The sequence below is a fragment of the Lycium ferocissimum genome, chromosome 5 (assembly GCF_029784015.1).
Source record: "Lycium ferocissimum isolate CSIRO_LF1 chromosome 5, AGI_CSIRO_Lferr_CH_V1, whole genome shotgun sequence".
In the NCBI taxonomy this organism is placed as follows: domain Eukaryota; kingdom Viridiplantae; phylum Streptophyta; class Magnoliopsida; order Solanales; family Solanaceae; genus Lycium; species Lycium ferocissimum.
Window position 1 is genome coordinate 4,778,786 of NC_081346.1, and position 122,044 is coordinate 4,900,829.

General features: G+C 33.8%; 6 protein-coding genes and 1 long non-coding RNA gene across 8 annotated transcripts; 5 read left to right on the forward strand and 2 right to left on the reverse strand.

Moving 5' to 3' along the window:
* The first annotated feature begins 59,313 nt into the window (after nucleotides 1–59,313).
* On the forward strand, nucleotides 59,314–69,361 carry LOC132058116 (two-component response regulator ORR24-like). The gene is made up of 6 exons (XM_059450679.1): nucleotides 59,314–59,617; nucleotides 62,405–62,554; nucleotides 65,868–66,341; nucleotides 66,548–66,624; nucleotides 67,439–68,269; nucleotides 68,988–69,361. Exons 1-6 carry the CDS (start codon nucleotides 59,455–59,457, stop codon nucleotides 69,051–69,053), a joined length of 1,761 nt encoding a protein of 586 aa, XP_059306662.1. The 5' UTR covers nucleotides 59,314–59,454; the 3' UTR covers nucleotides 69,054–69,361.
* Nucleotides 69,362–76,729: 7,368 nt separating this feature from the next.
* Nucleotides 76,730–79,800, forward strand: LOC132055563 (RNA polymerase II degradation factor 1-like). The gene is made up of 2 exons (XM_059447451.1): nucleotides 76,730–78,274; nucleotides 78,654–79,800. The coding sequence occupies exons 1-2, from the start codon at nucleotides 77,070–77,072 to the stop codon at nucleotides 79,501–79,503; spliced, it is 2,055 nt and encodes a 684-aa protein (XP_059303434.1). The 5' UTR covers nucleotides 76,730–77,069; the 3' UTR covers nucleotides 79,504–79,800.
* A 1,652-nt stretch (nucleotides 79,801–81,452) lies between these two features.
* LOC132055565 (uncharacterized) lies at nucleotides 81,453–84,944 on the forward strand. The gene is made up of 5 exons (XM_059447454.1): nucleotides 81,453–81,797; nucleotides 81,889–82,728; nucleotides 82,867–82,975; nucleotides 83,523–83,658; nucleotides 84,764–84,944. The coding sequence occupies exons 1-5, from the start codon at nucleotides 81,715–81,717 to the stop codon at nucleotides 84,883–84,885; spliced, it is 1,290 nt and encodes a 429-aa protein (XP_059303437.1). The 5' UTR covers nucleotides 81,453–81,714; the 3' UTR covers nucleotides 84,886–84,944.
* Nucleotides 84,945–85,095: 151 nt separating this feature from the next.
* On the forward strand, nucleotides 85,096–92,163 carry LOC132055564 (uncharacterized). Of its 2 annotated transcripts, XM_059447453.1 has the most exons (11): nucleotides 85,096–85,757; nucleotides 87,135–87,643; nucleotides 87,738–87,815; nucleotides 88,700–88,814; nucleotides 89,314–89,537; nucleotides 89,678–89,780; nucleotides 90,209–90,309; nucleotides 90,536–90,596; nucleotides 91,389–91,559; nucleotides 91,668–91,768; nucleotides 91,841–92,163. In XM_059447453.1, exons 2-11 carry the CDS (start codon nucleotides 87,434–87,436, stop codon nucleotides 91,898–91,900), a joined length of 1,224 nt encoding a protein of 407 aa, XP_059303436.1. In that variant the 5' UTR covers nucleotides 85,096–85,757; nucleotides 87,135–87,433; the 3' UTR covers nucleotides 91,901–92,163. The 2 variants fall into 2 exon arrangements, with proteins under 2 accessions (XP_059303436.1, XP_059303435.1); XM_059447452.1 differs by lacking the exon at nucleotides 85,096–85,757 and having other exon boundaries at nucleotides 87,278–87,643; nucleotides 90,422–90,596.
* Nucleotides 85,715–87,508, reverse strand: LOC132055566 (uncharacterized). The gene is made up of 3 exons (XR_009414606.1): nucleotides 87,380–87,508; nucleotides 87,127–87,348; nucleotides 85,715–85,847 (listed from the first exon to the last, which is right to left on the reverse strand). It is a non-coding gene; the product is annotated as an uncharacterized LOC132055566 (long non-coding RNA).
* A 1,768-nt stretch (nucleotides 92,164–93,931) lies between the features above and the next one.
* On the reverse strand, nucleotides 93,932–97,517 carry LOC132055567 (uncharacterized). Its single transcript, XM_059447456.1, has 5 exons — nucleotides 96,711–97,517; nucleotides 95,620–95,775; nucleotides 94,731–94,826; nucleotides 94,496–94,648; nucleotides 93,932–94,373 (listed from the first exon to the last, which is right to left on the reverse strand). Exons 1-5 carry the CDS (start codon nucleotides 97,296–97,298, stop codon nucleotides 94,239–94,241), a joined length of 1,128 nt encoding a protein of 375 aa, XP_059303439.1. The 5' UTR covers nucleotides 97,299–97,517; the 3' UTR covers nucleotides 93,932–94,238.
* Nucleotides 97,518–112,000: 14,483 nt separating this feature from the next.
* LOC132055568 (uncharacterized) lies at nucleotides 112,001–118,074 on the forward strand. The gene is made up of 10 exons (XM_059447457.1): nucleotides 112,001–112,101; nucleotides 112,212–112,281; nucleotides 113,507–113,574; nucleotides 114,227–114,288; nucleotides 115,079–115,160; nucleotides 115,564–115,797; nucleotides 116,908–117,036; nucleotides 117,112–117,173; nucleotides 117,250–117,366; nucleotides 117,767–118,074. Coding segments are annotated over exons 1-10 (864 nt in total). The 5' UTR covers nucleotides 112,001–112,062; the 3' UTR covers nucleotides 117,768–118,074.
* Nucleotides 118,075–122,044: the final 3,970 nt, after the last annotated feature.

Below are 122,044 nucleotides of genomic sequence, written 5' to 3' on the forward strand. Positions count from 1 at the left end.
GACAATTCATTTTCCAAATCCAACTGAATGATCTAGACACATTCATTGTACAGGTTCTGGTTTCATCATCGAGCATTCTATAAGCACTTTTTGTGGGGAAAATGCCATCAAAGGTGTGGTGCTAGATTAGTTTATCTTCCGCCATAGAGCTTGAAGGAATGAAGGTGCTAGAGATGGTGTTAATGACATTTTGGGGAAGGGAAGTAGAGAGGTGGTGCAGATTCCATATTCCATTAGAGTAAAGGTCAGAGACTCTAATATTACCTTCATTTTTGTTCAAAGAATTTAAACCTGTTTCTTTTTTGGACAGTCCATCTGGTAGCTTTCCGACAAGTGGACCAACCATTAAGAATGTTTTTCCATGATCTGGAAATAGGTTTTCTGATGGTGTTATTCATGCTACAGTTCTTATGGAAAAGAGTCCTGGCCCAAAGGGAGTTTGGGTTATTGTACAGTCTCCATGCCAGGCTAGCATGCAAGGCATTGTTTTTTATTTCAGATTTTTGAATACCTAGTCCCCCATCCTTTTTGATTTTGGTTATAGTATTCCAACTTATCATGTACATTTTTCTTTTTTCAGTGGTTATTCCCCAAATGAAATCCCTTTGGATCTTGTTAATGGCTTTGTTAATTTTGGCAGGCAGTTTAATGTCTTGCATGACATGATTGGGGATGCTACTTAGGGTTGCTTTGGCCAAGTTAGGAATTTGTCTTCCATCCAGAAAGTTTGGACTTCATGTTATCAATAATGAACCGGAAATCACTGTTTTTAGGCTTTTTGTGAAAGATATGGAAGCCTAGGTATTTTCCTAAGGAGTGGTTGCTCCTGATGCCCAACCTGGAAGCCATCTGGTTGTTTTGATCGGGTGTGCAGTTTGTCGAGAAGATCACTCTAGATTTGTCCAGGTTAAGTTTTTGTCAAGAATAGGCAGAATTCAGAGAGGATCCTAAGGATGGTGGTACAGGTAAGGCCATTTGCCCTGAAAAAAAAAAAGTGAGGTCATCTGCGAAAAAAATGTGGGAAAGTTTTGGGCCAGTCTTGCTGGGACTAATGGGAGTCCAGTTTTTTAGTCTAACTTCGTGATCAATGTTTCTCGAGAGTCTCTCCGTACACATAATGAAAATATAAGGAGATATTGGGCCCCCTTGCCTAATTCCTCTGGTGGGATTGAAGTAGTTTGTCTTTCCACCATTCACCAGGATGGATATTGAGGTGGTGGTGATGCAGGACATGATAAGCTCTGATAGTTTTGGCGGGATGTGAAAGAAGGAGAGAGTGTCACTAATGAAAGACCATTCAATCCTATCAAAAGCCTTTTCGAGGCCGATTTTAAGGATCATGTTGGGACACTTTCTTTTCATTTTTTTGAAGTGGGAAATGTATTCTTGCACTATGATTGCATGATCAGAGGCTCTTCTAGAGGCAATAAAACTCACTTGAGTAGGGCCAATGATGGTTGGGAGAATCGGCTTTAGTCTGTTGGCAGGATTGGCCACTAGTGACAATTTTGCAGGCAGTGTTGCACAGTCCGATGGGTCTAAAGTTCTTAAGCATAGAGGCATTTGGATATTTGGGGATTAGACAGAGGAGGGTGGTGTTCATTACAGGGTTCATAAAGCTTGATTCAAAGGTGGTTCTGTAGAAGTGACAATTTTATCCTTTATTACTCCCCAAATTTTTTTGAAAAACCTATGATGTAGGCCATTAGGTCCAGAGGCCTTGTTGGGTTTGAAGGATTGGATGGCATTAGTGATTTCACTATCTCTAAAGGGGGAGTCCAATGTGTTAAGCACTACATCAGAGATGGAGTTGTTGTCAGAGATGTGGTTCTGAAATGAGAGGGGAGAGGATATGTGTTCAGTGGTGTACAACTTAAGGAAATAGGAGCTGACATGGTTCTTTATGTCCTCCTGTTCAAGGAAAATGTTCCCCACCTCATCTTTGAGAGAGAGAATTTTGTTCCTCCTCCTTCTGTTTAAGGTTGAGGTGTGAAAGAATCTCGTATTAGAGTCACCCTCACTAAGCCAGCTTATTCTAGACTTGATTTTCCAAAATTCTTGTTCGCATTTGAGCATGTTGTCATATTCAGAGAGGAGTTCTGATTCTAGGTCTGTGAGAAGTTGGCTAGTGGGGTAGTGCTTGGATGGTTGGATGCCATTGAGTCTAGCTAGGATTCTCTTCATATTATGGAAAATGTTACCAAAAGTGGATTTGTTACAATCCGAGGCTTTTTCCTGGAACACATCAGTGGCTCTAAGTAGCGAATTTGGAGGGTTAAAGTTATCTTGAACAACTGTGGGAAAGGATGGGTGGTTGTACCACATTGGTTCAAGTTTAAAGGGCTTGTTGGTATTGATAAGGTTATGGGTTTCAAGCTTAATCAGAAGAGGGCAGTGGTCAAAGCGCGTGCGGGGTAAATATGTAACACTCGCATCAGGATAAGGGTTATCCAGTGGTCATTCGTAGGACACCTATCTAACCTTTCAAGGATAAGGTTTTGTCGGTCCAGGTGTACTTACTACCTTTGAACCCGAGGTCAACAAGTTTGCATTGGTTTAAACAGTCCCAAAATAAACTGGCTCTATTATTATTTATGCAGTTCCCCCCTATACTTGTCTCTAGCCTGTAAAATTTTGTTGAAATCTCCCCCAACCAACTATTTACCATTGTAGAACTGGGATAGGTCAACCAGGCTGCCCCAAAGAATTTTCCTATTAGAAAAATCGTTACTAGCATAAACAGTGGAAACTAACCAAGAAGTGGAAGTTTAGAGTACCTTGACCATTGCATTAATGCGCTGAAGGCTGATGGAAATACCTTCAAGTTTGAGAAGGTATTCCTTCCATATTATGACTATTCCACCAGACTGACTATAGGCATATGACTGAATTTGTGCACCAAAGTTGAAGGCACCAATAAGTTCTTTGTGGTCCGCCATATGGGTTTCAAAGAGAACAAGCATAGCTAGTCTATGCATTTTTACCATTGCATCATAATAGCGATGAAACCCCGAGCTATTGGCTCTCCTCACATTCCAGATTATAAAATTCATTAGACGGTGTAGAAGTGGTGGGTTCAGTTCGTTGCCCTTCCCCTTCCCCAATGGGTCTGGTATTTTGAATCAACACAGGATCCAGTGCTATTGCTGAAGCATTCACCCCAACTTGGCTCCTGATTTTCATGGAGCATTGTGTCATCTCCTTGGGACAAAGAACAGTAAGTATTTCGCTCAATAACTCTTTGAACTCGACTGTCAACGTGTCTTCGAAGGGATAGATGTCCAGTTTTGGGGATCTAAACTCTGCTGATAGCTTTTCTAGTTCCCAGTTGGTCCGATGAAGCTGCATTGTTAGCATATTTTCCTTTAGTTGGTCTTCGCCTAGGTCCAGGTGTAGTGGCACCTGGAAGGGTGGTTTTGGTGTCGGTGCGTTCGTCCATGGTATGAACATTAGATTCAAAGGGAGGAGGTTGATGGCTGGGAAGAAGGGTAAGGTTTGGGTGATTCGGCTCATCATCCAGTTGATGTCCTGGGTGTTCATTTTGTCTAGACTCCCGTAGAAGCGGGATTAAAGGATGGTTTGTAGCCAGAGTTGGTGGCTGAAGTTCGCCAGGCCTTGGTTCATGCCCTCCCTGATTACATGAGATTGGTAGAGTAGGTTTTAGACTATGATAGTGACCGGTTGTTGACCCATCATGATGTCGAAAGTTAAGGCTTGTTCCTTGAGTGCCATTTCTAGGAGAGATGATGGTTAATGATCTGGTGGAAGTAGTGTTGTTACAAAGGTCAACGGCGGTGACAAGTGATTTTGATTGTTCTCCATTGTCCAAGGGTGTTTGGTTTGGAGGAAAGAGAGAAGAGAGGTTATGTTGACATGAAATTTGTGTGGTAGTTGAGTCATTAAGATCTGCAGGTATGGAGATTTCATAAAATCCGGCTGAAGCAACTGTGTGTGTCACTTCATTTATAGGTAGGTAATGATTACCCATGGTAGTGGGGTTGGGGGGGGGGGGGGGAGCTTCAGCGTTTGCTGTGAGGGAGGTAAGGGAATGGTCAGAGGGGTAAAGGGTGAGTTGGAGTATTTTGTTGTCATCGAGCCCCACCACCTAGGTAGAAGTGGGGGAGTCAGACTTGGGGCTTATGTTAGGCGTGTATGCGTGTGTTTTATTTTGGGGAGTTAGAGTGCATTCAATATCCATATCTTCCAGATTTGGTGAATTACTTTTTGTAGAAACCCTTTGGGTTTGGTTCAGGGCTTTGGTTGGTGGGTTCATTTTTTTTTTGGGCCTGAGCAATTAGGCTGTTGCAAGTGGTTCTCATTGGGATTTATGTGCTCCAACGTCTTTGTCAGGCCTTCTATTTTTAGTGTTAGTGTTAGCATTATTAATAATCCCAGTATTATTCTTATAAGCTCTGTTAGTGGTGTGATTTGGGTTAATAACATCATAATGACCGAGTTCCAAGGACTTACCTGTTAAAGCATTGAAAGTTTTTACCTGTACTTGTTGAGTCGGGTTGTGTGGTTGTTTGCTTTTACTGGGATGGGTTTCTTGAATTGTTTTCTTTCTCTCGAGAAACTCCACTGTTTGCCAATTGTTGGAATTTCCATGGGTATGGAGGGTGAGCATTCTGTTAGGTCAATGGGTGTTTTTGGTGGTGGTGAGTATTGGCATTTCCCCATAGTGTGGCCAATTCTCCCACAACCTTTGCACAGAATTGCCTCACCCTCGTATACCACCTCTTGCCATGATTTCCTATCACTACCGAAGTCCTAACTGGGATGTCCAAGGGGGCTTGTACACAGATACGTGCATAACGCCCTCTTAAAGTGGCAGATGTACATGTATCTATTTTTAGAAGTGTGTCAATCTTTCTTCCCACTTTTTCTAAGATTGCTTCGTCATAAATTTTCGTGGGCAACTGTGGCAATCTAACCCATATGGATGTAAACATCATAAGGGTTTCTGCTAGCACAAAATTTGGGACCCATCTTCGAACGGAGAGGAAGCTCCCTGTGATGAACCATGGTCCATTCTGTAGGACATAAATCATGCTTGTTTCTTGAGTGAATTTGACTGAAAAAGTCCCACCCTAAATCAATAAGGGTAAGGTTTTCAGTTGGTTTCCATAATACATTCAGCTTGCTTTTCAGATATGAGTGTGGGATTTTTTCCCCAAATAATTTGACGATAAGGGAGAATATCCATGGGTGATAGATTCGGTTTTCTGTTCGTCTTAGAGTAAGATAGGGTCTTTTTCTTCTTGCATAATTGCTTGTGTTGCTTCAATTCGGGGGTCCAAATAATAGTCATTATTTAGGAGTGCATCTTTTTCGAGTAGTATTTCCCAGAAGGATTGTTTTTTTGTTAGATCTTCCTCCATATTGGTTGTTTCATCCAGTGGTTTTGGAGGATCAGGTGGTACAGAGGGCTGTGGGTCGTCTTTGGGGTGTGCGATAGTAGCTATACTCAAAGGATTTCTCTAGAGAGAGAATTTCTTTGCATGTTGTGCGCTGATTTTTCTTTTGAAACTTTTAAATATCTACAATAGGAAAAAAAAAGTTCAAACAATTTTAGTAAGCAGATTCCTTTCAATTCATAGAGAAATATAGGAAAGTTGTATTAGCTTTTCCCTTATTTTTCATATGTTTTTGGGCCCGTGCACAGCACGGGATTTATAACTAGTATATGTATAAATGTGTGTGTATATATATATACATACCCCATCTATCCCAATTTATGTGATATAATTTGGATTTCGAGGGTCAAACAAAAAAAAAAAAATTGACTGCCATTTATTCTTATGCCCTTTAAATATTTTAAATTACTAATTATTGTGACTGTACTTTTTATGTAGTTTCTAAGTATGTAACTTATTTTTTAAAAAACTTAAAGATCATATGTTCAAATTCAATGTCAAAATAAAGAAGTTTGACTCTCAAAATCTATGTATCACAAAAGAAGTTTAAAAGTACCGCTTGTAGATAACTAAAGAATTTAAATCTGTAAGAAATTCGGATTATAGTACATTCAAGATATAATGGTCCAAATAAATATTACGGATTAATATCATTGGGTTAATTATTTAAGTCCGATAAATATGAATTTAATGAAGAATCTATTTTCATTGGGTTAGTCCATTGATTTAGACTACAAGTGATGAGCCCACTTTGCCAAGCCCAACATGTCATCTTATCCTAGAGGCCCAGTTTAGTGCCACATGTCGAGTGTCGTGGCACGCCAAGTCAAATATGAGAGCTACTAGGATCATGGCACGTGTCAAAATTATACAGCATGCCTAGCGTATAAGTGAAATGTACCAGCTAATCAAATATGGTCATGTCACTTCAATCTGATTGGTCGAAAGGAGTTCGTCCTTATCACAACTCCTCCATCCTACAACTATAAATAGGGGTCTTCATAATTCAGAAAAGGGATAGAAATTCAAACAAGAAGCCAGAGAGAGCTCATGGATCAAATGCTGTAGATTTCTCTACAAGCTAAAAGCATTCAAGCACTCAAGTATTTCTCTAGAAGTTCTAGAGATCAAGACGAATATTCAAGATCAAGCTTCAAGCCCCTGAATCCAAGTATAAGTTCAAGATCAAGACCACCAGATTCAAGATCAAGCTCAAAAGCCCTTGAATTCAAGTACAAGTCAAGATCAAATCCATCAAGTTTAGATCAAGCTCAAAAGCCCTTGAATTTATTATCGAAAAGACGAATCGCAGGAATCATAGAGATTGTAACATTCATAATTGAAATCAAATATAATGATTGTTGTGATATTTTCATGTCTTGATTATTATTTCCTCGACACCAATTTTATTGTCTACAAATTCTGGCACGCCTAGTGGGACAATCTCTACCTCTCATCTCTTCTTTTAAAAGTTGAAGAGCATCAAAATCACTCAAATGAAGAACAACCCCATATACGATACTATTGTGGCTGCTCACTCTAAAAGTGGATTAGAAATTTCCATGGAGATTATTGGCCAAATCAAAAGAACTTTGGCTTAACTTAATCTGCCACAAGAGCACTATTGCAAGTCTAACAACCCCTTCATACAAGAAGATGATGATGTCTTAACTACTGGATATACTCCAATTTCTTATCAAGACGCTCCCCGGTCCAAGTTCCATTTAAGATGATCCATATCATTCTTAATCCTCCATGATGGCCGTGCAAGCAATGATAATTGACGCTTTCACTATAGAAGAATAACTTGCAAGTTTGACTAAAGCAGTTGAAGGCTTGACAAAGCACGTGCATGAACAAGATGCTAAAATTTCCAAGCTGACAAATAAGAGGGATAGCATGACAGAGAGAGAATCAAGTCAAGAACCTATGAAGCTTCTTGAAATTCAAGAGAATAGAGAGTTCCCCAAAAAGTAAGCGACAACTAATAAAGAGATCCAAGTCTCCACTGAAGGTCTGGTTCCTGTTAATCAATTGAAGGACTTCATCATAGGGGAAATCGAAGATAAATTTGAGTCATCATCCAAATCTTCTCTCACATATGCAAAGCCATACACACAAAGGATCGATAGCTTGAAGATGCTCGTCGGCTATCAACCTCCTAAATTTCAACACTTGATGGCAAGGGAAATTCCACACAACATATAGCGCACTTTGTCGAGACTTGTAACAATGCTGGGACTTATGTTGATTATCTCGTCAAGCAGTTCGTCCGTCTCTCAAAGAAAATGCTTTTGATTGGTACACAGATCTCGAAACTGGTTCTATAGATAGTTGAGAGCAACTGGAGCAAGAATTCTTCAATCATTTTTATAGCACAAGGCGTATCGTTAGTATGATTGAACTTACAAAAGCCTGCCAACATGATGGTGAGCCAGTTATTGACTTCATCAATCGCTGGAAAAGTTTGAGCCTCAGCTGCGAAGACTGCCTTAGTGAAACTTCTACCATTGAAATGTGCATTCAAGGCATGAACTGGAGGCTTCGCTACATCTTGCAAGGAATAAAGCCTAACACATTTGAAGAGTTGGCCCCCCATGCGCATGATATGGAATTAAGCTGGGCTACAAATGGAGATGAATATGTAGAACTCCATAGTGGCCACCCGTGCACACGATATGGAATTAAGCTGGGCTACAAATGGAGATGAATATGTAGAATCCATAGTGGCCACCCGTGCGCACGATATGGAATTTGCAATGTTATTAAATTATTATGTCTAATTAATGACAAATTATTTATATGCCGCTTACTTGAATGTAATTTTGTGGATATACAAAGTAACTGTCATATAACAAAATTAACTGAAGCATACATTTTCACTTATGTATTCCACCAATTTTTGTCTATAATATAAAGACGTTCTTAAATTTATATTATTACATAAAGATGTTCTATTAAATTTATATATTCAAAGTTCTGTTGGAAAATTATACATTTGCCAGAAATGTTTGGGAGAACCAAAAATATCACTGGTGTTTAATTGTTAAAAAATGTGGAAAACAAAATATATTTCTCTTGCAATTTTAATTAGTTCATAATATTTCATCTACAAAAAATTTCAAGGTAAAAAAGGCAACTCCGAGATTATAATTTTTTATTTTTTAAAAGAATGAAATATAAATGTGATGCTACTAAAAAGTGTGAAAATTACTCTATACTTTCTATGCATGTTTTCTTTTTTCAAAGTTGTATTCTCAGCATAGGAACGGGGTATAATCAAAATAGTCAAAACATAGATAGAGAAAAAAATTTAAATAACTAGAATATTAGTTGTCATGCATGACGAATGACTGATTTAGCCACTTTATATTTATTAATAAAGGAAAAGGTTATCATTCAATTAAAAAGAGTTTCATGTTATATGAATTTGTAATAGAAAATCAAAGAAAGAATAGGTAAGAAAAGAAAGGGAGTATCTCTTTTGCAATTCTAACTACAAGAACTTATTATCCTGATGCTATGTCAAAAGGATTGACAGGTTCCTTGCGTAGGTGATCAAAATCTTTCTTTTCATAAATGAGCTAAGAATATGAAAACTTCAATACAAACCACTTTTGGATAATTCGTCTCTGTACATTTTATTATTTTATTTTAATTATAATTGTTAATCAAATATATATGAAATTTCTAAGTGAGTCAATCATTAACAAATATTGTACAATGTCAGAAATATTGAGACAATATACACAAGTACAAAAAGAGACAAAATCATGCATCATTTTCACATTTAAACTTAAACCTCAAATACTAGGTATTTCAAAAAAATTATATAGTAAAACAATTTAAAAAAATTACAGCTATCTTAAACCTCAAATACTAGGTATTTCAAAAAAATTATATAGTAAAACAATTTAAAAAAATTACAGCTATCTACCGTGTTGGGCCCAGCACAATCATACTTTATCTAGTGGATTTATATAGATTGAGAAAAAGAAAGGGTGAGTGGCAATTTATTTTACTGACGTGGGATCAGGTACTAGTTGGCAACAATAAGCTGTTTACAACATGAATTCGGTGGCTGGACTCTTTCTTATCCAAGTAGAAGACGTCAACTAAAGCTATTTGACTCCTAATAGGATTTAATAAAAGTGGGCAGTGGAATTATATACGTGTGATGATATGTCAATTAAGCAAGTGATTGAAGAATTAATATTTAATTACTATAGTGTACAGAGTTGGACCAATATGACATGATGAGCATGCTTGTTGAGGCATCTGTAACGAATAAACAATCTTGATGGCATTCGTTAGTACTTCAAGGCTGCTATTTAAAGTATACCTAATTCGATAAGTCTTCAAGCGGGTGCATTTGTAGATAACTAAATTTTATTAAATTTAAATTAGTAAACAATTCAGATTATAATAAATTTAAGATATATTGATTCAATAAATATTACGGATTAATATCATTAGATTAATTATTTAACTTCAATAAATATGAATTTGATAAAGAGTTCAATTTCGTTGGGCTAGTCCATTGATTTAGACCAATGTTTTAAGAAGCCAAGGCTCAAGGCTAGGCGTTTTACACAGCAGAGGGCGAGACAAAAACCCCGAGACATGGGACGTACGCCCCATGGATCTACGAGGCATATGTTTGATGTATCTTCAATTTTATAACCTTATTACTAAAAAATAAGAAATTCAAATAAATCACCATTGATATAAAAAGAATTATTATAATTATTATTTGAGAAAGGTAACAACATAAAAAATGATAATAGCCTAGATAATCTTTAAAATGAAATTTTCATTCACTTCATTATTAATCTCCAGATCTATTAATCCTTCCACCTCAACTAATATTTGCACAAAGTTTATTTATATATTTAAAAAAGGAGAAGGGCAAAAAGTGTAAGAGCATGAAAACACAGTGCTATTAAATATCTATCATCTCAATTTCAGATATAATCATCTAGAAAAACTATTTATGACAGTGTTATTTTCTATGAGAGTTGCTTTATTTATTTATATATTTTTAAGAAAAATCACTACAACATGAAAACATAATAACATAAAGTATAAATATCATTACAATAATAATAAAAATCATAATCCATAGCAAAATTACTTTTAAAATAATAAAAATTAAATTTAACGCCCGGAACTTACGCTTTGCACCTTGGACTTACGACCCAAATTCTAGGGCATACATCCTATGGATCTACGCCTTCCATTTGCGCCCCCCAGCCTCGCCCCGAAAACACCTTTGAAACATTGATTTAGACTACAAATGACCACTTTGCTAAGCCCAAGATATCATCTTATCCTAGAGGCCCGATTTGGTGCCACATGTCGAGTGACGTGGCGCGTCAAGCCAAATATGAGAGCCAACAGGATCAAGCCATGTGTCAAAATGATCAAAGCATGTTTAGTGTACAAATGACATGTGCAGGCCAATCAAATATGGCCATGTCACTTCAATCTTATTAGCCGAAAGGAGTTCAAAAGCCCTTAATTTATTATCAAAAAGACGAATTAGAGAAATCATAAAGATTGTAACTCTCATATTTGAAATCAAACATAATGATTGTTGTGATTTTTTTATCTCGATTATTATTTTTTTAACGCGAATTTTATTGCCAACACCATTATAAAGAGTTATAAAAGCCTAGGATACCTACATCAAGTAATTTTTCCTTTAAAAAAGGCCAAACCCATCGACAAACACCGCGTCGTCCACTTCTTTCATTGATCTAAAGTTTCGCCCTTATTCCATTTAGAAATTCCTATTCCACTTAGACAAACGAATAAAACCAACACCCGCCGTCTCCTAAGTGGCCAATTAAATTGTGCCAACTCATTTAAATTGCCAACTCAATTAAATTGTGCTTAACTCATTTTAATTTTAATTTTTATCTCGATTACCATTTTTTTTAACGTGAATTTTGTTGCCTACAATGGTGTAAAAAATGTTATAAAAGTGTTTTAAGGATACCCACGTCAAGTAATTTTTCCTTTAAAAAAATCCAAAACAACCGGGACATGGAACAGAAGAAGAATCTATAACATCTATCCATATCTACAGTATAGTAAGAGTAAAGTCAGCAACTTGGATAAAGCTCCACGTGCGACTGAACTGCCTGACGAAATTGAAGCGCGTTGCCCATGCCCTCCACGCATATCCCAATAAACTATCGCTACTATGTCCTTCAAAGGAGTCGTGTGTAGTACTAATTCCACGTCCACACAAATACTATATTTTGCAGTACAACAACATTCCACCCTTCAAATCAATCTTTCACTTACCTTTGATTTGCTCTTTTTTTTTTTCCTTCCTACTTCACCCCTCCCGCCACTGAGTATTGTTGTTGTCGTTGAAAATACCTAAGTATTGCAATTGATAAAAGAACCGGAGCAAAATTGCTGACTGAAAACAAGCATCCGAAGCTTGTTTATCCTTTTGCTAATTATTGGTCCAGCACCTTCGGCCTGTTTCCAGATTCACTCCTTTTTTCAGGTCAGAAAAAAATGTTATTCCTTCCATTATATTCGTTGGAGATGATATATATGCCGATTCTTCTTCTACTTTTCCGTTTTTGTTTAATTTCCTTGAAATGGAGAAAAAAGAATCTTTTCTTTTTCTCTTTATAATAATAGGAGTATAATATATCACCACAAGATATCATAGTCAAAAGAGTCGTCAATAGAGGGTCATAGCTAGTCAAAATTTACGGCATTTCTTCAATGAGGGCAGCAAAAATCACTGTCAAAGTTGTCGGACCAGCTTTTGACAGAACAGGAGGTGTTGTTAGGTTTTTGACAGGGTGTTAGCTAGTTTTGGACGGAAGTTGTTTAAGTTTTGTGAAAGCTTGGGGATGTTTTGTGGTTAAGATAAGTTTTTGTCACGATTTGGGGCCCAAGTTTGGATGGATTTATTGTTGAGAAAATAGTTGCTAATATCTCAAAAAGAATAAATCATCTTGTATATAAAAAGTGAAGTCCTCCACTTATAAAAAGTAGCGAATATCACGTGAACTTGAGTTATATCTTGTATAAAAGGTTCGTTTCGTCGTGATGTCAAAATATTAATTTGAAGTTGAAATTTCATTTCGACATGAATTTTGGATCTCAAAAGTAGTACGTATTTTTTTCTTCAACTTAAAATCTCCACAATTTATAAAAATTATCAAAACTTTCTTAACTAAATGGGCAGATCATAGTCCATAACTAAGGTACCGAAATATCCTAAGGCGCCACATTAACCAATCACATATCTCCATATGTTTCCTTTTATAAATGAATGGTTGCTATTATATGTTATTACAACCTTTAAATACACATAATTTTGCAAGGATCCACCGGTACAATATATAAATAATAGTAGTAACTAGTTATTCTTTAATAATAATGATACAATTTCTTCATGTCGAGCATGAATCTTTTTTTTTTGGGGCAAAATTTAAAAGGATGAGAGCTTGTTTGCAAAATATAACTTATGGGTTTAAGTTTTAAATTTTTTAAAAATTGAAATCCTACCTTTTAGTTGTATTTAAGATTTGAAATTTTAAAATTTCAAATTAATGTTGAAGTTTTGTTCAAGTGTGATAAACTAATAGTGATTTCAAATCAAAACTTCAAATTTGAGTTTCAAATTGCATGGTCATGAAACACCTACTAAATCTATTTAATTTTATCTCATATTATATTGTGAGATCCATCTAAGAAGTCATGTGCACTTCAATTAGGAACTTGTCACCTAAAAATTAATTAGGTTTGACCTGTACTCATTAGCCCGCCATATGTCAGGGTGGCACAATTTTTGAGCTATGTACGTGAGTTTCGTGTCCTACTTCAAAGTTGATTTGAATTAATGCTCGATGGTGGGTAACAAGATATTTTTGTGTAGGTATAGTTCGAGAAGTTTGGTCAAATGACCGGATGGATTCTTCTTTCTTTTGTCATTATTCGAGTTCATTAGTTATTCTGCTTTCCCTTTAAGGGCAAATCTGCGTCATGTTAAAGAATCTTCCTCACTAAGAAGATATCGTTTATGCTAAATTTAGTAATTAACCATTAATGACCCCACATCGTCCAATCATACATACAGGGCCGGCCAGAGGACGAAGACACTAAAGCGGGGACTTTAGGCCCCAAAATTTTTGGGGGCCTTACGCACCTTTTAATTTTAGATTGATTCGATTTCGAGACGTAAAGGTACCGTTAAAAGGGAAGACTTCCTGAAGATTTTTTTTTGTCCTAAAGCTGGAACCCAAGACTTCTAGGATGAGGCCTAATTCTTACTTACAATAGATTTATAGGTTAATTTTTCTTTTAAAAAATATTTAGCAGAAAAAATAAGACCTCCCGTTAAAGTTGGCTTTAGGCCCCCGATCTTATTGAGCCGCTCTGCATACATACCCAGTTGTATATGTCCTCCTTATCTTTAGGGTACATATGTTTTTTTTTTTCCTTGGAAAAATCTTCATTCCGTCCGATTAGTTGAACGCATATTAAGTGATATATATGGCATTAAAATTTTTTTTTTTTACATTATTAGATCATTTAAATTTATCCCCGATAGTGTAAAAATTCTTTGCATAACTTGTATATACACAAGTTGTACTAGAATTATAATGCAAGGATTACAATACAAAGATTAAATAATAACAAGATATTTGATAGATATATTTTTATAGGTAGATATTTGGTTCATTAGACTAAAAATGAGATATGCAAGGTATAATATAAAACATGTGTTTGTTTTTACTTACACTTGAAAAGGAATTTGGGTGCAAAGGCATTGATGCACAGATGTTTTCTCTGAAGGGGAATTGGGTCGTGGGTGGCGGGTCATGGGTCGGGTAGTAGGATAAGATCTGGTGGGGAGGGCCGGGGCTTTATTTTCGACCAATGGATAAGATCTGGTGGGGAGGGCCGGGGCTTTATTTTCGACCAATAAGGAGGCGCCTCGTAATAAATTATAATAAAAAATACTTATAAGAACGGAGAGGGTTGTTAAGTTTAAGGATGTAAGTGAGCCAAAATAGGTGGATGAAGTGTATTTTTAGACCAATAGATGGATGAAGGGTATTTTTAAACCTTTTGGGATTGTTCTGGGACATTTTTGGACCTTTTCCGTATAATAAAACATGTTCACAAGCAGAACTCCAAACATCCATAACAAATTCCATTAGAACCATTTCAGTTACAGATGCGATGATCAAATAGAATCAATCACAATAGACAATATCCTAAATTCCACTTCTAATTTAAGACGCTAAAGTAACACCTTTAATTCTCGCATTTCATGAGTAGAACTAGTTTCATGAGTTACAGCAATTTTTGGTAGATTATATTTGCGTCATACTTGCAGATTTGATATACAAGGTGTACTTAATTCCTCCATAATAGTTTACTTGTTTCATTTAGTTTGACATAACTATATACAAGCTAAAATTAAGGGCCTGTTTGGAAAGCCACCTAGGTAATTGGAATTAGGTGTAATTGGGTGTAATTACACAGTTTGGCCTGTTTGTTTGACCAAGTAATTACACAGTTAGGTGGGAATTGGGTGTAATTGAGAGGGTGTAATTACACTCTCCAATTCTCAAGGGAGTTGAGAATTGAGTGTAATTACACCCTGTAATTACATGGTTACTTTTTAGTTTGTTTATTTTAATTTATTTTATTTCTATTATTTTAATTTCTTTTTTATTTTTACTTTTTAATTATTTTATTTTTAAAATGTATTTTTTTTATATTATGTATTTTTCATTTCCTTTCTTCCCATTCCCAACCTTTACTTCTTGTGGTTCCATGTAATTGATCGTATTTTATTTTATTTTATTTTATTCATTTAGCATAACCATTTTATTATTCTAATTTTGTAAACTGCACCTCTTAATATTGGAAAGAATGAATCATTAACAAACTTGGCATATAACGAGTGACGTTATTAAAGTAGAATTTCGTTGTGAATGAGGTTATAGACTTGTATTTTCCCTTTCTTTTGAATGAACTTACTTGTGTAATGTTGGAATTTGACATAAGAGTATTATGTTAAACTTTTTCTTTTGGATTTTGAATTTAGGTTATATTTTCAATTTTAAGTTATTTGCTTTCACATTGCATGTTGTTTATTTTTCACTTGCATTTGATGAATTTTTTGTGTCAAACATTTGAATAACATTATGACATTTTATTTATAAATATTATATTTTTATCAAACATCCAATCCATGACGTTCTAAAAAAAAAAGTCTTCTTTTAAGTTTTATAATTCATTAAAATTAAATACTATTAATTTGAAAAATATATATCCATTATTTTTTTACAATATTAGTTACAAATATATGATTATTAATTAATATATTTTCAAGAAACAATGTGTTATTAAATAACTAATTTAATATCATTTATAAGGCAAATATTTTTTAAATATTAATTTTAAATTTTTTATAATTAAATTTTATTTTTAAATTAAACTAGCGTGTAATTACACTTGTGCCCCAAACAAACACTTGTAATTACAACGTAATTACGTTATGACAAACAAACGGGTCGTAATTACACTCCGTGTAATTACTAGGCTGTGTAGTTACTACCCTAGTAATTACACCAATTCCAATTACCAGGTGGCTTTCCAAACAGGCCCTAAATTGAAATTTTATTATACTTAAATGATATAAAGTTGATTCTTGTAAAATTAAAATTTTGTGCACTTTAGAACAGAAAGATGTATTGGCTTACCTCTTGGATACTCCTAGAATAATGATAAAATATGCGTGGAAGAGATTTCTATTTCAGAAAAGTTGACACAATTTTCGGATCCCTCGTTACTTCCCAACGGAGAATATAGGTAGGGATGACAGGATTTGGACCCTAACACGTTTTACCCCAAACAAGGCTATACCAAACTACCCTACATCCCTTTCAATTGGTCTACAATGTAGAAAATCCCTGCCCACCACTCTCCCTGTAGGTCGAGCCTCCTTTTCAGTCGCCCTCTACATCATTTAGGGTAATTCCAGGAATTAGACATTTTCATTAAAAATGGACCTTAGGTCTAATTCAATCTTTAAAATTAGCTCATGAATTAAGGATTGCTCAGAACTATAAAAAAGACCAAGTCCCCCATCCACAATTGATGTGGAAACTTGTTTCTTCTTCACATAATTAATTAACACGCTAATCATGAAACTTGAGTAATAATCAACTGCAATATAAGACTTACTGTATCTGTTTTGGTCATACAACCTCCAAGACAAATAAGTTCAAGCCCTTCAATATTTTCAAACACAAAAATCATATTTTCTAAAACATTGCAGTGAGTTCCTCAAGAAGTTTTAATAGTTGGATCTACCCATCTAGTTTGCTGAAGGAAACTTTATAATAACTGCTCCTCTTGGGCATCACCATCATAATTAGAGATAATATCTAATGAATCTTTTGGATATATATATATTAATCATTAAACTCTTTTATTCACCACATTTACCTAATTTCTGAACTTGCACAAGTACTTTTATGGTAGTTTTTAGGAAAGCAGCATTCTCAAAAGCAATTAGTAGCACGCGTGTTGTTGATTTAGCATAAAGACTCAAAGTGCAGCCTGCTTCTTTTGCTTACATATATCTGGTGATTATCCCAATTTAAGCCACTAATTTGGAGATTATTGTTGCCTCTTTGCCATTTACCTTTGCTAATTTTTTTCACTCATTTCATGGAGACTGTATTTAGCGCATTCTTCTATTCGTGACTTTTTGCTTGATTTTTTAAGTTTACAACATTGACCTTTTTCCTGTCCTGTATGGCCGGTTATTTCAAGAATTACTGAGTTCAATTATTTCAAGCATCCATAAGAACGATAAAATAGTTTGAGACTCTTAACTTAGGGAATAAATGATACTCCATATAGGAGGAGAAAGAACTGAGAATTAGATCAGAAGAACCATAGTTCAACTAACTTAATATATAGGCTACAAAGGCAATTAAGATGATTTCAAGCTTTATTAATCCTCTTTGTTTAATCCGACCATATATAGTTGTCAACTACTAGCCCAAAATCATGCTTTCTATGGATTATTGACTAATATGTATCCGGTCAATTACTAATTAAACTATAATTACCTCAGCTAATATGCTCAAATTCAGGATTTAAGTTCTATATATAGAGTTCAATCTTAAAATTTTTTTAGAATTCATTATATTTGTGAAATTATGGGCTGAGACTTACTGTTTTAGTTAATTTTTCTACATAAATGTATATTGCGAATAAAAAGAACTGAGTTCAGATGAACCTGATGCCGCAGCGCTTCATCCGTTGATACTTCTATTCAATATATTGTGTGTGAGAGAGAGATTAATAAGTAGCTGTAGTTTCTTAATGTCCCCTTCCAAAGACTTGTCTTCAGGTACATGGCAAAGGACCAGAGATTCAAATGATCTGTTTCGAGGATAGCTGCAAGCTTAGGGCAAAAAATTAAGAACATAGATTTATAACACTAAAGTAAACATTAAAGTTAATGATAAACCGACAATTTGTACATGAGTTTTTTAATTGAAGTTGGGCAGATCAAGTAAGCTTAGCACAAATTAATCAAGCGAATATATACATAAAATAATAAAAATCAGATTAGCTTTCAGATCTTCCTTCCGACAAAATCTGCACAGCAAAAGAGGACAGAAAAAAAAAACCGTAGCACTCGATAATTAATTTTTGTGTGAAGACGACCCCACCTTTCAATTTCTTTCCTTTTATAGTAGTAAAGATTTGCAAAAATTTCCCCAATAAGAAAACCTAAAATTGAACAACTACCCTATATAGAGAAAGCAAAAGAAGAAAAAGAAGAAAAAAGAGGCTGAACATGATGACCGAAGCATAGAGAGCACAAATGAAGTGATATGCTTTTGTAGTTTGTTGTTGGCCTCTCCAGATTTAGCATGTCATCATATGTGCTCTCTATCTTCTGTCAACAATATAGCCAATTTCCTTATTCCTCTTCATACTATGCAATACCCTATATACATACAGCTAATAATTAGTAGTACAGCAAAATGTTGAAGAAAAACATGAATTTTGGGTAGGTGGGTAGGGTTGGTGTTTAATGCAGACAGGGAGGAGTAGGGTAAGTTTTGGGTTGGGAGATTTATAGTAGTATTAATTTTGGGGACTACCGTATTAAGGACTAGCAGGAGACAAGGGCCTATTTATAGAAAGAAAATAGTACTACTATGAGAGTAAATAATTCATTCCAGTACCTGTCCCCTAGATATGTTCGTTATTGACGTTTTTCACTGTAAATACACCACCGCCACAAGTTCGCACTGTTACTTTTAATAACCCTAAATTCAGTTTCTTTCTGGTTAACCATACATTCCACTGTGCTCACTCAACGTTACAAAGGCAAAAATGCCATAAAGATTCTTCCAACACTAGCCTGTTTGGCTAAGCTTCTAACTTTTCAAAATAGTACTTTTGACGGAAAATAGTTTGTGTTTTGCCAATTAATTTAAAAAATATTTTTGAGCAGCAATAAGTGTTTGACTAAGCTTTTAAAAAATGTTTATAAGTGTATTTTTATAAAAAATGTTTTTCAAAAAAATATTTTTGGACGAAAAACAACTTTTGCTACTCCCCAGAAGCACTTATTTTTCTCCCAAAAGCTTGGCCAAACACCTCACTTTATTAAAAGAAGAAAAAATACTTTTGGGGGAAAATAAGCTTGGCCAAACAAGCTATAAATAATAAAAATTTGTCTGCGATTAGCATGCATTAGTGGTGGATTATCAAAATATCCTATTTACAAAGGGTTTTTTTTTCTGAAATTCCGTAGTCAATTTCTAATTTTTTAGGTGAAAAAAACAACAGAAGTATAAGAAAAAGCTTCCCCATAGAAATTAGAAGAACAAAGCTTCTGTTCCTCATTTTCTGGAAGAGTTAATGTCTCTTTTATTACAATTTATATGTGAACAGTTTTTTTTGTTCATTTTGAAAAGAAGATACTTTTTAAATTTAAAAGGAAAATTAATCTTGTAATTTACACTTATGAGAAGATTTTATATCATTTAACACTCCATCCGTTTCAATTTACATGAACCTGTTTTCTATTTAGGTAGTGCCAAATTAAATTTGAAAACGGATTCATTTTTGAATTGATTTATAACGTCACAAATATTTATGACTTGTTTTAACTCACAAATTTTAAAGTCTTCCTTTCTCTCTTAGACTTTGTGCCCAAAAATAGGTTCACATAAAGAGGGAGTATTATAAATTTCAAAATCTTATACCTATACAAATATTATGAAATATTTAATATCATTACGAAAGAATCGTCTTTCTGGGGGACTTTCTACCGTCAAATTGAAGTAGGAGTAAAATTTATATGCGATTAGTGCAGATTTTATACACGTGGGGTGACAGGTGCCTGGTGCTTCCTTTGGGTGAAGTAGACATAAAATGAGGACATCGTTTCCCAATCATTCTAGAGCAAAAAAAGAAATCATTCTAGATCTTAGTGGTTGTAAAATCTAAAAATCTTTTTCCCGTCATTGTAGATCTTAATTCCTGGGGTTTGTAAGTATCTTCTGATGGTGATCCAAACTGTTGTATAATTAGCAAGTCCTACTGCATCTGGGGTTTTCCCTTCCGAGATCCTTGGCAACTTTATTTGATTAATTTGATCATGAGCCCCTCTCTTACAAAAATGCAGAGTAAGACTGCGTACAATAGACTTTTGTGGTCTAGTCCTTCCGCGAACCCGCACATAGCCAGAACTTAGTGCACCGGATTTTTTTTTTTTTTTTCTTTTTTTCTTTTTTTAGCTCCGCTAGAGTTTTGCAAATGTTAGCGATTTGTCCCCTTTATCCCTGGAATAATATTCAATCCCTGACTCCACGTTTTACTAAATTATATTTATCAAATGTGTATTCTCACCTTTGTTTATTACTTAACAATAGTAAATTAATAGGGTTGATATAAACACCTGGTATAAATAAAACACCCGATATATATGAATTAAGTTTTTTACTAAATTGCTTCCACGTTTGAGTTTCTCTTTTAATTTGGTTATGTTGCTGCTTAAGCTCATGTCACATACAATTTTCTTTGGTCTAGTTAGTTGAGTTACACTATCTTTGAGTTCAAAATGTACTAACTATGTGAATTTGTGCTCTCACTTATATGATCTTTTGTTTCATTTTCCTCTCCTTTTTTTGACTGTGAGATTTGCTTCTAGTGTTATATGTTCTCTATGTTCAGAAGTTTGTAAGCATAGAAGCCTTCTAGTCCACCTTGACTCGTCCTTATAAGTCTACCCTTTGTTAAGGACGTCACACAGACCCCCCATAGGGACTTTGCTTCTGTACGGATGTTTGCCGCACAATGTACTGCAGGAGTTTTGCTCTGATATCATATCTATTATGGAGCCTATGACGGCATATATTATTGATTTTGGCCCAATTGGCTTCACGGATTGTATGACTTCATCTAGCCTAAAGGCATGTGTACCATGTGGATCTGTGTTTTGTCTTGTATAGTAGCTTATTTCTCTCATATTTGAAATAATATTTACCTATTATGGCGGTTACGGCAGCAAATGACTGACTTTTGAATGCACATCGTATGCGGAAGTAGGCAAATGCGGGGATAAGAAGTATGTACCGACTAGCCAAGGCGAGGGAGAGGAGGGCGTGAGACTTGGATCAAGTGAAGTGCATCAAGGACGAGGATGGCGGGGTACTAGTGGAGGGGCCAGCTCTTATTAGACGGAGATGGGTCCATACTTCCACAAACTCTTGTGACGAAGGGGACGAAGATATTGTGTTGGGAGATTTGGAGTACTCGAGAGGTGTCGTGATTTTGGATATTGTAGGAGTATAAAGGTTGAGGAAGTTAAGGGTGTTGTTCGTAGGATGAGTAGGGGAAGAAGCGGCAAGCAGATGAGATTCATGGGGAGTTTTGGAAAGGCTGAGCGAGGGCGAGGTTTGGAGTGGTTGACTCGGTTATTTAATGTACATCTTTAAGACGACTAAGAGGCCGAAGAATGGCGATGCGGTATAATGATTCCATTTTACAAGAACAAGGGCGACATTCGAGGGATCGTTGCTAAGCCACCTGTGAAAGTGTGGGAAAGGGTGGTGGAGATGAGGGTGAGAGAGTGTGTGTCTATCTCGGAAGAACCATCGGCGTGCGGGGCGCTCGGAAAGAGGCTATTCATGGGAAAGGGTGGTGGAGATGAGGGAGAGGAAAGGTGTGTCTGATATTCATCGGAAAAGCCTGAAGTGCCGTTATGGAGATGCTTGGATTCATGGCGTGATAGGGTGATCGCTCAACTACGTATGATGGGCTATTCATCTTATACGGACTATGGTGGAGCAATATAGGCACTTGGTGAAGGAAGCCGGGGGACAGCCCGTTTTATTTTACTTGGTGATGGATTGACGGCAAGAGGAAGAGGACTGCGCATGATATTCATCGACTGAAAAGGCACGCAGAGGGTGCGAGAGACGTTCTATGGAGATGCTTGGAGGCTAGAGGTGTACTGTGGCGTACAATACGGCGATCAGGACATGTATGATGGGGCCAAGACCGGGTAAAGACTATGGGAGGAGACTCGGAACCTTTCCCGGTGGTGAAGGGGTTGCGCCGGGGATCGACTCTTGCCCGTTTTTATTTTCCTTGGTGATGGATGGATTGGCGCGGCAAATTCGGTGAGGTGCAATGGTGTATGTTATTTGCGGATGACATAGTCACGATTGACGAGTTTCGCGGCGGATAGCAACGCTTAAGTCGTGGAGGTTTGGAGACACTGGAGTCTAAATGGGTCAGAGTTGTAATAGGACCGAGACAGTACTTGAGTGTAAGATTCGATGGATATAGTGCGTAGACGGACGTTGAAGTGAAGCTTGGCACCCAAGTCATACTGAAGAAAGATAGTTTCAAGTATCTTGGTTCTATTATACAAGGAAATGGGGACTTTGATGATGACGTCACACGCCGTATTGGTGCAGGGTGGTTAAAATGGAGGCTTGCTTCCGGAGTGTTGTGTGACAAGAAGGTGCCACCAAAACTTAAAGGCAAGTTCTACAAAGTGGTGGTTAGACCAACTATGTTGTATGGGGCGGAGTGGTAGTCAGTCAAGAAATCTCGTCGAAGACGAAAGTGGCAAAAATGAGAATCTTGCGATGGATGTGTGGGCACACCAGAGCGATAGGATTAGGAATGAAGTCATCGAGACAAAGGTTGGAGTAGCCTCGTGAATGACAAGATGCGAAGCCGAGACTGGAGATGGTTTGGGCATGTGATGCGGAGAGGCGCAAATGCCCCGGTGCGGAGGCGGTGCGAGGAAATTTGGCTAGCGACAATTTCGGAAGAGGTAGAGGTAGGTCGAAGAAGTATTAGGGAGAGGTGATTAGACAGGACATGACGCATTTCACCTTACCAGGGACATGACCTTAAGATAGGAGGGTATGGAGGACTCGTATTAGGGTAGAAGGTTAGTAGGTAGTCGCGTTTATCCTTTCTTACGAGTAGTTTTATTGCTCTATGTTTTTTGTCTCTTGATTTACGCGAGTATCTGTTGGTTTATAATGACTTATTTACTTTCATTGTTTTCATTTTTATAATTGCTTTGATTTGTTTGCCGTATCGACCTTTCATATGCCTTTTCTTGGTAGAGTCTTCCCGAAAACAACCTCCCTACCAAGGTAGGGGTAAAGTCTCGTCTGTACCCTTCTCCTCCGGGCCACGTTGTGGGATTCATTGGGTATGTTGTTGTTGTTGCCATATATACCCTTCTTTGAAGACTTATCGCCCGAAAAAACTGGTAGTTTTTCACTGTGACTTCTTGCTTTATTCTGTCATCCTTCGTTGGGGGGGGGGGGGGGGGGTTCATAAAAATGTATTTTAAAAGCTAGATCTTTCCGACTTTGTGCTGCTTCTTTTTTAAATTAACCTTATTGTTTTTTATGATCTCTGCTCAAGAAAGGATAATAAACTAATTTGTGGGTAGGGATGGATTTGCATTAATCAGAAATAAACGAAAAACAAATCGAACCGACCTTTCTTTTTGTTATTTGTTTTGGTTTTTGGTGGTTTTGATAAGACTTAGAAATTATGGTTCGGATTTTATAAAATAATAACTGAGAAAATGAATTATTTTAAGAGTATTTAGTACATTTATATGTAACACATGATTTCATTCTTGGTAGATGATCAGTAAAGAAATTGACTGGCATTCGATAATACGTACATTTTGTTTTGATTATGATGTACATTACACTGCAAGTTAATTCCTGTTGACTTGTTCTATATGTGAATTAAGTTTTTTTAATAAATATTTAAGAGATTTGAAATTATCACTTGTCATTCTTTGTTCTTTCTTTCAAATATAACTACATATTCGATTATGTTAGATTTGTGTTTTATCAAAAATTCAAACTGAAAAAAAAAAAAAATAGAGAAAAATCGAATCAGACCAAATTTATTTTAGTTCGGAGAACGACTTCTTTTCAAAATAGAAAATCGCAAAACCAAAATCAAATGATACAAAACCAAACAGGAAAAACGAATGTGTGTACATTACATCTGTGCTTTCCGGAATTCCAATAATAAGAATAAATAGTATCTTGAATTTGACTGTCCATGATTGACGATATGGTCCTTAATGGGGTAGCTGGTTTTCAGATGGATGAATATAGACAGACTTGTGGCTCGTGGGATAATATCAAAATTCTCATATAACAAAATGTTGCATATCTACGCACTTTCTCTTTTTAAAAATGTTATAGTATGATAAGAAGAGATAAGAAATGGGGAGGGGAGGAGAAGATTGATATCTTTGGCATTTTAATCGAGTCTTGAGACAGTGCAAGTTGCAAGAAACAAGTAGAAGAGAAAATTCCAAAAGTGATCCTCAACACATATGCCTTTCCATCCAACCAAGACTTTTTTCTCGGCTAAAAATTAAAGTAGTGATCAACAAGAGAAGCAATTCAATATTCATACGTGTAAATGAAGCAGTGTGACAATTGATAAATACTTGTCAAGAATTTCCTAGTCATTCCACTTAACGTGTTAAAACCCCTCAGGCTTAATTCATTGATCTTTGATCCCATTGTGGGGCTACTTGATGTAAAAAACTATACAAGAAATGTACTGGCCCAGATATATGTAGCTTTAATTAGAGTGGGTCTTGGGGAAAGCTATATCTCAAGAATGGAATATGACCAAAGATATGTATATATGTTTCCAAAGATATGTATATATGTTTCTGTACGTCTGGACTTCTTTAGATATATAGATTCACAATAAAAAAAAAAGTTGATCTTCTAGTAGATTGAATGGCGATCTGATCGGGTATATAATGAAATATTCTTCGTCTTCATCAGAGAAATTAAGTTCGCTATAGAAGCGCAATGGATGAGAATCAGATTCATTTTACCACGTAAGTCGGTCTAATTTTGGGGTATGGGTCGATATGTTATCTTATTGACATAAATATTTCACTTGACGTGATTAATATACTCCCTCAATCTCAATTTATGTTTCATTATTTGATTTCACACAAAAGAAAGAAAATAATATGTTTGAAATTTGTGATCTAGAACAACCCTTAGACATTTGTGCGATTATAAATAAAGGGAAAATTTCAAACTAAGTTGTTTCTAAATATGAAAATTAACATTCTTTTTGGAACAGACTAAAAAGGAAATGTTGTCACGTAATTGAGACAAAGGGGAGTGAGGCACATTGTGTTAAACAGAATCTAAGAATGATAACACATCCAGTGTTTTTAGAGGCGTTTTCAGGGAGAGTTCCGAGGCGGGGCGTACCAAAAACGCTCCGGGGCGTAAATGAAAGGCGTAGATCCTAGAATTTGGGGCGTAAGCCCAGGCGCAAAAGTGTAAGCCCCAGGCGTAAAGGCGTACGCTCCGAGCGTTAAATTTGATTTTTATTGTTTTAAAAGTATTTTTGCTATAAATTATGATTATTATTATTAGTATAATGATATTTATACTTTAGGTTATCATGTTGTACTGATTTTTCCTAAAATATATAAATAAAAAAGCAAATCGGATAGAAAATAACACTGCCATATATATTCTTTTAGATGATTATGCCTGAAATTGATGAGATAGAAATCATAGCACTATATTCCTGAAGTAACTTTATCCATTTGTTTTCATTGCTCTTACGCTTTTTGCCTTTCGCCTTAGGTTATACAAATAAAAGTCAGTGCAAATATTAGTTAAGGGTGGGAAGGACTAATAGATCTAGAGATTGATGATGATTTCATTTTAAAGATTATCTAGGCTATTATCATTTTTTGTGTTGTTACCTTTCTCAAATAATATTTATAATAATTCTTTTTATATTATTGGTGATTTATTTGAATTTATTTACAAAATTTTAATGAAAACTTTACTTTTGCTAATTTTTAGTAATAAAATTATAAAATTGAAGATACAGGAGACATACGCTCCGTAGATTCATGGGACTTACACCTCGTGTCTCAGGGCTCACGCCTTGCCCTGTGCTGCATAAAACGCCTCGCCTCGTGCCATCGCCTCTTAAAATACCGAACATTTGAATCCTTTACTTTCATGCATCACATCATACTCCATCCGTTCACTTTTACTTGTCCAGTATTTTATCATTTTTACTTGTCACTTTTAGCATATTAAGATAAGACAATTTCTTTTTTCCTATTTTACCAATAGTATTAAATACTCACTTCAAATTATTTTTCAAATCCAATAAAAATATACACCATTTAATATGAGTACATTGATAAATTATGCACTTTATTTATTATTTCTTAAGGGGTGTGCATAGTTAAAAGTGTACAAGTACTCCCAAAATCATGGCAAGAATGGCAAGCATATTAAAGTGAACGGAGGGAGTACATATTAAACCTCATTGATAAATGGCAAACATATTAAACATAAAATCTTAGGAAAAATGTTACTCCCAAATCATGGCAAGAATCGATAGAAACGACATGGCCCGTTGCCTGTTATGTCTAATCACCAAGGGGTCCTTTGGTTTTGGCTTTAGAAGAGCTAGCTAATATCCACGTTAAAATGATCAGCATGGGCTTCTATATTAACGCTTGATTGGGATTTATAAACGGCTTGGCCAAGTATTTGGAAAATTATAAGTAAAAAATGTTTATTTTAGAAAGTTGAGATGTTTGACTATGCTTTTAAGAAATAAATAAGTGCTTTTGAGTAGTGGTAATAGTAATAATCATAAGTTGAAAAAGATAGCTTTTTTCTAGAAGGATTTTTGGATACCCGATCAAACATAAATTGTTGTTATAATATCAATAAAAGTATTTTTAAAATTAATTAATCAAATACAATTATTTAAAATAAGTAAATTTTGAAAACCTGGCCAAGACAGGGTATAAATCACCACATAGAATCGACATTAATTAATAGAGCTTTTGCTGTAACTCTCATGAAAGTTAAAGGGTTTGGACTTTGGAGTCTTAAAACAAATATATTTAGGGGTGTCCACTAGGATAACAACACTATCCAATATTCCGTTCAACTGTCAACTCTTCTTTTTCTTTTCTTTTTTCCTCCTCCAATCATTCGATAAGAACCCAAAATAATTGGAGTAATTCGTTTGTACATCAATATTGCGTCCAAATTTACAGTGAGATTTCAGACCAATATGAAAATGGGTCTGACCCCACAAAACATAATGTCATTTTGGTGGAGGAGATATTTTGGTGTTTGATTTGCCCTTTTTGGGCTAAACCATTTGCCTGACATTCTTTATTGATATGACATTATTATTAATTTTAAATTAGTTGAAGTAATTTATATTGTTATCATATAATTTATTTGATTTTTTTCCTAAGAGATTATTTAACTATGGTTATTTTATTTTTCATCATTATTAGTAATAATCTGCTCCATATAATATGGTACACTCTGCTTTTTTTCTTTTAAGGTGATCTTATACAGAACACAAATTTTGGTTAGGTCTGATTATGCGGGAAAGACGGTGAATACTGGAGCTAGTGAAATGGTATTGCTTTACATAGTGCATAGCACATATATCTTCTCGAAATAAGATACATATATTAGAGCTAGTGAAATAATCTTGAGGAATTTTCACAAGACTATTTTTTTTTTCATAGTTACATTTTTGCTAATTACATTTCGTAGCTACAATAACATGTATTCAAATTCGACTGTATTTCAATTCGATTGTACTTCGCTGTATTCAATTCAGGTATATTCAATTCGGATGCATTCATTCGTAGCTACTTTTACAATATATTCAACTCATTGTTTTTAAATTCGGTTGTATCCAAACAACATAAGTGCAAAAAAATATAGAAATATTCAGCTATATTCAAATTCACTGTATTTATTTGTATACAAAAAAATCTCCTTCGAAATACAGGCGAAAAATACATAAAGAAACACTGCATTTACACTAAAAAATAACGAATACACAAATACATTCAAATCTGAGATACAAGAAATAAGACACACTCGAATCTGAGATACAAGAAATAAAACATTCAGTTCTAAAATAAATCGTTAGAGATTTTTCCACCGCCGGCAACAACGATAATCTGCTATAGCTATGTCGTCGCGTCTGCCCTTGCTTACCGTCATCTCGGTTGTCAGGTAAGGATCCAACCAGATACCATTTCTTTCTATATATTCAACACAAATACAAATACGTCTCAAGCAACAACAATGATAAATCTTTAGCCGACAACTCGCAAACTTTTGATATTTGGCAAACACGTCACCGGAGAATACACTCAAATCTGAGAATACCTTCATATATGAGATATACACTCAAAAAGCTTGTTCATGCCACGTTGGAGAGAGAAAGTCCCCCTTCTCTCTAAAATTTTATGACCGTTTCTTACAAATTAGCTAATAACCTTCTTGTTTTTCCGATGGGGACGCCCGCCGGCTGTCCTCCATCAAATCCCCCAGTCAATATTACTAATTCAGCAGAAAGAAATCTCAATTTCAACATTCCAAATACCAAATCTCCATCCTATGCTTTTTCTGTCACAGATCCCTGATGTGGCGTGATTTTACGCCACAATCGATGCTTTTCGGCTATAAGTTTTAATTGTTTTTAAGCAATTCTATGTGATTTTATGTGTTTTTGATTGGATTTCAGGTGTTAAGTGTTTCCATAGCAAAAGTCGGAGAATTAGCTGAAAATGCAGAAAGAAGTGAAGAAAATAACAGATTACTGAAGAGGCAGTTTGATGGAGCAATTAGACGGGCCGCATAACTTTATGCGGAGCGTCAAATTGACCGTATAATGGTCACAGTAAGCAATGTATCGGAGATCCATCTTGCGAAACAATTATACGGACCGCATAATATTTGACGGTCCGTCAAAGTGTATCGTGGAAAAGCGGAGACTTTTTGACGTTGAAAGCGGCTCGAATTTCAGTCCGCATAACGGTTTCTTGGATCGTTGAATGGACCCGACGGTAATTTTGTCTTTTCACTTCTCACGAATTGGTCTTATAAATACCCGATATAGGTTTCTTATGCGATGGACATCGATTTCGCTTTTATTCTTCGTAGCACTAAATACTCATAGTTTTGGAAGTCTTTTGGATTACAAACAATTGCAATTACTTTCCTCAATACCAAGCAATCAATTCGTAAAGTTATGATTTCAATTATTTCCAATTGTTCTTCTTTTTCTATGATTAGCTAAATTCCCTTACTAGGGTTGTCAACCCATTGATGGGTGTTTTGTGATTAGGTTTGTGATTGATATGTGCATAATGAATTGTTAGGGTTTATTTATTCTTCATTCATAGTTAATTGTTGCAAACATTGATTAACGCTATAAACCTTGATTTATTTGGGACAATAATTAGGGTTGGTAAGAATAAATAACAAGGACTCAAAGCTTTAAACTTTGTTTAATAGATTCACTTAGGAATAAGACGAATTTACTTGGCATAATTAACCGTTATTCATATCACTTTCTTATATTTGGGAAAATCATAGCAGGAAATAATCTTTATTTATTGAAAAATAGTAGAGATTCACTTAGAGGTTAAGTACATTCATATAACAATCCATTAGAAGTATATCGAGATCAATACCCATGATCATACACCTCATCTAAAGGGAACACAACCTTAGTTTCTTTTACCATAAACTACCACCCAAAGCAATTAGTTAGCAGTTAGTCATAAAAAATCAACTTTTACCAAAATCATCGGATTAAGACATTAGACCTAAATTTAGCATTCTACAAGTTTAGTAACCTTTTCACACCATATTCCATGTGGGATTCGACCCCAACCTTGTTGGGTTACTATATTTGACAACGTCCGCGCTATACCATTAATAGGTGTAATTTGAGTGTATCAATCCCTTTTGTCAAGAACAAGGGATAGTGATGGCGCGAAGAACTACGCATAACGGGCGACAAAGATCGGTCTTCAAAGCTATTACGGTGCTATGACATCCCTGTGTAGAAGAATGATTGTATGAAGATTTCTGAAATTTTGCCCACAAATTGACATTCTCAGATCAAGGTTCTATGAAACTCATCCTCTAAAAGGGCCAGTTAACATCAGTGTTTTTGACAATTTTAATATCTTTTGACAATTTTAATATCTTTCTTACTTTTAACAATGATGCGGATCTCAATTTTATATTATATAAAAGGGTTATTGAATTAGAAGGTTATCAAATATGGTTGCAAAAATGGACTTCGAATTTCAAGCCGGAGGAAGATACACCTATCGTCCCTGTTTAGGTTTTACTTCCAGATCTTCCTTTCCATATGCATAATTGGAATTATGTCAAACAGATCGCTAGTGTTATTGGTACTCCAATCGAAGTAGATGCAACCACCAAAAACATGAATAGACCTAGTATAGCTAAGGTAATAGTGAAAATTGATCTATTGAAGCCTCTAGTTCATTATATTTGGGTGGGAAATGAAGATGAAAATTTCCCTTTGAGAGGATATTCTCAAAAAATTGAGTATGAAAACATTCCCAAATATTGCAAACATTGTAAGAAGCTTGGGCATTCCATGATTGACTGTCATGTGTTAATAAAGAAAAAAGAGATGGAAAAAAATGAGGCACAACCGAAGGCTCAGCTAGATAAGGAACAAGAGCATATCGATGCTACGGAGCAACCAAAATAGTCCATAAAGAACCAAGAGGAACCTACAATCACTTCAAAGAGTGGTAGAGAAATACAAAATAAGAAACCTCATAATAAAAGCAAAATGAAAGGGAGGAGTGAACCACCCAAAAGTATGTACAAACCAATAGGGAGCATATTTGGGAAGGATAAACCACATCCAACTTCTACTACTAGTTTTGTGAATCAAGAAGAGGTGACAGAGGCAACAAATGCAGAAAAAGAAGCTAATCAGTCTAATAAGCAGCTAGAACATCATAAAGATCTAGTAGAAAACTCTAAGGAGACAACTGAGGATGTCCAACCTAATGAGGGAAAGGAAAGAGAAAAGGATATAAATGAAAATCAGAACTTTAACATGGAAGATGAGATTCAAGAAGTCCCAATTAATCAAGAGCACAAAAGTCCCATTCCAATTAAGAACTCCAATGAATTGCAAGTTGACATCTTTGATGGAGAATGGGAAAAAGTGGACAACAAGAAAAACAGGAGGAAAAAATGGAAAGAAATCAGGTTCACAAAGAGGAAATCAGACAACGAAAATATTCAATGATGAGGCAGTTGCAGCTATTACTCAAAACAGTTTTGATGAGCTAATGGAAAAAGCTGAGGATCAAATAGCAAGCACTAGCAAGTGAAGACCAATTAGCAACATAAAGGAAATCATGAATGCCGATAAGGAAGAGTTAGATTCTCAAGATGAATGGACAGATAGAACATCATCTGAAGAAGAGGATACATCAGAAGAATCATCAGAGGATAAGGAGGAGGAAACACCAAAAAATGGAGAACTGAGTATAAACATAAGAAGGAAATAGGAGGTGGTAACAGATATTGAAAGTGGCAAACATAATGAAGCTTCTACTAAGCACAACCAGAATAATAGGAAAGAACAGAAGAACGAAGTCACTCTTACCACCAAAAATAAAAAAATGGACACTAGCAAAACCTTCTAAGTTTATTTTCAATGATTAGAGTCCATAATTGGAATATTAGGAGCATGAAGTTCCATGCCTCTACTGAAAGGCTTAAATTCTTTATTGATAGTCATAAGATCTCTTTGGTTTCTATTCAGGAGCCATTCATTAAAAAAGACAAAAATGAGAGGTGCAAGTATTCTCTAGGTATGCAAAATTGTTATGCCAATTGCAGCAAAAAAAATTGGGTGTTCTGGAAACAAGACCTTAATTGTTCTATTTATTCTAGTGAAGACCAGATGACTACTTGTACGATTCAAATAGATGGTCAAACTCTGTTTATTTCAATAGGATATGTAAAATCTAGTGCATCTAGCAAAGAAAACTTGTAAATGTACATAAAAATACTTGCATCACTTATCAACTCCCCTTGGGCTGTAACAGGGGATTTCACTAGCATACTAAGCATGGAGGAGAAGCAAAGGGGTAATCCACACAAACTTAGTAAGAGTATGCCTTTCATAGAGTGTTTAAATGATTGTGCCCTTAATGATATTGGTTACACAAGTAGTAATTTTTACTTGGTGTAATGAAACGAAATAGGAAGATATTATATGGAAAAGATTAGACAGAATGGTAGGCAATAACAATTGGTGTGATAATTTCTCTCACAGTAAGGTACAACATTTGCCTAGAGTGGGTTCAGACCACTGTCCTCTATTTGTCACCTTTGGCAATATTGTTGAGCCTCACATTAAGTACTTCAGATTTTTAAACTTTTGGACATATTTTGAAGATTTTCAAGAGGTTATTAAGGAGAATTGGTCCTCTCAGATTGCTGGCAACATAATTTGGCAGGTGCACCAAAAAATGAAGAATACTGGTAAGGCCTTAAGTATTTGGTCTAAAACAAAAATAGTAAACATTTTTTAAAGAACTCGTACATTGGAAGAAGAAATAGCTCAGAGTGAAGAGAAATACATGAGCTCCCTTAACCAGTCTGATAGAATGAACATGAAAAGAATTAAACCTGAGTTAATCACTCATCACAAGCATGTTGATACTTTTTGGAGTCAAAAAGCTAATCTAAAATGGAACTTGGGGGGGTGATAAAAACACTAGGTATTTTCACTCTATTGTCAAAGGCAGAAGGAAGTTTCTTCAAATTCACAGAATCATAGTTGATGACAACTGGATAGAAGAGGATGATGAAATTGGCAAAGCTGCTACTGACTTTTATCAAAAACTTTTTTCCAAGGGAAGTAACAATGTGGATAAACATGTTGGATTTGATTCCTAAATGCATCAGTGAAGAGGATAATCAAAGTCTGCTTAAAGATCCAACAGATGAGGAGATCAAAGAAGTTGTCTTTGGAATAAATCCTAATAATTCTTCAGGTCCAGATGGATACGGTGGGATGTTCTTTCAAAAGGAATGGGACATCATAGGATCGGATATAACTCTTCTAGCAAAAGGCATGGGACATCATAGGATCAAATATAACTCTTCTAGTCAAAACAATCTTCAATGGAGAGCAAATGCCCAAGTATTTCACAAATACTTGCGTTTCACTACCTAAAGTGGAGGCTCCTCAAACTTTTTCAGAATTTAGGCCTAGTAGCTTAAACAATGTTACTCAGAAAATAGTCTCCATAGTAATGAGCCAGAGACTCTGTCACAACCCAACCGGAGGGCCATGACTGGTATCCGGAGCTAACCTGCTAAGCATCCCTCGTCATACTTTCATGATCATATCTAGGTGAGTCACATGGCTAACTCATAATTACCATGCATCCATAACACTAGTTCCATTGGACTGAAGCACTTTCATATAAACATCGTTAACTATGCCCATATATATACACAAGCCGACAAGGCTATTAAAATGATATACAAAATATGAACCCACAAAGCTGAATATCTAGCTATACACATCGGTCTACGAGCCTGCACGAAAAGTATGCATTGTTATAAAGACGGGACAAGATCCCGCCATGCCTATGTATATACACAAAAGAATAAATACAAACTATTGCAACTCCAGATCAAATGGAACTCTTTTAAGCAATCTCTGTGGAAGCAGCCTAAGGGTCAAGTCTGTCTCCCTGTCTACCTGCGGGCATGAATGTAGCGTCCACAAACAAACAGATGTCAGTAGAATAATGTACTGAGTATGTAAGGCATGAATAGTAACATAATAAAAACATGAGGAATAGCATAACATAAATGAATCATTTATACCTCATAAGACGTTCATCATGCTTACTCAACCTTTCACTAAAGGAAATATTCCATACATGTACATATAATAATACCATACCTGACGATATAGGTTCGGTGTCATCCATACCCAGCCATAACAAGGCTCGGTGTTACCCGTACCCAAATCTAGTGGTTGTGTGCTATAGGCTCGGTGTCACAACATAGCTTCATACATTTATGACATACATAAGTATCCGAGAGAAACATTACAACACTATACAGGTGACACAAGGCCGGTAAACCCCCGATTTCTATTATTGAATCACCATCATCATTATCATCATCACTATTATCATCATCATCATTATCATTATCACTATTATCATCATCATTATCATCATCACTATTATCATCATCATTATAAAGAGCTTTTACCAAAAGTATCTCAAGAATATTAGAGGTCATGAACTTCTAGCATTTCTAGGAATAGGACATTGCGAATATCTTAGATGGCATCTCTAGAATTGAACTCATCATCATAATCGTTATCATTATCAACACAAGGAACATTGTCAACACTATCATGAGAATTTCGAGAATCATGGGCTTATAGCATTCATGAGAATAGGAATATTGTGGCTATGCAGCATAGGTTCACAATAAGGAAATCATGCCTTTAGAAAGAAGGGTTAGCCTTACATACCTGTACGTCTTCTTAAATACTTAACGTTCTTCCCCCAAAGCCCGCAAACTCTACATTCAAGAGAATTTATACTAAGGTCAAGTCATTGAAAACATGCTTAAGTTCAAATTAGAGCAACTAAAAGGCTAACGGAATTTGGGCAGCACTTCCCCTATTTCATCAACTTCCACCATATAGAAAAACAACTCCCAAACAACATTAACAACATCCATAATATCATAATCAAGAAGTTATATTCAATTTAGTCTCAAATCTACCCAAAATCCCCTTTTTAAGTTCATCTCAAAGTCATCTTCTTCACTTCAAAACTTATGACTTCTCCACTTTAATTCTTTTCCTTTCTAAGGGGTACTAAACCCTTACATCAACTCAACCATAAGAATAGGATGGATAACATACCTTGTAGTAGTATAATTTCACCTTACTCAACCCTCTTTCTAAGATCAATTTGACCCCAACTTTGAAAGGAAGCAAGAACCATCACTCTCTATGGATTTACCTTGAGGTTTTGATGTTGATTCTCTCTTTGGATAATATGGAAAGGGTGGAGTGTTAGGGAACCTTAAATAGCTCTCAAGAAGTCTCTAGAAATGTAGGGAAATAAGTGTGGAAGGTTGGAATGAAAATGAGGTCCTTGGGGATTTAAAAAGGTGGCAAAAATCGCTCCCCGACTCAATTGGCGGTGAGTATGTGGCCTAGCACACTAAGTGTCCAGACTCATACTCTCTCCACCACTTGGGGGTGGTGTTGGACAGTGAGTACACTCAAAATTGGGAGTTGGCAGTCAGTATGCGGCTCAACATACCACACAACACATAACATAAACAGTACACCTAAAATGGGGAGTTGGCGGTCGTTTGACCTCCAATCCTTATGGAACCTTCTTGGCACTTGTATAAAACTTCATTAACCATCTAAGGGGCCTTATAGCTTCCCCCTCAAGACATTATCACACAACGCATAACTCAAACAATACGAAACCTTTCCAAAACATGACTCGAATTCCAATCTTTCAACAAACTTACTTTCACCGCTTCATATGACCCTGAAACCTTAAGGTATACATTTAAAACTATTACATAACATCCTTGACCTTATAAGGGCTCCATATGCACTTTGGGCTTGTGCTAGTTTACTCATAACGCAAACGACACCAAAATTCCAAGATGTAACAGACTCACTCTTATATTACCAAAGATAATTTCCCTCAATCAGAGTAGTTTGATTAAAGGGAGAGAAATTGGTGAAAAAATGTGCTTCTGGCATAAGAGATCATTCACGAGATCAAAAGGAAAAATAAATGAGGCAATGTCATTTTCAAAATTGATATGAATAAGGCATATGACAGGATATCTTGGCAATTCATCTGCACAGTTACGAAAATAATAGGTTTTGATGATAGATGGATCCATAATGTGTGGAATCTCCCATCCAACAATTGGTACACTATTATAATCAATGGCAAAAGACATGGATTCTTTAAATCACAAAGAGGAGTTAAACAGAGAGACCCTATTTCACCTTCTCTTTTCATTATTCCAGCTGAAACACCTTCTTTAATGCTTAATAAACTATATGAAAAACCTTCTTTCAATGGATTCTCAATGGATACCATTAGACCAAGGATTAACCATTTGCATATGTTGATGATTTGATTATTTTTTGTTCAGGTAAGACAAAAACACTGGAACTAATCAGCATATGCTGATGATTTGATTATTTTTTGTTCAGGTAAGACAAAAATACTGGAACTAATCACAGAATGCTTGAGGAAGTATGAAAAAAGGTTTGGACAACAAATAAATAGAAGCAAAAGCTATTTCATCATGGATAAAGATATCTCCTCAAAAAGGGTCAAGATAGTATCGAGAATCCTTCAAGGAAAAAAAGAAGAATTTCCTATCACATACTTGGGTTGTCCACTATTTGCAGGAAGGAAAAAAAATAGAGTATTTTGCAAATATGGCCACCAAGATCCTCAAAAAGACCGGCTCTTAGCAATGCAACAGGTGGTAAGGTTATTTTAATCAAGCATGTTTTAAACACTATGCCTGTTTATCTACTTTCTATTTGTCAGCCTCCAAAGGCTATCATATATTAGATGGAGATGATATTTGCCAACTTTCTTCGGGGAAGCAAAGAAGGAAAACAAAAGTACTATTGGGCCTCTTGGGATAAGCTATACTTTCCAAAGAAGGAGGGTGGTATTGGAATAAGATCTACTATGGATATTTCAGAAAGTTCAGATGCTAAAATATGGTGGCAATTCAGAAGCAAAGACACTATTTGGATCAGATTCATAAAAGTCAAATATTCAAAAAGAATTCATCCAGTAACAAGAAAATAGAGATACAAGCACTCTCATGATTGGAGAAGAATGATGAAATCAAAGGCAAAATTGACCATATAATCCAATAGAGAGGGAATAAAGGTAACTCAAGCTTTTGGTGGGATAACTGGACATGTATAGGTAGGCTTTCTTTGTTTGTTGATGCATCTACCTCTATTAGAATCAAGATTTCTAATTTCATGAATAATGATGAGTGGAATGTCCATAAATTAAACCAATGTCTGTCAGTTCACTTAGCTAATTTGATCCAAGGAATTACTATTAAATCTTCAAATTTGGATGATGTTCCTATATGGACAATCAACTCAGATGGGAAATTTACTAGTAAATCAGCTTGGGATCTTCTTAGGGTAAAAGGAAATAATGCCCTCGCCAATAGAATGATATGGCATAATAAGAGCCCTTTCAAAATCTGTTTCTCCCTTTCAAAATCTGTTTCTTTCTTTGGAGAGTATTACAAAACAAGATGGCAGTGGATCTAAACCTCACTAGATTCAAAGTCCACTTGCCTTCTAGATGTTCTTTTTGCAGGAATTTTGATCAGAAAACTGCTGAACACCTTTTTTACTCTGGAAAAACTGCTCAACTCATTTGGAAGCATTACAACAAGCAATTTGGGATACTCTAAAGTCACAGCTGCTTGAAATTATTGTTGATTAACTGGTGGATTTCAAAAGGCAAAAATCCTGTCCAAAATCTCATTTTACAGATTCTTCCAAGCATTATTATTTGGCAAATTTGGCGGGCCAGATGCAAGCACAAATTTGAAGACATAAAAATGAACAACATAGGCATTATATACCACATTAATGCACAAACAATGAGGATTTCTTATAAACAGTTCAAAAGCATCAACCCTTTCATGCAGTGGGAGCAATTCTACAACATCTATGAAATTGCCAAGGATAAAATCATTTCAATTCCAGTTATATGGTTAAGACCTAGGCAGGGGTACTACAAGCTCAACACAGATGGCTGCACCAAAGGAAATCTAGGGCCAAGTGGAAGAAGAGGCATAATTAGAAATGATCAAGGCAACATGAAGATAGCATATGGAAAAGCTTTTGGTAATATCACCAACAACATGGCAGAGGCTCAAGCTCTAGAAATAGGTCTCCAATGGTGCGTTGATAATAATATCAAGAATTTAGAAGTAGAAGTTGATTCCAAACTTCTAATGGGATCCTTAACAACATTGATACACCATGGAGCCTATGGGACAAGATTAGCAAATTCAGGACTCTTCTCGAGTAGACGAGTAATTGGAATATATATCATTGCTTTAGAGAAGGAACTAAAGTAGCCGACTGCCTAGCCAACTGGGGTCTTCAGTGCACAAGTAGAGCATGGATTACACAACACCAACAATTGTCAAGAGAAGCTAGAGGAGAAGTTCTTATGAACAAGATTGGCATGGATTCATTTAGAATGGTTAACAAAAAGAACTCTTTTTCGTTAGATAGAGATATGTATAGATTCTACACTTTTGATGTTCCATGAGGAACTTGTATAGTTGAGGAAGCTACCTCACTAATTTTTTAGAGCTAACGTAGAAATCCTACTATCCTTATAGAATAGGGGATGTCCTATTCTAAGTAGGTACAATGAGGCTTTCCTCCACTGCTGTGTAATTTTGCTCAGCAATAAAATGCATCCACTCTCAATAGAGTTGGATGATTTTTAAAAAAAAAATATGAGATATACACTCAGATCGCGTCTCCGGAGAATATACTCAAATCTTTCGTGGAGGGCAGTACCAAGGCTGGCGGCTGCGGTGGCGCAGAGGCGGAAGTGGCGAAGATGGTGGAGGAGTAAGAGGCGGAAGCGCCGACGGTGGTTGAAGAGAAATGGAGGAAGATGGGTTTTGAATTTTGATGCTGGGAAAGGAGCTATATGTTGTTATATTAGTTAGCTTGTGTAATTGAAATACAACATTTAGCTACCAAATGTAATTCAAGTGTAGTTACTAAATATAAATACCTCTTATATGTTCTGTACACCACATAAATTTCCCAATAATCTTTCTCAACGCAATGCATAGGATGAAAAACATCTGGAAACAAGATATATTGGAACAATCACTTAATAAAATATAGATCCCTTCTTATCTTTTCTCCTAATGAAAACATATTTAGTTGAGTCAAACTGTAAAGAGGAAGGAGAAGAATTTGTTTGAATTAATATAGTATGTTTTAGAAACGAATTTGGACAAAGGACCCCAACATTCATGGTATCGGCTACTCCAAATGGAATTGATTACTAACTTGCCCAAGCATGTTCATCTCATTTGACCAGTCGTATTATTCGATCCCACATTTGCATCAAACCCACGCTCTTATCATTTGGTCCCCCCACCCCACCCACACACAACATAAATAATTTTATGATTACATGGATGCTAATTTTATTTAGAAGCTATGTCATAGAATATAACTTATATGCATCAATAGTGCGTAATGAAATTTTAATTTCATCGATATAATTTAACCTACTATAATGTGTTGTTAATCATTTATTCTACGTTATCAATGATGAAACAAACGCGAAATAACCAGTTCACACACAATGAAACTGACTTGTAGTATTGCAATTACTAAACAAAATTACAAGGAAATAGCAATGGAAATTACATAGGAGAATTGATAAGAAGAAGGAGATGAGAATTAGACTTAGAGAATGGGGGATGAGGGACGTTGACGTTGTCGAAGCATCACAATACGCATAAGCGTTCTTTCTAACTCCCAGTCCTTTTTAACAATTGCTAATTGGGCCTGGATTCCAAATAAACTAGGGAAAATAACCTAATAATACTACTTAAGATATTATATTACAAAACATAAGAATACTTTTCCTTATTTACAAAATATAACAACTTAATTACAAAATATACCAAATCTGAACCCTTCCCTTCCCTTCTGTTCACGTAAGGAAAATAGAAAGAGAACAATTTCTACACTCTGAGTGAGAAGAAACGAGCAACGTATTTTTTTTTTTTTTTTTGCTAGCTCACCCGAACAACCACAACACCACCATAGATCTTCATTAACACGTTCTTGATCGAACTCAATCGATGTGCAAACACAAGCGACATTAATTTAGCATTTGTAACTTATGACTTCGATTCGAATTTCGTGTATTTTTTTCTTCTTTGTTGAGCTACACTTTTGTTCCTCCCGCTATTTGATGTACTTCGTTATTAAAGAGTAACAATTTGATATCCGGGTCTATGTTTTGTTTGTCACTATTCCTAGAGACTGTAGATCTAGCATTTTGAACTCAGAGGTAAAAGAATTAGAATGAATGGATGTTGTTTTTTATTTGATTAATTTTGTATCCTTTATTGATATTATGTTGCAGGTTAGTGAGAAGGTTGAAAGGTTTGAGAAGAAGGGTGTCTCTTTGAAAGACTTAATATTTCAAATTTTGAGTGGATTCAAAATTGTATTAATGTTGTATGATACTTGTATGTTGAGTTTGTATGAACATTGAATTTTAAGTTTTGTATGTTTTATTATTTATATTAAATTTGTATGAATATTGTATGAAAGTTATATACAATGTAGTTGTAGTTGTATTAAATTTTCAGAATTCTAACATGAACTTTATACAAATGTTATGCAGTTATATAAATATTTTATACCGATTTTATACATGAATTTGTGACCGAAATTTACGGCCTTGACGATACAATAAAAATGTGAGAATTCTAAGCTTGAGCGAATATATACATATTTAAATACAGGTTTTAAATACACAAAATATTGAACGAAATTTTCTAGCCTTGAGCTAAAAATACATATTTCATACAATTCCATAGAGTTTTTAAACAAAAAATTGAGCGAAATTTGTAAGCCTTGAAATTTTTGTATATTTTGTAAGAAATCTGTTATGTTTGTAAATTGAAAAGTATCGTTATATTTTGTAAATATACTCTGTCTTACGTATATATACGTCATTCTCCCATACAACTATCCAATATTTTACTCGGCCCAATAATCTCAACTGAATCAATCTTATTTACCATTTTTAGACAATAAGCCCTTATGGAGTCAGTATGGTTTATAACAAATGATGTAACTAAATGTAACTACTTACAATTACAGTTTGACTAAACAAATCGTGTAAATATATGTTATGATTACTAGTGCGTAGAATTTAAACTCATGTTTGCAATATTATTAGTGCATAAAATTTAAACTCATTATTGTTAACATATTGTTCTCACTCAACTCCGTGTGTTTCGGCAAAATATTTGGTTGAATGAACATAGAGTACTTGAGCTGGCTGTTGACAAAGTATTTGAAAATGAAAGTTAGAATTCGAAATAAATACATGGGGAAAAAATGAAGACTTGCGAGTGAAATTAATTATCACATAAATACTCTTTGAACAAGTTTTTCGATAGTTGACCCGTATTTCAAAATATTATGGCAAAACAGGTGTTGTCAAATCATGAAAAAAGACAAAAAGGCATCATCGGAACACATGTATAGTTAATTAATTTAGAAGTGGAATCTCATTGACCTTTTAGTCTTGGAAACTATTACTATCACAGTTCATAACACAGCCGGGTCGCATTCACGAATATTTTGGGCTTATTATAATTATATCTGGGCTGAAACTTTAATATGATGGGTCACGCAGTCAGGCTTTGTTCAATTCTAGATTGTTCGTAGGACCCACAAGCATAATTACTTGGAACTCCTCCTTTTTTATTTCTTCTTTTTTTTTGGGGGGGGGGGGGTGGGGGAGTGGGGCACAAGCCATAAGATTAATGGAATTCGATTATTGTGTTTCGAATTATACACGCAGACAACTGAATGGTTTCTTGATAGAACAACCCCAACCTTCTTTTCTAATGGTATGGGATGTTGCTTAATGGTATTTTTATGTTTTAGAACGATTGGATTCGATTTATTACATCTCTTTTCTTATATTTTTTTCTATGTTCTAAGGGGTCGTTTGGTGCATGGTATAAGTTGGGATATCCCAGCACTAATTTTTTATCCTATGTTTGGTAGAAGGTATAAATTTATCCTGAGATAAATTTATACCTTTACCAAACAAGGTATAAAATGCATCACATCCCAAGAAATGGGATATCCCTTCTTATCCCACTTATACTGAGATTATTTTATACCATCAATCGATGGGATAAATTAGTTCCGAAATTATAATCCCGGGATAATTTTGACTACCTACAAAACAGTACACTAAGATTTTCCATCTATTAAATGGGGTTTGCCATATTTTCAAGTTACTCTCCACTTCCTTTGCAGAAGTTGCTACTGTGAAAAGTGACCTAACAAATGATGACACTTGCATATCATTAACTACACAAAACAAGAAATAAACTCTCTCACAATTATCCAACAACTAGCAAACTATGCTCATGCGATGCGCGGGACCTAACATGATTAATTTAGTTACTCACTTTAGTTAGTCTTTATGGTTTATATATTTTGCAAATGATATTGCGATTCTCCTAGTAGTCTATATTTTTTTCCTCTTATTTTTCCCCTTAATTTCTCAATTGTTGTTAAAATTTATCTTATTTTGGTTATGTTCGCCTCTTTTTATATTTAGTAAGTTGACAATTCAAATATCCTACGTGTCAAGTTTATAATTACAAGATTGAAAGGATATTTTATTATATTATACACATTTTTAATTTAGAACTACAAGATTTAAAAATTTATCTTTTTTTTTAAATTCGGTGTCTAGTCAAACATAGACACTTAAATTGAGACGAGAGGAGTATATGCCAAACGAAGGAAATGAAAGGACGATTGAGACACCGAGACACGTGCGTACTTAAAAAGTAAACATGAGGACTTAAAAGTAAACACACAAGAGGTAGTATTAATGTTAAACTTCTGAAATATACACATGTTAGTCCCGGCTTAGAGTACAATTTCAGTTGCTTTTTGTACAACTTGTTGTTGTTGTGTTCGTCCAACTTGGCGTTTGTTGTTAAATTAAAAAAAAAAATTGTCTTATTTTGGTTATGTCCGCCTCTTTTTATATTTAGTAAGTTGACAATTCAAATATCCTACATGTCAAGTTTATAATCACAAGATTCAAAGGATATTTTATTATATTATATACATTTTTAATTTAGAACCGCAAGATTTAAAAGTCTATTTTTATTTCTTAAACGCCGTGTCTAGTCAAAAGTAGACACTTAAATTGAGACAGAGGGAGTATATGCCAAATGAAGGAAATGAAAGGACAATTAAGACACTGCAGACCCGTGGGAACTTGAAAAGTAAACACACAAGAGATAGAATTAATGTTCAACTTTTGAAATGTACACATGTTAGTTCCTACTTAGAGTACAATTTCAGTTGCTTTTTGTACAAATTATTGTGTTGTGTTCGTCCACCTTGGGCGTTTATATATAATAAAGAAAAATATATAATAGAAAAATAGACATATATTTTTAGTAATGTAGCCAAGTAATATGGGACGAAGTGAGTACTTCATTTATTAATTCTTAAAGAATGTGAAAAGTCGAGTATAGTAATGTGGCCAAGTAATATGAGACGAAGGGAATACTTTATTTATTAATTAATTCTTAAAGAATGTGAAAAGTCAAGTATAGTAATGTGGTCAAGTTATATGGGACGAAGGAAGTATTTCATTTATTAATTCTTAAAGAACGTGAAAAGTCAAGTAATGTGGCCAAGTAATATGGGACGGGGGAAGTACTTCATTTATTAATTCTTAAAGACAGTGAAAAGTCTAAAATAAACAAGTAAAAGTACATGGAGGAAATAAATATGTATCGGAGAATTAAAATCGAAGTGCATACATGTATACATGAGAAGAAAATAAATATTCAGCAAGAACGTGAAAAGTTAAAAGTGAACAAGTAAAAGTGCACGGAGAAAATAAATATGTGTCGAAGAATTAAAATTGAAGTGCATACGTCTATACATGAGAAGAGAATAAATATTCAGTACTATGACATATGTCTACGTCGGATTTATTAATTCTTAAAGAACGTGAAAAGTCAAAAGTGAACAAGTAAAAGTGCACGGAGGAAATAAATAAATGCATATGTGTATACATGAGAAGAGAATAAATATTAAATATTATGACATATGTCCACGTAAGATAAAAAAGTAGTTGATTAAAGTGTACAAGTTATATAGCTTTTAGTATAAGCATTCATTGCGTGTATAATTTATAAAGCATTTGGTACAAGCTGTCAAAATTGTGTTAGTCCTCCCACCACACTTATATATAATAGAAAATTTGTTTACGATAATCACAAAAATCATGTCGTACAAAATTAAATGGATCCGGACGCTCAACAAAAGAGGACACGGCCCACGAGAGATATTATGGGCTTGAAACAATTGGAGGCCCATCAGAAGGGAAATGGTGCGTCGTTTGATTTGACATGGGATGGAGGGTGGGCGTGGGTAGGGGTGTTCACGGTTCGGTTTGATTCGGTTTTTAGTTAAAACCAAACCAAACCAATTAAGTCAGTTTTTTTTAATATTCAAACCAAACCAAACCATTATAGTATAAATTCTATTGGTTTTGGCTTTTTCGGTTTTGTCGGTTTTATAGGTTTGGTTCGGTTTTTGCAATTTTTTCAGATTTTAAGAATGGAGTATTAATACAAAGAACCTTTGAATTAAATGGTAACTAAATACGGCTTTGACGTGATCCATTCAAAACTAAGAATCTTCTTAATTATTTCATTAACTTTATTTAGGTATAGGCTTATGGCTATGGGTATAGGTATAGAAATTACAGAAACGTAACATCTACTTTTCATGATTCTAGTTACCTCCTACATATAGCCTTTTGATATTACGTGACCCTCAAATTTTTGTTAGCTAGACTCATCGTGTTTATGACGCATTGAGAAGAAAGCAGAGAAGTTAAAACGAAAAATGATAAACAGAAAGACAAAGTCATCTACCAAATTTTTTTAAATTCCAATTGCCATTTTCTTCCCTTTAATTTGTTACGGATAAAATGCTAGTTTATTAGTAGTAATTTAGATGGCATGTAAAAGAGGGAATTGTAAAACTGGATAAGGGGAAATTTTTTATTTTACCTTTAGCAAATTTTTATTTTATTTTACCTTAAACTTAAATGGACTACACTTTTCTTTCTAATTATTTGAATTTATATTGGACTTGGTCTGAGCCAAAATTTGAAGAAGATATATATATATATATATATAAAATATTTTAAATATGTATGTATCTATCGGTTTGGTTCGGGTTTTTTTGGTTTAACACCAAACCAAACCAAATGTTATCGGTTTTTTAAAATTTAAAACCAAATCAAGTCAAACCAAGCCGGTTTTCGATTTATTAAGTCGGTTTGACTCGGTTTACAGGTTCAGATTGGTTTTTCGGTCTCATTTGAACACCCCTAGGCGTGGGGGTGGGGTTAATTTCAAGAATTGTTTTTTATTGAGATAATAGTTTAATAAGTTTCAAGCATTTGCAACATTTGTGATTTTTGTGATGTAGACAAAAGGCCAAGATGACGTAGTTGATAATTTATCTTATATGTTGTTCTCTGTTTAAAATATAGGAAACATTCACTTATAGTATCGTTGTTAAGGATCATTTAGTTTAAAATCAAGATATTCACACCCTAAATGGGATAAATCATACATAACTACTACTTCCAACTAAATACGAGATAAATTTAATTTAAAAAATTTATATTAGAATAATCTACCTAATACCTTGAACCAACCCACCTTTATAATTTTACATCGCATAATTTCAATTTCTTATTTTAAATATGCTATCAATGAGCAAGAGGGGACATGAAAAAAAGAGAGAGAGAGAGTAAAAAGAAGAGGGAGGACTTCTCAAATTTTAATTTCTTTTTACAAAAAAAGATAAGTATTGTAGTAATATATGACGTGTCACTATTTGTCATATCTAATCTATATATAATATAAAGCTAGGCATAGACAATCGTATATGACACTTTTCCATGGCCTCTATTGGCATTTATCTTTTTTCACTTTTTTTGGGATTTTTATGAGTTTTTTCTACATAACATTTCTATTTACTTATTATTTATTATTCAAAAAATAAATGTGTCAATTACTATTTCTCTATTCATTTTTATTCTTTAATTTTTATACTTAAATGTCTCAAAATTTACTACCCCACTCATTCTTATTCTTTATTAAAAAAAAAAATCTCAATATTTACTACTCCAACCTTCTCTATTCATTTTTATTCTTTAATTTTTATACTTAAATGTCTCAAAATTTACTACCCCACTCATTCCTATTCTTTATTAAAAAAAAATCTCAATATTTACTACTCCAACCTTTCAAAACATTATGAGCACTAACGAATGAAACATTTTTATACCCGTCCTTTCCTACACCCACGTTCCTTTCCTTCATAACCAATCTATATATAATATAAAGCTAGACATATATAAGGTGATGTGATACCTTGCCTCCATTTATATTTATCTTTTTCCTCAATTTTTTTTTGACCATTTTCCTATTTTCAACATCTATGTGCTATTTTAAAATGCAAAAATCAAAAATCTGGAAAGTCATTTAACTGAAAAAACACTTTTAAATCCATCTTAATTTCCCATCTTAACCGCGCCACAACGTGTCATTCACTGCTTCTTCATTCTTGCACGTGTAAATTTTTATTTCATGCACGTTAAAATGTGACTATGAGCCCGTTTGGATTGGCTTATAAGTTGGCTTATAAAGCGTTAAAATGTGCTTAAAATAACTCAAAAAAATAATGAGTGTTAAAAGCATATAAGCCAAAAAAAAAAATAAGTTTCTCTCCTCTTATTTTTTTGGTTTCTTCATTTTTCTCCTTCAACGGGCTCTATAATTTTAAAAGAGATTTCTCTCCTCTTTTTTTTTGGTTTCTTCATTTTTCTCCTTCAATCTTTTTAAGAGATTTGCTCTTTAATTTTCACCTTAATTTTCCTTAAAGTCTTCTTTATACTAACTGCCGAGACATCATCAAAATACCTAAATGTTTTCCAAGTAGAATAAGGGATACCAAAAGGGCATTAAATGCTAAAACAACTAAAAAAATTCTTAGATGTTAAAACTACACTATAAAATGTGATCTTCCAATTATTCCTACACATGAACATGGAGTTCCAGATAAGGAATTACATGTACATGGACCGATAAAAAAATTTGATAAAAGTTATGTTTCAGCTTCTGGAAATAGCCTTTTCTCTCCCCAAAATGAAAGAACCTATCCTTAACCGTTATATTTGTTGGCACGAAATTCTTAAGAAAGTAATGCAAAATTAGGCGTCGGTGAAAATTCCATCATTTAAAAGCCGGAGAATTGGTGGAATGGGCAGGCGGCTCCTTTCGGGGGAAGTAGCAGAGTAGGTGCGGATAAGATAGTAAGATCGAGAACAACGACATCTAGGACATTTTACATTTTACAATAGTTATGAGCAAAATACAAGTCACGAAAACATACATTTCTTTTATGTTGTACAACATTTAAGATGATTCTTGGTAATAATAGTGCTTATCAAAATCTGAATTTAATTGATCGTTATGCGTTTGATTGTGAAATAGTTATTTTTCTATCAATTAACAACACCCTATTTAGTAGTAATTCTTTTCATTTAAATTGATGCTTAAATTGTTGAATGTAGCAAGTAGTAAGAAGTTACATCAAGTAGTAAGAAGTTACGTTATTAGTGATATTTTTGTATGAGCTTTTTGGCGCACAAGAATATACCAATATTATGCCTTCTTTCCCTCAAGTTTCTCTTTTGTAGGCAACTGTCATGGAGGGAGTTGAAAGAAATGTTATCACTCATTATGTGAATATGGTGAATGCTTATTAGTAGTTGTTGAATGTAGCAAGCAGTAAGAAGTTATGTTATCAATGATATTTTCCTAGGAGCTCTTTGGGACACAACAATATACCAATATTGTGCCTTTTTTCCCCTCAAGTTTCTTTTTTGTAGGCAACTGTCATGGAGGGAGTTGAAAGAAACGTTATCACTCATTATGTGAATATGGTGAATGCCTATTCATCCTTTCCCCCCTCATTTTTTTAATATTTTTCTAAATTTTTATCAGATACATTACTTTTTTTTTAAAATAGCTCAATGATACCTTGATTCTTTTTGATCTGTTACCTTTATCTTTGTTTTTCTACATATAAAATGGGCATTGGAGGAAAAAAAAAAAGATTTTACTTTTTGTTTTTGTTTTGGAAAATGAACAACAATAATAATTGTGCCTACAAAAAAATTGTGACCGACTATGTGAATTTTCGCAATTCATGTAACTCTTTTTAAGTTCATCTCAATCCAATATTGCTTTAATAAAAGAAGAGAAAATTATCAATGCACTAAAGCTAAACACCCCGATGAAAAGAAAATATATGTTAGAATATTATATGTACAATAGAGAAATCATATAAAATTTGTAAAATAAGTGCAAGAAAATTGACCTATTTGATGGCTCTTCGGATATCAGATATGAAAATTTATTCTGTAAATTCAAGCCGAGCAAAGCGCGGGCGCGTGCACTAGTTTTTACAATAAGAAAGTGGATAGTAATGGGGACTGGAGACAACTATTGTAATAACGTCAATGACATATTAATTGCTCAAAGACTAGTGACTAATTCATTCACATAGAAATTTAGAATGGGAGAATGCGAATTGTTCAAAGTTGAGGAAGGAGTGTGATTTTAAAGTAAAGTAGGGGGTATAAATAATTTTCGGCCATTTTAAATTGAAAACAAAAAAATTTAGTTTTCCTCTGTTTTAATTAAACTGATGTCTTATTCAATCTAATGTTTAAATTTTATAAACAGAAAATAGTCAATAAATTTAAAAGCAAAAATGTTAAGTCTTAAAAATTTATTTCAATATTTTCATTCAAAATTGATAACATGTCTATTGACAAGAAAACACAAATATTTTAGTTAAATTACTAGGTAACGTAATGCTTTTATAATTGTATTCTAAAGAAAATTTTAATATTAAGCTAAAGTTTGAAAATATATAATATGAAACGCATCATGATTAATGACAATATAACATAAAGCTACTTAAATGGGAAAAATAAAAAAATAAAAAATAGAAAAGAATAATTTATCAAGATAAGAATTTATTAGTTGATTCAAACATGACAAAAAAATGAACTTATTAGAAAAAGCCTTAACATGTATATTGTGCATCATTAATTCCTTCAACTGTGAAAATTCCATTGAAAAAAATTCGAAAAATTATAATTATAATTATAACGTCATTTTTTCCTCCCTACTCAATTAGGCTATCTAAATAAAACTAATTCATCAAACAATATAACTTGCAAACAGTGAGTCCATTATTTCGAATTTAATCTTTATAAGATTGAACAAATAATAATAAGAAGAGTAAAACTAATTTATTCCGCCACATTTAGGATTTATCTACATATCTTCATTATGATAATTACGTTTATCACTCATTAGCAGTTAGTGTATCACTAGTAATTTAAATCTTTCTAAAATCGAATTACAAATAATGATAATGATAAACCCAATTATTCAGTCGCACTTAAGCGTAAGCAACACATGAACGATAAATTAAATAAAAATCATTATACCTAGAAATAATGATAAATATAAGAACAACCATAATAATAGAGATAATAATAAGAATTTCTTTGAGACTGGAACATAATTATAACTGAGACATAAAAGATAACAACAAAAATACACTCAGTAACACTTTTTAAAAGCTTCGTTAAACACTAATTGATTCTCAAAATTTCTTTTTAAATTGATTAGTCAAACACAAACAAGCTATTTATGCCACAGATAAGAATTATATTTCCACAATTAAGAATTTTTCCTTATTTTATTCAAAATTCTTATACGAGAATCCGTTTGGTTGTTTATCAGCATTTGTTCTGTTCTTTTCACATAATAACTGGTCTTTTATCATTTTCTTATATTAACAAAGTCATATTAGATCAATAATTCTGCATAATCTAGAGACTTTAGGCACATTTTTCTTTTTAAGTGCTATTTTGCCAAAGTTTATCCATTTCAATTAAGATTTTTTGATGTAAAAATTCTTCCTTATCTATACATTGGCAAGTCACTTTTCTCATTTTATTTAATTCCAATCGTCTTATGATAACTAGATTCATGAGGCTATAATTTAACAAGAAAGACTAGGACTTTTTAAGGAAGTGATTAGTCCGTCAGAAAAAGAAAAAAAAAAAGTATACAATTCTATTTCTTTCACTTTCATTCATTTGGGTCTTGTGATTTTGAAGTTATTATATTTGTATATGATTGTTTAATATACATCAATGTGAATTCACATTCTTAAGCTCTAATTCTAATAAAAAATATTTATATTTTTCTAATCGATTCATCAAATTCAATTTTATACACAAAAAATTTCGTCTCTTTTGTCTCAACTAAATTTTTAAATAAAAGATCATCTCATGACGTTACTTATGTCTTTAAGACCGCCCGAAGCTCGGATATTTCTCTAGTTATTGTAATAATAATGGCGGAGGCTGGAGATAGCAATTTTGATAAGCAGTGACATATTAATTGCTCAAAGACTAGTAACTAATTTATTCGCATAAATTTTTCAAATTGAAACAAAAAAATAGCCTCGAGTTCCATCCCTTCTATTATATTGATGTTTGAAAACTTAAGTCTAATTTCTAAAGTTTATATGATGAAAATAAAGTAAATAAAATTTAAAAGTTAAAAATGTTAAGTCAATTTTCATATTATGATTCAAAATTGAATTTCAATCTTTAACATGTCTATTCTAAATCAAATTTAAATATAAAAAATTAATTGGCCTGATTCAGACATGACCAAAAACGTTCTTATTAGATGTGCAACTAATAATCCGTGCCAAATTTATAATTTTTCTTAGGTACTTTGCCTAAAATATATGTAGGAATTAATCGGATATATGATGATTTGCCAGTGATATATGAAATTCGTGAGTATACAATTTTTATGACAGAAAAGAAGAATAGAGGAAAAAATTTAGATAAAATTATGTTAAATGTTTAATAACTTGCTAATACTAATGTCCATTAGTAAGTGGACAAATGGAGGTAATGAACAAAATAATTTCAAATTCAGATTTTGAAATCGCATATTCCATAAGTTATACGTTACGACAAAATCACTAAGGCTGCATTTGGTACAAGAAAATATATTTTAAAAAAAATAATATTTTTTTCGAGATCATTTTCAAAGTTTAGTAATAACACAATGTGGAGGATATGATTGGAGAAAATTTTGACACTTTTGGATGCTAATAGTTGATAATAATATATATGTATTGGTTGAAACAATTGAAATAGAGTAACCCGCTGAGATTCCATAAGTAATTGAAGTCATTTTTCCTTATAAATTGAAAATATTTTCTTGAAAAATACATTTAAGTAATTAAACACGGAAGAATGATTCTATCAAGTAAACATTAACTCCATACAAATCTCTAAGAGGAAAAGGAATAAAAAGACAAAAGTATACCCTTGTCTTGACTCAACAAAGAAAGAAAGAAATTAAGAATGAAAGAAAGAAAGAAAGAAGAAGTAAATAGGTCAAATAAAAATTATTTGTATGGTCAACACTAAACATGCTCAATAGTCAATAGAGGCTACTATAAGTAGGAGTCGAGGGGAAAGTGCACTCCACATTAGAACTTCAACTTAGAAACCTAGCAAAAGAGCATAGCGTTTCACTAATAAATTCAGCCTTATTTAATTTCTTGTATCTCCTCCTCGCTATGTCTGGAGACGGAATAGATAAACCAATGATAACTCCTTATTATGGTATGATAAAACATATTATTCGTGTGATGTTGATTGATCATGACAAAGAGTTTGTTGATGAGAGGGTTGATTTATTAAAATCTTATGGATATAAAGATAAAAATGGTGACATCTTTATATAACTCATAACCTTTGTTTATTTAATATCGATCTCTTTTGGGATTTCATTTCTCTTGTAGATCGATCTTGAGTTTCTCTTTTCCTTGTTGTCATAACACTATTTCTCTCTGCTTGTTTATGTTGTTTTTTTTTCTAGCTATTAAATGAGTCTTTTAGTGGTTATAAAGAACCAAATTGGATTCTACTTTTGATCCTTGATATAAACATGTCACCCACTTGATTAGTTTCTTTTATAGAGATGTATATGATTTTTGGGGTCGATAACTTTATGTTAATCTTTGTGTCGTTCCAATTTTATCGGATGTCCCGATGAGATATAGTTGATGTTAATCATTTTATTTATTTAATCAACTCGCATATGCGTTTTACTCTTGGTCTTTTTAGAAAAAAGGGGAAAACTGTTCTTTGCCTTGGCCTAGAGTGACATAGAGTTGAAGGAGAAACTTAAACCCCTCAAAAATGAATATTGAAGGGGTAGATCTTTGATTTTTACATATTTTCTATCATTTTAGAGAAAAATAAATTTTCTTGGGTGGTGGGGGCACGAGACTACAGCAATGAAAAGGAAGAGAAAGGGCAAGGGAAGAACTTGATAAGAAGCAATCTAACAAGCATTATTGTTGCCTGATTTTCATTAAAAAAAAACATTTCTCTTTCTATTTTCTATTTTTGTTCTATTAAAAAATTTCCTCCTTCCTTTTGGATTCATGATATCCATGGTGCCAATGTTTTTTTTTTTTTTTTTTTTTTTTAATGTTTTAAATAAATAAGAAACAACCTTTTAAGCTAATTGGGCCTGAATTTTAAATAAACTAGAAAAAATGATCTAATAATATTACTTAAGATATTATATTACAAAACATAAGAATACTTTTTCTTATTTACAAAATATAACAACTTAATTACAAAACATACCAAATCTGAAAAAATTAAAAAGCCCAACCCTTCCCTCGCCTTCTGTTCACGTAAGGAAAATAGAAAGAGAACAATTTCTACACTCGGAGTGAGAAGAAACAGAGAGCAACGTGCTTTTTTCTGCTAGTTCACCCGAACAACCACAACACCACCATAGATCTCCATTAACACTGCCGTTGATCTCCGATCATGAGTCGAACTCAATCGATGTGCAAACACAAGCAACATTAATTTGGCATTTGTAACTTATGACTGCGATTCAAATTTCGTGTAATTTTTTTTTTCTTCCTGTCGAGCTACACTTCTGTTCCTCCTGACTATTTGATGTACTTCGTTATTAAAGAGTATCAATTTGACATCTGGGTCTATGTTTTGTCTGTCACTATTCGTAGATACTGTAGATCTAGCATTTTAAACTCAGAGGTAAAAGAATTAGAATGAAATGATGTTGTTTTTTATTTTATTAATTTTGTATCCTTTATTGATATTATGTTGCAGGTTGGTGAGAATGTTGAAAGGTTTGAGAAGAAGGGTGTCTCTTTGAAAGGCTTAATAATTTCAAATTTTGAAGTGAGATTCAAAATTGTATTAATGTTGTATGATACTTGTATGTTGAGTTTGTATGAATATTGAATTTTAAGTTTTGTATGTTTTATTATGTATTTTAAATTTGTATGAATATAATATGAAAGTTATATATAATGTAGTTGTAGTTGTATTAAATTTTCAGAAATCTAACATGAACTTTATACAAATATTATACAGTTATATACATATTTTATACCGATTTTATACACGACATTATGACCGAAATTCTGTGCCTTGAGTGATACAATAAAAATTTGAGAATTCTAAGCGTTGTGCAAGATATACATATTTCATACACAAAAAATTGAACGAAATTTTCTAGGCTTGAGCCAAAAATACATATTTCATACAATTTCAATAGAGTTTTCATACACAAAAAATTGAGGGAAATTTGTAAGCCTTGAGGGAAATTTTTTGTATATGTTTTGTAAGAAATCTATTGTTATGTTTTGTAAATTGAAAAGTATCGTCATATTTTGTAAATATACTCTGTCTTACGTATATATACGTCAATCTCCCATAAAACTATCCAATATTTTACTCGGCCCAATAATCTCAACTGAATCAGTCTTATTTACCATTTCTAGGCAGTAGGCCCTTATGGAGTCAGCATGGTTTATAACAAATGATGTAACTAAATGTAAGTACTTACAATTACAGTTTGACTAACCTAATCGTGTAAATATATGTTATGATCATTAGTGTGTAGAATTTAAACTCATGTTTGCAATATTATTAGTGCATAGAATTTAAACTCTACATTGTTCACACATTGTTCTCACTCAACTCCGTGTGTTTCGGCAAAATATTTGGTTGAATGAACATAGAGTACTTGAGCTTGCTGTTGACAAAGTATTTGAAAATGAAAATTAGAATTCGAAATAAATACATGGGGAAAAAAATGAAGACTTGCGAGTGAAATTAATTATCACATAAAATACTCTTTGAACAAGTTTTTCGATAGTTGACCCGTATTTCAAAATATTATGGCAAAACAGGTGTTGTCAAATCATGAAAAAAGACAAAAAGGCATCATCGGAACACATGTATAGTTAATTAATTTAGAAGTGGAATCTCATTGACCTTTTAGTCTTGGAAACTATTACTATCACAGTTCATAACACAGCCAGGTCGCATTCACGAATATTTTGGGCTTATTATAATTATATCTGGGCTGAAACTTTAATATGATGGGTCACGCAGTCAGGCTTTGTTCAATTCTAGATTGTTCGTAGGACCCACAAGCATAATTACTTGGAACTCCTCCTTTTTTTTTTTTCTTTTTTTTTTTTTTTTTTTTTGGGGGGGGGGGTGGGGGGGATGGGCACAAGCCATAAGATTAATGGAATTCGATTATTGTGTTCGAATTATACACGTAGACAACTGAATGGTTTCTTTGATAGAACAACCCCCACCTTCTTTTCTAATGGAATGGGATGTTGCTTAATGGTATTTTTATGTTTTAGAACGATTGGATTCGTTTTATTACATCTCTTTTCTTATATTTTTTTTTTATGTTCTAAGATTTTCCATCTATTCTGAAACAGGGGTTGCCATATTTTCAAGTTACTCTCCACTTCCTTTGCACAAGTTGCTACTGTGAAAAGTGACCTAATAAATGATGACACTTGCATGTCATTAACTACACAAAACAAGAAATAAACTCTCTCACGATTATCAAACAAATTTGTTTACACACAAAATAATGTCGTACAAAATTAAATGGATCCGAACGCTCAACAAAAGAGGTCACGGCCCACGAGAGATATTATGGGCTTGAAACAATTGGAGGCCCACAGAATGGAAATGGTGCGTCGTTTGATTTGACATTGGGGGGCGGGGAGTGGGGGAGGGGTTAATTTCAAGAATTGTTTTTTATTGAGATAATAGTTTAATAACTTTCGAGCATTTCCAACATTTGTGATTTTTGTCGGCGTAGACAAAAAGCCAAGATGATGTAGTTGATAATTTATCTTATATGTTGTTCTCTGTTTAAAATATAGGAAACATTCACTTGTAGTATCGTTGTTAAGGATCATTTAGTTTAAAATCGGGATATTCACATTCTAAATGGGATAAATTATACCTAACTACTACTTCCAACTAAATACGAGATAAATTTAATTTAAAAAATTTATATCAGAATAATCTACCTAATTCCTTGAACCAACCCACCCCTTTATAATTTTACATCGCGTAATTTCAAATTCTTATTTTAAATATGCGATCAATGAGCAAGAGGGGACATGAAAAAAAAATGAAAAAAAAAGAGAGGAAAAAAAAGAGGGAGGACTTCTCAAATTTTCAATTTTTTACCAAAAAAGATAACTATTGTAGTAATAGTATGACGTGTCACTATTTGTCATATTTTTATAATAAGAAAGTGGATAGTAATGGGGACTGGAGATAACTATTGTAATAACGTCAATGACATATTAATTGCTCAAAGACCGGTGACTAATTCATTCACATAGAAATTTCAAATGGCAGAATGCAAATTCATCAAAGCTGGGGAAGGAGTGTGATTTTAAAGTAAAGTTGAGGGTATAAATGATTTTCGGCCATTTTAAATTGAAAACAAAAAAAATTAGTCGGGGAAGGTCTCGTTTTTTAAAGTGATGTCTTATTCGGTCTAATGGAAAATAGTCAATAAATTTAAAAGCAAAAATGTTAAGTCCTAAAAATTTATTTCAATATTTTCACTCAAAATTGAATTAAAATGAAAATGTCTATTGTTGTGAAAATAAAAATATCTCAAAAAAGAGTTTTTAATTCATTATTTTAGCATATATTAATGAGTCATTAGTTTACAATAGTAATGTGTTTTATCCAAATTGATTATTGTGGTTGAATGATTTCTAATGATCTAAACGTTATACAATGTCTCTTTGTCAAACTTGTGTTTGTAAAGTTATGTTAAACGCATACTATTAATATCGTATTAATTGGTTCCACATTTGGTTATTGAAAAATTGTAGTCAGTATTACTCATTTATCAATTTAATACATAGAATGGCTATTATTATTATATTGTTAAATCATCTTTGGGGATTTTATTTGGCCGCAACCAAATATATTATTTCTTTAGTGGAGTAAAAATACAAAAACATGTTCTTGCTATAATATTTTCACTTTTGTCAAAAATTGAATTAAAATCGATAACATGTCTATTGACAAGAAAACACAAACATTTTAGTTAAATTACTAGGTAGACAACATTGACAAGAAAACACAAACATTTTAGTTAAATTACTAGGTAATGTAATGCTTTTATAATTGCATTCTAAAGAAAATTTAAATATTAAGCTAAAGTTTGAAAAAATATAATATGAAAGGAATCATGATGAATGACGATACAACATAAAGCTACTTAAATGGGAAAAATAAAAGAACGAAAAAATAGAAAAGAAGAATTTATCAAGATAAGAATTTATTAGTTGATTCAAACATGACAAAAAAAATGAACTTATTAGAGAAACCCTTAACATGTATATTGTGCATCATTAATTCCTTCAAATGTGAAAATTCCAATGAAAAAAATTAGACAAGATAATTATAACTATAATTATAATGTCATGTTTTCCTTCCTACTCAATTAGGCTATCTAAATAAAACTACTTCATCAAACAATATAACTTGCTAACAGTGACTCCATTATTTCGAATTTAATCTTTATAAGATTGAACAAATAATAATAAGAAGAGTAAAACTAATTTATTCCGCCACATTTAGGATTTATCTACATATCTTCATTAGTGATAATTACGTTTCTCATAAGCAGTTAGTGTATTTCTACGAATTTAAATCTTTCTAAAATTGACTTACAAATAATAATAATAATAATAATAATAATAATAATAATAATAATAATAATAATAATAATAATAATAATAATGATAAACCCAATTTATTCGGTCGCACTTAAGCGTAAGCAACACAAGATCGATAAATTAAATTAAAATCATTATACCTAGTAATAATGATAAATATAACAACAATAATAATAATAGTAGAGATAATAATAAGAATTTCTTTGAGATTGGAACATAATTATAACTGAGACATAAAAGATAACAACAAAATACATTTAATAACACTTTTTAAAAATTTCGTTAAACACTAATTGAATCTCAAATTTTCTTTTTAAATTGATTAGCCAAACACAATCGAACTATTTATGCCACAGATAAGAATTATATTCTCACAATTAAGAATTTTTCCTTATTTTATTCATAATTCTATACGAGAATCCGTTTGGTTGTTTATCAACATTTGTTCCGTTCTTTTCACATAATAACTGGTTGTTTGCTTTTATCATTTTTTTATATTAACAAAGTCATATTAGATCAATAATTCTGCATAATCCAGAGACTTTAGACACATTTTTCTTTTTAAGTGCTATTTTGCCAAAATTTATCCATTTCAATTAAGATTTTTTGATGTAAAAGTTCTTGCTTATCTATACATTGGCAAGTCACTTTTCTCACTTTATTTAATTCTAATTGGCTTATGATAACAAAATTCATGAGGCTATAATTTAACAAGAAAGACTCGGACTTTTTAAGGGAGTGATTAGTCCGTCAGGAAAAAAAAAAAGAGTATAGAATTCTATTTCTTTCACTTTCATTCATTTGGGTCTTGTGATTTGTTAAGTTATTATATTTGTATATGATTGTTTAATAAACATCAATGTGAACTCACATTCTTAAGCTCTAATTCTAATAGAAAATATTTATATTTTTCTAATTGATTCATCAAATTCAGTTTTATACACAAAAAATTTCATCTCTTTTGTGTCAACTAAATTTTTAAATAAAAGATCATCTCATGACGTCACTTATGTCTTTAAGACCGCCCGAAGAACGGATATTTCTCTAGGTATTGTAATAATAATGGCGGAGGCTGGAGATAGCTATTTTGATAAGCAGTGACATATTAATTGCCCAAAGACTAGTAACAAATTTATTCACATAAAAATCTCAAATTGAAACAAAAAATTAGCTTCAAATTCCATCCCTTCTATTATACTGATGTCTGAAAACTTAAGCCTAATTTATAAATTTTATATGACGAAAATAAAGTAAATAAATTTTAAAAGTTAAAAATGTTAAGTCAATTTTCATATTATGATTCAAAATCGAATTTCAATCTTTAACATGTCTATTCTAAATCAAATGTAAATATAAAAAATTTATTGGCCTGATTCAGACGTGACCAAAAACGTTCTTATTAGATGTGCAACTAATAATCCGTGCCAAGTTTATAGTTTTTCTTAGGTACTTTGCCTAAAATATATGTAGGAATTAATTGGATATATGATGATTTGACTGTGATATATGAAGTTCGTGAGTATACAATTTAATGACAGAAAAGAAGAATGGAGGAAACAATTTAGATAAAATTATGTTAAATGTTTAATAACTTGCTAATACTAATGTCCATTACTAAGTGGACAAATGGAGGTAATGAATAACATAATTTCAAATTCAGATGTTGAAATCGCATATTCCATAAGGTATACGTTACGACAAAATCACTATGGCTGTTTTTGGTATAAGAAAATATAAAAAAAAATATTTTTAATATTTTTTTCGAGATCATTTTCAAAGTTTAGTAATAATACAATGTGGAGGATATGATTGGGAGAAAATTTTATGATACTTTTGGATGCTAATAGTTTAAGTGACAAGGAGGTGAGCCGCTCCAAGTGGAAAGCGATAGTGAATCCCGAACTTGCCCACGTTCATCCAAACCGGCCTCAAAAAGCGATCGGAAAGCGAAGCCCTTCCTTCCAAAATAATACATAAGTATTGGTTAAAACAATTGAAATGGAGTAACCCACTGAGATTCCATAAGTAATTGAAGTCATTTTTCCTTATAAATTGAAAATATTTTCTTGAAAATACATTTTAGTAACTAAACACGGAAGAATGATTCTATCAAGTAAACATTAACTCCATACAAATCTCTAAGAGGAAAAGGAAAAATAAAAAGACAAAAGTAACCCTTGTCTCGACTTAACAAAGAAAGAAAGAAAGAAGTAAAAAGGTCAAATAAAAATTATTTATATGGTCAACACTAAACATGCTCAATAGCTAATAGAGGATACTATGAGTAGGATTCGAGGGGAAAGTGCACTCCACATTAGAACTTCAACTTAGAAACCTACCAAAAGAGCTTAGCGTTTCGCTAATAAATTCAGCCTTATTTTATTTCTTGTATCTCCTCCTCGTTATGTCTGAAGAAGAAAATCTGCAAACTGTTGAAGGAATAGATAAACCAATGACAACTCCTTATTATGGTATGATAAAACATATTATTCGTGTGATGCTGATTGATCATGACAAAGAGTTTGTTGATGAGAGGGTCGATTTGTTAAAATCTTACGGATATAAAGGTAAAAATGGTGACGTCTTTATATAACTTATAACCTTTGTTTATTTAATATCGATCTCTTTTGAGATTTCATTTCTCTTGTAGATCGATCTTGAGTTTCTCTTTTCCTTGTTGTCATAACACTATTTCTCTGCTTGTTTATGTTGTTTTTTTCTAGTTATTAAATGAGTCTTTTAGTGGTTATAAAGAAGAAAATTGGATTCTACTTTTGATCCTTGATATAAACATGTCACCCACTCGATTAGTTTCTTTTATAGAGATGTATATGATTTTTGGGGTCGATAATTTTATGTTAATCTTTGTGTCGTTCCAATTTTATCGGATGTCCCGATGAGATATAGTTGATGTTAATCATTTTTTTTATTTAATCAACTCGCATATGCATTTTACACTTGGTCTTTTTAGAAAAAAGGGGGCAATTTTTCTTGCCTTGGCCTAGAGTGACATAGAGTTGAAGGAGAAACTTAAATCACTCAAAAATGAATATTGAAGGGGTAGATATTTGATTTTTACATATTTTTTTATCATTTTAGAGAAAAATAAATTTCTTGGGTGGTGGAGGAACGAGACTAGGGCAATGAAAGGGAAGAGAAAGGGCAAGGGAAGAACTTGATAAGAAGCAATCTAACAAGCATTATTGTTGACTTTGAGATTTTCTTTCTTTTTTTTTGTGTGTTTTATTGGATCTAGACACACAGATAGAGCGGCCTGATTTTCATGAAAAAACATTTCTCTTTCTATTTTCTTTTTTTGTTCTATTACAAAATTTCCTCCTTCCTTTTGGATTCATGATATCCATGGTGCCAATGTTTTTTTTTTTTTTTTTTTTTTTTTTTAAGTAAATAAGAAACAACCTTTTAAGCAAATAAAATAAAATAAAATCCAGGATGCCAATGCTTTTTTTTTTAATGCCCTTTTCATTTCATGGAGCTTTTATTCCTTTAATTTTTTTATTGCAATTTTTTATTTAATGTTTTTTTATATACACATGTTATTTCATCCTTTTGACTAGATGTTTCAAATGGGCGGGTTAGACTGAATTTTGGCGGATCAAAACAGACTGATTTAATAAATGGGCGGATTATTAACCCGCTCAAAATTTACTTCTGCTGAAATGCATTGGGCTAAAATGGACCAAAATATAGGTCATAACCCAATCCACCCAATTTTTATTAAGTTTTAATTGCTTTATTTGTTCTTTTATGATTTTACGTACCTTATAAAATTATTGTTTTTCTTTATTATGACTGTATATAACATATCAAATAAAAAAATATGTTTTTGAAAATATTTTGACAAGATTCCTCATGAGTCAATTTGGGCTACATATCAGCCCAATTATAATGGGTTGAAATGAACTGAGCTAATAAATGGGCGGGTTATTGAACTTGCAGGATATGTTTTCATAGGCTAATTTTGCCACCTCTACTTTTAACCACACACGCCTTGCTTTAAAAAAATCATTTTTTAAAAACTTTTTTTTTTTTTTTTTAATTTGAAAGAAACAAACTTGGATCAACTATATTTTGCATTTTGCCTCAACCTTAATGGTCATTCAATCACATTCTCTTGTCGGAAACTACTATAAAATGGTGATTCACTTGAATTATTTTATCCCGTAAAGAAAAAGTGCAACTGACAATTTCAGTATAATTTAGGTGTGTTTTTATTTCTTTCCCATTATTTTTTGTTGGGTTTCTCAATTATTTTTTAGTATTCATTGATTATTCAAGAGAATCGTTTAGTTTTGAATTGCTTTGTTAGTTGTTTTTGTATATAATGTAGTACACATGCATACAAGAAGTAATTTTATAGTAGTAACAAACGTAACTAATTAAGAGTAGAAATAAACTTAAATTTGCATGATAAAATAAAGAACACATGTAGCAAAATCTGAGAGAAAAAGGAGGGGTTTTTAATATTTTTTTCTGCTTTTAGAAACTTCCGAAACTCAAAGTCAAGCCTAAATAGTGGGTTAGTGTTTCATTTTAGATATTAAATATAGAAAATAAATCACATTGTAATCCATCAAATACTATTATTTTAGGTAATGCCTTTTTTTTTTTTTAGAAAGTATGATTTGTCGATGCGGCTCAATTCTAAAAAGATTTATGACTTCTATCGACTTATTATCTTATAATTGTTTGTGCTTTTGTTGTCATACTTAAGATTCTTGAATTCAATTAGACGATACTATAGTAATATATGAGACATGTGATAATTAACATGCGGATTTCATTAAACTTTCTATTATTATCTTCACATTCAGTTTTTTTAGTTATATTATTAATGTCAAGACTAAAAATGTCATTGCTACGATATAGACAAGTCAAATGAGAATAATTAAAATCTATTGATAAATCTGATCCTCTTTACTAAATCTTCTAAACTTAATAGTTGCATATTCATGAAATATGATTATCTCAAAACTTTTGCTCCTGTTATCTATGGGTGTTAATAGTATTTTACATTCAGTGTTTGTTTACAACAAATCATTTGAATAAATCTGAATAGATTCTATAACAGTATATTTCTATATAATCTTCTTTATTCTATATAATATAATTATTTATCCTAAACAATATATAAGTTTTTTATGTGAACTTGTCTAAGATTACACATATTGATTACAATATAAGTTGATTAATATGTGGAATTACATAAAATAAAGTGTAGAAAGATAACATGAAATTTTATAATTAAATTTGTGCATGAAAAATAACAGACCCTCATGATAATATAATTTTATTTTCTGTTATTCACTAACTTTCAAAGTGCATTGATATAGTTACGACAGTTGATACGGCTTTGGCAGCAATGTCAATACTCTCCAAAGGAAAGGAAAAAATCGATGTGATTATATTCAACGTCCATTCACCCGACCGACTTTCTTTTCAGCTTTTGGCTCAAGCTGTAGCCTTAAATGTTGTTTCATTGTGTAAGTATTTATTCTAGTACTCTTCTACTTATGACATCTATTGTTATAGTGAGTAAGGTCAATTATTTTAATCAATATAATATTAAAACAAAAATTAGCTATGAAATTCTTCATTTGTATGTTGCTAAATAGCTCGTAGGTAAATGATTATTTCTATAGTTCGTCGTTAAAAGGGTTAGCGACTGATTTTTGTTGTTTAGCGACACAAAAGTTATTCGTTACTAATTTCTATATTTTTGGTATATGATAAATTGGTATTTTGTCAAATTACTATTATAATGATAAAATTTAGTGAATCTAATGAAATTAACTAGTCACATAATGTTTAACTAGACGGTCAATGCCCGTGCTGCGCACGGGCCCAACACTTTAAATTATAGTGCATTTATGTGTATGTAGTTGTGTTTGGATACTGTTTTTATGTGTGTGTGTGTGTGTATATATACACACTATGTTCAAAACACGATTAATATAACATTGTAGTTTGTGCTCCGTATCTAAAACTTTATTATATTAGTGTTTGCTACGAATACAAAATCGGCAAATTTATTAATATTTTTTAAAAGAGAAGACTTGTTTAAAAGGAAACTATTTTCCTCTCTTTGAGATAAAATAATAGCAATATTTAAGCATTAGTTGATACTTTTAATTTTAATTCGATTAATTTAAAGGTGTAAAATACTTATTATTTTTTTTATCAAATTTTGATTTGGATAATTCTAATTCAAATTATTAAATTAATTTTACATGTTTAAAACGAAACAAAATAGAAATTGATTTTCTATTTAAACGAAGAAATACTATTTTTTAATTTTTGATAAATATGGTTTAGCTCATTTTACTTGTCATGTTGTCTTTTGCATGATTTTTTAAGTAAATGTCTATTAGAATTATAATTTGACTAATTTACCTTATTCATTATTTGATCTCTATTTGGTATATTTTTTACGACATTAATCTCTTTTCACATTTATTAGAGTAAGAATAAAAATAAAAAGTAATTAAATTCTATCTTATTTTAAAATATAAATATTTTAAGTATATTTATTTTAGTAAACATAACAAATAAATGACATGGAATAGCAAATACAGCTTAATATCTAGATTAGATCTCAAGCTAATATAAAAAAAAAAGAAAATTGTATGGTTTGGCTACATAACCTTTTGAAGAAAAAGTAATTTGCTCCTACTAATGGATTGATACGCATGTGGCAATGAATCCATCATTATTGACTTAATGAGATACTTTGAAAATTACATGAATATTGTTTGATTTTTTAATTTGGGGTGCACTTTTTTTTTTTTGGACATTATTAGTTTGCACTATTTTTATGCATATATATATATATATATATATATATATATATATATATATATACTATGTTTAAAACACGATTAATATAACATTGTAGTTTGTGCTCCGTATCTAAAACTTTATTATATTAGTGTTTGCTACGAATACAAAGTCTACACTTTTTTTTTTGACATTATTTGTTTTTTTAATATGGAGTTCACTTTTTTTATTTTTAATATTGCTTGATTTTGTTAATATGGGGTCCACTTTTTTTTTTCGTGAGTTTAGAGATGGTGAGTTCCACTTTTTTTTTTTTCTTTTTTTTTTTTTTTTTTTTTATATTGCTTGGTGTTGTTTAGTATGGGGCCCACCCTTTTACTTTTTTTTTTTCGACATTATTAGCACTATTTTTATGTATATACATATATATATATATATATATATATATATATATATATATATATACACACTATGCTCAAAACACGATTAATATAACATTGTAGTTTAACCTTCGTATCTAAAACTTTATTATATTAGTATTTGCTACGAATACAAATCCGTAGCACTTTTTCTTTTTGGACATTATTTATTTTTTTAATATGGGATTACTTTTTTTATATTGCTTGGTCATGGGCCCCACTTTTTTTTTTTAAGGGGCTACGGACGACGAATGGGGTCCACTTTTTTTTTTCCGTGAGTTTAGAGATGGTGGGTTCCACTTTTTTTTTTTATATTTTTTATATTGCTTGATGTTGTTTAGTATGGGGCCCATCCTTTATGGGGTGCACTTTTTTTTTCTTGGACATTATTAGTTTGCACTATTTTTATGCATATAATATATGTGCTCAAAACACGATTAATATAACATTGTAGTTTATAATCGTATCTAAAACTTTATTATATTAGTGTTTCTTTACGAATACAAAGTCTGCACTTTTTCTTTTTTGACATTATTTGTTTTGTTAATATGGGGGAGTCCAATTTTTTTTTTTTTATTGCTTGGTGGTGTTTAGAACCCCCTTTTTTTTTTTTTATATATTGCTTGATTTTGTTAATATGTCCACTTTTTTTTTTTTATTGGTTGGTTGTGTTTCTAATGGGGCCCACCCTTTTTTTTTTTTTATGGGGCTACGAAGCATGGGTGCAAACCCATGCTTCTATATAGTTTAAATTTATGCATATAATAATATATATATATATATATATTCAAAATATTAATATAACATTGTAGTTTGTGAGTTCCGTATCTAAAACTTTATTATATTAGTGTTTGCTACGAATACAAAGTTTACACTTTTTTTTTTTTTACATTGTTTGTTTTTTAATATGGGATTCTTATATATATTCAAAACACGATTAATATAACATTGTAGTTTGTCAACCGTATCTAAAACTTTATTATATTAGTGTTTGCTACAAATAAAAAGTTTACATTTTTTTTTACATTGTTTGTTTTTTTAATATGGAATTCACTTTTTTTTTTATATTGCTTGATTTTGTTAATACGGATCCACTTTTTTTTTTTACTTTTTTTTTTTTTAATATTGGTTGGTTTTTTTTTTTTAATATTGGTTGGTGTTAATATGGGAACCACACTTTTTTTTTTTTTTTTTTTTTTTTTAAGAAGAAAGCATGGGTTTTAACCCATGCTTCTATATAGTAGTAAAATATGACATGGATATCATTTATGGATTCATCATTGTAGTGGGTAAAATTAGTTGTTTTAATTACAATACAAAAAAAAAATAAAAAAATTAGCCACATAATTAGTTGCTAAATAATCCGTAGCTATGTTATTTGATTATCATCGTTAAATAGGATTAAGGATAGATTTTTATTACTTAGCAAAAATAAGTGATATGTGGTAAATCCTTTTTTTTTTTTTTGTTTGGAGTGATATGATAAACAATTGTTTTGTACAATAGCAATGTTATATGTGATTCAATTCTAATGCTAGCTTTACATAATGTTTACAAGATAATTCAATTCTAATGCTAGCTTCCCGAAATAATTATGCAGTTATATGTGATGAAGACAATGACCTCTTAGCAATGAAGGCTTTGAACATTGGAGCTTGTATTTACCTGAAAAAGCCACTAGACGAGGAAATCGTGGAAGATTTGTGGCAATTTGTATTGAGGAGAACAATCCAAAAGGAAAAAGTTCGAGAACGATTAGAAGAAAATGGAGATAAGATGAATGTTGATGATATTGGTAACAATAATATTGTTGGAGATGAAGTACAAGCTGGAGAAAAGAGTATTCCTAATATTGAGAACCAGAGCAATAACATTGAGGCTGAAAATGATGTGGTATCCAATGGGAAATACAAGCAAGGGAGGAAAAGAAATAGAAAAAGCACAAAAGAGATAAATGAAGGAGAAAGCCAGAGCAGTGCCATTAATAAAAGCGTTAGGCAGAAGCTTCGCATAGAATGGACTGTGGACCTTCACACCAAATTCATGAAAGCCGTGCAACAACTTGGTGAAGGAAGTAAGTTTACTTCACGATTAATTAAATTTTTTGACTATTTATTATATAGAGCAACATGAACAGTGAAAATTTATACTGATAATGGTCATAAACTTGCTTAGAATTAAGGCCAAATAACTATTATATTTAATTGTATGTAACTCGGCTTAATCAAGAGATATTAAATTTAAGTAAATTTATAATATTAGTATGGAAATAACATGTAGGTTGTTACCCGAAAGAGATTCTTGAGATGATGAATGTGCCTGGTCTTACTAGAATGCAAGTTGCTAGCCATCTTCAGGTACTTTCCAAAAAAATTCTAAGTGATAAACTTTATATTATTTGTGCTTATTTTCGTACGAGTGAAGTCATTTCCAAGAATTTTATTTATAAGGAAGTCATTTTCTTGTTACTATAAAGTGTTTTTCTCGAAAAGATTTTCCTTCATTAGTTATAAGAAGAAATCATTTTTAATACAACTGTCGTAAGTTTGATTTTATATCACTTTATTTAGCCAATAAACTTTTAGACATTATTATCAATATGTAATACTCAAATTTTTTAAAATGCTAAATATTATTATCAATCCTTATTTTATATTTTGTCTAAAGATATTTACCGTTCGCCTATTATCAAACACAAAAATATTTTTCTTTTAAAATGACTTTCATGGTAGTAAAGACACTCAACTCACAATGAATACATAGGATGAATATACCCAATTTTTTTTAGAATATCACAGTTATATATCTATCTCCATGTTATTATCTATACGTTGAAGTAAGTTTTTGTTATCTTTTTAACTATGAAGTATACATGGTTAATGGTTTATGCAAACTAGAAATAATTTTCTTGGGTGAAGGAAATATAATATTCGATCTATTTCCGTATAGCTCATGATATATCTTAACTTGAAGTTCATTTCAAGTGCTACAGATGATCCTCCTACAACCTCTATCTCCTTTCTTTTTGAACCAGTCTATTCCTATCAAAAATCATATTAGAAGATTTAAATATATAATCTTTATTTGAATTATGTTCAACCGTAGTCCGTATTTTTTGGATAAAGAACTTCTTATTTGGTTCAACTCTCCTTTCATTTTTTTTACTTTCAGAAATGTCGTAACGACAATTGGAGAGTTCCAAAAAAGCGAAAATCTATTCGTCACTCATCAGGCCAGGGATCTTCAAGTGGTTCTAAACAAATAAGTAGACTTAGAAAATTTGGGACAATGCCTCGTCTTAAAACAAATGTTACAAATCTGCAACAACAACAATGCAACCTAGAAATCCGAAGAGTTCCAAAGTTTCCATTTCAACCACACAACATCAACAACATTTTTGAAAGAGGAGAGAGTTCAATTCAACAGCAGGTTTATCACCCACAACTTAATGTTGGACCCACCTACCTTAGCATTGACAGCCTATTCAATAACCCATTTTTGTCGGCACAAAATAATGTTGGCGGTGGGCTACAACAACAACAACATAGCCCATTATTTGAAATGTTGGGACCACAAGGACTACAACGCCCAATTAATGGGAGCACTAATTATAGGCCTGAGCTAGTGTTTAATGATGGATATTATCATGCTCAAAATGACTACAAGTTGAATGTCAATGCGTACAATATAAAAACATATTCAAATAGCGCAATGATATCTGATGCAGATGTTGGAAATGCGACTATTATTAATGGATTAGGAGTAACCAATGCTAATTTCCAGCAATATATGGGTGAACAAAACATGTCTGATCCTAGCAATATTGTTGCGGCATCATATCCGAGTGATATGGAAGGAGGTGATTCAAGTAAGAATGAAAATTATGATGTGTATTTCGATTACAATAATACGGATTATCTCTTCCAAAATCTTAAACTTTCAAGTGATAACCTACCTAATGACCAAGACAGTGAATTTGATCAAGTTTACTCTAGTGATCAGGTTAGTGCTTCTATCTAACTTTACTTATCTCACAAATTTATTTATTCAATGTGTGTGTTTAGTATCACAGAAGTTAATTATTGATAAAATACTTTTTTGGCGTATTTGATTTGAGTAAAAAAATATATTTTTCCAGAAAAAGTAATTTGAAGGAAAATCAATCTAAGAATACACAATTTTCTCAAGATTTATTTATTTGTTTCACTAGTCGACAATGCAATCACATGACCAAAACATGAATTAATTACACTGCATAAACTTAGCGTCTATAATCATACTTTAGTTACATAAGATTATTCGAACGCTTTGAAGAAGATCACTTTGGTTCTTCCTACGAATCATTCACAAAGAATTCTAGGGAAAGAAATATATATTTGTTGTGTTTTCACTAAAGAAAAGTTACGGTGAAGAGGAATAAAAGTTCTATTTAAACAAGACACTTCTTGTTTAAATGACACATCTATTCTCAGTATGCCTTTTTCTTAAGTGACTGATATTATTTCCTTCATATTTATTAAATATTGAAAATAATTATGAAAAGAAATAACTTCTGTCCAAAAGTGCGGGAACTCATTATCCCCTTTTTGCTGGAAATGTTTTTCCTGAAAATATTTTTGGCAATCAAACACAAAATAAAAAATTGTTCCTCCAATATGATTCGTCATACCAAACACACTTGTAATCTCTAGTAGATTTTACCTTAAACTTACATATGCAGGTGGCACCAACACCGAGTGTCGAGTTTTCAGGAATAACAAATTTTCCTCGTGACTTATCAATATGATCCAATGCTATCAGAGACTACCAGTGACAACTCTCACAAGGGCTCTTTGCAGTGATAAAGTTGTTTCCTCAAGTGGAAATTGCATCTTTCATTTCTCTGGAGACTATTTTGTTTCGTATGATTTGGATTGCTTCAACTAAATGACATTTTTTTCCCCATTTGAATTAATGGCCAGTATTTAATTACAGGCTTGCATTTTTTTCTTGACTTGGGACTATCGTTTTGCTTAGTATCCCATTAATCGTCCCGACATTACAAACCTTTGGTTGACTGATTAAATATTATGGGATTGATTATCTTTGGACTAATTGCATCTCAATTAAGTATAATATTTGCTATATCCTTAACATCTACGGGTAACGCTTTTATTATTGCACTCGATTGACTTTCATATAAGCTCTATGCAGTTTTTCATCATATTTTACTGTTCATTTTTTTTTTCATAGTGATCACACCGCAAGTTTTTCTTTCAACATCGCACAAGTTTGTTACTACTACCCGTTTTCAAATAAAACAATAAAATGTCCTCTTCTGCATGTCTTAAGTGTTTGGGCCCAATTTTTTTCATTGGATGTTCTTGAAGGATGATTTACAAGAATAGCCATAAATGTGATGGTCTTGACTCTTGAATATCTGATCCCCCAGGCTCCATGGATAAACTTCAAAGTCTAACAAGTCTTAACTTTTAATTTTGAATGTTTGTTAATGGGGCAAGCGAGAGTCAAAAATTCAAGACCACTCATCAATGGGTGCAATTTCCTGATCCTCGAATGGACGTTTTGGCCCAATTCATGCCAAACCTCTTTATGAGTTCAGAAGAGGGAGGGAACGCTCCTTTACACTATGTTTGGAACGTTGTTACCCATCGTATTGTATTGTATCGTTACTACAAATACAATGTTTGTTTTGATTGTTAGTTAAAACCCATTGTATTGTATTGTTAAATTTCGTCGTTACGTAACAATGAAAAGCCCCATTTTATGTAACAATCGATTTGGTGTTATCCCATTGTTACCTAATTGTTCTTTCCAATTATGTCCTTACTTAATATTTCATAATTCTATTTTACCCTTTATCCTATATTATTTAACTCCACCCAAATATCCTACCCTACGTCTTCTACGTTCCTCTGTCTCCTTACGTTTGGTTTATGCTCCTACATCTTCCTCCTTCTTCTATCTCCTTCTATGTTTTGGCTTTACTTATTTTAAGAAATAAATTTGCAAACTTTTGATGACTTCAAAACAGACTCCACAAAATTTATCCAAGAAAAAGGATAAGACAAAACATTGTTGTTTTCCTTGATGAAATCCATCGGTGTTTGGTTATTATTCTTGAATACATTTTCACTATAAAGTTTTTTAAAAAAAAATGATGTTAGTAGAAGGAAATTATGGATTATCCTACTGTCTTTGTTGATCCCCATTGCCGCTTCAACAAACATATGAACATTGTAGGCAATGATGATATTGCTTATCTTGGTGAAATTTGGGGCATGTATTGATAGAACAAAAAAATATGAACGTTGTTGTCAACCGCTCTCATATGCTACCCATCCGCATTGTATTAATAAATTCAATACTTACAATAGTTTAGGGCATTTTAGTAAACTTACCAGTTACAATACAGTACGATACAGTCAATCCAAATAAAAAAAATGTTATTATCGACAAGAACGATCTGATCTATCCAAACATTATATTTACAAAGCGATAAAGACGATCAATACTGTTGTGATGCAAGACATTATAAACGATGGGTAACAACGATCCAAACAAAGTGTTAAGTTTGGGTCCGGAGTGCTCAATACTATATATGCCCCGCTTCAATTCCTATAAAAATTAATTTCCACATTATTTTTAGTTTATGTTTGATTCACTAAGGTTTAAGAATCAACTGCAGGTAATTAAGTTTTACATTACTTATGAATCAATCAACTTGAAACACAATCATCAATAAGAGTTTCTCATACAATAGGTGTGATTTCGATTTTCGTTATTCCTTTATTCCTTTTCGTTCCCAGATCCTTATTTAATAAAAAAAAAATTAATAAAAAAGTCGGATAACATACCAAAGTCAGTCAAATTCACCCCAAAATGCAAAAAGACTTTATATCGTACGCAAGAGGGAATATGTTTGACATTTGGCTGCTCAACTTAATTAAGTCGTTCTTCCACAGTATACAAGCTATTGCTTGAGTAGAGTTCCAGAAAATTTAAAGTAGAAAGGAGTGACGACAAAAACAATTATAAAAGACATTCTTAGCATCGTCTAAAGTGTAGCTTCAACTTGGAAAAGTTGTCGCAAGAACACGAAATTAGACGTGGAAGCTATTTATTGGAAAATGCGCCACAATACTTCTGTTAGATAAAAGTATGAGTTACTTTTACTCAGCAGGGATTAGCACCTCGCTTATACTCCTCCAGGAAAAAAAAAGAAAACAAAATTTTTTTTTTTCTTGGATAAAAAAAAGAGTTCACTTACCAAATTAAGAAAGAATTAACCTTATTTTTTCATATTTGCTCCTATTAAGTGTTATATGATCAAATCACAATGCCTATTTAATTAGAGATAATTTAGTCAAATTACCTATTTTTGTCTAGGAGTTGGTATTTTCTTAGGGGGGTGTGGAAACACTTTTTTTTTTTTTATCTGGAGGGAGTAATTCTTTAGTCCGTTCCCAAATTGTTTTATATGAGTACTTAGTAGTTAGTAGAAAGAATTAGACTATTTTGGTTGAATCTTAATCCACAATACTTACCTTGGTTAATTTCGATCCTTTAAATTTGTTGAAATATACCTCTTTGAGTTGAAGGGAAGCCTTGACGTAATTGGTAAAGTTGTTGTCATGTGACTAGAATGTCACAGGTTCGAGCCGTGGAAATAGCCTCTTGCAGAAATGCAAGGTAAGGCTGCGTACAATAGATCCTTGTGGTCTGACCCTTCCCCGAACCCTGCGCATAGCAGGAACTTACTGCACCGGGTTGCCCTTTTATACCTCTTTGAGTTGAGTAAAATATCTTGAAAGTTTGAAAAACTACACATCAATTACAAGTAAATTGGAGTCGATCATATGAATTCTCCCTGATCATGTTGCTCGATTTAATCTTGTCTTTGCGCAACGACAAAAGAAAGAGAAAAGGACACCATTTGAATTTGTGAGGAAAAAAATGGGAGTTAATTACAATTTACAATTAAGCTAGTAGGTGATTTGTGTGGCCCTAATTATTTGTCTGAAACTAGGTACTATTGCTTTATGCGACAGTACCTTTAATTTCGTTATCCATTAATGTTGATTATGCATGAACTTAGGAAACATTGTTGCTTTAGGTAGTTTAAATGCGACTCACTACACTTAACAAGTCGACATGCATGAATTTGTCATACAATCAAAATACTTTTTGACTTATAATTCGGCACGTAATATTATTATTTTTCATTTTGGCTGTGTAACATTTAAGTTATTTCTTTTAGTAACCATCAAGTATTCAACATTAAATAGGATGCTGTTTCGTATAGAGGATAGTGAACAAGTTATTGGCGAAGATTCATGCACATAAACTATGTATCAAGTTTGAATTTCTCTTGTCAACATGACAAAGTAGTACTCCATGGCCATACTTAAATTACTCATTAAAGTATAAATCTAACTCTATTTATATTTTCGAACATATATATAAAATTTGATTTTGAAATATTAAATTTTGCCGAACGTACGAGTTCATGATTGAATTCACCATTCAAAACCTCAGTTGCTTCATTAAACTCAAATGATGAACAATGTGATAAAAGATAAATCACATAACAGTAATAAGAATAAAACAGAAGGATCTTTCTCCATTTCACTTTTACTTGTCCGGTTTGGACTTTGCACATATTTTAAGAAATAATAATTGATATGAATATTTTACCACAGAATATTAATTGATATTTAGTCTTAAGTCTTGAGAAATGAAATTGTGTTTTTGAAATAGTGGACAAGTAAAAATAAATGGAGAAAGTATAAAAAGAAAATTATTTATGGTGTCTTTTGGATCTCCAGGGCAATGCCAATGCAGAGTAGACTCCACTGGGTTTCCACGCGGAGAGTACAAACTTCGCAAATCTTAAGGAAACACAAAGCTAAAGTTTTTATGGAAACTTGGATTGCTTTTAATATCCGCCACTACCCTCACTACTTCTCATGCATGCATTGCACACCACCAAAAAATAAAAGTAAAAAGAGACCACTAAATATTGTGGTTGTGTGTAAATATTATCTTACTATTTTTTAATAAGAGATCTCGGATCGAACTTTGGGAATGAAATCATTTTTGATAAGCAGTGATTTATTTTTAAAGTGAAATTTTCTGATGCAAATTTAGATTAATCGAGCCTCAAAACAGATATTAAACATCAAGTCAAAACCCCCAAAAGAAGAGAAAACAAGGGAGAAAAACCAAACTCCAATTTGCGGTAACATCTCATGTGCCAAGTAGCCTGATTTGTTGTCCTACCACACGTGGCTTCCCCAAGCCTCAGCTGCCCTTTTGTCTCTTCGATAAAATCCCCCATGTGACCGTTCACCCACGCCCCCCAACAAAACCCCCAACACACTGCCTCCCTCCTTTTTTATATATTAAAAGCATGAGTTGGGGTGATTTCGTCGTCACTCCAACTCATGTAAAAAAAAAAAAAAAATGGACCTCATATTAAAAAAATCAAGCAAATCAAGAAAAAAAAAAGTGCACATCATATTAAAAAATCAAACAATATTCATGTAATTCTCAAAGTATCCCCATTAAGTCAATAATGGTGGATTCATTGCCACATGCGTATCAACTCATTAGCGGGAGCAAATGAAATTATTGAACAACAAAAAACGTTGACCCCATATTATTGCTTTTCTTCAAAAGGTTAAGTAGTCAAACCATACAATTTCCTTTCTTTTCTTATATTAGCCTGAGATCTAATCTAGTTATTTAACTGTTGTATTTGCTATTCCGCCATGTCATTTATTTGTTATGTTTACTAAAATAAATATACTTAAAATATTTATATTTTAAAATAAGATAGAATTTAATTACTTTTTCATTTTTATTCTTATTCTAATAAATGTGAAAAGAGTTTAATGTCGTAAAAGAAAAAATAATATTAAATGGAGATCAAATAATAAATAAGGTAAATTAGTCAAATTATAATTCTAATTGACGTTTCCTTAAAAAACCGTGCAAAAGACAAGATGACAAGTAAAATGACAAGAATATTCACCAAAAATAAAAAAAATAGTAGTTCTTCGTTTAAATAGAAAATCAAATTTCTACTTTGTTTCACTTTAAACATGTAAAATTAATTTAATAATTTGAATTAGAATTATCCAAATCAAAATTTGATAAAAAATAATAAGTATTTTTTGGGTCCAATCTACATACATTAACAATAGAATATTTTACACCTTTTAATTAATCGAATTAAAATTCAAAGTATCAACCGATGCTTAAATATTCTTTATTGTTTTGTCTCGAAGAGGAAAATAGTTTCTTTTAAACAAGTCTTCTCTTTTAAAAAGTATTAATAAATTTTTGCAAACTTTGTATTCGTAGCAAACACTAATATAATAAAGTTTAGGATACGGAGCACAAACTACAATGTTATATTAATAGTGTTTTGAACATATATATATATATATATATATGCATAAAAACGATGCAAACTTATATATGTTATATATAATATATATATATATATATATATATTATCACTACCCAAACACAACTACATACACACGTATATACACGATAATTTAAGTGTTGGGCGTGCTACAAAGACGGCATACGCCATCTAGTACTACAAAGAATCCATACTGGCAATTTTTTTAGAAAAAATATAGTACCTTTGATCCTGAAGAGAATAATGGGTCCTGCATGCAGTATAAAGATCAATATTTAACTTAGTGCCTATTTGGAAAGCCACTCAGGTAATTGGAATTGAGTGTAATTACACAGTTTGACCTGAACCAAATAATTACACAATTAAGTGAAAATTGGGTATAATTACACTCTCCAATTTTCAAGAGGGGTTTGAGAATTGAGTGTAATTACATGATTACTTTTTTGTTTTATTTTAGTTTCTTTTCCTTTTTAATTTATTTTTTATTTCTATTAATTTAATTTCTTTTTATTTTTATTTTATATTTTATTTCTATTATTTTAATTTCTTTTTTAGTTTTACTTTTTAATTATTTTTATTTTTTAAAATGTATATTTCTTTTTATATTATTTATTTTTCATTTTCTTTCTTCTCATTCCCAACCTTTACTTCTTGTAGTTCCATGTAATTGCTCGTATTTTATTTTATTTTATTAATTTAGCATAACCATGTTATTATTCTAATTTTTGAAACTACACCTCTTAATATTGGAAAGATTGAGTCACTAACAAACTTGGCATATAACGAGTGACACTATTAAAGTAGATTTTCATTGTGAATGAGGTTATAGACTTATATTTTTCCTTTCTTTTGAATTATTTACTTAAGTTACGTTGGAACTTACTTATGTAATGTTGGAATTTGACATAAGAGTATTATGTTAATTTTTTTTTTTTAGATTTTGAATTTAGGTTATATTTAAGTTATTTACTTTAGTACTATTTACTTGTTAATTCACATTGCATGCTGTTTATTTTTCACTTATAGTTGATGGATTTTTTGTGTCAAACATGCAATCCATGACGTTCTCACAAAAAAAAGTCTTCTTTTATGTTTTATAATTAATTAAAATTAAATATTATTAATTAGAAAAATATATATCAATAATTTTTTACAATATTAGTTACAAATATATGATTATTAATTAATATATTTTCAAGAAACAATGTGTTATTAAATAAATAATTAATATCATTTATAAAGGCAAATATTTTTTAAATATTAATTTTAAATTTTTTATAATTACATTTTATTTTTAAATTAAACTAACTGTGTAATTACACTTGTGTAACCAAACAACACGCTTGTAATTACACTGTAATTACGTTATGACAAACAAACAAGTCGTTGTAATTACATTAATATGTAATTACTAGGCTGTGTAATTACTACCCTAGTAATTACACCAATTCCAATTACCAGGTGGCTTTCCAAACAGGCCCTTAGAGTGAACTCAAATATGAATTTCTTGAATGTTGAAATTATGTCTAAAATTTACAAATCTCAAGAACTACATTATATGTATAATAAGTAACAATTTGTCATACTTTAAATTTCTTATAAAAATATTTTGTAAAGAAAATGAATCTTAGCTTGGATCTAACTCCTCGTAAAAAATTAGTTTACGAAGTAAGGATAGTGCATGACACAATAGTCTTCTCATAGCTAGGACTGGCCTTATGGAATGTTGACAACCACAATATGCTTGCCCAATTATAATATATAGTTTTGTATTAAACACACATATATTTTACGAATTCCGTCTGAAATGTGCTCGTCGAAAATTATTTCTGATGGCATTCCGCCGTAATTCCCAAATTTTTACGGGATTTCGATCGGAACGTTCGGCCAAAAAAAAAGGAGTGTTTCTTGTATCATAAACCAAGAACATAAATGAGTTTAGCTTTGATATCATGTGAAAAAAATAGACCTTGGTCCTAATGCATTCTCAAGCTAACTCATGAGTTGAGAATTAAGAAGGCTATAATATAATATGACAGCAGTTCATTCTCTCAACTATTATGGGATACTTCAATAAACTCTTGGAAAAATAAGTGTCAAATATTATATGTTGTACACTTACCATGGACTCCAAATAAAGTTCCATAGATAAATGGACCATTCACTTCTTGAACACTTATTAGGTGTTGCCAGTAAGTTTTTGAACTCTGTTTCCCTCTCTCTGGTTGTATGCTAGCTGGATGAAATATAATACTCTAAAACTACAAGTCTGCAACTATTTTAATTACTAGCTCCTAGTGTTACACACTATTCTCCCAAACTCCCTCAGCTGTAGATCTCTCATTAGTCCATTTTCATCTGAAATCAATGGATCCTCCACCTATTCCTTCCCATATCACTGCCACTCCCATAGTTACCAATATTGCCCAACAAAACTATCCAGATTCTGCAAGCTCCTCTCCGCGCTCCCGGCAAAATGACACGTGGGACCAGGAGTCTCTGCCACCTGTCCCCGGTGCAAAACTCCGCCTCATGTGTAGCTATGGGGGTCACATCATTCCCCGTCCACACGATAAGTCCCTATGTTATGTTGGTGGTGACACCCGCATTGTGGTTGCTGACCGTCATTCCTCCCTCTCCGATCTTCAAACTCGCCTTTCCCATACTCTCCTCAATGGTAGGGGATTTTCCCTCAAGTATCAGCTCCCTAATGAAGATCTTGATTCCCTTGTATCTGTCACAACTGATGAAGACTTGGAAAACATGATCGAAGAATATGATCGCACAATGTCAGCTTCGCCTTTGAAACCTTCTCGTCTTCGTTTGTTTCTTTTTCTTGCCAAACCTGAGACTGCTGCTTCCATGGGTTGCCTGCTTGCTGATTCCAAATCCGAAACATGGTTTGTTGATGCTCTCAACAATGCTAGTTTGCTCTCCAGAGGGCTTTCTGATTCAGCAGCTGTAGATAATTTCCTGGAAATTGAAACCATTCCGAAAAGTGATTCTGGTGTAAACCTGGATCAGGCTCAGAATGAATCCTTGGCTGCAAACAATAGGCAAATGGAAAAGACTCCATTAATCCAAGAAGTGCAATCCACTATGCCTGATTCACCAATGGTTGAAACAACCTCATCATTTGAATCCAGTGTTTCATCTCCATCTATGCCAAATTTGCCCCCAATTAAGGTCCGGGAAGATGGTCAAATGACTGCAAGATTCCACGATCAGATGCTCGGGTTAGATGAGCAGTTTTCAAATGCGCAAAAGCTGGATAATGGTTACATTCATGTGGCTGCACAAGCAGCAACACCCCCTCTTCCTACTGTGATTGGCGGTGCAGCCGTTATGTCATCAGCTACTTTGGTGAATGCTGCACCGGCTACAGGGGAAAATCATGGCCGGGTTATCTCTGATGATGAAAAATCAGATCATAGTGCGCTCTCTGCACGCAGAAAACCTCCATTGCCATTACAGCCTATTCAGCGGAAAGTTGGAGATGGTTATAACTTGCCATCACCTGATTCAAAGCATGCTGGAGGTTACAACTTGCAATCACCTGATTCTGTAGCAAGGTATGACTTTCACTTCTCTGTTCATTTGGTCGACAACTAGTGTCATATGACTATGTTCAAGATCAATTACCAATAGCAGGATATCTAAGAAATAATCACTGCAATAACTTAACCCCTCTTTTTTTTCTTTTCATAAGTGAAACATCAGTAATTACTTTTCTCCGCACTAATGCATCATACAACTCTTCAAAAGAATATGATTAGATTTATTATGTATATCTAAACAACAAAAAGAACTAGTAATAAACCACTAAGAGATAACAGGACTTGAAGGTATTTTGTTGCTCTTCACTATTAGCATGTTTTAGTGTACTTGGGATTACAAAAATTGAAAAGCTTTTACTTTCATCAACTAAAACACTTTTGGATTTTTTTCCAGTGATAGCAGCATTGCATCAGGTACATCTTTCTCGAAACACACGGTTTATCAAGATGCACCTCCAGCGACAGGTCGCGAAACCAGAGTGGCTCCTGCTGTAACTGACCCCAAAAATAATGTTATGGACTATAACTCTCAAATTCAGATGCAGCAGCAAGTTCAGGATTCTGTAGCTATGCAAGTTCCACAGCAAAATCAACAGCAGCAGCAGCAGCAGTTTGTTCCTGCTAACGCACATTACATCCAACATACTGCAACAGGTCCAGTGGCTTACTATCAAATGTATGCACCCCCAACCCAGCAACCACTTCATCAACAAATGGATCAGCAATATCAAATGTATTATGTGCCAGTACCTCAGACTCAGCCGTATAATATGACAGTGCAATCTAATATAGCTGATGCTAATGCTGCTACAGCTTCAAGCCAGCAACAAACACCACCAAATCCAACAACGCTTTCACCCTCAGCAATGTTTAAAGAAGCACTCCCACCGATTTATCCAGCAAGGACAGTCCAGTCCACTAAGCCTGAAATGCCTGCCAATGTATACAGAACAGCGACCCAGGCGAATCCAACAGTAGTTCAAGTTCCCCAAAGTCAATTTCATCAGCAGTATTACGGTGTTCCCCAGGTTCCTCCTCCATCACAGCAAATGGCTGCTGTTTCTAACGGCGCTGCTAATTTTGGCTATGAATATTCTCATCCTATGCATGAGCAGGTGTACTATACCCAACAAACAGCTCCACCACTTCCTTCTCAGTACCAAACTATGACCCCTACCACCGCAGTTTTATTATCAGCACAGATAGCAGCAGAGAATACCACAGCTCAGAACAGAAATCCATAGCCTCCATAAATAACACTAGGCATTTCAAAGATTTGATATCAAGTGTATTTTTCTTTTACAGTATGGAGTATATCATGGCAGAGAATAAGGTTATAGCAGTATTCTTCATCCTACAACATGCTGCTGCTTTGATGGGGGTGAGAAGATACTTGCTTGTGGTGTCATAAGGCAAAACTAAGAACAGTGCTGTAATTGCTTCTCATGTAGTTATTGCTCCCCTCCTGGTCATATATTGTCTTAATATTAACTGGTATTGGATAATAAACAACATAGACTAATCTTTTGGCCGACAATGTTACTAGCATGCTTCTCTAGATTATGTCAAAAAGGAGAATAATTGGTTTCCTCAGGTAACTCGTGCTTGATATCTGCATCATGTTGAGCTCAATAATATGTCTAAGCCTACTGCATTTCTTTTTTATCGTGCCTTATTCAGAAATGTGCGATTTATGGCTAAGAAAATCAAGAAGCTCAGTCCAGTGGAAGGGCACAATGAGTTCTAGTTCGGTCAAGTCAAATTCAACTCTTCCAAAAGAATTGCTGTAGGCACTTCGATTCAAATTTATCTGCAGCATTATTAACAAGACATAAGAAAAAAAGAACAGGATGATCTCTAAAGCTAGCAACACAAATCATAAATCCTTAACATTGCAAAGATTAGAGAAGCAGTTAAGCCAAAACAAGTTGAATTGCCTATTACCTTGCACTAAAAACTAATCATTCTTTCGTGAATTAGATGAGCCAAATCAAAATCTGTAAACAGATTATCGTCTTTTTCCTATAAACTCAGCTATGTTTATGTCTCAGCTTATCAGATAAACAATCATGATTATCTCATTTGGCTACTAGATTTAATATACTGCAGCCTCAACACTATCAGGTAAGTCAACAGAATCATGTTCTCTTAATGTGGAGTTCCCATTGGATGCTCAATCAATAGCGGGATTTTGACTTCTAACTGGGCAATCAGATAGAAAATTGTATAATAGGTGTGCCACTTACAAATGCAGTTAGCTGGCTTAATTATCTCATACTACTATATATTCCATTGTAACATGGCCTGTCTGACACTCCTTCCTTGGAAAAGGGAAAAACCTCTGACTTTTTCACTTGAATAAGAGCCGAGATTGTCAGAAATGAAACTCATATGAATATAATTATAACTATGATATCTACAAATTGCTCATTGTTTTCATGCTGCATACTGCTTTGCAAGCACGTAGTTTTCTTAAAACCCACATACCGTCAAAATGAAGAGCATGTGCAAATTCATTTACCAGTTATCAAGAAATATAAAAAAAGAAAATGATCTCCAACGGATGAGTGACTTAGCATAATAAACAGATGGCAACACAAATTTTTATCAGTCAAGACATGTTCAAAGTTCAGTATGACTGAAAGAAAATTTGCTGTATGTAAAAACTCAGATGGAATAGAACCCAATGACCATAAAGCCATTAGCTAATAATGCAGCTGCACTCTCTCAGCGCCATTGCGAAGAAATTCCAGGTGGTCATTGGCAAATACCCAAATAGTCCAATTGATTCCACAACTACACAATTTTTTGAATCAAGCTCCAAACTTTTGGTCTTAAATTTAAGGTCTAAATCTGTCACATACATGGTGTATAATATGTAACATATGTTTGGTCTTAAATTTGGCTTATATTACAGTTACTTCATCAAACCTATTTTTTGTTTCATTATCATATTATCATGTCATCAATATCAACCAATTCATGTCCAAACGCCTATTAAATCCATGTACTAACTGGAAGATATCACGGTTATCACCACATAAGTAAGTTAAAATTGAGATTTACACTCACCTGTGCCTTCCAGAGTTGAGTCCTCCCCGAACGACACTTAGACAGATCCATAAACAAATAACCGAAATTGTTTACGTCTTAAATCAAATAACACAGAAAGTTAAATACAATTAAAGAACACAAGCCTTTGCAAATGTTGCTATCAGAAGACTCATTCACATATATAATTGAACCAGACCTGGGACCTTTAGCACAGTATAAGAGGTTGGAAGTTGTGTCAACATTAATCATTGGACAAAAAGCATGAACTCAAATTTCTATTCATCTACCAACCTAATTTAAAACACTATTATGAATGCAAAATCTTGTAAAGATCCAACCTTTGAGCAGACAAATGTGTCACCTGAATCTTGATTCTTCCTTCTTCACATTATTGGTCAATCATGTTCACTGCCATTAATTCACACTCCCAACTTTCTCTCAACTGCCGCTACTTTCAAACCCAATTCTCCGTTCCCAAATCAAGGCAGGCTCAATTTCTCTACTCTAACACAGTCCTCATCTATATATAACTTTTTTTTTTTTGGGATCTAATGTGTATAAATAAATTCTTTCAGGTATTTCAAGATCAGTAACTGTTTGTCTCTCAACAAACCCAACAACCAAACCACAAATGCATCAACTGACAATCTTCGAATCATATTGGCAGCAGGTGGGACAGGTGGTCATATATACCCCGCAATCGCCATTGCTGATGATCTCAAAACCCTTGACCCGAAAGCCCAATTACTCTTTATTGGCCGTCAAAACGGAATGGAAAGCACTTCAGTACCAGCAGCTGGGTACCCATTTGACCCGATAGCCGCCGCTCCATTGACCCGACCCGTTTACTCTCTTTACAACTTATTCATCCTCCCTTATTTGTTAACCAAATCCCTAGTTAAAAGTTTCCAAATACTTAACGAATTTAAACCACATATAGTTATTGGAACTGGTGGGTTTGTTTCATTTCCAATTTGCTTAGCTGCAGGCTTACGTGGCATTAAACTTGCAATCCAAGAACAGAATTCAGTACCTGGAATTGCCAACCGGGTGCTTTCTTTATTTGCTTATAAAGTGTTTGTTGCATTTAATTCTACTGTTGATTGTTTTTGGCAAAAGAGCAAATGTGTGGTGTGTGGGAATCCGGTTAGATTGTCGTTGAGACAATATGCGTCGAAGGCTGTGGGAAGACGTCATTTTTTTTCGAATGCTGTGGTAGGGAAGGGGGATGGTAAAGTCGTGTTGATTCTTGGAGGCTCTTTGGGTGCAAATGCACTTAATGTTGCTGTTTTGCATTTGTATTCTGAGATGTTGAACGAACGGGAAGACTTGTTTTTAATATGGCAGACTGGGGTTTTAGCGTATGATGAGATGGAGAGCCTCGTGAAATTCCATCCCCGATTATACATAGCCCCGTGAGTGTTTTTTCATTTTAACAGATTGTGTATTACTTACTATATGGCAAAATTTTGCATTTCAGGCTTCGAAGTTTTCTTTGAGAAAGAGCTGTCTTTTTCTTCGTTTTAATCTGCTTTGTTCCTAACTTGGTGAAGGTTCTTGCACTCGATGGATTTAGCCTATGCAGCTGCGGACCTTATTGTATCTAGAGCTGGAGCAATGACTTGCTCTGAAATCTTAGCTGCTGGGAAACCTTGTATTCTGGTAAGTAAACACATTCTATAGGCTACTAAGATTGCTTATAAATGATCTAGTTGATGAAAGATCACTTAGTGTTGCCAAAGTAAATATTGGAGGATTGGAATGAACTAAATGTAGACGACCATTGTTGTCTATTATGTACAATTTCAATTCTATTTATAGACATTTAATATGACTACTTTTGGGCCTGTCCAAAACTTATTTTGGCCTTGTTCTCCTAACTTTTGTCTAAAATTCTTTGCATATTCTGCTCTTCATGGCCTAGTATTATGGAAGTAGCTGTTAACTTGATCAGTTGGTATTCCTTTCCCTTAGGGTTTGCATCAGCTAACTGAATCGTTTGATGTAAAGAGGATTCTGTGATTACTGATCTGAAGTGTGGCTTCTTTTTTCTACTTATTATTGAAAAGAAATTCATGTTTACCTATATGTCGATACACATATTTTGCTTCCTTGCCTTTACAACTTGGGTACTTCGGTTTCCATGAAATATTAGTATATGAATCTTGGCAAAACACTTCGTTATATCTTTTCATTGAAATTCTTGCAGGTACCTTCACCGAATGTGGCTGAAGGACATCAATTTCACAATGCTTGTCTAATGGCTGATTTAGCTGGTTCAAGGATTATAGCTGAAGATGAACTCGACTCTCTGACTCTTAAAAGTTCTATTGAAGAAATTTTAGGTATGGTTTTCTGTCTCGTCTGTGCATTTTTATTCTAATTTTAGTAATTGACTAGACTGCAGCTAAGTTCACGTAAGTTGAGCTTAATACTAGAGATATTGCACTTTTAGTCTTGTAACCTGAAATATCTCTAAAGCTATCCTCACATTTTAGAAATCTGCTGAAAGAGAATGCAGTTACATCTTTCCTGATGTCCTCTCAGATCAGTAATCATAGAATCTTTGACACGCTTGAGACATAAAAGGGGAAAGGGGTGGGGGCGGGGGGGTTGGGGGTTACCATCATTCAAGATGCTTAAGTTTCTGACTTTAGATTGGTCAACATATATGTAGAAGCCTTTATACGTGCCTGTCTTTAGAATCCCCATATAAAGCAAGAATTCACAGAAAGGTGTAATTAACAATTTAGATAGGAATCCTTAGTTTCATAAGTGTCACTATAAACAAATGAGAGGATACACTCATTGATTATTTTTCCTTTAAGTTGCTAAAGATAAGAGATTTGTGTTCTTCTCACAGGTTAGAATGTGTTCATCATCTCCTTATGGAATTCACAAATCCGTCATATTATGAACATCCTATCAGATTGGAATAATAATGTCAGCAGTACATAGGATTTTGTAAAGGGCCAGCGTGTGTTTTAGATGGCTTCGAAGACTGCAGCAATAGATATATAGCAGCCCCTTACATTGAAATGGCACATAGGAGGTATTAATACCAAACACCAAAATTTAGAAAAAGACCCAGGAGTCTTGCTATACATGTGTTCTATTCTTTTTAGTTGTATTTTTCTTCAAACGGAGAACTCTTTTACCATAGTCTTGTCACGGCCTAGTTTAACGCACTGTGTCTCTTTTGCCTTTTCTTGTGTTGTCTATTTTGTTTTTTTTCAGCTGAGAGGTTTCCTACTTTTTAAATTTTTTGAGTAGGGAGTGGAATTGCCTATTAGTTTTGCACTTTAGTATCCTGTCCTTTGGTTGCTAGATGCATGTTTATAAGTGTTTTCTGAATCATGTTATCGTTCCTGGTCAATTCTGCTAATTATGTATGAATCACTGCATCGATCCTCCTGATGCACCTCCCTCTGCGTAATGGTGTTTTTGCAGATAATGAGGGATTGATGACAGAGATGTCTGAGAGAGCTCTCAAGACTGCGAAGCCAGATGCATCTGTTGAAATTGCTAAACACGTTCTTTCTCTTGTAAACTTGTCGTCAACACAAGGATAAAATTCTGCATCATGCTTGCATCTATTACTGAAAGATAAAAATCTTAATTGTGAACGTCATTTGGGGTGTTTAATTTCTCTCCGTTTTTGCTTATCAATCAACAACCACACCCTTCAAAGAAAAATCTCAATTTTTTGTGGAAAGATATTTTACTTGAACTGAATGGACATAATTTTTCAAAATGTACTTTCAGACAGCAGTTTTCATTTGCAATTTTGAATCCATATCCTCCACTTAAATGTCCAAACTTGACCGGGTATTTGTGTCCTTGTTGGCATTTGACCCTTTTTTAGATATTTCAATAGCTTCTTGATGAGATTTTACACTATTGAGAAGATTTTTGTGTTAGTGATGTCACTCCATTGCGTCCTTTTCTTTCACTGATTGGATAAGAATTCAAATATCTGAATTAAGGTAGTTCTCTCTTTCACGCATCATCATCTTTCTTCTTCTACACTTTTTGGGATAAGTGTCTTCCATCATTGTCTTTCCGCCACAAGACATAAGTAAGGAACAAAAAGAGGACTAGCAAAAAAGAAAAAAGATAAGGCAACGGTTAAGCTTTCAATTGGACAACCATAGTGCAACAATCATTGTGCATTATTAGTACCAAAGAAGTTGATATCCATTATATGAATATTTTTCAAATTCATCGTACATCAATGTTAATTCTTCGAAAAAGCGTGGGCCGACTCGGAGACCTGAGACCTTGGCTTAGTAATGAATGAAGGGAAGCTCTTCGAGCTTTCTACACCAACGGCTTATGTAGTGATCGGCCTTGGGGAATGTTTTGGGAGACGACCTCCCGCCGCGATAGTAGGAGCTTTCCCTTTCCTTGATGTTACACAAGATGCGCAATGGAATAGTACGAGGTGACTGATAGCATTACATTAGATGTAAGATAAAAATAAAAAATACTGAAAATTCTTTATATTTTTTACTGACATGATTTTTTTAAGGGCCTGTTTGGAAAGCCACACAGTAATTGGAATTGGTGTAATTACTAAGTATAGTAATTACACGTCCCTAGTAAGATAACAGTTGTAATTACAAACGACCGTTTGTTTGTCATAATGTAATTACAAGCGTCGTTTGGTTGCACAAGTGTAATTACACAGTTAATTTAATTTAAAAAATAAAATTTAATTAAAAATATTTAAAATTAATATTTAAAAATATTTGCCTTTATAAATGATATGAAATTAGTTATTTAATAAGACATTGCTTTTTGAAAAATATATTAATTAATATTCATATATTTGTAACTAGTATTGTAAAAAATAATTGATATATATATATATATATATATTTCAAATTAATAATATTTAATTTTAATTAATTATAAAACTTAAAAGAAGACTTTTTTTTGTGAGAACGTCATGGGTTGGACGTTTGACAAAAAAATAATATTTATAAATATAATGCCATAACATTATTCAAACGTTTCGACACAAAAAAATCCATAAAATGTAAGTCAAAAAAAATAAACAAATACGCAACGCGAAAAAAATAACTTAAAATTGAAAATATAACCTAAATTCAAAATCCAAAAGAAAAAGTTTAACATAATACTCTTATGTCAAATTCACAGTAACTTAAGTAAATAATTCAAAAGAAAGGGAAAATATAAGTCTATAACCTCATTCACAACGAAATTCTACTTTAATAACGTCACTCGTTATATGTCAAGTTTGTTAATGACTCATTCTTTCCAATATTAAGAGATGTAGTTTCAAAAATTAGAATAATAACACGGTTATGCTAAATGAATAAAAAAAATGAGCAATTACATGGAACCACAAGAAGTTGGGAATGGGAAGAAAGGAAATGAAAAATAAATAATATAAAAAGAAAAATACATTTTAAAAAATAAAAATAATTAAAAAGTAAAAATAAGAAAGAAATTAAAATAATAGAAATAAAAAGTAAATTAAAAATCAAAAGAAATTAAAATAATAGAAATAAAAAAAAAAATTAAAAAAGAAACAAACAAACAAACTAAAAGAACCTCAGAATTATAGTGTAATTACACCCAATTTCAAAGCCCTTTTTAATCGGAGAAAATTATTACACCCCTAAGCTTACACCCAATTCTCACCTAAATTACACCCTCTCAGTTACACCCAATTCTTACCTAACTGTGTATTTACTTGATCAAACAAACAGGCCAAATTATGTAATTATAGTCAATTACACCCAATTCCAATTACCTGGGTGGCTTTCCAAACAGGCCCTAAGTACGATTCAAGTTACATCAACACTGAAAATAGAAGTGAGACAGAGGAATTACTGTTATCCACCTTGGTTACGAAATAAATCCCACCTAGTGGTCCCATGGAGTAGACGGAGCATCAGAACCAGACACGTTAACACATGTTGCATGCATATAAGATATCCCAGTATTGAAAACGAAAGCAACAAGGCATAAATGAAACCGGAACTTGGTAATTTGGAAATTCAAAGCTTACACATTAATCATTTTACTGTTTAAAACGACTCAATGCATAACAATTAAATTCTTCCAATTCCTGAACAGTAGAATTATAAAATGATAGCGTTTCCTCAACCGGATCTCCGTTGGGCGATTCACACGGCTGTTGTTAGTCCGCCGCAGCGGCGGCTGAGACCAGTCTGCGGCGGCGGTGGTGGTAGAAGGACACCGAAGCCATCGGTTTGTACGGCAGATGAGCTTCATTATGTTCCCCTTCCCAACAATCAATGGAAACTCGCTCTATGGCGCTACTTGCCTTCACCTCAGGTGCTCTACATTGGAATCATCAACATTCTATATATGTTTTATCGAAAATCTAGAAAAGGAATATATGTATGATGTGTGAAAAATGTATGTGCAGCGGAGCCGCAGGAATCATCCTCTGTTATTGTTGTCTGGAGTGGGCACTAATGCCATTGGCTATGATCTTGCTCCTGGTGTAAGTCTCTCTGCTACTTCTCTATAGATATCTACGTGCATCTTGTTGACTGAGTGACTGCTTAAATTTTTTCAGTATTTTGCGTAAAATATTGGTTGTTAGTCTACTTAAATCTTAATTCCTGATTTGCATTAGCATAAAAATCTATGTATAAGTCCGCGGTGCATAACAGCCGATTGGAGATCTGATGTTTCATGAATTTTCCAAGCTTTTTTGTTATTATTGGGCAGGCAAAAGGTTGTGGTCTAGAGTAGGGGTGACAAAATCAGCCGATGAAAGCATGACCCGCTCATGTTTGGGCTGATCTTTGACCCGCCTAATTATTAGTTCAACCCATAAAAAGTTGGGCTGATATATGCAGCCCAAATTGAACCCCGAAAAATCTTGTCAAAATAATTTTATAAAAACAATTTTTTAATTTGATAGGTTATATATAGTCATAATAAAGAATAGCATATTGTTTTATGAGGCACCATTCTTCTTTCACCTCGAATAGCGGGATGGATGTTCCATAATTAACATCTACTTGTTTAAATGTCTAACAGCCCTGTGAAAATTAACATACCATTTATGCTTATGGAGATAGTTCATATTCTCACTCTTCATAACTGTATATGTACACTTTGTGCCTATCTAATTACAAAATGTAGTCATCTCCTCATACCTTGAGGGTGTGATGGTTTCTTTCCGTTGGCTTTCTTAGATTGATCTTACGGCTTTCATCAATCTGTATTTCAAGATACAAGCAAAAGATATCTGTGTGAGCAGATGTGGTCATTGTAAAACTTTATTCTGATTTCCCAGTTTCTGGTTTGTCTTTGACTTTTAGATAGATATCACTTTTGTGGTTTAACTTTCAATCAAGAATTTCGGTTACTCTGCAGTCATCTTTTGCACGATATATGTCTGGACATGGATTTGATACTTGGATTCTTGAAGTTCGAGGAGCAGGCTTGAGTGCAAAAAATAGTCTAGAGGAACTAAACGAGCCTCTCCAAGGTACTACAGATTCAAATGGTTCAACTGTGACTCAGGAGCGAACACCCTCAAAAATTACAACAGTATATGTACAGTAAATTTTCTGTGTTTATGTACATATATTAACTTTTGAACACCCTAAATAAATGCAAAAGGTTAGCTCAAGCGGTCCAGGGTGTTCAAAATTGTCATGTGTCCTAGGTTCAATTCCCATTGACAACATTATTTTTTATATTTAGCTTTTGTTGTTTTTTTCGAACCCCCCGCCACTGCTGTGACTTATGAGGCAAATAACTTTCCATCAATTGACCAAATCTGATGACCTGCAAATTTTGACAAAATCAGGAAAATTTGAGGGTAAATCTGAAGAGCTGCTTACGTCAACTGATGAAGGTCAGTAATAATAGATAAATTACCGTTTAGCATACAAAATCAATCAGGAAGGAAATGGTGAAACTGTAAAACTCTTTTAAAAAGGCGACTGCATGGACATCACATTCATATTTGGATAAAAATCCAGGTTTACGAGATGCAGCACAAGTTTCTGCCATCATTAGCCAACTAAGGGAATTTGGTCAGAGACTTGGAAATATTGTTGACCAAAGTCAACAACCAATCACTCAGTTTACTGGTTTGCAAAGCCGCTTTTCTATTACGCTAGAAGATTTCTGGAAACAGCTTAATCTGATTGGGAAGTATAACTGGGATTTCGATCATTACTTGGAAGAAGATGTGCCTACAGCGGTGAGGTGACATCTCGTGGCATAATTTTGAACAGATTGTTCTTAATTTCCTTGTGTATCATATTGTAGGAGCTTTTCTAAGATTATCATATTTATGCATTCGACGTGCATTAGTTAGCGCTTCTGTTTTTGCTTATGTAGATGGACTACATTAGGAACCAAAGCAAACCAAAGGATGGAAAGTTGCTCGGCATTGGCCATTCCATGGGAGGTATCTTGCTGTATGCAATGCTCTCACAAGCTGGTATAACGCCTTCTGACCCACCACTACTGTTGTACTTCCTAGACTGAGTTATGGAAAGAATGGTTGCCGAAGTTAGTCAAATAGCCTTTGGATTAATTTCATTGCATCGGTTGTTTCTTCAGCAAAGAGAATGATTATTAATAGTATATTTGTTGTTAAAACAAAAATACTCCTCAAGAGTCAATTTGACTAAATCTCAGAGTTAAAATCGGAGTAGATTAATTCATCTTCAAATTCAGATGTTTAAAAACTAAACAAGAAATACTATAGGTTGCACTTCTCATATCAAAATGGTGATATCAGATCAAGTTCACTTAGTTTGCTTCTTGAGAAGCGAAAAGTGTCTCACATTTTGGGAAAGAGGGACTACATGTGTATCTTCACGTTGTATACATATACATGTTTCTTAATGTGTATGAATTTACCAGGCTACAGAGGGAAGTGCACTGAGTTGGCTTCAGTCATCACTTTGGCTTCATCATTGGATTACACTACTTCACGGTCATCTCTGAAAATGCTTATACCCTTAGTAAGTGAAATGAAACAATTTACATCCTGCACTTTGGGGTTTCATAAAGACTGCACCTATGTTTATCTCTAATGTGATAAGCAGAGGATTTTAATTATTAGTGGATGCACAGGTAGATCCTGCACAAGCTGTGAATCTTCCAGTTGTTCCACTCGGAGCATTACTCGCAGCCATCTATCCTCTTGCATCTTATCCTCCGTATCTCTTATCATGGTTAAATCCTCAGATATCTGCGCAAAATATGATGCATCCGGAATTGTTTGAGAGGCTTGTCTTGAAAAACTTTTGTAAGTATGGGCTGGGTTTCTTTGTTCGTCGTGGAGCATAATTATCACTGAAAAGAGACACAAAACATGATTGTCTTGTGGTATTTTCTTTTCTTTTAAGGGTAGTTGAATCCTGCTAGTAAAAGACTTGAAGGAAAATGATATATATGTTGATTACTGGAAGGGGTTAACAAGTGCACAAAATCATAAACAAGATTGGTTTCATCCTATGGCATTACACAAGAACAGCAAGTTCCAAATGTTTTTGCACACAGTTCAAGCTAATATAGAAGCATTTGCCTGTAATAGGTGTCATTATACAAGAAATCTTATTTCATTTTCTTAGATTTCCACGGTTATGGATTATCATGGCCTGCTATGTCATTGAATAATTGATCTAGCTTTTAACCTCTCCATTATTGGTCTCATCGCATATTTTCTACCTGAGGATGTTACAACAGTTGAACTCGGATAGCTTATAATGTTGATTCTTTGTTACTCTGTACTGAACTCCATTCAAACTTTTAGCAACCTTTAGCTTGGAATCATTCACATTTATTGGGGAAAAAATGACTTTGTACTCTTTATTTCTGAAACTACTATAATTTCTCAAGCAAACTGAACTCTATGTCAAGCAGATCTCCAAGCAATATTTGATGAATAAATTGTCTGTGTTTGTCATATGTTGTGTTGCATCAATTGTCTTTGAAATCATTAGACCATCGCTGACATGATACTATGCACATCTAACATCTATCTTAAAGCTTCAATAGATTAAAGTTTAGGAGTATCACATGGTCACATTTTATGCAGGCACTATTCCTGCTAAACTTCTGTCACAGCTATCAACAGCCTTTGAAAAGGGTGGACTAAGGAATAGAAGTGGGACTTTCTTTTACAAGGACCATCTTCACAAAATCAATGTGCCTGTTTTAGCTCTTGCAGGAGACAGAGACCTTATTTGTCCTCCTGAGGCTGTGTATGGTAAATATCATTTTGTGATTTGTTTTCATGTTTACTCACATATTTACCTTCCTCCGCTCATTTTCTTAGCCGACTGCTAATTTTTCACTGCTAATGTTAATGTACTAGAAACTGTCAAGCTGATTCCTGAGAACTTGGCCACGTATAAGGTTTTTGGTGAACCTCGGGGTCCACACTATGCCCATTATGATCTAGTCGGTGGACGAATGGTATGTGATACTAAAATAGTTTCTCAAAAAATTTCCGCACTACTACTAATATATGACCCAATGTAAATGCAGGCATACTATCAAGTATATCCACATATAATTGAATTCCTCAGTCGACATGATATCTCTTGATCTCCAGAGTGTAGCTCTCTGCATCCAGTTCCATGTGAAGGTTTAGCAGATAACTTGACCTCTACCAGAGTGTAGGTATCATGTGACAGCAGGAGAAGCTGAAACCTTTAATCCTTCATCCGGTGCCTGGGATCATGAGATGGATGTGAAAACCAGGAGACCATGCAAGCCATATTAGTAGGAGGTATACGATCATTGAGTTTCAAAGATGAGTAATATGAGCCATTGTGGACCAGGGCGCACAGTATTAGGTAGGGCTGGGCATAAATACCGAAAATCGAAAAATTGAACCGAACCGAACTAGTTGGGTTCGGTGTTTGGCGTTCACCGTAAAAAAACCGAAACCGAAATAGTCTAACCGAAGTTTGATAAAACCGAACCGAAAAACCGACCGCGCACCGAAATTTAATACATTACCCAAAAAAAAATTAAAATAGTCCAGGCCCATTAAGTTTAAAGCAAAAAAAATCCAATTGTAATAAGTCCTCTTTTGCATTTGTATCCCTAATTTTCCACTTCAATTGAAAAAAATCAAATATCCTTAACAAAGAAAGGTAACTAGGATGTCTCTTTAGTGATTAATGTATGTCCTTTACGTGTTTTCTTAATTATTCTTACGTATGTATATAACACCCAAGAATCATATGTCATGATTATAGTTTTCGTTTCTTGCGTATCCTGTTTGTTTGATTTTGATTTCAATTTATCAGTTTTATGTTTTATTGCTTTTGAGAATATGAATTAGTGTCAATGGAATCTCTTCTAATATTATATCAAAAAAACAGAAACCGAACCGAACTTTAAAAAATCGAAACCGAAAGAACCGAACCGAACTAGTTTAGTTCGGTGTTCGATATCCACCTCAAAAAACCGAATCCGAAATAGCCAAATCGAAGTTTGATATAACCGAACCAAAAAATCAAACGCCCACCCCTAGTATTAGGTATGGGTTTGGCCGATTCCACTAGTGTATTTATTAGAAAATTCATTAAATATGTACAAATATTTTATTGCGAAGCCAGTAACTAAACAAACTATGTGTATGGTGGCACAATCCAAATCCTAGCTCCGCCTTTGATGGTGGGTGAGAGAGGTGTAGAAGTTCAATTCACTCATAAAGCAGCTTTTATTTAGGGCCATTGAGTGATTTGAGTCTGTCATTGCAGAATCACCGGATTAGAACCAATACCAGTGCTTTCGAAGTTTTTGTTTTGGAGGTATAGGTATGGAGGAGTTTGCCTGTATATGCGTTACTATATTTTTTTCTCCTTTGATTTGACATCGTGCCTACTACTGTTCCACAATATATTGATCAGAAAAAATGAGGGAATCAAGGTCCATTTATTTTGGTGAAAGTGATTGGCTGGTAGTGACCTGACCCACTTTTAAAGCGATAAGCACTTCACTTAAATTGATAAGAAGGTCCACTCTTTAAATGTTTAACATGATGGTGTCAAGTTTTCTAGTGTTTTGACCAATATACCCGCCTCTATGCAGCACTAGTTAATTTGAATTTTGAACACATGTATCCCAGTAGGGCCAGTACTGTATGGGGAAAAAAAGGTACTGGAAAATAGGAAAATTATTGAGGAGGAACAAAGGGTCGGGGAGACTGGATGAAGTTCTGGCCTTTTATGGATGTGGAGCAGTGGTCCTTTCCTCTTTCTTTTTGTTCTAATACACTAATTCTAAATGGCAAATTTTTTATAAATAATTTAAAAAAAAAAAAAAAAGTGATCTCTCGACAGAAAAAAAGAGAGAGCATAACTGAGGAGATCAATGTAATGAATCATCACACTAGAGAAGAGATTAAATTTGTTAAACTAGAGGGAAAAGCTATTTGATTTTGTTAAGTTAGAAGGAAGTAATTAACCTAAATATGAAGATTAAACCATGAGCACAGTGGGATCGATCGTCTAGGCAGTTCTCCAATTTCCTGAGAAGGGCTCAAAAACATCATCCAATAATTTCCCCTCTCGGAATAAATTTGGCTGTTGGGATGTAAATATAAACAAAGGAACTGAACTGCCATGAAGAAAACAGAATTGTATTATATAGCGCCAAATCAACCTTGACATAGAATAGCAGAAACTTATCTGTAATACATGTAAATTTTGTACCATTCAATCACTGCACTCAAACAAGAGGCCTAATACTGTGTGGACCACTCATTTCAATCCACATTGGGTTGCCACTCAAACAACCGAACCATCAGTTTCAGTAATGAAATAAGTCGAGGATAGAACCGCCCTGTAAAGAATTTTCTTGCTTGTAATGAAGACAGAAGCTATACATAAAGAACACAGGTTCATGAGGGGTGCTGAAAATGTTTTGATGTCTAGCTGTTAGACATAGCTGCAGATTTACAAACGGGGCAACTATTTTTTTGACTCAGCCACTGCTTTATGCAACGAATGTGATAGAAGTGTCCACAATCCAGCTTTCCCATCTCATCCTCGGCCTCATATTCCTCCTGTATTGTGAGAAGCAGAAGGACAAAGTGTCAACTGTTAGAAAAACCAAAAAAAAAAAGTTTTCAAGAAGTTCAAGTGACGAAAATGACGTCTAACAAATTCTTTATTATTAGAAATAAACCTGACAGATGGTGCACTTCCTTTCCAATTCTGTGCGGATAAGAGATAAATTACTCAAAAAGAAGGGCTTGGTTCTTCTAACACATCGAGCTATCTCGTCTTCTCTCAATCCTGTGTTGACATATCCAATTCTATCACCAAGTTCCAGCAATTCCTGTTCTTTTAAATGGTGATTGTTAATTATGAGAATATGAAATAGAAACAAGGATGGCCAGATTGACAAGGGAATGACTTGCCTCATACGACATGTTATCCACGTCAAGTCTCCAGTTCCGGTATCGATCAAGACCATCTGTTCTTCCTCCCATGAGACTATTTTGAAGCATCACAATCTGCAATCACACCCCATAAAGATCATATATTATGTCTTCAACACTGGTTCCCATTGTTTCATGGCAGTCGCGCAGAATTCAGGAGATAACAGTGACAGAATATTGCAAACAACTACCAGTTTTCATATCCTTAAGCAAACAGTATCCCACAAAGCTCATGAAATCAGTTCCACACACGGTTTTACCATTATTAAGATCATAAAGAAATTTAAGGCAATTGAGACAAAGAAATCAGATAAATCAGATTAAATAGATGCTAAGTCATGTGACTTAAGGCGCTCGAGCATTTCTTTGGGGGCTAAGCATGACCCCACATTTAATTTTATTTAGCACTCAAAACTACGTCACGATCACGAGAAACTGCTCTATCTTCCTAGCTAACCAGCATAAATAAACGATATGCTGGGTATCCTCCTAGCTAACCAGACATAATTGAAACACTAAAGCAAAAAATGATACACAGGATTTATTCAGCATGTAATGCCTCTATACCAAGCTGCTCAGGTTGCTGTTTTCCAGCAATAAACTGGACAAAGAAGTTGTGCAAAAACCCATCTTTCTAACATTGTTTCCATCTAAGAAAATGACAACTATAAACTAAAAAGATACTATTCTCAAGACCGTTGACATGACAGGTAATGTGGTATCATGGGCTAGATGCTTGTGAGCACCGGAAAACTTACTTTTACTTGGACAGTCACGTAGGAATGACAACTTCCATCTACATGATAAATGGAAGCCAAGCAGCAAGAGATAAGTAATCTGTTAGGCAGTAAAGTATGTATATACTCACCTCTGCAAGCCCTTCCGAATAACCATGGCGAGAATGTCGATGCTGCCTAGATGAAAATAATTCTACTTGCGCACGTGGTATACCATGGTTACTTTCTATGTCCAGAAAAGGGTTGTCTTCTGGGCTCACCATTCTCCGCACAGGATATGTAGATCGCTGCATAGAAAGGAAAGGAAACTGTTAGATTTACTAGAATTAACTTACATGTAAACCTTTCAATCAACTTTATCAAAACTAAAATGTAAACCGTGTATTCAACATTCACTCACAAATCTTTTAAACTGAAGTTACCAATACAGAAATTCAAACATTAGGTTCAAAAGTGACAATGGTAAGAAAATTAATTTATAAAACCACCAAGACAATGACGCACGAAGGACAAGAGCGGGATAAACAAAGAACCAACAATGAGAGATCGGTGGAAAGGATCACCAAGCAAGACTTTTTTTTTTCCAGATGCGTAGAATCACCAAGCGTGACTTACCAAATAACTTCGAAATCAACAACTTCAATTCTTTGAAGGAAGGATGTACTATGGAAGATCACATATATCAACAAATGACGTGTCTAAAGGACGAAAGCTACAGCGATGACATCCTAATCCATTGAGGGCACCTTCCCCCTTTTGTCATCAGCTAATTATTAAGATAAACCAGCTAATGAATTACTCCATTCAGAAGACAATGTTACTATTGAAACCTAATTTCAGGCTGAAAAGTAACAAGAAGCCACAGCACAACTCGATTACTCGAAAGACCTGAAATTCAACCTCGTGAAAAATGCTATTTGCGACGTAAGAAACCAAAATCAATCAGCAAAAATCGAGTTTTTCGTTTTTCTTACAATCCTGCATTGACTACGTTTCTTTTGAGCCGAGGGTCAATCGAAAACAGCCTCTCTACCCAAAAAGGTAGAGGTAAGGTCTGCGTACACCCTGCCCTCCCCAGGCCCCACCTGTGCGATTACACTGTGTATGTAGTCGTTGTTAGCTAAATGACATAGAATGGGGTATCAGCAACAAACCTGGGCTAGCAATTAAGTTGTGAAAAGACTTAAAGCAATCTAAAATCAAGAAACATGAGTAATAATACCTCTCTAGGCGTAACTTTATCACTTTCAATTCTTCCTCTACCAGAAACAGGTCTTCTTGAAACAACACAATCAACATTAGCAGCATCAGTAGTTAATCCAATTCCAGGACCACACCAAACATCAGGTACAGTCACACAACTCGACGTTAAAGATAACGGTAACGGCACTGATGAAGAAGAAGACGAAGACGGGTTATTAACAGCGTTATCACCACCAACATTAACAGAAGAATTACCAGATTTGTTTTTGTTTTTCTGTTTTTTCTTCTTGACTCTCTTGTTATCCCAGTCAGCTGAAGTTCTAATTACAGCAGGAACCGACACTTGTGAAGATGCAGTACAACCAAGTCCACGAAATGTGGAAAAGTTCATTTTTTTAGTGGAAAAAACTGTAGGGGTAGTTGGGGTTGTTGAGTTTTCATTTGTGGGACTTGTAGGTGTAAATGGTGATAGAAGTAAAGAGGAAATGGTGGGTTTTGAGCGAGTTGAAGAAGAAATTGGATCCATGTTTTCTTGGGGTTCTTGTTGGTTTTGTGTTCTTGGTTTTCTGTATTTAATTTGGTCTGAAATTGTTGAGTTTTCTGCCATGGTTGCTGTGTACAGTAGAGGAAGAACACAACAATGGAGAATTCAAGAACTTGGGTTGCTATTTGTTTGTGGAGAAAATTGGTTTTGATTTTGTAATGAGAGTATTAAAGAGAAAATATTAAAGATAAAAGGATGAAATTTTAAGAGGGGTAGAATAAGGGTGTCAGAGAAGAAGAATATTTAGGAAAGAGAGAAACACAAGAATGATGAAGTGAGGGGTGAGAAAAACCAGAAATAGAATATACTCTACTCCACTCTTACTGCCTTTTTAATTTAAAATACAAAAAAGGGGTCAAAAATGTAACTTGATGTGATTGAAAATAGTTAAATTTATCTTACTTTTATTGAATTTAATTGTTTTTAACAATAATTTTTAGATTGAGAATATTTTTTTAATAAAATTATGAGATGAGATATATAGGACTTTAATTAAAAAAGACGATGAAGTCTTCTTCGTTTGAAACTACATCTTTGTCTAAAATTAGTACAAGCAAGCTTCAATCGATTCTAGATTTAATTTCAACTCAATTTCTTCATCATTTAATAATGGTGGATTCTTAGAAGTTCAGCTCCAACAATTACCAAATAAATAAAATCAGTACTACTTATTTAACTAAAATCTCACATATGTCATCTCATAATTTTGTTAGTAAAAGGTTGGACATTTTAAACCCTAAAAATAAAGTTAAGGATAATTAGGGTCCAATAGATAGAAGGAAGAAAATTTAAACAATTTCTAATACATTAAAAATATTTTTGTACCTTTTCCATTTAAAATATCAATTTATGAAAATAAGCACTTTTCACAATCGTATAATATGGAAGTAGATAACTTAATTCATTTGTTTTGTTGTTAAGATTCTATCTTATCCGACACTTTGCTAATCTTTACCTCAATACAAAAAGTTTTGGAATGACAATTAATTTGTATTCATGCTTACTGTGCTAGATGCCAATTCACATCTCTTTTCCTTTTCATTTGCTAGTGTGTTTTTCGAGGAAAAAGGTGAACCAGAAAATGAATTGGGGTTTAGGGGGGAAGGAATATGAAAAAGATAGGGAGTCCGGAACCAAAATGCCCCAAAAAAATTATTTTAAATCAAAATATTCCAACAAAAAAAATGTTACAAAACTATTTTTAGTGCAGTATTTTACTGCGCTAAAGCACTTAACCGTAACGGAGCCGTTAAGTGCTTTAGCGCATTAAAATATTGCGCTATAGAAATTTGTCTATCATCTATAGCGCATTATTTTACTGTGCTATAGCGGTCCGCCATTTTTCAAAACCAGCCTCTTATACATTTTCACTCCTTTTTACGTAGTTTAGCCGTATATTAATCATGCTTTGAGACTCTGGAACTTCAATATTTTATATAGAACCCTACTCATATTTGTACAATTAATAAAATAGGCTCAATACATCAAGAATACGCAATACTTTGGATTGTCATTTTAGTGATTGAAAAGTCTTTCGAAGTCCTTTTTTGTTTGAAGACTTGTAATCATTAGCTTTACGTTATTTGTCTTTTAGGGTTTCGTCTTATTTTTAAATTAATGCTTAACTTTATTTCGAATGTGTTACGTTTTTTTTTATTATCAATTTAGGATGTGAAACTATAAACAATAATAAAGACTAAGATAATATGTATAAATATGCAAAAAATATATAATATTTACGATAAATTGTACAACACTAATGTATATACACTATCGAGGATGGGTCCCCCATGTAGTATGTCAGAGACTATCCCTAGGCCTAAGGCTCATACTACCATACTATCCCCACCGCCCTCACCATTGTCTCCATCGCCTTTTTTCCTCTTAATAACCGGGCGCTCCAAGTCATGATCATCTCCTCTTCCCCTAGCCCTTGTGCCCTTTACTAGAACATGCTTCTTCTTGGAACCTAGTCCCGCTAGCACGCTCAGAACCGTAGGCTGAGCTAAGTCTGGAAACTCGACCTCTTCCTCGTCGGGAGTCGCCACCTCAGGCGCCGAAGGATGAACCTGAAAAGTATATAATAATTAGTACCATTTCTTATTTATATTGAATACATTAACGTTATTTATTTAATCAAACTGGTGTCCAACCGGGCGCCTGAGTAGGCTCCTGAGATGGGTCTGTAGGGTCCTGAGATGGGTGTGGTGGTGAATATGAGGTAGTCTCCTGGACGAGATGCTGTTTGAAGTCCAAGTAAGGGTTATAAAAATTAAATAAATATTTACCTTATATTGAATAAAATTAGTTTTAAGTAAAAAATTTACATGCGCCTCGGTAGTCTCATGAGAAGACACCTACTGCCTCGGCGGTACAGTCGACGAGAATGCTCTGAACGGGTCGCTCTGTGAGACCCACCGGCACCGAATCCTAAAATATCAAAAAAATGAAATAATAAGTAACATACATATTTAAAATAAGTTCTTTAATATATATATATATATATATATATATATATATATATATATATATATTAAATATTGACCTTATATTGAATAAAACAAATTTTAATAAAAAGCTTGTGGCTCCGGTAGTCATATGGGAAGACACTGGCTCGCAGACCCATGAGAAAACGCTGAGTGGGTGGCTCGGTGGACCGTGGCGCCCGAATCCTAAAATATAAAATAGTACTAAATAATGAGTAACATATATATATATATATTTAAAATAAATAATTTAAATGAACAAATAAGTATTTTAAATATTAACCGGGATCAAAAACTCATCGAAGTCAAGAATCACGGTTCCTCTAAATTCCTCGCAAAGCCGCTCATCGGCTAATGAAGCGCGTAATGCCGCCCAATCAACGTTATCACGCTCCTTCATGTATGCATTCGCTCGGGCCGTGATGACGACCCGGTATCTCGCAAGTAAGGTGGTGCCGGCGTAAACGTAGGCGAGTCCCTGGGAGGCGCCACCGCCCTAGAGCGGGCGGATGGACTAGACCGTGAACGCCCTCGGAATGGGATCGGCCTCATCGGCCTCATCTACCGTATGGTGTCCTCACCACCGTGTCCTCTAGCGGCGAAGCACCGCGGCCTACGCGCGCGGCGTCCCCGGCCGGCACGGCATCCTCGTCGCATGGCCTCTCTCCTCCGGGAGCACCCGGTCCTCCTCACCCGGCGGCGCTCGATACTCGACCTCGGAAAAAAGGCTCCTCCTCGCGCTTAATCTCGCACCTGTCGGATACCATCCTCGATATTCGTACCATCTCGTCGCAAGCCCCCGCAAGCCTGTGGGTAAGGCATATGCTCTAACCCCAAGATGCGTAAACGTTGTCGGCCATCCATCACCGCATTTGTGTTCAACAGAAAAAAAAAAAAGTTATTTTTTAAAACGAAACAATTAATGCAATTAAATAAATATAAATACGATAAACTTACCAATGCCTCGTATTGCCCCGCGAGTGCTGAGTATCCTACATCCCTAGGGGGACGCAAAGCTGGGTTGCCGATCAATCGGCGTGTGATCTCATAATACCAACGCATGTAATGCTCAATGGGAGTCAAATGGCCGACCACCGCTAAAGTGCCCAACGGTGGAGCTGGACATCCATGAAAGCCAGAAAATCATCATCAACGACAGCCCGATCGTCCCGCTGGTAGTGTCGGAGTTCATGACGGACATCAGGGGGTATACTCTGTGTATGCCCAAACTGTCGTAAGACACGCTCGGGCATGTGATCCTCTACGATGTCCACGTGTATCAATGGACACCGCGACCTCCAAACCCCCGACTCGCCCCTACGTAAGGCGGCAAAACCATCTAATATAGCGGCATACGGCGTCCATATATATAAATAGCCGCATAACATATAAATACAAATCAATGATCACCAAGTAGAAAAACACGTTTAATTAAATTATTAATGTAAATTTAAATAGTTTTACCGCGTAAATCGTACGTCATGTGATCAAGTCAGTCCGGAATGAAAGAATGCGTGGCGCGTATCCACGTCCGGTCAAAACTCACCGTCCACCTCCTCGCATAAGGCATGTCAATCTCGAGGTAATGCCTAGGTACGGCCGAAAAGAAAGCATCCTCTCCCATGCCCATGCTTGTAAGCGATATTAGAAAATACGATTTTTAAGTCGTCATTTGAAGGTTTGTCTACATTAAAAGGAAGACACACTTAAAATATTACCTAGAGAAGAGCAAAAAATTCACACACATCTCTGACAACACCAATAGACGCTCGGCACAGGCATTTGTAAAGATACGCCAAAACAGCACCACTCCAGCTGTAGTCTCCCAGGCTGTCACGACCCGCCTAGAGGGCCGCGACGGGTACCCGGAGCTAGATACCGAGCACCGTACATCATACCATTATCGTCCTAACCCATATTCATATAAGCTTCATAAACATGTACACATAGCCACATATATCAACATTCATGGCCGCAAAAGAATATTGTACAAAGATACATTGAGGGCACATGACAACTGTTACCCACATACAAGTATCTACGAGCCTCTAACTGAAACTCTGAGGTCATGACGATGGGACAGGACCCCATCGCATCCAAATATGTACACAAAAGAATATGTATCAAACGGCACCTCCGGTCTATGGAAATGCTCTGGTACAAGCTGGTCCGACTCCTATGAGGCTGGGTCGTCTCTCCCGTTCACACGCGGGTACGAGCACAAAGATCAAAAAAGAAAAAGAATGTCAGTACGAACAACGTACTGAGTATGTAAGGCATATATATAAAGTAACAGAAGAATAGAAAGACAAACAAAGATGAAAAGATAGCTGGTAACTGCTTGCCTCTTAAGGCGGAACGATGCATGCATACGCGTAACATATCATATCATGTGTTGCTGCGGAACGTGCAGCCCGATCCATATATTGCCGTGGAACGTACGGCCCGATCCATTATCCACACAGCCCGCGTCCGGGATAATATCATCATAGGCCAGCTGATCAGGAGGCTATGCATCTATAGCATATATATAACATACGTAGCATGCATGAGAGCCCAAATAAAAGGGTGTTCTCTCGGAGTGACATAAGGTCGTAAACCTCCGAGTGCATTATGACGTCATCATCATTAGATCGTGTCTGGGCTCCATGACGTAACCTACGGCCATATGTAATATAGCTCAGACATAAGTCAAGCCTATATGCTTTATAGGGGGCCATATGTAATATAGCTCACTGAGACACGAGCAGTGGCCATATGCTTTATAGCCCACTCAGTCACGTTAGGAAACCATTTAGAATGGTAAACTTGGAAATCTTTCAAATTGGAACCATTGTAAAATTCTTTAGGAACTATAGGCCTTTGGCGTTTCTGGGAGTGAACATATAGAGGATAACATATATAAAATTAACATATGAGGGTCATGCCTTTGAAAGAAGAAGGGGATAGCCTCACATACCTTTGTATCTCCTTAATGGCATCGACTAAAAGCTCTCCTTCCGACTTACAATTCTACATATAAGAAGGTTCGTACGAAGGTTAGATTGTTGAGGGCATACTTAAGTTTAAACTAAAGCGACTAAAGCTAACAAAAATTGGGCAGCATTTCGTTTGTTTCGACACTTTTCCGCGTATAACTAAACAGCTCCCAATCAACACAACAACATCCATAATATCATAATACGCAAATTCCCCTCAAGTTAAACATTATTCAATCTCTAAACTCATTTCCGGAATCCTCCATAATCATAACTAGAATACAACTTCATACTTATTTATAATTCGAGTCCTTCAACTACCCGACAATTTTACTATCACAAAATAATTGTAATACTCACCTTGATTACGTAAAGATGATCCTTGGATAAAAATACTCCACTTGAGAAGAACTCCACTTGACTACCAAGGAGATTTTCAACTTCTATCAACCTTTCGGAAGCATTTACACCCTTGATTCTACTAATCTTTGATGTTTGATCCTTTAATTTCCCTTCTTGGATGAGTATTAATGTGTTAGGGAGAGGTTTCTAGAGGTTTGGAGGGTGTTTGGGTCGTGGGAAATGAGAAAGAGAAGGGAAAACCGTGCCTATATAATAATAGAATTTGGACCCGACCCGGAATATACGGTACAATATACGGTCCGTATATTGGACCGTATGTTCCTTCCAGAATCTCCAAAATTTTCCCCCTTCACGGGAAGAGTTCTACCGCCAAACATACGGGCCGTATAAAATATACGGTCCGTATAATTCTCAGTCTTTTCCGGTTTAGTTCTCGTCGCTTCGTTTGATCTCGAATCCTTATGGAACCTTATTGGTACTCGTGCAACACCTCCTTAACGATCTAATGGACATTATAACTCGTCCTTAAATCCTCACCAACATTCGTTAGTCCCATGACCATGAAATCTTTCCCAAAATAACATGTACTCTACTTCCTTTTGACGAATCTAGTTTCCACCAAATCCTACGACTCCAAAATCATATCGCCTGTACACTAAGGCTGCCAATTGTCCTCTTATAGTCGTGAAGGTCTCGTGTCCACCTCGACCGACGTCAGTCCGTTCATGACGCCACGTCACGAAATGGCCGAGGTGTAACAGTCCAGATGCTCTAAGAAAACCAAATAACATGGTCCCTGACAAAGGCACCCGATGAGTTCGGGAACAAGATGCCCTCGGTATAATAAGCGGTACAAACGACGCTACGACGATCAACATCGTCCTGCGGGGTGCCGTCCTCAACCGGATCCAAACCCTCCAAATAAGTGCAGAGTGCACTAATCTTAACCCGACTCTGTCCCGAAATCTGGCCCTCGGCATCAGGCACGAAGTCGGTGAGCCTAGTCAGCTCTGTCGCCCACATTTGACCGGAGGAGGCTGCGTACCGAGGTGTATAGTGGCTCTCCATCTACCCGTAATCCAAGTTAGGACCTCCACATCTGAAGAAGTGTGTCATCGCGGCCTCGCGATGCCAAGATGGAAGGTATGTGTCTCTCGCTCCACCGCTCAACCATGGCCGTGATGAGCTCCTAATTATGCTTGTGCCGACCAACGGACACGCGCGGTAGACGCCGCCCCGAAACAATATCTCCAAGATGCGAGAGTGTGGGGGGGGGTGCTCGCGTAAAAGAGGTCCACGCTCTCTGTGACCCCTACGGGGACGGAGCCAGTATATCCCTATCGTCCGCCCATAATAAGTCCGACCTATGATTTTCTTAAAGACAATACCGATCTATCACCGGCCCCGGTGAACAGGCCCCGGTGATCATCGGACCCGAGGGTGAGCATCGGGCCGGGGTGAACATCGAGCCCGGGGGAACATTCGGATCCATGAAAGAGTCCGGTCTGTACAAACTAAATTAGTCATTATTCTTGAAATGAAAGATAAATTATATTAACTAATTAATAATTTGTACGGAATATGTGAATTATGTAGTATTATATCTTGTGAATAATTAACATGGGATATGCAGTAAATTTAATACGTGATAGTAAGGACACATATGTGATGGCAAAGACTTTTAAGTTAATTATTTTTGAATTATGTGATGACAAAGACTTGTTAAGTTAATTAGTTTGGGAATCGAAATTCAGCAGTAATATTTGTTTAGAACTTTATTTTGAATATGTGATATATTTTTAGTTGACCAAATAGCCAACACAACTACGATAAAATTAAACTAAAAGAGTATATTAGTCGACCACATATTTTCCTATAAACTTTACATTTTTTTTGTTAGCTTATGTGTTTATGAAAAGAAGAACTTTAACTATTCTTTTAAGATAATCTTTTATTTAACATATATATTCACGCTTTTAAAATTATATAGATTAACAATTCATAATCATTTACAACTTGTTTGGATGGTTGTTACCTATTGTATTATATTATGTTGTTAGTTTAAATACAATGTTTGCTTTGATTGTTACTTTAATTTTATTTTTATGTAACGACGAAAGGTCCTATTTTATGTAATCACTGATTTGGTCCTATATAATACAACACAATACGATAAATGTCAAAACAATACATAACAATCATCCAAACAAAGTGTTAACAACATAATAATTCATTACCAATCAACTTCTTTCAATTCATAAACAATATTTAACAACTAATAAATTCATAATCAATATTTAACAAATAGTCAATTAACAAAATAATAATTCATTAACAATTCATAAATAATTAACAAATTAACAACTCATAAACATATAACAAATTAACAATTCATAAACATTTAACAAATTAACAATTCATAAACATTTAACAAATAATGAATTAAACAAAAAAAAAAAAAAAAAAAAAAAAACAAAGGCAAAAGCCACTGCCCAGTCGAACAAGAACAAAAAAAAAAATGATTTTTTTTTCGAAAATGGAAAGGGTTAAATGTTAAGCATGCTTAGAATATAATGTATATAACAAAATAATAACAAAAGTTTATAGTAGAAAACCTTAATCGAAGATTTTTTGTCAAGTTATTTTAATCGAGTTGTATGCCGCTTTTTCCCAAAATTCGAACTTAGAATCTTGCTCCTTGACTTGAATATACCGAGAATCTAAACTTTTACGGACGAAATTTAATAGAAAATGACGTGTTTGGATGTGGGGACCACCTCGGTTTCGCCTCCAATGGCATTTTCGTTTTTTTTTTTTTTTGGCCACTGGAGGGACCAGTGGTGGAACCCGACGGGTTTAAAGTGGAGCGCTATAGCGTAGTAAAATACTGCGCTATAGGAGAGAGAGGAATTGCTATAGCGCAGTATTTTACTGCTCTAAAGCACTTAACGGCTCCGTTACGGTTAAGTGCTTTAGCGCAGTATTTAGTAGTTTTGTAACTTTTTTTTTTGTTGGGATATTTTGGTTCAAAATAGTTTTTTTGGGGGAATTTTGGTTCCGGACTCAAAAGATGGGTGGGGATGAATTTTAGCAAAGAAAGCATATAATTATTATATATGTATTATGCACCTTTTTAGTCTCTTTTTGCCTTTCTTAGGAGAAAAGCATGGTAGAATTCAGCATAAACTTCAGTAACATTTACACCACACAAATATTAAAATATGCATTTTAACTACAAGATTATGAGCCTGTTTGGATTGGCTTATAAGTTGCTGAAAACAGCTTATAAGCTGTTTTCAGCTTTTTTGAGTGTTTGACTGGTCAGCTTAAAGTCATTTTGTGCTTAAAATAAGCCCAAAAAAATAATTGCTCCCTGTTTGCTTTTAACTTAACTTGTCTAAAGCGACTTAAAGCTGAAACAGCTTATAAAAAAAAAATAAGTTGGGCTACTCCAACTCTTTTTTTTTTTTTTGGCTTAGAAACTGTTTTCAGCTTATAAGCTGTTTTTTTTAAGCCCATCCAAATAGGCTCTATATCTTTTTTATCATTTACTCATAATTAATATATATTTATATGTATGATATTTATTGATTTTAATTTGTGAATGTGTTATTGATTAAGTTTGGTGCAAATGATTAGCATCATTTTGGGTTTGGTGGAGATGCATCAATTTGTCTTCTTGTTAGCAGCGTGGCTAGACTAATCAACTGAGTTGCAATAAAGATGTTGAGTTCTCAAATTTTCCTTTTGGCTTTACTTTAATTTTATTGATAAAGTAAAATGAAAGGCTTTTCAAAAACAAAGCGTCAAGCAAAAGCAGAAAATCAAAAGAAAAGAAAAAAGAGAAACAAATTGTTTTGCCATTTTACAAGAGCGCTTAGGTCCGAAAGGAACAGTTAACAAGTGGTCAAAAAGGCATTCACAACTTAAGTAAATGGAGAGTTGGATTTAAATCTTAATCAAACTTTAATTGAGGGCATAAGAAATTTATTTGAAAATGCCCACTATCTAATTTTTCTAATTTTATTGAAGATTAAACTATTTTAGCTTCGGACTTGCATATGAATTTAGGCCTATTCTACATATACATAACTGTATCTTCCTTTAACTAAGCAAATTCTTTTACCTGCAAACCATAGTCCCTATCATATTATACTGATATAGTTAAGTGAATTGGATCGAAAATGGTGTGCTTAAATTTGAATAAAGTGAAATTAAAAAGTCATATTCATGAGAAAAAGTGTGGCACTTCAGAGTAATTAGACTTGTTTCCAAACGACAGGTAACCACACTTGCACGTTAAAATCTGTAATTGCTGCAAGGTGGAGGTTGAGGTGGAACCAGCTTTATTCCTCTACTAATCTTTACGCGGAGTAAATATAAATTAATCAAGGTTCCAACATGGATATTGAATAATTGATGAATCTGTGTACCATCAATCAAGTCCAAACACGTCCTATAATGTTTATATATTTTTGTTTCCGTTCGTGTGACACTATTTTCTTAGTAGTTTATAATAACAACAATAACATGCTCAGTATATTCTCATAAGTATAGTCTCAAGCGGGTAGAGTGTATGCAGACCTTATCCCTATTTTTATGGGATAGAGAGATTGTTTCGATAGATCCTTGGCTCAAGAAAATTATTTTCAAAAAATGGTTTGAAAGCAGTACATATTCTCTTAGTAGTTTAAGAATAATTAATTTTACACTTCCACTTTAATAAGAAGATTGTATAGTTTCACAAATCTTATCACATGTTTAGCATCATACGTTTAAAAAACTTAATTGTCATATAAAGTTTATAATGTATTTAAGACCACAAGTTTTGAAAAACTGATTATTTTTTTTAAATTTTTATTAAACACCGTCAGCTAAATGGAAACTGAAAGAATAATTCTTTATGGGGGTCCAGAAATCAAGAATCAGAAGGTCAACAATGGCCGGTGAAATAACAGCATACTAATATCTATTCCGGCGTCATGTTTACACTTCCTTGAGTGGGAAAACAGATACTTCCTAGAAATCATGATCATGTGATAAGAAAAAAAGCTGTCCTCTATTTGTTTGACCTAAAAGATGTCTTCACTGTAAAGCATGAAAAATCTTGGAGGCCCCATTCTTAACACCCCGTGAATTTTGTTTTTTTTACTCTATAGTCTATATTGGTCCGTTGACATCTACTAGTTTTCCCTCCGACAACATAAATATCCATTAATCAAATCCATTTAGCTGTACAAACTACAAAGTAGGCTTGTGTTCTCCAGTCTACGGGTATATTTTCACAGCTGATTATCGCCACGAGAATTCTGGAAAAAAAAGAAGAAAAACTAAGTTACAAATTTAAGTATACATATCCTTCAGATATAGTCGCAAAAAATCAACAGGAGAGAGGATTTTCTTTTACAATGGGTCTGAACATATGGATTAGGGCTGTTAACAATGTAGAAAGAACACCATCGATGGAGGGAGGGTTGCTTTTCTCAATGTTGGACAGCGCTATCAATTAAATTGTATTAAATAGGTATCACAACTTGTATGGCTGTTAGTAGTACTGTAGTAGTAGGGATAAATGCTGTTCCAAAAGTAAACGGGGCAGATATAAGAAAGATAAAAATGAACTATTTCAAATAACAGTAATTATATCTGCTAAGATGATATTTATTATGGGACGAGGGAATACCAAAATTTAAGAAAGATAAAAGTGAACTATTTCAAATAGTTTAAGAGTACTTTTGACCCGAAATCCTACACTATCTTCCACCTTGCATCCCAAAATGTGCATTAGACAAAATATTACTACTATCAATATATAATGCGGTGAAGTCACCAAAAGCAGTAAATTATCAAAAGTGATACTGCTCTAGTACTCTTCTGCTGGAAGTACTAAAATTCGCTGGATTTTGCAGAGTGGTCCTCGGATTCTTGTAAAGTACTACTTTGTTAGCTTTAAGTTGTCTCACAGTGCAATGAGCACTAATAGAGACCGCCAAAGAGTCTTTGAAAGGTTTAGAAAATTGAGGAGTAAAGTTAGGACTTGAAAGTGACGAGTGCTTTAAAGCAGATTGATAAGTAAAGACTAAAGAGAAAGGAAGTTGTTTGGTTCTTTTTTTTTTTTTTTTGGTACATTTTCTGACATTAGTGACCTTTACCTTTTGACTTCCCTCTTTTGCTTGCTTTCTTTCCACGGTAAATTTCATAAATGACCGCTAAATTATATAGTAGTATTCCCCTAATCTAATTTGTATGAAAAAAATAATGATAAAAACACATTTATGCTTTTAAATAATAATTTTTGAAATTTGTGATCTTAAATATGCCATAATATTTATGTAATTATAATATTCTTATACAGGATAAAATGGAAGAAAGTGGAAAAATTAATTATTTCATGTTTAGAATTGTGTCATTCATTTTAGAACGGACTAAAACGAAAATTGTATCACATAAACTAGAACAGAAAAAATAAATAAATAATTCACCAAAGACAACTTGTTTCACATAAAAATCATAAGTCTCGTTATTATAACAAAATAAAATATTCAGAAAAGCCGGAAAGCTTTTAAACTTCCGGTGGGATGATACTATTTTTGTTGAAGTGGCTCAAGTTGTGAATTCACTATCATGGTTATACTTATACGTTTAGGATACTCTGACCTATTACATCTATATTTTTCTCTCCTCTTTTTGAAGTTACACAGATTCGTTAATAAACAAATCTAAATATAGTAATGGATTCTTAACTAACATGACTTTGTTTATGCTGAGAATAAACAACTCTAGATTTTGTATACTTCATTTTAATTAGTTTATGCAAATAGTGGAATTGGTACAAGCATATTATGAAGATAACATTTAGCTGAGAAAGGACATCCTATTCCATAAAGGGTACGGGGAAAGAATTAGGTATGGCTGCTGGCAAGTTTTTATCATTACTTGTAGGGGCGGATCTAGCGATTTGATCACGAGGTTGAATTCAACTACTTTAGTCAAAATCCAGTGTTTGTATTAAAAATTCATCAAACATATACATTTTGTTTTAATTTAGATATAAATAATTTGAAGTATAAATTCATAAACATCAAATCCTAACTTTCATGATTACTTGAGAGAGCCACACTAGATTTGGGCTCGCTCGAATATTGGAGTATTTAGTAAAAAAGAGAGGAAAAAAGAGAAGTATTTTCTCCAACTCTTTGTTATTTTCTTTCTCATTTGATGTGGATTTCACTTGGAAGCTTCATGGTAAAACTCCAATCATTTCACTTTTTGGATTTGAACCGTCTGAACAATTTGAAGGAAGAGGTTTGAGTTTTATGTTTGCCTAAATTTTATCTGATTCGACTCGTTGACGTCAGTTCACTATTTTAATGAAGGCCAGTTTGGGAGGAACGAAACATGCGATTTGCACAAATAGAATACTTTCGTGCAAGTATTTAAGTTTTGATCCTCAACTAGATAAATTTGGCATAAATAGTTTAGGGTCAAAACTTGGTCGCAAATCCTCGAGAATCGCTAGAAGTCAGATAAATCGACATAGAATTTCTTTGGCTCATGTCCTTGGTGGATAATTATTTTTATACAAATGATGTTATAATATCGGAACAAATTGTTCACAAGTCTGATGATGAATGAACAAAAATTTGCCTTGTAAGTCCTAAATATTACTAGGACTTTCATACAAATTGTTTTGTAAGTTGAACAATTTTTTACAAGACAAAACTTGCATAGTAATTTCACCAAGCACATTTTTGTTTCAAAATTAATCCAAATCAACTCCAAATGACCAAATTTTGATATCTAACCATCTAATACCAATTCCAACAATTAACCTTCAAAAATTAGTAGACACCTTGTCTTTTTTGTCAATAAGGTTCAACAAAACCCACCAATTGTACTCTTCAATCAAATTAACGGATCAACAATTTGCTACAACATATATACAAAGAAGATGGAGAAGCACGGAGACAAAAATCGATTTCCTGTCCTTAAAAGGAACGAAACAGTTTGGAAATCCCTGAATCTTTGGGCTTTATAGTTTTCTTTGATGAATGTGATGGGCCATCTATTGTTATATTTTCGGGTTAGGCCCACTTAAATAAACTGAAATGGGCAATTTGCACGATTGACCTTCATATGGACTGGTCTTTAATTTTTGGCCCTCAATTCTATGGTCTTTAATTTTTGTCCCTCACTTAAAAAGGTGACTGAAAATATCCTGAGGTTCTGTGTTCGAAACCCAACAAAGTCGAAAATAATAATAATCTTGCAAGGCATAGGTTTCTATGAACCTATGCCTATTTATCTTTTGAAGTTATACAACCTATCTTATACGACAAACTTTCTTTGTAAAGCGCAAACTTTTATACGCCTTAAAAGTATCCATAGGAGACTTGCATTTTGTTCTCTTCTTGCCGGCGCTTGCTTTTAGTATGCCTTAAAGCCATTTTTTTTTTTGACTCTGCGGGGGTTCAAACCCAAAACCTCGAATATTTTTTGGCACCTTTTTAAGCGAAGAGCAAAAATTAAAGACCAACAATTAGAGGCACAAAAAATTAAAGACCACCCCAAAAGAGGTCAATCCGAGCAAAAAAATGAACTGAAATGATGGACTCGCTTTCAAGTTTGTATTCATGGATATAAATATATGTAAGTATTTCCCTACTCTTTCTTTTATTTGTATGTGATAGCTTAGGATTATTTGTTGCCGTTTTATTTATCGCAGGCCTATATTGACTAACATATGAAATTAATTAGGATTTGACACGTAATTGTACATACTTAGGTATGCCTAAAACATTTCTCTCGATCAACAGATCTTATAAATTGTATGGTCTCATTGCGAAAGGCGTTAAGAAATGTTAACCACACGTATTACAAAGCCCAACCCAGGTGGTGACAGTCTAACGTGTTGCCTTCATTGAACAACACGAAATAAACAAATCATTAGAGAGACACTCTCAGAAAGGCAGAGGTAGTTGGTTGCCTTTGGAGACAGTTATGGACTCCCATTTCTTGGGACTCACTGCCATTGTTACTGTTAGTTAGCACTTTCTTTTTCCTTTCTTCCTTGTTTCTTATATTCCTTTCGGAGCCTCTCTGCTGCTTTGAATTATGATCGGCTCTTTTTTTTTTTTTTTTTTTTGCAGTTTGGTTATCAATGTGTTTTTTTCATTATCACAGCACTCCTCAAGTTTGATAAAGTTACAGACTTTGCAGGTAAGATTATTAGCTATTTAGCTTCATCACATCAGCTTATCCTTTTGTTTCTTGATATTCAACCTTACCCAAAAAAGAAAAGAAAAAAAGGATTTTTTGAAATTCAGCAAGAGGTACTTAGATTTTCTGGTATTATTTTGCTTTGTGCTTCTTGCTTTTTCTCCTTTGTTTTGGTTGATGGGAGGTGTGGGATGGGTCTATTCTTTTGATATTTAGAGTAATAAGAGCTCGTTTAGCAGTGAACCACATTGTTAAAAGGCTATCACTTTCTTGTTTATTGTGACCTCTGTTTAATCACTGGAACAAAAAAGTAGAGTGTCATGATTTGTTACTCCTTCTTGTAGATGTCGATCCATCCATTTAGATGGTGTGCTTCTAGCTGTTGTGAACCATTTGTCCTTCATCCATTACAAAGAGTGAGTTTATAGGTTGAATGGGTTCTCCAAGCTAATAACTAGTCTTTTGGGTGGGGCTATCTGTTCAGTCTGTAACAATTGGTTGATCAATGCTTGAGGCAGCGACTCAGAGTGGTGGCCTGGATCCAAGAAGGGTGTCAGCTATGATCAACTGGGCCCAAAAAGAAAACAAGAAAGAGATATGGGACCATATGGCTCAATGAGTATCAGGAGTGGCGGCTTGAATCAAAGAATTGGTGTCAGTCATGACCAACGAGGTCGTTGAAGTATTAGCAGTGGGCTATAGGCTGGCTCTCTCACCTAATAGGCTAGTCTTTTGGGTTAGGCTCTCTGGTTGCATCTATAACACAAACTTTCAAAGATGCTACTATAACTCTCCACCAATGACCAGTTTCTTGTATATTCTCTTTGTTGTTTTACCTTTTTATAAGCCTTTCCTGCTTAATTAACAAACTGCCTATTCTTGCTTAATGTGACATTCTAGTGCTGCTTTCTGGTACATATATCTAGCTTTAAAGTTTTAAGTTAGTTAAGTAAACACATTAGCTTGCTGATGCATTGTTACCAATGATTTGGACTATTCCACACTAGATTTTTCTATTATCTCCATGGTGGATTTATACTAACAAGTTGCCTCTTTAAACTGAGGAACATTCTATATTGGCCTTAGATTGATGACAAGGTTATCACGATTGGAGCCTCTTTATTATGATCACGAATCTCTTTGCTTAAAATTTATTTTATGCTTATATTCTGCCAATTTTGGGGGATACTTCTTTACTAGTTTTCTGTCAATTGTTTCCATACAGGAAGTACAAACTTCATTGTACTTGCTATTTTGACCTTGGTACTAAAGGGTTCATGGTACTTTCGACAGGTAAGATTTTACATCAGTTAGAGATTTGGCTCTTTTTTAACAGTTCGGTTATTTTTGTTAAAGTTACTTCAGAAAGTGTTTGTTATTCCCAGCCGGGATTTGGCAATAGTTACATTCCCTCCCCTAGTCTCCACCCTGAACTCGTTTCCTCTCTCCTGTGCCCCATGTACAGTTAGTCAGTTACCAGGAGCTTTGAAATGGACAGTATTAGCTTTAGAATTCCAGTATTCTACCAGGAAATTTAGTAATTAAGCTATTTGTTTTTATCTTTGCAAATATTGGTGTCATGTGCTTTTTTTTTTTTTTTTTTTTTTTTTTAATATGACATGGGAACCCGCAGCCGCTACCCTTCGGGTGCGCACAGGGTAAACCCAGCTCTTGTGCAATAGCTCGCAAACCACACAGGAGAGATAACCCGCACTAGGCAAGACCCGTGCGGAGCTCGACCCGTAAGGCAAATCCCCCCGCCGTTGTGGCGTGGGGTTTCGAACCTGAGACCTCCATTATGAAAGCCCCATGCTCAACCAACTGAGCCACCCTTGCGGGTGGTGTCATGTGTCTTAAAAACTTCATTTTGCTCGACTATGCAGTTGGAGGTGCTCAGGGAAGTGTTCCACAACATCTTATTCTGTTTGGTCGTTCTGTCTTTCAGGTGGTTTTGTCTCTGTTTGTAGTGACATGGGGTCTTCGATTGGGGATATTTCTATTAATGAGGTAAGAGCAGTATCAACTCTACTAGTAAACTTGTCTTTATCTTTTTTCTTATTCCGCCTACTTATTAATATCATTTGCAAAGACATAAAAAGCTATAATTTGGTCCTTTCATTCCTGGTCCTTTCTCCCTGTGTTGCTCACAATGCCCGAGAATTATAAATTCCTCTATGAGATCTTATTATCCTTTCAATGTCGTGACTTGTGTATAACAGTTCCAGCTTTGGTGTTGCAATTGTCTGATTCATTTGTGCGAATGAGTATCGTAAAGAGCAGTATGATAAGTAGTCCTAATATTACTACATTCCAATATGTTCCCTCGGCTACTAGTACAATACAGCCAATCTATATCTGTCCTGTCTGAACTTGCATCACTATTTTGAGATCTAAAAAGCTACATCATCTTACTTTTATTACTTTTAAGCATCTTTTCACATTCATGAATCGCCTATGTGGTACCTATGAAACTAAAAGACAAATGAAACTTTTTTTGTAGTTTTTCATTAAAGAAAGGTCCTAATTCACTAGCTCTATAGCTTAAAAGCTATGTTTTCCTTTCCAATAAGTAGGGGCCCATTCTGAAGTAACTTCACCAATGTTTGGTTGAGATTATTATTTCCTCATTGTTCCTGTGGTTAAGATAATCTACATTCATCTTATCTTAGTTGTAGAATCATAAACTATATTGGTTTGCATGGTTTTTCTATACATGCCAAAGTAATAGACAATAAACAGATATTGCAGCAATTATACTTACATTGGCTTTGTCTTTTTGATTTTTTGTTCTTATCAGGATATTACAGTGGGGGGAAGACAGACGTTTTGATGACAAACGCGACAATCTTGCAAGACTGGCAATATTTTGGATACTTCAGGTTTTTTTTTCCTTTTATCCAGCCACCTGTTGTTTGGCTTTTTATTGGTTTTACGCTCTCAAAGCAGAACTGATTTTGCTTTATATTCTGGCTTTTGTGAATACAACCTACTCCTTCCATCCCAATTTATGTGGCATATTTTCATATTTAGTATGTGCCCAAAAGAATGTCATACTTTCTTATTTAGAAATAATTTAACTTTAAACATTATTTATAGCCACACAAATGTCTATGGCTTGTTTTAGACCACAAATTTCAAAAGTCTCTCTTTCTTTCTTAAACTCCATGCACAGCCAAACACACCGCCACATAAATTGGGATGCAGGGGGGATTTATTTTTGCAGGCAACAACAGAATGAGACATTATTGCTTTTTCTAAATGACAACTCATTTTCTATTGCAGGCAATCTGGGTATGGGCTGTTAGTTTGCCAGTGACAGTTGTTAATGCAAGCGATAAGCAGCCTCCTCTTCAGGCTCCAGACGTCATTGGTTGGATTATGTGGTCAATTGGAATAGTAATTGAAATTACAGCCGACCAACAGAAGTTGGCATTCAAAAACTCCCCAGAAAACAGAGGAAGGTGGTGCACTGTTGGGCTTTGGAAATATTCACGTCATCCAAACTATTTTGGTGAGGTTAGTCCTTTGAATTGTCTCTTCTATGGTGTTGGAGTGTATAGTAAGTCATTGTGAGTATTGATGTTCATGAGGCTCAACCTAATGGAACTAAAGATGACTTGTTTGTTTCAAGAGAACAAATATTGTATGCACAAACATTGTTGTGGCATATAGAAGGTTTTAACTAAGTTATCTTCTTGCAAGAAACTCTATTCAGCCCACAAAGATAACTGTTTTTGGCTATTTCTAAAGTGTCAACTTTCCTCTATTGGAACCTTTACCCTTTGCTACTCTATTTTTAAAATTTTAGATGACTTCACAAGTTATATGCGACCCACTCTTTGTATGAACTATCTTTTTGCTATACTATATGATTCTCCTCTCTTTAGAACAGTGGCGGAGCCACACTATGCCGAGGGTGTTCATCCGAACCCCCTCAGCTACAAGGTTAAAATTATTTTTTATGTATATATAGTAGATGTTGAACCCCCTTAGGCTTCTTCGTATGTTTACTTTTTTATATTTTGAACCCCCTCGGTGGAAATCCTGGCTCCGCCACTGCTTTAAAGTACCATGCAAGTTTAGGTTTTCTCTTAATCTGCACCTAACCAAAGTAGGACTATAAAAATAGGTCTGCGAGAGTAATTTGAGTTCATAGCTAGTGTTGAATGGATGACATATTTTTAGTAAAGAGTAACCTTGAGTTAGGCATGTTTTGTTGAACCTATGCTACTGTATGGTGGCTTAGTTAACTCATGTTTGGAACTTGGAACCTGTACATGGTGGATAGGTAAAGGGAAAAGGAGAGATGAAGATCATAATAAGAAAAAAATCGAGAAAGCAGTAAGATTAAGTGGACAGAAAGAGTGCCAAAACGGAGAGAATTTGCTGGAAGTGGTTCCAAAGCATCTTGGTGAATTTAATTTTCTTGCTTGACTTTTCAATAAGTCTATGAACATAATGTTTTTCTAATTCAACGTATAAGACCACAAGTTACCCTCCAAATGAGAAGTATGAAAACCGTGTCAAGTTACAAGCGTTATAATCTTCTTTTCTTGGTTTCAGTTTTCAGATTTTTCCAGTTTCATCTTTAAGTAGACTAGCTAAACATTTTATATTGCTCTTCAGATTTTTCTTTGGTGGGGAATTTTCCTGGCTTCCACACCGGTACTAGAGGGTGCTGAGTGGCTTGTTGTATTTGGACCAGTATTCGTAACCTTGCTGCTCCTTTTTGTTAGTGGCATACCCTTGCTTGAGGTACAATCATTGCTTTGTCTTACTTCATTTGCCTCTAAACATGATCTTATGCTGTTACTTGATCTAATTAAACAGGCATCAGCAGACAAGAAGTTTGGAAATGTCGCTGCATATAGATCTTATAAGAGAAAAACTAGGTTGGTTTATAGTTTTCTCTACTATTTCCTCTGATTTCAATATAAAATGGTAAAATTGATTTAATAATTGTTTCAGCCCTCTTATTCTGCTGCCCCCCGGAGTGTATGGGTGTATTCCTCAATGGTTCAAAGCCATACTCCTTTTTGAGTTTCCTTTGTATAGTCGCAATCTTCCCCAAGAAGAGCTAAGCTGGTAAAACTTATCCTTTGCTCAAAGTTTGTCCTTCCCTATTTTTTCTGATTATGTATATGACGTGTGTTGGCTTTAGGTGGTTCTTTTCTTCAGTTTAGTGAAAGCACCCTCCCCGAACTTCAGGAAGGGTCAACTTAGTTCACTTTTAACATTTTGTAGATATGTATATGTATCATAACTACTTTTTTGCTGCAACTCGAATCTCATGTTCTGTGGTTATCAAGATTTAAGCTTTACTAGAGTAAACTTACAAGTATGACCGAGGAAGCTTACAATTGGTCTTACTGGGGGCCACAAGCACATTTTCATATGTGGTCTTTCTTGTTTGCAAGACTCAACTTTTGCCTAGAAGACATTGTTATGGAATTGTTAAGAAATTTCTGTTGTTTGCAAGGAATAGACGAAGCCAGCAAGGGGGCAGAATTGACCCGAAGATGAGTTGACTGCTTAATTTTTGGGATTCCATACTAGTGCAGATAGTTTGCCAGCTTCTCGCTGCACAGACCTGGTTGACTGCTCAAAGTCCTATTTAACCTCTCACATACTATGCATTTCCGTTCAATAGTGTAATCCTTTTAATAAAATCCATGTATGTGATTGTTTTGCATAATGTATTCAAACTTCTTTTGCTATGTTCCCCAATTGTATCCTGAATCAAATCTTGGCTTCACATTGTCGAGTTGGCTTATAGCTTCTTTGTCATTGCAACTTGAAAAACAGCAACATTCTTAAAAGTTCATATGTTTAATGCTTGTCAGAATGTTGTATGCTTTGCCCGCCTCAGCACCACCCCACTTTTTTCTTGCTTTTGCGTTTTCTAGTGGCTTATAGTCATTGACAGAAATTTATGTTACATGGTTAACACATGGGTGCAGAATGTGTCTTCCATATTAACCTTTAACACTTAATGATATGATTTTAACTTTAACTTGCGAGTCTTATGATTAAACTAGTTTTTCGACACGTGCATTGCACGTGTATGCCATGTCATGTATTATAGACTTCCGTAAAGTAATATTAATATTATTAAAATAAATTTTTGAATAACAATTTTATATAAAGAATAAAGGATAAATTCTTGTTAATGACCAATGTGGACAATCGAATGATAATTTTTTATTGAGATCAAGATGATAGATATCCTTTAAAACTATGAAAATGAACAAACAAAGTTTAATTAGAAATGTTTGTTGTCATTGTCAGGAAATACTTATTGCATGAGCGATCCATCTCTTTGGCAAGTCTTTCCGTTAACGAATCCACAAATACTTTTGGGAGCTAGAATGCATGTAATCCAACATAATAACTTCATAATTAAATATTCAAGAAATAATTATTTTGTGACTTAAGCTTGAAAATGTACTCAGTATTATTCATTTGAATTCTTTGTTGCATTTGCAATAGAAACTGTTGTGTCGTCGCATCTACCTAAGCTTATCCTCTCGAAATTTTATATATAAAATATGAGGATTACTTTATTATCAGATTATTATTTCATGAAAAATATTCAGGGGATGAAATTTCTCACATATCATCATATGATTCAACCAATCTAACAATATGATATTCGTTCACATATTAAAGGATTATTGTTCTCATATTCAAACACTATGAAGTTAGCGTAAGTCTCAAATACATTATAACATCATGAGACACAACTTTTAGTATAGTTTGGAGTTCCAAATAATTCACACTTAACTTTAAAATAATCTTCACATTTTATATATCAAGACACGAGCTCTGATCTATGCTACTATGCATCCATGTAGGCATAAAACACAAACTAATACTACTCATGGAATTTTCATGGTCAACATCATCATTGTCAATAATTTTGGCAATATAAAAATTAAGATCAACTATATGATATGTGAAGAGTTATCTTTCAATTGACTTTGTTGTCTTCGAGTCAAGATACTAAAATAGATATATCTTTGTTCTTTCTCTCGATCAACCGTCAAAATCAAATATTGTGCCTTTCGTAAAAACATGTCGCTCTTCTTGGGAATTTGAGCGATCAACTACACAAGAGAGAAACGCGAGGAAAGAGAGTGATTATATAAAGTAGGTCAAAAAGGATGTTCTTAATGCTATTTAGGCTAAAAAAAAAAGATGGATTTATGAATGGAGTAGTTGTGTATGTTAATGAAGGGACATGAATCTTGGTTCGGGGTGTTTGTAGGCTTTCACCTTTTTAATATTTTCTGCTTTATTTATCATATCAATGCATAAATAGGATGTAGGGTCAAAATCATTTTCACCTCCCAACTATGCTTTAAAAAATCAAACTCCCCCTTCAACTATGAACAATAGACATTCTCCCCCCTTTATCCTGTGTAATATCAATTTTACCCTTGACATTTTCAATCCTCCATCTATGTAATACAGTACCTTTTTATATTATATAGTAATTTTTTTTAATCTAGATATTTATAGATTTTTATTTAAATTCATATTATAAGTAGAATAATCCTCTTATGAATCTATTACAAAATCTAATGTTACTTTTTATGATTGGTATTTTAATATCTAAGTTTCTCTTCTCTTTTATTCTCTATTGTCAATATATAAATGAGTTTTGATTGTCCTTAATGAAATATTTTAAATTATAATTTGAAATTCATTTTTAATATAAATAGATAATCTTTTAGGAATTTGTTATAGAATAGAACTCTATTTTTATTAATTATTTTGTATTACCTACATTGAAATATATTTATAAAGTTATTTTTACTTGTATATATAAATATCTGAGCTTTGATTATCATTGATAAAAAAAATTATTCTTCTCATTTATTTCACTATAGAACGGCATTATGTTATAAACTTAACCGTATTTTTCACTTTTCATTTTCCGTCTCGAAAATAATATTATTTTTTTATAAGAAATTTGTTAGATAGATTAAAGAGATAAAAAAAAAAGTCAGATATTAAAGAAGTAAAAGAAAAAAAAAAGATAAGTTGATAATGTAAGGGTAAAATAGGAATTTAAAAAAGTCAATTAGGATAAAGGGGGAGAATGATTGTTGTTCAAAGTTGAGGAGGGAGTTTGATTTTTAAAAGAAAGTTAGGGGGTGAAAATGAATAGGATGTATGAATTTCGAGTTAGAGAATAAATTAATCAAGAATTTCATGAAATATTTCACCTTATTGTCCATGCCGCATAAAATAATTACTCTCATAAATTGTTTTGAAAATTATTATTTGTCCCATTCACAAACCACATATGAATCTTAGGTTGAGGATAAAAAGCATCATCATGATAACTGTTTGTGTATTGTTATTCTATTTTTAATTTTTTTTTAGAGAAATTGCATTTTCGAGTTAGAGAATAAATTAATCATGGAGTATGTAAATATTTAAATAAAAAAAGCATTTCATGAAATATTGAGCATCACCTTATTGTCACATTATTAATCTAAGATCACACATGCATATTTACATAATTTTATCAATTTAAATTTAACGAAAGGGGGGAAACCAAACTTAAGAGAGAATAATTGGTCGTTCTTGAAAAGCTATTAGTATATATATATATATATATATATATATATATATATATATATATGTATCTCATCAATCCTACCAGCATGTAAGCACTCAATGATTTAAAAAAAAAAAAGTAGGTCGTTAGATTCTTGCAACTTCAATTTCTAAACAAAAAAAAAAAAAAAAAATTGTTTTGTTGCCAAGTCAAGACAGAAAAGTAAAGCATGGGACAACAAACAATATAACAATACAACAGAGGAAAACAAAAATGCCCTGGCAATAAACTTAAAAGGAGATCGTGTACTTTTAATTGAGATTTCCGAACAGCCAAAAATTAAACATACTTAGTTACAAAGAAATCTTTATTGTTTAAGGATTTGTTTTGCAAGCACGAGTTTACTTCAATTTTTATAACAGAGGAGTAGTCTTGTTTTCTTACGATGGAGAAGCCACCCGATTAGTATTCGGGTTTCGAAGCCATTGTTTAATGTCGCAGGCTTTAAACTTCAGGCTTGGTTATAGAATGAGTGTGAAAAAATTAATCTCACAATTCAAACGAAGATTGATTTTGTGATGAATGGTTATGACTTATATGAAAGGGTTTAAACAACATGTTTTTGATTTTATACAAATAGGTAGTGATGAATGGCTGTGACTTTTGGTGAATGGGTATGAACGGCAACGGGTAAATTGAGTATTTAAATTAATAAGAAGGGTATTAATGTAATTTAGGGGGGGGGGGGGGGGGGGGGGGGGGGGGGGGGGGGGGGGGGGGGGAGTTCATATGTTTTTATATATAGATAGATAGATAGATAGATATAGATATAGATAGATTGTTTGACTTGGTAAATATCGGATGCAAGTATTTTCAATCAATATCTGCAGCTCGGGGAGCGGGAAGTCATATATGGGGAGAGACGGATAAGCATGGAGGTCTTAAAAGTTAGTAAGAGTTGTTCGAATTTATTACCATAACTATATCAATGAATTTCTATTTGCCATGAAATGCATATCGACCTTTAAAACTTATACATTCCTTGACCTAGATATACAAGGAGGATCACCCATAGATGACATAAACATAACCATCTGAGGTTTGTTTAACAAATTGGTGCATTTCTATACATCTGTGTTTTTGGCTGAGAGCGGATGGAGACACTAAAAGGATCTCAAAACAAAAATGATGGAT

What these genes read in the sequence shown, in the direction of transcription:
- LOC132058116 (XM_059450679.1), top strand. Translation starts at nt 59,455, where the DNA reads ATGTCTGAAGAAGAAAATCTGCAAACTGTTGAAGGAATAGATAAACCA. An exon ending in GCAACAACTTGGTGAAGGAA is followed by an intron (nt 66,342 to 66,547) that starts GTAAGTTTACTT and finishes AATAACATGTAG; the next exon opens with GTTGTTACCCGAAAGAGATT. An exon ending in AAGTTTACTCTAGTGATCAG is followed by an intron (nt 68,270 to 68,987) that starts GTTAGTGCTTCT and finishes TTACATATGCAG; the next exon opens with GTGGCACCAACACCGAGTGT.
- LOC132055563 (XM_059447451.1), top strand. Translation starts at nt 77,070, where the DNA reads ATGGATCCTCCACCTATTCCTTCCCATATCACTGCCACTCCCATAGTT. An exon ending in TCACCTGATTCTGTAGCAAG is followed by an intron (nt 78,275 to 78,653) that starts GTATGACTTTCA and finishes ATTTTTTTCCAG; the next exon opens with TGATAGCAGCATTGCATCAG.
- LOC132055565 (XM_059447454.1), top strand. Translation starts at nt 81,715, where the DNA reads ATGTTCACTGCCATTAATTCACACTCCCAACTTTCTCTCAACTGCCGC. An exon ending in TTCTCCGTTCCCAAATCAAG is followed by an intron (nt 81,798 to 81,888) that starts GCAGGCTCAATT and finishes AAATTCTTTCAG; the next exon opens with GTATTTCAAGATCAGTAACT. An exon ending in CTGGGAAACCTTGTATTCTG is followed by an intron (nt 82,976 to 83,522) that starts GTAAGTAAACAC and finishes AAATTCTTGCAG; the next exon opens with GTACCTTCACCGAATGTGGC.
- LOC132055564 (XM_059447452.1), top strand. Translation starts at nt 87,434, where the DNA reads ATGATAGCGTTTCCTCAACCGGATCTCCGTTGGGCGATTCACACGGCT. An exon ending in GCTACTTGCCTTCACCTCAG is followed by an intron (nt 87,644 to 87,737) that starts GTGCTCTACATT and finishes ATGTATGTGCAG; the next exon opens with CGGAGCCGCAGGAATCATCC. An exon ending in ACTAAACGAGCCTCTCCAAG is followed by an intron (nt 88,815 to 89,313) that starts GTACTACAGATT and finishes ATAAAAATCCAG; the next exon opens with GTTTACGAGATGCAGCACAA.
- LOC132055567 (XM_059447456.1), bottom strand. Translation starts at nt 97,298, where the DNA reads ATGGCAGAAAACTCAACAATTTCAGACCAAATTAAATACAGAAAACCA. An exon ending in ATTCGGAAGGGCTTGCAGAG is followed by an intron (nt 94,827 to 95,619) that starts GTGAGTATATAC and finishes GTGTGATTGCAG; the next exon opens with ATTGTGATGCTTCAAAATAG. An exon ending in TGGATAACATGTCGTATGAG is followed by an intron (nt 94,649 to 94,730) that starts GCAAGTCATTCC and finishes TTAAAAGAACAG; the next exon opens with GAATTGCTGGAACTTGGTGA.
- LOC132055568 (XM_059447457.1), top strand. Translation starts at nt 112,063, where the DNA reads ATGGACTCCCATTTCTTGGGACTCACTGCCATTGTTACT. An exon ending in GACTCACTGCCATTGTTACT is followed by an intron (nt 112,102 to 112,211) that starts GTTAGTTAGCAC and finishes TTTTTTTTGCAG; the next exon opens with TTTGGTTATCAATGTGTTTT. An exon ending in CAATATTTTGGATACTTCAG is followed by an intron (nt 115,161 to 115,563) that starts GTTTTTTTTTCC and finishes TTTCTATTGCAG; the next exon opens with GCAATCTGGGTATGGGCTGT.